Raw genomic sequence first — 128411 nt, 5'->3', positions numbered from 1 at the left:
CTTTAGACTTTGGTTTATTATTGGCTGTCATCCCTCCTCCCTTTTCTCTCCCTTCATCGATACCTCCACCACTTCTCCTCTCTCAGTTCTTCCCCATTTCCAACCAGAATTCCTAAAGAGAGTAATCCCAATGAAAACTAACTAGGAAGACTTGAACATGTTTTTCAGCTAAAAGCTTTCTCATGCTCTGACACTTTATAGGTAGACACACCACTTAGTCCTTCCTTGTCCCTTCCCTGCACCCTCCCACCTGCACAAACTGTCCCAGAGAATTCAACAGGGGGTAAAATATTCCTCATAGCATGCAATACCTCACGGCTCACCTTTGTTAGAGATTCAGCATCTTACAGGGGCCAGTAAAAATAGAATCAGCAAAGGGGAAGGAGGAGTCATAGGAGTGAGTTTCTTCTTTACAAATCAACAGGCCATGTGATACGATTCCTTTTCTACAGCCTTGGTGTTGACCAGTTTCCCCCTCAAACTCCATGGCTTCTAAAGCCTACCTCTCCAGACCAGCTGGAGGCTGGCTTTGCTCTCAGCAGAGCAGGACCTGATCTGAAAAACTGAGTGTATCACCGGCCTGAAGGCAGGGTGCAGGGGCTGGCCTATGGGTATTACCTAGGTAGACCAGGTTATTATTTTACCATCACCCGTTGTCCTTCCTCTCTCCCTTGCTGTAATTCACAATTATCCTTATTTATGGTGACATTATTTGCCTAGGGAGGCAACTATGCCATTGTGATGGTTTAGATGTCATGTTATCAGCAGTAGTTCTATCAGAAACTTGCACCATTCACCTTTCCATGTATTGTCACCCAGAAGATAATGATTGTGGCTTGGATTTCAGAATAAGAAGTTATCATTACAAGTAAAAAAAATATATCCTCTATTTGGAAAATATGATAGTGAGAACTGGGCCATTGCTAATCTTGATGACCCAAGGGAATCCCTGAAGTGGTGCACTATTGCCTCTGGCCTGTGGCCTCACTATTTTTGTTGTCATGCTTTACTCTTTTCTTCATTCTTAGCCTCTTCCCATTATAAAAATACCATCTTTGCTTCAGTGCATGTTAATCCCACAGGCATCTGTCCCATACATAAAGCTTCACATGGTGGTTGAGATGGTGTGTCAAAGGGGGACCCATGTAATCTGCAGCAAGAACAGGAAAAGGGGAGGGTTTCCCCCTTAAACCTTTAGGAAGGTCCTAAACTCTGCTCTGAAATGCCCGTGGGAAGAACAAAAGCAGAAAAATCTATCTATTCAAATTAAATTTGCAAAAGTATTCCCCTTCCTGGTAGACTTTTCCTTTGTAACAGTAAAGCTAAGGCCATGGAAAATGAGGTATTTGTTTGAGAGTCCGTTGCTCCAAGGAAGGATATGCTGGCCGATTGTCCCTCAGTCAGGAGAGAGAATTATAAAAAATGCTTAAACAGGCCAAAGCAAAGCTATGGTACAGTATTTATTTAAGACTGAATTAAGATTGAGTCATTCAGACTATGAAAAAATAGGAATGTTGGATTATTGTATATTTGATGGGACCTCCCCGTTGGAAACCATTGGGAGGTCTGGTTTCCCAAGCAAGAAATGGGCACTTTCACAATCAGTCTTTCTGGGAAGCTGGTAGCTTTCAGGGCAGGAATTATCCTAATTTATAAGGAGATTTTAGGCTGAAAGTGACTCTCCAGGCCTCTAGGCCATTGGCCATGGACTCTAAAAGTCAGAAACAAATGAGAAAAAAAGTTGGCCTATATCACCAGAATGCGCCCTGTAGAAGTAGCAAAGCAGTAATCAGTGTTCTTAGACAAGGACCTGAGAGCCTCATCAAGAGCTAGAGGAATCATCTGGAAGTCACCAAAGAATGACAGAGCTAGGCAATCATATCTGCGAGGTCCTGCCAACAGTAATAGTGCATGCTTTCTTGTCCTTTTCTCATTCCACCTCTCATCACAGCTGGAAGTGCTGCCTCAAGTACACAGGGGAGAGTTGGCAGTAACTTAGAGAAAACAGAATGTTTTCATTACTAACAGATGTTCACCAGCTGCTTGGACAAATCAGTCAGCAGTGGTGGCACTGAGCAGGTACAGATTGGTGCTGCTGCACTGGACGTGGATCCATTGAAGCAGGGGTCTCTAGTGCTGCCAACTCCTAACAGTGCCCCTCCTATAACAAGGACAGTCAGCAAAGCCAGGGATCTTGAAGAGGGACCTTCTTCTGATCTCCTCCCCTCCCGCCAAGAGAAAGTGTACAGAAGCAAACACCTGTCAGCTGCAGTGAATCCAATGATAAGCATATAAATCATTAACAATACTTGATATTTGTCCATCACATTTCTCATTTCAAAGTGCTTATAAAACTGTATCTAATGGGTAGCATTACCAGCAGAACAGAATTCCAAGGAAAGATTACGGACTGGGTAAGATAAAGCATGGAGGTCATTTTAAGCCTATGAGTCTGTTATTAATACTTTTCTTCTTTGTATGTAACTTTTTCTTATGGAAATGGTCAAACATACCAAAAGTAGGGAAAATAGTATAATGAGTCCCAATGTACCCATAACCTAGTTTCAAAAATTATGTATAATTTTGGCCAGGTATGGTGGCTCACACCTGTAATCCCAGTAGTTTGGGAGGCTGAGGCAAGAGGATCGCTTGAGGCTGGGAGTTCGATGCCAGCCTGGACAACATAGCGAGATCCCATCTCTAAAAAAAATTTTTTTTAATATAGCTGGGCGTGGCAGCATGCACTTGTAGTCCTAGCTACTCTAGAGGCTGAGGCATGAGAATCTCTTGAGCTCAGTAGTTTGAGGTTACAGTGAGCTATGATTGCACCACTGCCCTCCAGCCTAGGAGACAGAGCAAGATTCTGTCTCTTAAAAAAAAATATATATATATGTACAGTTTTATAATCTTGTTTCATTCATATTTTCTACTTAGCTGGAGGTGGGTGCTGGGTTATTTTAAAGCAAATCAGTAATAACATATTTCACCCATGAATACTTAGGTGCCATCAGTAAAAATCTGGAGGTTAATCTATTAATTTGAAATCTATTACAAATTTACCTGATAAATAAATAAGATTTTAAGAAGTTGCTTCTCTTGCCAAAGTTTCCCATTGGCTAAAACTAGTGGCTATTCATCAAAATAACTGTGTCAGTAGATACATACCACTTGTCTACTCACAAAACTAGTATTTTCTTAGAATGGGAACAGATTTCTGACCTAATGTCCCAATAATTTAGAGATTGATGATGCTCATAGTTTACAGAGATGTTTTTTTAAACTATCGTATAGACTCACTAATCTGACCTTTTCTCTGTTAGCCACAGTTGGGTTGTGGTCATTCCTAGCATCCCTAAAATTAGAGCAGGCAATGGGTTGCCTATGCAACCTGCACCAAGGCTAGGCCTGCAGCCACAGAGATGGGCTCTCTCTCTTTCTCATCCCTCTATCTTTGTGTGTGTGTGTGTGTGTGTGTGTGTGTATTTATCTCTCTCTCTCTCTCTCTCTCTGTTCTCCCAGGGATGGGGATGAGCTCTGGAAGTCACCAGTAACTTGGTCAAACGTTCCCAGCCACTTCTTTATATTAATACTTCTGATCCAATTAAAAGGTCCCCACACTGAAGTTTCACCTTTATAAAACAAAATAAAGGAAACTTTTTGTGATTTTTTTGGAGTGTGATAAGGAAGAATTAAAGCTTTTCCACAGGAGGTAACCACCAAGAACTGAAGACAGAAACTGTCAAAGTGGTTGCCTCTAAAGAGCTAGAGCGAGGATGGGGGTTAGAGGAGAAGGCAGTTGCTGCTCAGTATATGTCCTGTGTGCAATTTGTTTATTTAATGTTTTACCATGAATATCTACTTATTAAAATGTTTAAATAATGTTTTTAAATGTAATCGAGTAAAGGAAGAAATACATATATTTTAAAACCTGGTCCACAAAGTGCTTGAATCACTGTGCTCACTCCTCTTCATTTCTTGACACCTAAACTCTGCAGGCTACTGGGCTCACTCTCCCAAACTATTCTCTATGTACACTCACTTCCTCAGAATATCATTCAGTCCATAGCTTGAAATGCCATCTATGAGCTGGTGGCCTCTGCATTTATATCACAGAACTTTCTCTTGCACTTCATATTTGCAACTGCCTTGTCAAATTGGCCTCTGGATGTCTAATGGGGACCTCGGTCTTAACATGTCCAAAACTGCCTGACCACATCTACTCCTCCTGCACTCTTTTCATATCTCAGTAAATGGAAACATGTGAATACTGCTCTCTTTCTCTATAACCTGCATCCAATCTGTGAGGAATCCTTTTGGTTCTATCCTTACCTCTTCCCTGGGGCAACAGCCTCCTTCTAATGGGCATCCCGTGCTTTCACCCTTGCCTCATTGCTTTCTATTCCACACCTACTAGCCAACAAAGTAAGCCAGATCCCATACTCAAATCCTGCAGTGCCTCCAAATTCACCTAAAATACAGAGCCAGCTCCCACACCAAGGCCCACAGGGCCACATGATCCACCCCTAACCTGTCTGGCTCCTGCCCTCTTCCCCATCAGGCATTCTGCTCTAGTCTCCTCATTGTTCCTCCAGGTGCCAAAATCTTTTCTGTCCCAGGACCTTTGCTTCTGCTGATGTGCTCTTTCCCCCACACATTCAGTCCATCCCTTCCTCCATTTACGAGTGGTCTTCCCTGACAACCCTGAATAGTATCCATCACTCATTTGCTGACCCTTACCCTGTGTCACATCCATCCCTTCACAGCACTTATCCTTACAACATATATATATATATACACACATACATATAGGTTCATTTTTAAAATTGCTGTCTCCCTTACCCCCAGTAGAATGTAAATCCATGAGGACAGGGGGTTAACTCTTGTTTCATGCTCTATTTCCATTACCTGGATCAAGGATTGACAAGCAGTAGACACTCAATAAATATTTGCAGAGTGAATCAAGCATGCTATGTATTCTATCTGTCCCCATGATGGACACCACTGCAGAATGGATAACTTTATAACATTGCAAACTTTTAATTTTCAACCCCAGTGCAAATTTAAGAGGGTTAAAAGGGAGGGATGTGATTTTAAATAATTTAGTAATTTTGAAAGTGTGCCATTTTATTAATTCTTATACCATTTCTGGTCCAACCTGAGTGTAACCTCCATGTTATGTGACTTATTGTGCTTTAAACTTGGGCCACACCAACAAGCACCTGCAACACAGATGATTTGGGAGCGGTGAGGGAAATATTAGTGCAGACAGGGCTGACGTGATAGCTAGTGTAGTATAATGTATAAAATAGATGTTAGGAGGGAGTGTGATACCTAAGAAACCACAGTCAGCTACCTCAGGATATCTCTGGATGCCCTGGGCTTTGGGTCCTCTCAGTATCTGACTGTGGAACTTCAGTTCACAGGACAGATAAGGATGGAAATATTCCTTAGGCCACTAGGAAGATTTTCTTCATCTTATCCATCACTTCTTCATTTCCAGTAAATATATATTTCTCATACAATTTGAATTTTAAAATCTCACATTTTTTGAAACTGGATAAAATGCTTTAAAGTTCAGATGGAAAAATAATAAAGAATAGCTGAAGATTTTTTTTTTAAAAGAGAGTAAAGAGAGAAGACTACCTTTCCTAGAAATAAAAATTTACAATATATGTATAGGCTGGTGGCTCACGCCTGTAATCCCAGTACTTTGGGAGGCTGAGATAGAAGGATCACTTGAGGTCAGAGGTTCAAGACTAGCCTGGGAAACATAGGAAGACCTGTTTCTACGGAAAAATAAAATAAAATAAAATAAAACAAAACAAAACAAATTAGCCAATGGTGGTGGTACATGCCTGTAGTCCTAGCTACTTGGGAGGCTGAGCCAGGAGGATCACTTGAGCCTAGGAGTTGGAGAATGCAGTGAGCTATGATTGTGCCACTGTACTCCAGCCTGGGTGACAGAGTAAGACCCCGTCTCTCAAAAATAAATAAATAAATAAATAAAATGAAATAAAATAAAATATATGTAAAAAAATTAGTGTGGTATAAGAATAAACAGGTCATTGGCAAAGGATACATAGATTGGTAAATACCACCAATTTAAGATTTTACTTTAAAGGAGAATTACAATCATAGGAAGTGAAAGAACAATTCAATAAGTGGTGCAGCAATTGATTATTCAATGAACAATTTTGAGAGTCTAACTTCATACCACATATCGATATAATCATTCAATAGATTAGAAATCAAATGTGGGAAAGCAATTTATAAATAACCAGAAGAAAATAAAAGTGAATGTTGACCAAATTTCGGGGTGAGGACCAACTTTCTAAATGTCAAAGCAACATAAAATGTGACAAAAAGAATGGATAGGTTTGACTACATAAAATTTATGTAGCAAAGAATGGCATAGAAACATACAACAAATTGGGAATAATATTAACAAGTATTTTGCCAGACAAAAGAGTAATATGCTTATGGATAAAGTACATATGCAAATTCATAATAAGATCATTAAGCCCCCAGAGGACAGGTGAGCAAAGGGCATCATGGACAGTGCACTGAAGAGGAACCACAAATTGCCAGCATATATTTTGAAAACATGATTAGATTCAATTACAAAACATAAACATAAAACAAAATGCTATTTTCATCTGACAAATTGGCAAAAATAATTTTAAGTGGCAATACCTAATTTAGACAAGGGTGAAATGAAATTGATACTCATATGTACTTTTGGCAGCACAATCAAGAGAACCTTAAAAATGTGTGGCACTTTAACCCAGTATTGCCACCTCTAGCAATCTATCATAAGTCAGCAGCCTGCATGGCTGACAGCATTTGCTCTGCCTGTCACCCCTCATTCTCTATGTCATTTCTTGCCTAACAGCTGCCTTCCCTGCCAGGCTGTGAGCTTGATGAGAAGGGACGTCTCTGTCTTCTTCCTGACTGTCCCAGTGCCAAGTGCAGGGTGTAGTATCATAGGGCTTAGTAAGAATGAAATTTAGTCAAAACTTTAGGCGCAACAAAAAAGGGAAAGGCTTGACGATCCAATAATGAGAGATGGTTAAGTAAATTATCAAACATACATACAACGGAAACCATAAGAATGTCATACAAAAAGTTTCTAATAAGATAGCAAAATGTTCATGTTCTGATGTTAATGGAAAAAAATAACACAAAATTGATATGGAGTATAATTTCAACATGTAAACATTGAAAAGAAAAACATCTAATCTATCATCTATTTTAAGATATACAATCATCCTTGGTATCTGCAGGGGATTGGTTCCAGGACCCCCGTAGACACCAAAATTTGTGGATGCTTAAGTACCTGGTATAAAATGGTGTGGTATTTGCATATAACCTATCCACATCCTCCAGTGTACTTTAAACCATCTGCAGATTACTTATAATACCTAATATAATGTAAATGCTATGTAAATAGGTGTTATACTGTATTGGTTATGGAATAATGACAAGAAGAAAGTCTGTACACGTTCAGTACAGACTTAACCATTGTAGGCCTAACTACATAGTACATGTCAGCAACAAGGTAACATTTTCTGGAAAATTTTTGTCAAATATTTTTAACCTGTGATTGGTCGAATCTGTGGATGCAGAACCTGTGAATACAGAATGCCAACTATACCATTATATTTACATTCCACTCAGAATTAAACATGTCCAAGATGAGGAGTCTAATAGGAATCCCCATATAAAACTATAGCAAATAAACCTCCTACACAGAGAGGATTAGGCAAAGAAACTTTCTCACCTCAACTTTGTCACTAGGGTGGAAGGAGAAAAAGAAACCTTGTCTGAGAACTTGAACTACATGCCAATGCTGAAGCTAGTTTGCATTTTGAATTCACACTACCAGTGTGGTCAAAAGAACCTCAATAGAGAATTTAACTCAAAGCAGTCTCAGGTTGGTGGTGCTTCCAGAAGGCTGAGAAAAGCAAATAAAAATCTCTCTGAGAGCTAGACCTCAGTGGGACCAGAAGCAATTGTGAGTCACCACAGCAATGTTAAAAAGTCAAAAATTTTGCATCCTAGAATGGGTGAAATAGGGTAAGCAAAGTCTTAATAGTGGCCAACTTAGTGGTGAGATTATAGATCATAAATTCTTTTTGTATTTGATATAATGTAGATATATTCAGTATTTGGGAAAGTAAAATAGACATATGGCGTTCTAGGTAAACCCATTTTGAAATATTATATCAACCTAGGGTCTCTGAATATGACTTTCTCTTCCCACCTTCTTGTCCTCCACACTTGTTCCGCAGCAGAGCTGTTCTAATAGCTAAATTCAATGGGTACCCTTAGATCATTTTGTGAAAATCTGGGTTCACAGGGAAGATTACTCTGGTTGGATATAGCACCTCCATCAGACTGAACGCCTCGAGTGGTGTCATCACCCTCATTAACATTTTTAGCACCTACTATGTGCAAGATACTAGATAAAGCCTGATAAAGAAGGCCTGTTGGACAGAGGTTAAAGTCTCTACTTTCATTCATTTATTTAGTTGATAAATATTTGTTGAGCACCTATTACTCAAGGCACTAGGAATATAAAGATAGACATTGTAGCTGACAATCTAGCATGCACACATAAATGAAAACTAGCATTTGGAAATTTAGCTCTTCTATTTATATGACAAACTGGGAGGAAAATTATGGGTTTACTTCCTGGTATATATACAGCGTGTGGGTATTAAACTAGGAGGTGCTGGGTGTGGGGAGTGGGTATTCCCACAAGAAATCAGAAAAAGGAAATCCCTCTGAAGAGAAAGACAAGTCCATCAGCCCTAAAGCTGATGGCTTTGGAAATTCATTAAGGATTTTCTGTGAACCTCCATTTTATATTTATAAATAAAATTTTGAATGCCTGAATCTCAGAAGTTTTGGCTGTGCTCTGGTCTTCGGAAGCAGTGAGCTTTGGTATCCAGCCTGGAGTTGTTTGAATATAATGCAGTCTGGTATGCCTTGAATGAGTTGGATAGTGCCCTGGCCCTGGCCTTGGCTAGATGGTGCCTGGGGCTCCCCACCCATCTCATGACTGTCTACACATTCCAGGGAGAAGTATTGGATGGTAACTTACTTGCCTTTGGAAGGTGTGGGAGAGGTTAAACTAAACATATAAATAATGAAAACAGTCCCTATTCTTTAGGGTAAAATGCTGCATAAATACATTCTTTGTTGTTATATCACAGATTTCAGACTAGAAGCGGCAGCCTTGGGCAGCCATTGATTATCTCTTTGGATGGGGTTAAATCATACTATCTGGAATGTAGCACATGGATCTTCATAAACACCCCCTGAAGTAACACCTAACACATAAATTCATTGGGTCCTTCTGAGAACAGACAAACTGTGGGGCCTTCCTGAACCTTGGATGAATTGTGTATCTGAACAACTCTCTCTTGACACCTCATTCTTTCTTATTTTAATAGCTATTCCTATTTCTTATAATAAACCTTCTCTGAAGTTAGTTAGCTATGAGATTTACCCCAAGGATTGAGGCATTCAGAATTTTATTTTTAAATATTTTAAAATATAAAATCGGGGAGCCATAGAAAACCCCTAATCGATTTCCAGAGCCATCAGCTTTAGTGCTCACTTTCCTTTCTCCCCAGAGGGACTTCCTTTTCCTCATCTTTTGTGGGAATATCCCCTCTCCCCAATCACCCCAGCACTTCCTAATTTAATATCTTCAAGCTGTATATATACCAGGAAATAAACTCATAATTTTCCTCTCAGTCTGCCATATAAACAGAAAAGTAACATTTCCACCCTAACTCTGTGGCCCTTTTCACTCTTCATTTATGCACATATTCCAAACACCTGGGAACCAGGGCTCCTCTGCTTCACTTGCTGTTTAGAAGCAGCTTTTGCCACACATTCAGGATTATGTAATGCATATGTCATCGTCCATAGGACGAGAGGACATTAAAAAATAATGGTGACATAAACACAGTAGGACAAGTTACACCACGGAACCCTAGGTGAAAAGGCACCTCAACCCACGCACAGGTGGATGGACTCAGGGATGCGCGCCCTGGCACCACACATTCCCACACACGTAGGTGCACACGTGAGGTCTGCAAACAGGCGCGCGGTCCCCGAAGCCTGTTCCGCGGCCGCCTTCTCGGGCTGGGTGGGAAAGGCGCCCGCCGGAGCACCGTGGGAGTGGGGCCGGGCGCAGCGGCAGGTGGGCCCCCGGGCGGTGCGGGCCCTGACTGGGAGCGCGGCCGGTGGGCGCGGCCGAGCGAGGGGAGTTCCCGCAGCCTGCCCCGCCCCGCCCCGCCGCTCGCGCCCGCCCGCGGCTCCTCCTCGCTTCGCCATGGTGGAGCAGGGAGACGCGGCGCCGCTGCTGCGCTGGGCCGAGGGCCCCGCGGTCTCCCTGCCGCAGGCCCCGCAGCTGCAGGCAGGACGGGGCCGGGGCGGCGGCGGGGGTGCCCGGGCGGCCGCGGAGCCGCGCTGGAGGCGGGAACCTGAGGAGCCGACTCCCCCCGAGGTGCTGCTTCAGCCCGGGCGCCTGGAGCTGGGCGACGTGGAGGAGGACCAGGTGGTGGCCGTATTCGTGGTCACCTTCGACCCCCGCTCGGGTGAGAGTCGCTCCGGGGTCGGGGAATAGGGGTGAGGAGGGGAATAGGGGTGAGGGGGGGCGGGACAGGCCGCCCCCCGGACTTCGGGGCGCGGGGGAGGGGCTCGCTGCGCGCGCATCCGCACCCCTCTCTGGCACCCCACTGCTGCGCCCGCTCCCCGCCGGGCCCTGGCCCCCCGGCTCCGGGAAGGGCGGGGGGCGGCGCGTCCTCAGCCCCCTCCCTCGGAGCGGCCCCGCGGGCTTTGTTCCGGCACCGTCGACCCTCCTCTCCGCTGCGTCCCGCCGCTTCCCTCAGCGCCCGGGTCCGCGCCCCCTCCCCACGGTCGGGTTGGTGGCCAAGTCTGCTTTTGTTTTCCCTTCTTGCTCCGCTAGAAGGTTTTTCACGCTGAGAGGAGGAAGGCCCCCCAGGTGAACGCCCCCTCAAACAGAATGCCCAGAGCGTCCTCGTCCCCTGTTTGCCCGCCCTCGCTCCCCGTCGCTCCCACCTGGGTAACTTTCCTGGCCGCCGAGTTCACTTTCTCTGACGGCATTATTTTGAGGAATTGATGCCGGGAGCCGTAAGCGATGGGGCTGAGGGGTTCAGTTGAAGGCCAGTTAGAGGAGAAGCTGCCTCGAGTCGGTTCTCTTTCTGGGATGTTTGGAGAATGAAGGGCGCATCTCACATAACCTTTACCCTAACTCCCCGTTAAAGAGGTGCGCATTTTAATAGTTGGAGATTCTGCGAAGGATAAAAAGTGAAAGAATGGACATCCTCGGCGACTCGCTGAGTGGCGTGTAAACCCCTGCTGCTGGGTGTTGGAGGAAGGCGGTGTTCCCAGCGGGAGTCGGGGTGCCAGGGCTTAGAGAACCCAGGTGTGTCTGTCGCCGCATCTCCAGTGGAGTTGCTGGCGTGTGCAGTGCCTATTCTGAAGGAGAGTGTTTGCTTCTTTCTAGGGGTTCCCTCCGGGTCCTCCAAGCCTGAGGGTGGAACCCATTTTGAAAAGGTAGACTAGGGGGACGGGTGTAGAGCGGGAGGAAAAGGGTTAGATCTGGAGAGGGGATTCCCGAGTGGCAGAAGATGGTTTCCAGGCAGGGTAATGGAACTTTGGTCAAGGGTTCTCAGCTGGCAAGACCCAGGAAACGTGGTTTCGCTGAGCTTCAGCTGAGCTGAGCTGAAACGCCTTCCACAGCCACAGAGTTTACGGGGAGGAGAACTCGGGCCTTTCTGACTCCGGGCTGTTCCTTTGCCCCATGCCAATGGCTTTCAGACTTTTTTGATTGTGACTTAATTTTTCATCAAACCAATGTGCTCACGTATATACATTACCTATGTAACTGAAACAGAAGTTTCATGAAATAGTGCTGGCTCCTTCTACATGTAATGCATATGGTATTTTTTGTGTGTGTGTGTGCTCATCACGCGTGCTGGTTGACTCACATTTGGTCAGATACTAATAGTTTGAAAAATATTGGCCTTTTTGGACCAAAGTAACCCATGATGCTAGATAAAAACAGATTCTTTGTAACTGATTATATTCCCTACACCCCGCCCCATCGTCTAGTAAATGGATGTGAGCATAGGATTCCTCCGGGGAAGTGTTGAAGAATAACTAGAAAAAATGGAAAAGGGCACATTAACAGAGTCTGATTTAGCAGTGGTAGCTCCAGTGGTAGAGTCTAGGGGAGGGCAAAGGAAAGTCCATTACTAGCCATAGATAGAGTTGATAGAATTGATGATTGATCAGTTATTGATATGGATCAATCAGTAATTGATATTTATCAATTGATAAAAGCACCAAAGGGCTACAGCTCTAACCCATGCCTGGTCAGTCCTAGCTGGTGAGCATGGTTTTATGAGTTTGTGTGTATGGAGTGTGTATGTGTGTGTAATGGTTTTCAGACTAAGGCTAGTGTGTAAAGAAGGGATTGTATCTGATAATTGGATGCTTTGTACAGGCATTTTACTAAAATGTATGATTTAGTCTCATCACCACTCTGTAATTTGATCCTTTATACCCAATTTATAAATAAGGAAACACACCAAGGATAGTTAAGTAATTTGGAAATATTAACTAGCTAATGAATACTTCAGGAAATAGTAACTAGCTAATGAATACTTGACTCTAAAGCCTGTTGTCTTTCTGGTATTATACACTACCTGGACCTCTGATCCCTGACATCTTATCAATACTTATCCAGGGATCTGGGACAAGGGGAAGGGCAGGGAGAGGAGAGAGAGCACTCAAGAGTGCCAGTGGGAGCACTTTTAACTTTGTTTTTTTTTTTTTTTTGGGTGAAAGCAGTTGTTTCCTGCCTATAAACTTGTTTGCCTCTCTTTTGTCATCTAATCTAGTCCTAAATGACACATTGCATCCTGTAAAAATATTCTGTTGATACTTATATAAAATAAAATTATATGGTACCTTTCTTAAAAGTAGAAGATGGAATGAATGAATGCTATTTGGCTTCCCAGGGCCTTCAGAGAGTGCCCCTGGTGTGATAGTTGAGGAAGTCATGTTCCAGTGAAATGAGGTGAGGCCTACAGTGGCCCAGTGAGCTGGAGACATCCCTGGGACCAGAATTATGTCTCCTGTATTTCGTCCAGTGTCTTCCCCACTCTAATGCTGAGGCTAATCTGCTATGTCTCTATTTAATATTGGTCCACCCAGAATTTTATCCTTCCTTAGCCTGCGTTACAAAAAACTGTAAAGTGAATATTGGCTTGTTTACAAAATCAGAGCATTTCCCAGAAATTATTACGTGGGAGTTTCTCTGGCTGCTCTACCTGCTTAGCCCCTCCCCCATGTCTCTTCCACCTGTGTCCTCAGTTTCCATTCCTAGGAACTCCTCCCTCTCCAGCCTCTCCCCAGTCACTTACTGCCCAGGCCACAGGCAGTGCATCTTCTCACCTAGTGTGAGTGACTGTTAGCATGTGTCCAAATCAGTGTGTGCATGCATGAGAGAGAATGGGGAAGGAGAGAACCCATAGCTGAGGTGCATCCCTAGGGAGCGGATTTAAAGGGGAATATTGGGGAGGAGGGGATCCTTGTTAGAATGTGTGTGTATATTTGGGCAGGAGTATGCACAGTGAGACTCTGACTGATGTATAGGAATAAGAGTAATCTTTTTGCACTTTTAGATGCGAGTTTTAGAAAGCTATATTGGGCATCTTAAGGAAGAATCATAGAAGGTAAAGTCCAATTCACTGGACTCACGAATTGAAAATTATGGTCATTGGGTCTACAAATGACATGAGGACTGGGGCTCCAAGTTCAAGGTGAAGCTTACACATACACTCAGGCTTCTTCTAGAGCAGGGAGCCCTAGAATGGTGGTGCTGACCATCTGGGCTACAAAGCTGCTATTGAAACCAGGCCCAAATGCTCACTCTGCAAGCCGGGTAGAAGAAGCTGGCAGCCAGAGTATTGTTTTTGCATTATATTCAACCCATGATTTGGAGCCTTGATTTTAATTTTTATTTTGTTCCTTGGGTTTCTAGTAAAATTTTCTTTGCTTAAAGGGTACTGTGACACTGGGGAACCTCCACCCCCCTCATGGAAGAAGCTGTTCCCTTATGACTGAGGACTTGTGTGTGGGCCAGAGGCTGATAAAGCTTTGAACCTACTATGTCTGGACACCTGTGAATCTGCCTCATTAGACTGTTTCTTTATAAAAGATTCACTTTAAACTCCTGCATTTTACTTGGAGTTTTACTGTGGGTGTCTGGGGGAAAGTCCTGTGTGGTGTATGTATATTGGGGTGGGTTGGAATGGGTGGGTTTGAGTGAGGGGCAGATCACCTGCTGAGGTCTTCAAGATGTTTCTTCTCCTTTTCTCCCTCTGCATTAGGAACGAATTTCCCTCAGTCTCTATCCAGTGCCCAGATTACATCTAAACACCTCTTTCATTTAGTGCATCTAAATGCTTCGGTGTTTATGTTAACTGGGTATATTTAAGATTACGCACATCCAGTAATTTTAATCTCCGCAGATTCCCTGTATAGTCTATGAAACATGAGCATTTCTTTTAAACAATGGGGAGAAGATAATGGGGGCCCAGTGCGATTATGGCTAGGTCTGTTGTGTGAGGCATAACTTGGAGTGCTGCCCAGGTCATCTGACTCTTGGCAAATAGTAAATGGCTCTAGCAGTGGGTGGGAAAGTGACAAAATGGAATGCAAATGGAAAGTTTGGAGGATGATTTTGAGATGGTAAGAGCAATCCCAAGAATGGCCAGCTCAAACAGAGGCAAAGTTCTGATATCCGAGAAGAAAGTCTGGTAGAAGGATTAACTGTGTCATGTGACTATCCTTTCTCATTTTCTGTCAGATGCCAGTGGAATATAACTGTGGTTAATTTGGTTAGTCCCTCCCTGGCAGAACCTTTCCCAGGCTGTTGGTGATTCACCTGCTTGTGGTTTTCAGGGAGAAGTCAATTTGTAGCCATCTGCTATGAATTCAGTTTCTTCTCTTGAAAACCTATGGAGGAGAAAGTAGGAGTGATAATTGCAATACCCACCACCTCCTGACTGCCCACTGTGTGCCAAGGACCTTGCCACATGTTTCCAGGACCTGCCTCTGATTGTCCCAATGGTCTTGATGAGGATGATGAGAAAAACATGTATAGACCCTTAGGTGGTCTAAAGACAGAGAACAGAGAGGGTCCATGCTTCTCCCTCACACCACACCACTGCCCAGTGGAGAATTCTGTGGGATCTGTGGTATGGAAGGTCGTTGCTATGTAAAGTTAATGCATTGGAATTCAGCCATCGATTGGCCTGTGAAATCACCAGGATTAGTTTCTTCCTGAGTCAGCATTATTTATACTCATTCTTTCTTTGCTTTGAATATGCTCCCATCCTAGGCAGTTTTAAGACTGTTTCAGATGGGACCCAAAGTCAATTCATATGGGCTGTTTTCTGGTGTCTGGGGTCTGAACCAAGTACTCTTTTGAGGTTTGTTCCATCTCTGAAATTTGGTGGCCTCTTTAGGTGGTTATGTAAAGGGACTGTGTCGTTGGGACCAAGCATACTCCTGGATTCTTGCCTTTATTCTTGAGACAGGATTCCTTTTTACTTCCTGACTGGAATTAGGGCATATGTGTGTTCTAAGTGGAAGAAGCAGATGGAGTGAGTCAAAATCAAGGCACGTGTTAGGGGAAGCTGGTGCAGAGCCCCCCTCTTGAGGTCAGAGGAGCTGTGAGAGGATCTCAGGCTGAGGCAGACCCTGTTTAGTAAATGAAGACCTCAAGAGGAAGTGCTTGATTGGGAGCTAGCTAACAGAAGGAGAAAAAGGAAGAAATGTCACGTATTTCCTATTAAAAAGAGACTGTTTTGGTTCAAGATCATTGCTTTCTCTACTTCAGATGTTCTGAGATGAACTAACAGGAAGCAGTAACAGCAGCTAATGTCTGTTCTCCCTAGGAAATGGTGGTTGATAAACTCCAAGATGCCTGGGAGTGTGGTCATTTCACATTTAAACAGAAATGGTTGGAAGACAGGCAGCAGTGGATGTGGAAAGAACAGCCTTTATCTCGTTTAGCTTAGGAGCTTATGTAACCCCACCTCTGGGAGGCCCTTACACACAGAGCTGCCAAGCTGACCTTCAGAGCCATGTAGTAGTAGGGTTCAGGCCATCTGTACATCCTCAGACAGGCTCAGTGCTGTCCTTCTGGCTTTTTCTGGGTAACTAAGCTGCCAGTCCAATAATCTACTAGTTCAAGTTCCTTTAAACATGGAAATATTTGCTTTTGCATGAGCTCAGCACCTGGCACCGTGTTGCCAAGTTATGCTCCACCCATATTTGTTGAGTAACCAGCTGAAGGTACACATTGCAGTTCACCACATTTGTTCCTCCTGTGGTAATGTGACTCCCTCTTCATAAGTTAAATTTCCAGCAGAGGCTAGGCAGGGCCTATAGTACCTGTGATATAGGCCTAAGGCATGGCCCAAGAAGAAAGAGGATGTGGAGATGGAAGGAGAGCAAGTTAGGGGATAAAAAGACACTTGTCAGTGGCAATTCCTATCTCTGATCACTAATGAGATGACCCCTTTGGTTGAATCTTCCAGGCCTCAGCTTCCTGGCTGAGTTCTTAATACAGTGAGGATACTTGGAAAGCCAAAGAATGGAATGTGAAGACTGAGTCTGGGTCAGGTAGCATTAGGTATGAGGTTTTTCTGGCATTAAATGGCTTCCCATAAGGATTGCTATTTCTGCAAAATCACTTTCCTGTAAGCCTCTACAAATTCCTTATATTAACTGATTTCCAGTTTTTGTAATATTTCTGTGGAAGGATAACCTCAAGCCTTGGTAGTTCTTGATTCCCTATTACTTATGGCACATTGCCTCAATTCTTTGATTTTACAAAGTCCTTTATGCTTTCCTTAATTTTTTCACATCTCTATTATTTCAACTATTTCCTCCAGTTTATATGCTGAAATTTTTTAAACCTCAGAAAAGTTGAAAGAATAGTACAGTGAAAACTTACATGTCTTTCACCTAGAGACCCCATTTGTTGACATTTTGCCACATTTGCTTTGTCCTTATATAGTCAGTTCCTCTATAACTTGAAATATGTCTTCTAAAAATGACTGAAAAATCATGTAGTAAAAATCACAGGGCTTATGAGGAAAATGGGGGTGATGGGTACAACACTCAAAAACTTGGTCAGGAACACATTAAAGATAGGAACCTAATCAAGACTATAGGACAGTTTTGCATATGTTAAATGGTTAAGAAATACATAAATAATAAATATGGAAGTTACCTTCAGAAGACCTGGAGTCTGTATATGGAGGTGAGTGCTGGAAGGGCTGAGGTGAGCTTGTGAGTTGCTATGCAGTGGTAAAAGAAAGATAGTCTGAAATCAGAAGGAAGGTTGCCACATAAGAGGTGAGTGGGCATGTCCCCGAACACACAGTGACCTGGGGGAGCAGGTAGAAGTTTAAGGTGGGTATGTTTTGTGTATTCCTACGTGGCTTGAATCAGCGGGTATAGTTTTCCATGTCCACCTTGTTTCTTCACAATTGAAATCACTCATAAGTAAACATGAAATTCCCTGTGATCAAGTTGTTCTCTAATACATCCATTGCTTTAGAACAAACTCAGCAAGCATTATAGCAGAACTATGTGTATGGATATAGCTGTACTTTTCTTTTTTTGCTGAATATTTGAAAGTAAGTTGCAGATGACATGACATTGTATTTCTAAATACTTCAGTATAAATCTCCTAAGAATGAGGATTTTTTTTCTACGTAACACCAGTATCGTTACCACCCTTAGGGCAGTTAACCTAACTTAATTCATCAGTTAGCTTTTTTTTTAATAAATTTTATTTTTTTAGAGCAGTTTTAGGTTTATAGAAAAATTGAGAAGGAAGTGCAGAGAGTTCCCTTGTACCACCTCCCCCTAGCCCACACACATAAGAGTTTCCTCTATCATCAATATCTTGCATTAGTGTGGTTCATCAATTACATCATTATACATCTCTATCGTTAATATCTTGCATTAGTGTAGTTCATCAATTACAATTGATGAACCAATATTGATACATTATTTATTTAAGTTCCTGGTTTACATTAGGGTTCACTCTCTGTTGTACAGTTCTGTGGGTTTTGAAAAATGTGCAGTGTTATATATCCACCATAACAGTATCATACAGAATAGTTCCACTGCCCTAAAAATCCTTTGTGCTCCACCTGTTCCTCCCCAGTGATCTTTTTATTGTCTCTGATTTTGCATTTTCAAGAATGTCACATGGTTGGAATCATATAGTATGTAGTCTTTTCAGACTGGCTTCTCTTACTTAACAATGTGCGTTTAAAGATTCCTCCATGGATCAATAGCTCATTTCTCTTTATTGCTGAATATTTCATTGTGTGGATGGCCCATGTTTTGTTTATCCATTCACCTACTGAAGGACATCTTAGTTGCTTCCAGTTTTTGGCAATTATGAATAAAGCTGCTATAAACATCTGTGTGCAGGTTTTTGCATAGACATATGTTTTCAACTCATTTGGATAAATATTAATACAAAGTGTGATTGATGGATCATATAATAAGAGTATGTTTAGTTTTTAAGAAACTGCCAAACTGTCTTTCAGAATGGCTCTACCATTTTACATTCCTACCAGCAATGAATTCCTGTTGTCCCACATCCTTATCAGCATTTGGTGTTTTCAGTGTTTTGGATTTTGGCTGTTCTTATTATTTTAATTTGCAATTTCTAATGACATATGATGTTGAACATCTTTTCATATGCTCATTTGCCATGTGTATGTCTTCTTTGATGAGGTATATCTATTAAGCTCTTTGGCCCATATTTTAATTAGATAGTTTTCTTATTGTTGAGTTTCAAGAATTCTTTGTATATTTTAGATAATATTCCTTTATCAGATACGTGTTTTGCAAATATCTTCTCTTAGTCTGTGGGTTGTCTTTTCATTCTCTTAATAATGTCTTTCATAGACCAGAAGTTTTTAATAAAGTCCAACTTATCAGTTTTTCCTTCATGAATAGTGTTTTTAGTCTTGTATATAAAAATTCATGGCTAAACCCAAAGTCAACCACTTCTAGAAGTTTTATAATTTTTTATTTTACATTTTGGTCTACTATTTGTATTCAATAAATTTTTGTAAAAGGGGTAAAGTATGTAGATTGATTTTTTTTGCATGTAGCTGTCTACTTGTTTCAGCAACATTTATTATAAAGACTTGGTGCTCCATTGTATTGCCTTTGCTCCTTTGGCAAAGATCAATTTACTGTATTTGTGTGGGTCTGTTTCAAGGCTCTCTGTTCTCTTTTATTGATCTATTAGTCTGCTGTTTCACGAATATAATACTATCTTGACCAATTGAGTTTTATAGTGAATCTTGAAGTCAGGTAGTGTTAAGTCTTCCAATTTTATTGTTCTTTAGTATTGTGTTGGCTATTTTGAGTCTTTTGCCTTTCCATGTATACTTGAACTAATTTGTCAATATCCACAAAATAACTTGCTGGGATTTTGATTGGGATTGCATTGAATCGATAGCACAAGTAAATGTGAAATTTCCTATTCTCAAATTGTTCCCTAATATATCAGTTGCATTGACACAAATTCAGCAAGTGATAAAAGTAGAACTGGCTATATACAGATATATACTTATTTTCCCTGAACCATTCGAAAGTAAGTCGCAGATATGATAATACTTCACTCCTAAACAGTTAAATATAAAACTTTTAAGAATAAGGACATTTTCCTACATGACCACAATACCATTACTGCTCCTGGGATAATTAATTCGTAAGTTAGCTTTTTAAAGACATTTCTGTTCTTAATAAAGCTTGTTGTATTTTTTTGTTTTGTTTTGTTTTTGTTTTTTTTTAATGCCCATCCTGTCCTGTGCCGGGCACTACACTCTGCTGGGATGTGAAGACAAGCACAATTCCCACCTTTTAGAAGTTCACAGACTCCTGGGAAGATAGACATTTAAGACAAGATTATGATAGGTTGGGATAAGGGCCATAGTAGCTGTGTCTACTTTCCTTTCATTTGAGTGTGCCAGCAGAAGTGCGCTTCCCAAGGGATAAAGATCACTCTTCCCAGAGTGGTATTCTAGAGCCTGTGCCCCATTCCATGATTTGCCCGCCTGGCCCTGATGGTTCTTTCTTCCCAATCCAGAGGGGCTTGCGTCCATGTGAAAGTGAAGGAAGTAACAGGATGTCATTCACTCCCTCTGATTCTTTCAGTTTCTGTGCAATTAGGATTGGCCAGGCACAGAGTTGCAAGAAGGAGGGCTTTGAGAACTGGCTAAGGAATGGGGGACTTTATCCTCTAGGTTAGCGGTATTAAGTAGGACACGGGTTTGGACATGAATACCAGAGACCCAAATTAACAGTGACTTAATCAAGATAGGAGTTTCTTTCTTTTTCACGTAACAGGAGATAGCTGGCCTAGAGCTGGAGTGCTGACTCAGATCCCCTGGGGTCATGCAGGGCCCTAGGCTCATGTTGGCTGTGGCTCCATCATCCCTTCTGTGATAGGTCGCCACATCCATGTTCCAGGCAGCAGGAAGAAGAGGCAGCATGCTCCTTCCCTTTAGGGCATATTCTGGAAACTATGCACTGCACATCTGTCCATGTCACATTGCCATAATTTATTCACAAAGGTATAAGAAGCATAGTCTTCATTTTAGAGGACATGCACCAAGCTAAAAATAGCAGATTCTATTCCATAAGAAGGGAAGAGTGAATATTGAGGGACAACTTGCAGCCCCAGTATATCTATGTATTTTTTAAAATGCCTTCTATAAAATTAGTCTCTTAACATATTATTTAAAAATAGATTTATTGGCCAAATAATTTGGGGAAACATTAAGCACTGTATTGATCTCATGGAGATTCACAAAGTAGAGTGGCATATTAAAGGCTCTGAGAAGTTCTGCAATAAAGGAATTGTCTATCTTTGTTTAAGATAATGTGACCAAAAACCATATTTTACAAAATTATTATTTTTTTTTGCACAAGCCCTATTAACATAAACTTGGGAAACATTGGGAATCATTGAAAGTTCCTTAGTTTGCAGTGATGCAAACATTTTTAAAGCAGTTCTCTCCTAGGGATGTAGTCAACAGAAATGTGTGTATGTATATTGTGTCAGTCAAGGTTCAATCAGAGAAACAGAACAAATAGGTATATAAAGGAATTTGTTGCAGAGATGTAATCTTACGCAGTTGTGGGAGCTGGTTAGACAGCCTGTGAAAGGCTGTGTCTTTGTGTCTGATGATGGAGCTTGAAGTATATAGGCAGATACTTATGGAGGAAGACAGTAAAGTTGGGAAAGAGAACAAAGTGGCACTCATGAGGATGGACAGGAACCTGGATAAGTGTGTCACAGACTGTCCCCAGCTTTGGTGATGTGGGTGTCCTGTGGGAGAAGCTGATGCTCTTCATTATGGAAGTGAACACACAGCTGGCTTAGGAGTCAGAAGCTGAAGGAAGACCCAGGGAAGGTAGCTCTAGCATTGTCAGGCCTGGCTGCTGCCCCTCCTCTGTGGTGAGCTTGCACAGAAGCCACACTGCAGGTGAGCTGCTTGGTGCTCCTGCACCAACCTTCCAGAGACAAACACAGCGTGGCTGCAGTTTCACTTCTGCCTTCCAGATCTCAACTGGAAACATTGAAGGAAGGGAATGCTGAGAAGCATAGTTCAGCCTAGGCAGGTCAGCGCATTACAAAGCCACCACAAGTGTATTCACCAGATGACTGGTACAGGATAGTTTACAGCTGCACTAGTTGTAGTAGCTTCAACTTGGAAATAACTTAAATGTGCATCACCAGTTAAGTAGATAAATAAATTGCTACATGTGTATAAGTAATAGATGAACAAATCATTGCTACATTCATCGATATGGATCTTACAAAACAACATGGATCTTACAAAAAATAGTGAGCACAAGACACACAAAAGAATATAAACTATAATTACATTTGCAGAAATTTCAAAAAAGGCAAAGTTAATTCATGATGTTGAAGTCAGGATAATAGTTACTCTTGAGAGAGGGTTAATGAGTTGGAGGGGCTATGAGGGAAGCTTCTGATGTGCAGATAATGTTCTTTTGGCTCCTTGATCTGGGTGCTGGTTACACTCAATAAGTTTATTTTGGGAAAATTCATTGAGTTGTATTGTTACAGTTTGTGTACTTTTCTATACTTATACTTCAATACAATGCTTAGGTAAAAGTTTTATAAGTTATTGAGTCAAGAACAGGCTGGGTTGGGGGAAAGAAACTAAGTTTGAGCTAGTTGAACCCAGTAAGGAGTAAGGTGTGGGGAAACAAGGCAGTGGGTACTGCAAGAGGCAGTTTGGTTGAGTGGGAAGAGGCCAGAGCCTGTTGAGGGTCATTGTGGCTCCATCCCAGGTTGCCCCTGTGCCCTGCTGGCACATGTTATTATGAAGGGTCAGGACTATGTATATAGAGCCCTAATCAAGGGCTCTCCTCTGGTACACATCAGGAACATTTGTGTGGCAGGGCAAGGGGAGATTGTGAGTCTGTAGGTCTGGGTAGGCCCCTGGCATTTTTAAGTTCCCTTGCTGTCCTGTGTGTTCCACAGGAAAAAAAAACAACAACAACAGTGGACTGTGGAGGTAATGGACGTGGATGGAAGGGGGAAAGTACAGGAATGTGGGGGGAACATGGTGCTTAAAAAGCTTACCTTTATCCCCAAGGTCACCCCTCTTTCTGAGTGCTTTTCCTTGCCTTTTGACCCTTACAAACACAGTATTGTTCTAGACTTTGTTTTATAAAATCTTAATTCCTGTTTTCATGCTTTTTGCTTCTGTGAATTGATTAATTGATCAGAATTATGATTCATTTCTTTAAAATAAACTATTTGAAAGTGCCTTGGACTTCATTGACAGGGTTAAATTCCCAGGACCCTCAGTTCTTTAGAGTTGGACTAAATGGCTGGTATTGTCGCTTGTACAAGTGTCTTGACCTTGATGGAGCTTGTGTTGAGAAATAATGTTTACATTTTTAATTTAAAAAAGAAAAAAAAAGTGCCTTGGGTTGAATATGGGATTAGGGAATCTTCTACGATGTCTGCCTTGTCCTGAGACTGGATTGTGTATTCTCTGATGCCCTGAACAATTATCTGGAAACACTGTTGGCTGGGATTATTGATGGCTTTTCTAATGCCTGAGAAATTAGGATTTGAAATGTTAATAAGAAGTTTACCCTAAAATGAAGTCTCACGAGTAGCTTAGTGTTTTATTTTGAAAAATGTTGAATATGCATAAAAACAATAGGGAGTATTCTGTAATGTTCTCTCAAGCCTCCAGGTAACACTGTTACTGTGCAGTTCTCGATGACTGCCTCAGTCTGGTGGATGCTCGTTGTTGCTGCGTTTAAAAATCCCACCTTATCATATGTCATAACATTTACCCCCGTGAACTGTAACTTCTGGCCTCCTCCTTTATCTCTTGCCCCTAATCTCAATGAGATCAGGGACTGCGTCTTATTTGACTTTATATCTCCAGCATACAGCTCAGTAGAAACTCAGTAATTAATCATGAGTGAATGAGTCCCAAATTTTAGAAAGCAAAGAACTGATAGTTGACCCTTAAAGAAGGGTTCACTTGGGGAGAGAGGAGAAAGAGGGCGGGGAGGAAGAGTTACAGTCATCAGAGAAGTAAGAACCCAAATAGTATTCTATCATGGCAGTCATGGAAAAAGAGGAGAAATTTTTAAGGAATGAGCAAATGCTACGAAGAGGAGTGAGAATCGGGTTTTTGGTTGTTTTTTTTTTTTTTAAGAGTTTTGGAATTTTTCAAAGTTTTTAGTGGCTGTAGAACTGTGAGATAGATCAAGAGCTCAAGGGATTAGGGGAAAATACAAGATGAGGAAATAGGGGTAGCAGGTAAAAAAAATACATGCAGAGAAGTGAGGCCACAAAAGGAAGATTTGAACATGGTGGAGCAGAGTGGCAGAACCAAAACGACATTCTCACTAGAGAAGAGAGCTGTGTTCATTTTAAGGCAGAGACTGGAGGAGGTTCCTTCCATGCCCGTCTCCTGGTCCTCTGGAATGACGCCTGTGGGTGATGGAGCAGCTCGTCTCCTGGTCCTCTGGAATGACCCCTGTGGGTGACGGAGCAGCTCTGTGGCTCTGTATCAGGCTGAGTCAGCAGTGTGTTTACTGAGAAGCCACGCATGCTGAGCCCTATACTAAGCCCTTTCCTTTGATTTTGTTTCTTTTAACTTGATCTTCCTTTTCCCACAGGAAACATGGTGGAATGGTGCTTACCTCAAGATATTGACCTTGAAGGCGTTGAGTTCAAGTCTATGGCCAGCGGGTCCCATAAAATTCAGTCTGACTTCATGTAAGTACTTGTGAACCTCAGTCATCTTTGTACTGTTTCCCCCTCTGTGCCCTACTCCCACCCCTCACACTTTACCCAGAGCATAAGGGCTGTTATCCGAAGGTCTTCAAGTGGTGTTTGTATAAATGCCCTGAAAATATATGTATAGTTTTGTGTTTATATCAATTTTCTAGCAAGGAGGTCTCTAGCTTTTATCAGGGTCTCAGTGGATTTCATGATCTAAAAAAACTTAATCCCTACTATAGAGATTCTCTCACTTTCTAAGAAATGATATGGACCTCACTTGAGGTTTGGTTTTAAAGAATGTAGGTTCAGCTCACTGTGGGTTAACTTCATCTATGTGCTAAAACTTGAAATTCCAGCTTTAAGTAAAAACAGTTTTCAATCCTATATAGTTGGGCATTGAGAGTTTTGTGAGGAGGAACAAATGGAGAATTTAGGGTAATGAAGTAAATTTAATCTCCCCATTGGGCTGAAAATGTGACTGATGTGAGTGTGAGAAAGGGGAAGGGAATAAAATGACAGCTCGTTTAAAATTATTAGAAACTCAGGAAGTGAGGGAACAATCGACATGGTTTATGCTATGAAAACAGAGTAGTAGTACTAGAGGAGCCTGAAGATACATCTTGGTTCTGGTTCTCCCATCTAAGCCACTAGATGTGGTGCAGGAGAGAAGGGACGTGTCCATGGTTGTGGGCAGCGGTGTGGCCAACTTGCTAGAGACCAAGTCCCCACTCCAACTGGGTGACCCTTGGCAAGTTCTGTGGTCTCTTTGTGCGTTGGTTGTCTCATCTGCGAGGTGGAGTGGCTTGGACTAATTGTTCCCTTGAGGTTCTAAGAACATTTGTTTTAAGGGTAAGCTTTGTCATTTAGAGCTCTGGACGCAGTTAATTTGTTTGGGGTTGCGTCTCAAAGAAAAATAAAAAAATTCTGTCTGTCATCTTGAGTCCCACTACATATTTGGTCTCTTTTAGCTATTTCCGAAAAGGGCCCTTCTTCGGCCTGGCCTGCTTTGCCAACATGCCCGTGGAAAGCGAGCTGGAACGTGGCGCACGAATGAAGTCTGTGGGCATCCTCTCTCCTTCCTACACCCTGCTTTACCGGTACATGCACTTCCTGGAGAACCAGGTTCGGTACGTGGCTTCCGTACTTGTGCAGGGAGGCTGTGGGACCTACCAGCTGGCGCATATGTCATGAGTCCTCAGACATAGAGGTTGTGTGCCAGAAGAGCAGATGTCTTTCCAAGAACATCAATGGCGGTGTTTCAAGCCTCAGGTGGTGGTCCTTGTGTTTCCACCAATGCCCCAAGTAATGATTCTTCATACTGTAATGAAAGCCGGGGTAGATTTTGTTCTCAGTTCACATTTAATACTGTCATCAGTTTTGTTTAATTAAATAATTTGTTGACAGGTATATGATCTTTGTTTGCCCTAAGCCACAGTAATTACCTCCTTGCCCCACGTAGGCAAATGGGCTCTGAACTTTTTTTAAGCCTAATCTTTTATAAATGGGGGTTACTGTTATTATTTGGGGTGATAGGAAGAGAATTTTTAACAGAAGCAGTGAAACTATTAGTTAGTTTATATTTTTTTTTGTTTGTTTTGCAAGTAATCTAATTACATTTCAGATTTTGAGGGGAAGATCTATCCCTAATCCCTGAAGCACTGTTAAAATTATAGCACATTTGCTCCTTTTTGGGCATTTATGTGTATATATGTTAAAAAAAAATATGTGGTATCATGCCATACATTTTTATAGACTATATTTTAAAATTTACTTTAAAATTCTTATGTAGCTAATCTTTTTTGATCTTCATTTTTGAAAGAACATGAAATTTATTGTTTGTGGAGAAACCATGTTTGTTATTTTAAAATTTATATAAAAGTACAAAAGAATAAGAAAACTCCCACATATTAACACTCAGAGATATCCATTGACAATATTCAGTGCATGTGATTCTAGAATAGACGTAACTTTATAAAAATAGTTTTAATATTTTTGAAGATTTAACTTTATCAAATAGCAGGCAATCTTAATGCTATATACTAAATATAATTTTACTTGAAACTTCAAATTTTTTTTCAGAATAAGATATATTATTACTTGAAATATTCTACCATAGTTAAGAAAAAATTATGAAAAACATGAAGATATGGTGTTATTACTTTATTAAGAAATAAGACATAAAGAATAAAGTGCATAAATCTTAGTATAGGTGTCATTGGTGTTTTTAAATTGTGTTTCAGTGTAGACAGTGTCTATTATACTTCTTCCCAGTTCCTTTCCCCTACTTCACATCTTAATCTTTATATATTGTATGATTTACAACATTTAGTTCTGTAATAGTAATACCCACAGTTCTTAAGTCTTAGCTGTATATTTAAATGGATTTAACAATCCATTTGACTTGCTCCATTTCTGAGTTTCTGATTTGATTCATTTCTTGGTTGGTTTAGATTTTGCCATCAGGCACTTTTCTTTCTTTCTTTCTTTGAAAGGATCATGGGTGCTGCCTTCTCTGAGGTCTCTCATGGTTAATAATGTATTGACCTGTTCCCTTTATCCTTGACTGGGTGTAAGATTCATGAATGCTTCCTTCTTCCCCTCAGGATGCTGTAGATATTGCTCTGCTGTTTTCTTTTTTTGTTTCTTTTAAGTTTTTTTTTTTGGGGGGGGGTCTCACTCTGTTGCCCAGGCTGGAGTGCAGTGGTTCTATCGTAGCTCACTGTGGCCTCGAACTTCTTGGCTCTGTTAGGGTGTAAATCTTAGTAGGTGCTCACGGTGTGGGTGTAGAAAGATTTCTCACACAGAGATTAGAATAGGAAGGAGAGGTTTATTTACTTTTCCCTGGAGAAGGGGAAAAGGACCAGCACGGAGGGAGAAAACAGAAGAATATGCTGGCCCCTGAAAACCAGCTATTGAGGCTTTGTAAAGGGGGTTATAACAATGGCAGGGTACAGAAACTGCTGCACCCACTCCTTCCTTTCTTCTTGGTGGCAGGTAGATAACAAAAGCTGCAAGGATGTCAAAGTCCAAGAGTTGGCTTCCCCACCTTTCCTTGGAGATGGGATTTCACAGGAATTGTGACTCTATCCTTGAGATATAGTTGAGGCTATAGGTCATTCTCCTGCTGTTTACTTGAAAACTCTGTAAAAGCAGATTCTCAAAAAAAAAAAAAAAAATTGAAAGGGATTACATCTCTTTTCCATCCATTCAGCTCTTTTCAGAAGTTGTGCAAAACAGAACTCCTACAGGGTACCTGTTAGAGAACTCACAGGATTGATCTTTAACTGTTACTGGGAAAATTGTGGGATTAGGTATTTTCCTGCTACTTTTTGCAAGGTCGCCCCTTTCACTCAACCGATGCTCCTGCCTCAGCGTCTTGAGTAGCTGGCTCTGCTGTTTTCTGAAATTAGTTGTTTTGGAGAAGTCTCTTCTAACCAGATACCTACAGATTCTTTATCTCTGCTACTTCTGAACTCACCAACTGTTCATTAGTCCATATCATTTTTTTCTAGGATGGTTTGTCCTCTTTGCTTGATAGATAGGTCTTTTATTTTTATTTTTTATTTCAGGAAACTTAGCTTCTATAATAAAATATTCAACTTTTCCATTGTGTTTTTTTCTTCTTCAGGAATACCCTTTATGCATATGGTTTCTCTTTATTGTCCTCCATATTTATCGTTTTGATAATGATTTTAATAGTTCTATAATGCTAGAGCTGTCCCATAAGTTTTCTTGGTTATTCTCTGTGCTTAAGCATTTAGCATGCTTCTGGGTTGGTTTGTTTTTTAAGCTGACCCTCTACATTTGGAGCTGTGATAAACACCTTCATGCATAGATCTTTTTCTGTATTCAAAATATGTCCTCAGTTTTTTGTCTGGGTCATGACTTTAAATCAGTGGACTCTAGATTAGATACTGGTCTCTGTCCTTGGCCCATCCTTCCCTCCCTCATGTTCCTAGTGACCTCCTTGAGGCTGTACCCTAAATATGATCTTTACAAATAAGCTGACTCCCATATCTGCCCAAGAATTCTTAACTGCAGACTTGCATAGGTGCCTTGAGAAAGAATCTTATCCCCTGCTCTGGGATACAGAAACATTGGCTTTTCTAGCCTTGTGGGGTCCCAAATTATTGGCATCTCAGTTGATTTATTAATATATTGCAGAACTTAGAACACGCTACCGTTATTAGGCTGTATTCCTTTCCATTTCTGCTTGCAAACTGGCTAATTCTTGCCTATTTTCATCTTTTATAGTAGCTCAGTAAGAGCAGTACAAGAGGTAATCGGGACATATCAATGTTTAATTTCTAACTGCGTCTCCTAAAGCTACAGATTCAGATGACGCAGGGTCTTGTCTCCCAAGTTATTGAACTTTTAAGAAATGTTTTGCTACAGTGTAACAAGGGTTACCAGCTTTCTAGTCTGCAGTATCTACTTTCTCACCACCCTCCCCTTCCACCTGCTAAGCCAATGCCACAATATGGGTTTTGATATTGTAGTAACTTATTTCTAGGTATCATTTTCTGCTTTAGCTAAGAGTATAGGCTAAAATCTTTGTGATTTGTAAATTGAAAATATTTCCCCCCTTTGTCAGTTGCTTTTTAATGTTAGCTTTTCGTTGTTTTTGTAACGTTGGTTTTTTTCTCTTTTGAATTCATTCATCTTTTTATGGCTTCTAGATTTTGAGTCTAAAAAAAGTTTAGCTAAAAAAAGTTTTCCACCTCGGTAATTAAAGAGGGCTAGAGGTAACATGAGAGAAGAGACTTGTATGACAGAGTCTGAGGAAAAGAAAGAAGCCTAGTTAGGTAAGCCTAGGTCTAGGCAGGGATACTGGACTGCAGCTGTGACTTTTGTATAAATTAGCTAGACTTGATCTCTGCAACACGTAATTTGTGTTTTATATTCATTCTGATTTCTGATGGCCCGAACTTATTTATTAGTAGTTCCTCTACAGCTCTTTTCCTCAATATCTTGCTAGTTAGAGAATCGTTTTTATGATTATTTCTTACTAATCAGAAGATATTGAAGAACTATTTTATAATTTTTAAAAATTATATTAGAAAGGGAAGAGAGACTGTTACTGAATAAAAGAGACCAAAGACACGTAACCACATTTTACCTTGTTTAGATCTCAATTCAAACAAACGAACTGTAAAGTAACATTTTGGGGACAGTTGATATAATTTTAATGTGCACTGGGTATTAGTTTATATTAAGGCATTATTATTCATTTTGTTAGGTGAGATAATGGCATGGTGGTTTTGTGTTATATTATTTTTTAAGCAGACTTTATCAGTTAGAGATGCATACAGAAGTATTTATGGGTAAAATGTTACAACGTGAGATTTTCTTTAAGATGTTTCAGGAAAAAAGTGGTGATTATAGCCATAGGATATAGACATAACCATATTGATCAAATACTGATCATTATTGAAGCTAGGTGATGGATATATGGGATGTATTATTCTTTTTCTACTTTTTGTATATGTTTGAAAATATCCATAATGAAAACTTTAAAAAGACTAAATATAAAACTAACATTTATTATTATAGGAACCTTTGAAAAATAGAGAAAAGCCCAAAGGGGGGGGAAAAAAAGAACATTATCCCACCAGCCAGACACCTACTGCGTTAGCATTTTGATCCTACTACTCTTTTTTCCATGTATAAATATGTGCATACACATTAATTTTTTTACAAAAGGGTTATGGAGGTCATTCAGTATCTAAATTTTGTAACTTGGTATGTTAACCTTCCAGCATGATGATAGTCCTTAACATTATTTTGGTGGTTTCACAGCCTTTCAACTTATAGATGTGTCACAATTTATTTATTTATTTCACTATATTGGACTTTTAGGTGATTTCTTATTTTCCACCACTGTAAACATAAGCATCCTTGTGAGTAAATGATTGTTCACATCTATAAATAGTTCTTTAGGCCACAAACCTAGAAGTGAATCATTGGGTCAGAGGGTATATACAATGTACAATTTGATACAAATTGTAAATTACCCTTCAGTAAGGTGGTACCAGCTTGTCCCTTCACCAGCAGTAAATGGGAGTGCCTGGTTTTCTGCATTTGCAAAGCCAGAAGATGACTTGTTCAAACCAGTAATGAATACACCAGAGTGATGGAGTATAATTATTGCACAGAGGCATCTCTGATTCTTAATTGGATGAATTAATGCCAGGATGTGGTAGGGACAGGCAGGGTCAGTTGCATTGGGCTCTGCATGGTCCCATATGCCTGGGTTTTATCAGTGAAGGGGCTGTGGGTGTTGCTCCGTAGAACACCAGTGTCTCTGGTCCTGCAGGGAAATCCTTGATCTGGCCCATAAGCCTATGGCTTCAGATCAGTAGCATATACTGAGCCAGTTCTTCTCCAGTTTTATGATGTCACGTCTATTGGACAGTTTCTGTAGGTGGTTTGGCATGCATTTCAGTGTGGTCGTTTCTTAATCTATGCATTCTTATAGGTAAGCTCACTAGGCAGGTCTCCTTTTACATCACCTTTGAAGACTAACATATCATCCAGCACTCAGCCTTGTTTCAATGCTTTTTAGTTTATCTTGGTGTTGTGGGTTGACTATGTTGCAAAATCTACAGTGTGTTTACATTTTGAGGCTTTCATGCAATAATGGTTTAACATTCATCTATGAACTGCCAGTTTGTATTTGTGCATATTCTATATTCCACATTATTGGCTTGCTCTGTTCCGTCAGTCAGTGATATCTCAGGCTATCAAAGGACAGAATCCTTATGCTAGCTTTTTGTCTAAGGGACTCTAACTTAGTACTGAACTTTCCTTTAGAATCCTGGTTCAAGTTTAGAGTTTAATGTAGTCAAACAGAAAAGACAATTAATTATACAGCAAATCAGCAAATGATAAACCTAGAAAATGAAAAAGTATTACATAAATTACCCTTTACAGAGCTCCCTTTAACACAGAAAATATAGTATTAGGAATATAATAAAATGATTCTCTGTGTTCTTTTTAGGGAAGTTAGATCCTGATGAAAACACCTTTGAACTTAATTGTCTTTGTGTGATTTTCTATTAATAAAACTTTTATCAATTTGACACACATCCCTGAAGAGTATCTGAAATCTGCCATCTTCTCAGAATAGTCAGACATGACTTAGCTACCATGGATTTCCCATGTAGCCTGTGAATGTCTGTAAGAGTGAGAGAAGTGATTAGAAGCACCTCTCCCAGATAGTCATTTATTATTATATCATACAGCTGCCTCTTTGTGCAAAGTTTAAAACTAGATGTATAGGACCCTGAAATTAGAGTGATTATTCAGAGAGGAACTTAGTTTATTAATCATTGGTTGAATAGAGTGATTTTTTGTTTCTTTTTAAAATATAAATTTGCCTGAAGGTCTCTTACCATCACCTTGACATTGGGAGCTGTAAGTCACTCTGGAGTGGCAATGGTTGGAGCACAGCTGGCTACCAGTTGGTTGATGAAAATCTTGACTCTGAGCAGTTTGTCATAGTTTGGAGTAAGCCACAATGGCAGTCTATGGGGAGAAGGTTTTGTGAGGGGGGCGGTCCTTATTTTAATCACAGTTGTTCTAGGGCCATCCGTAATTAGGGATACTTCCCCTTGCTCAGTGGACCTATATTTTGATTGCCTTTCATTGTTTGATGGAAATTATAGGGCACTGAGAAAGTGAAAGTGGGTCAAAGGGTTTTAGTGCCTTTTATTCCTCCCTAAATCAATTTGCTAGGGCTGCATAACAGTACCAAAAGCTGAGTGGCTTAGAACAACAGAAACTATTTCACAGTTGTACAGGCTAGGAGTCCAAAGTCAAGGTGTTAGCAAGGTTGGTTCCCTTTAGGGAGTGTGGGGGAAAATCTGTTCCCTGCCTCCCTCCTGGCTTCTGGTAGTTTACCTGCAATCTTTGGGGTTCCTTGACTTGCACCCTGTTCTCTGTCATCATGTTCATGTGGCATTCTCTGTATGTGTCTCTGTGTCCAAATTTCCCTCTTTCATAAAGATATTAGTCATACTGGATGAGGGCCCACTCTAATGACCTCATTTTGACTTGAACACCTTTGTAAAACTCTATCCAAATAAGGTGACGTTCTGAGGTACTGGGGCTCTAGCGTGTCCTTTTTGGGGGGACACAATTCAGCCTGTATCACTCCCATAGTGACTGCATAGTGACAAGCAGTCCCCACCATGCTCCTGCACTTGGCTTGGGGCAGGACTCTCCCCTGTCCACATGGTCCAGGGCCTCAGTGCTGCTTTCTTGGTTTGGGGTCGGTCAGCAGAACTGTGCACAGCCAAGCCTCTGCTGACCTGAGCGGGGTGAGGGTAGGAAGAGAAGAGATTCTGGTGCTTTTTATTTCTTTATTACTTGATGCAGAAATTATGAGCCCTAGTGACATCCGTTAATAACTGTTTTCCCTGATTTTAGACATGGAGGGGTAAGCTTCTCCTCATTCTTTTGTAACAACAAAACAAGCAAGCAAGCGTGAGTTCCAAACAAAGAGCAGCTTTAGGAAGGGAACTCGTAGGCTTCCAAGTTCCCCCTTCTCACAGTGAGCAGCTGTTCTCTGGGAAGCGGCACCCAGTCTCCAGCGTACCTTGCTCAAGAACAATAGACATTAGTCATAGTCTGTTAATTCTTTCTGTTTCCCATGAGAAAAAGAATGTGTTAACATGGTGCTGCCAGAGAGTTTCAGGCCCATGTTTGAGCTTTTCCTAAGGACCTTCTGGAACATCAAAAGAGGCGTCCTAAGCAACCTCCAAATGGGGATCTTTTAAGGATATCGGGGCCTTTGCCCCTGAGTGTTATAACCCTTGAGTTGGGGAAGTTCGTAGCAGAGCCACGGCCAGAGCATTTCTCACTGTGCATGTGTGTGTATGTGTTGTGCAGACACCAGCTGGAGATGCCGGGACATTACTCTCATCTGGCTGCCTTCTACGAGGACAAGAAAGGGGTGCTCCATGCCGGCCCCGGCAGAGGCAGCAGCCTGCCCCCTGTCTACTGGCTGCCTTCCATCCACCAATACATGTACCCTGAGATGAAGGTGAGGTCCGCTGTGTTCTCACACAGTGCTGGACTTGTGTCTGGGTTCAGTGGCTATGGATTAATTTTTAAATGAACAAGGAATGTATGTCTTGGGCTCGTGCAAAAAGTCTGCTTTTTCAGTAGGTTGTAACATAAAAGCATTTGGATTAGTTTAACACGTAAGGTAACATAACTTATCTTAAACATTGTGCTTTCTAGTCATCTGTATAATCATAGTGCAAAACCGTGTATGTGATAGGTTGGCTAGGTGTGCTGGACTCCTGGTGGGGAAAAGATAGATTTGATCCCATCGATTGCTTCAGGTATTTTAAAGCCAGACATTTGAACTAAAGATGAAGCATTTGATGAACAGGTATGATATTTCTTAGTTAATGTATTTTTGATATTACTTTATTTTGTATCTTACCTGAAGTACTTTGACTTTGGTACTAGAATTATGTTTGTTTACAGTTAACAAAATACCTGGCCAAGCATTAGCTGTTGGAAGAATATAAAAATGACTAAGAACATGAATCTACCTTTTCTTTTCCTTCCTGCCTTGCCTGTGGTAGGTCACAAGATATTTCAGTGGAAACTAAGGGCTCCCCTTGTAGAGAAATTGTGCCATGAGTTTAAGGGAGAGCCCTTGGAAGGTGTCTAGGAAGAGGACTTTGTCCCTGAGTATTTGGCTGGGTGGAAAGTGAAGAATGCTAATTCCAGACTGAGAGTAGGTGTGAGCAATAGTGAGAGCCGTGGCCTACCACTTTTCCAGCACCTTCTGTGAGTTAGGCATTATGCTAACTATACCTGTTGCAGCACTCTTTAAAGTAAGTGGTTCCATCAGCTGGTCATGAGAGAAAAGCTTGGAGAAATAGGTTAGAATCAAATTATAGAAAACCTTAACTACTAGACCATGGAATTTCAACCTAATAAATATCAGCTGGGGTCTTTCAGGAAAACAGAGGCCATGTTAGGTATTTCAAACTAATTCAATACAGGGAATCAGTAATATAGGGGTTGGAAGACTGAAGGAGTAAAAAGGGAACCAGTATATTACCAATTACAGACAGCGGCCACCACCTGTATTAGTCATCTATTGTGATGTAACACATTACCCTGAAATTAATGGTTTTAAACAGTATGTATTTATCTCACAGTTTCTGTGAGACAAGAATATTGCATGGTTTAACTGCGTCCCCTGCTTCATGGTCTGTAGTCAAGGTATCTGCCAGGGTTGGGGTCTCATCTGAAGGCTTGACTGGGGAAGTATCTGCTTCTGAGCTCCTGTGGGTGTTGGCAGGATTAAATTTCTTGAGGGCTGTTGAGCTGAAGGCCTCAGTACCATGCTGGCTGTTGGCCGGAGGCCACCCTCAGTTCTCAGCCATGTGGGTCTCTCCACCGTGGCAGCTTGCTTCATCAAAGCCAGCCAGAGAGCCAGCTAGCAAGGGGAAGTAACCTTTGTAACCTAATCATGGAAGTGACTGTCCAGCAATATAACCATATTCTCTTGGTTAGAAGCAAGTTACTCAAGAGGAAGAGAGGATTGCATAAGGCTGTAAATGCTGAGGGGTGGGGTCACTGGGGGCTGTCTTAGAGGCTGTCAGCCACATACCCCTAGGGCTGGGGTCACAAAGGGGAAGGAGTGACATTCTCAAAACCGTGGGAGCCTGGAGGAGCCCTGCAGGCCAGTGCTCAGACCTCCGAGGGTGGCACGGAGCAGCTGGTGCAGGGACCTCTCAGGAAACATGGCTTCAACCTGTGCTGAGAGTGCTCTAAAGAGCCAGAGGCTAGAATCACAGGTGTCTTCTGCTGCTGGAGAAATACTAGCAGGGCCAAGACACCAAGGAGAGTCCTTCCCCTTCCTCCTGCCTTCTGATCTTCAGTCTTTGCTCCCATTGAAAGAACCTAGCAGGACGCCAGTTGGCAAAGGAATCCAGGAAATGTGGTTTGCAGATTTCCCAGCCCAGGGCATGGGCTGAGAGACAGTGATGAGAAATGGCCCAAGGGCCACTAGGGGGATTCTATTCTTGTGCTGACCCGAACCCTGTTCTCTTTCTATCTGCTCCTCACTCTGGCCCACGTTTTCCTTCTGAGTCAAATTACTGCAGGAATGTCTCCAATCCCACTGGGATGTGACCAGTATCTGACTGGGATATTGCTGGATTCCTCTTCCCGAGAGGCCAAGGAGGGACAAAGGGAGAAAAAGGAGAATTGCTGTATGCTTTTGCCCCATTGAGGGCCACTCATGGAAACACCTGTTAGACTGAGGAGATGCAGGGAAAAGGGTACTTTCATAGGCTGCAGATACAAATCATTTTAAGAAACAATGTCAACACATGAAAATTAAGAATGTATGTACCTTTTGTTTCAGCAGCCTTACTCCTTAGGATCTGTCCAGAGGACAGAATGATCTGTAAGAATGTTTAATTCAACGTTGTTTAATAGAAAACTAGAAAGGACGGTATTGGCGGAGGTGCCAGCGCATTACATCATCTTTTATGTCAAAGCTTAGACATCACTTCCTCCAGGAAGTCTTCTCTGTCTCTGCGAGGATGAGGCCGGGCACCCTCCTGTTTGCTCCAGCAACCCGTCCTCCCACATGGCTCTCATCAGGCTGTATTTTAATTGCTTGTTTACCTCACTTTCTCCCACTACCTTATAAACAATGAGGGCAGGGACTGGGTCTTTTTTGTTCATTGTGGAAATAGAATAGAATCCTTGGTGCTTGGCATAAACTAAGCACGTAAGGAATATTCCTTAATGAATGCAGATGTGCATCCATGAACAAACTATAAATAAGATCAGAATTAAAGACTGATCATTTCTTCTAGGATTCTAAGGCCCAAGATATATTGGGCAAGGCCTGCCAGGCCCCCGAGCAGTGGAGGCACACATTAAGAGCTTGAAGCTAAGCAGTGGGAAGGGCTTGGAAGACCCAGGGTGTGCTTTGGCGCCCTTTCCTGTCTGGTTACTGTTTGAATTTGATGAAAGACAGTGATTGGAGGGATCCGACTAGACTTTGTCACTTGCTGCCTCTCCTGGTGATTTGGGATGTGGTGGCAGAGGAGGAGGCCCAGAGGCACGCTCAGTGGAGGGCAGCCTTTCTCCTGGATGGGACAGGTGAATGGTGTCAGTGCAGGGCTCATCCCTCGGAAAGGGAAATCCCCTCCATGTATTGCAGGTGTGGCTTCAGAGGGCCGAGGACAGGCCTGGTCTGGGCTGGCCGAGCGCAGAGGCTGCCTCGAGGCTCCACTGTGGGTACCCCGAGGGTTCCCAGTTGTTAAACCCTGGCATGTGGCCTTAGTGTGGTGCCTCTCTTCAGAGGTGCTCTTGCCTGTGTCCCTAATGGGTGACAAGCACTCCCACTTCTGACACTTTGGCATGGAAGTGACCTTCCGAAAAGCTCACGGGATACCCAGTTTGAAGCCTCTCTGTTTTGTCTAGTAGTAGTCACTGCATATGTTTGTGCCTATGTGCTGAGTCCTTCATGTTTTGTCTCGGGGGGTCCTTATGGCCATGGGAGGTAGGCAGTGGCCTCCGCGTTTCACAGATAAGGACAGTGAACCAGAAACAGTAGCTGCACTTCCCCAGGCCTCTCTGTTATAATAAGTGGCAGAGCCAGGACTGCAGTTATGCTCTTAACCCCTGGGATGTTCCCTGGCTCAGGGCTCCCAGGAGGCAGCCTGCAGAGGGTGCCAGGCCTTCACAGTTGGCGTCAAAAGTAAGAGTGGTGGGAGGTGAAGTGCAGCAGGGTTCATGCCAGTAGGCCCTGTGGGTCCTTCCTGCCTGTGACCTCTGCAGGCGCCTTGCGTTAGGTGGTAGCCAGTCCCTGTGTATTTGGGAATCTGATCTGGGACTGTTGGCTCATCATTTTATTACAGAGCTCAACAGTGTTTTTCAGTTGAATTTTCTTACTGAGGTGTACTATGTTTCCAGAGATACTTTCATTTCTGACTTCTAAAAAGTTAAATTAAGCTTTGTTTCTTTTTACCTCTTTCTCCTGAGTAGTCAGTGATCCCTAATCTCCAACTTGAGTGTATCAGGGGAGCTGCTGTATTTTAGAAATCCAGTTTAAAGGTAACACTTTTAAGGTGAAAAACATCATTTTGTGTGGATATAGCATCCCTTAATGTATCTGTTTGGTTGTACTTTAGATTTGGGGGGTAGTGTTTAGCATACACCTGCATTGGATAGTTTTTGCAGTATTTTTAAAAAGCTGTTCTTCCTCCCCTCCTCCTCTCCCACCCTCTTTTAATTTTTTCAGATCACACACCCAGCTGGCTGCATGTCTCAGTTTATTAAGTTCTTTGGAGAACAGATCCTCATCCTCTGGAAATTTGCCTTACTTCGAAAGCGCATTTTGATCTTTTCTCCCCCACCTGTGGGCGTTGTGTGCTATAGAGGTAACTAGAAGCCAGAGTCGTGCTCTGCTCACGTTCCCCGGGGCAGAAACTTGAATCTTTCCATCACTGACCAAGCTCAGAAGAGGTCAGGCCACAGCAAGGGGATCACGGGCGTTAGGCCTAGAGTGACGTGACTGGACGTGGACTCTGGGGCTGGGTAGCAGATGGGTTGGGTGACCCGTCAGCAGCCTGGCAAGAGATAAGGTTCTGGATTAAAGCAGAGAAGATGGATTCTAGATGTATTTAAGAGGTACACTGCACAAAGTTCGTTGTCTGGTTGGGTTGTAAAGGTGCTGATGTGTGAGGTTGTGAGGAAGCGTCCAGGATGACAAGGGTGATGGGACCACCAAATGTGGCACCGCAGAGGGCTGGTTTGATAGGGTTAGCGTGGGATGTGACGATTGCACGCTGCCTGGGAGGCCTTCCCGGGTGACGCCCGCCCGCCTTTGTGTAGCAGGGTCAGGACTTTCGGGAAAATCAGGCTGAGACAAAGATTTGAGAGTGGCGTATAGATTGCACTGATGACGGGATGTGCAGTGTCACCTGGGCAGGGCGGAAAGTGCAGAGGTGTGCCAGGTGCAGGAGGGGGACTGATAAGGTGGAAGGACAGAGGGGACTGAGGGGCAACAGGCAAAAGGGAGGGGGGAACTGGAAGAGGCAAGGGTTAAGCCAGAGTTCCTTGAAAATGAAAAGTCAACAGTGTCAAATTCTAAGCAAGACCAGTGAGAGAAAGACTGAAATGTCTGCTGGGTTTGGTTAGAATGCTATTGAGGTGATCTCAAGGGGTTGGGTTCACTGTGGGACCCTGAAAGGCTTGCCCCCAATCTCCTCAGAATGCCAGGACCACCTGGTTGGGAGCAGGCGGGTAGCAGAGCGAGGCCCTCCACTGCTTCCTGGAGGCTGGCTGTGCAGAGGGGGTGCCGAGCAGCAGCCTTCGATGCAGGGCGGGGGGGCGCAGACTCTTCCCCTCCCCTCTGTCCCTGCAGTGTACTGCTGCTGCTGCCTGGCTAACGTCTCGCTGCCTGGCATCGGGGGCACCATTCCTGAGTCCAAGCCTTTCTTCTACGTGAACGTGGCTGACATCGAGAGCCTGGAGGTAGAGGTGTCCTATGTGGCCTGTGAGTACAGGGCCCTGCCCTCATCCTGCCCTCACGTCCCAGCCCTTCTCCTCCTGCCAGACATGGGGCTCCTGGACTCCTTGTTTCCCTGGTGGGGTCGGGCGTGTTCCCGCCGCCCTGACCTAGGGTTCCGCAGGCACCACAGAGAAGATATTCGAGGAGAAGCGGGAGCTGTACGACGTCTACGTGGATAACCAGAATGTGAAGACGCACCACGACCACCTGCAGCCGCTGCTGAAGATCAACAGTGCGGACAGGGAGAAGTACCGGCGGCTCAACGAGCAGAGGTAGCAGCAGCAGCTGGGGGCTGGGAGAGGTCTCTGCTGGCCCAGGTGCTCTGTCCTTCCCAGGACAGCCCCAGGGTGGTGGTGGGGTGGTGGTGGTCCCTCTGTAAAGCCTGTCCTGCCGCCTCATCCCTCACGATGCATTTCTGCCAGTCTGATGCTGCCCGGGAGGTGGAAGTGAAGGGAAACCGTGCAGTGGAAGAGGCCAGGCCCCCAGCATGTTGCCATGATGGGAGGGCAGCAGATGCACGTGGCTGGTGTCTTTCTGAGGGACTTTGGCCTCTGTGAAGCCCAGGGAAGGGCAGCTAGGCTAGCTTCCAGAAACTCCCCAAGGACCATGTTTAGATTTGCCCATGTGTGCGTGTTGACAACAGTCACTGAATGAGTGTCTCCACCATGTGGATCACTGTATTGGAAACTTGTTTATGCATTATCGCATGTAATTCTTGATAATTCTGTGATCCTGTGAAATAAATGGTACCATCATTGTCCCCATTTGATGGACAATTAGGAAAGATTATCACTTGCCTGAGATTACCAAGGGCAGAACTGGCCCTGGATCCTAGGGGTTTTGAGTCCAAGCCCTGTTTATCCCTTTCCTGTCCCTTTGGAACGGTGCTGCTCCCTGGGTGATGGTGGCACATTGTAGGTGCCTGGCTGATGCCTCACCTGTGACTGGGGTCCTGGGAGCTGTGCCAGAGTCTGATGGTGGTCTCCTTCCCAACAGGCAGATGTTGTTGTATTCCCAGGAAGTAGAAGAAGACTACAACCCTTGTGAAGAGGACCTGTTTGTGCTGTGAGTCTTGGGCCTTGGCTGTGGGGCCTCCCCAAGGGTCCTGTCCACACTAACTGCTTTGGATGACCTGGGTTCCCTTCCTTGTCACCCACTGAGGTCCAGGGATGCCCTTTATTGCTGCAAAGGGTACTTAGAGCAACCTTCAGCCCTGAAATGCCATTAGAGGGACCCAGAGGCCTTAGAGAATGAAGCAGGGGTCCCAGTGTTGGTTTTCTTGTTGGGCTTTTATGTCCAGGATGTCCACCGCATAGAAGCTCCTTCTGGCCGGGCGCGGTGGCTCACGCCTGTAATCCTAGCACTCTGGGAGGCCGAGGCGGGTGGATTGCTCAAGGTCAGGAGTTCGAGACCAGCCTGAGCGAGACCCTGTCTCTACTAAAAATAGAAAAACATTATATGGACAACTAAAAATCTATATAGAAAAAATTAGCCGGGCATAGTGGCGCATGCCTGTAGTCCCAGCTACTCGGGAGGCTGAGGCAGTAGGATCGCTTAAGCCAAGGAGTCTGAGGTTGCTGTGAGCTAAGCTGACGCCACGGCACTCACTCTAGCCTGGGCAACAAAGTGAGACTCTGTCTCAACAAAAAAAAAAAAAAAAAAAAAAAAAAAAAAAGAAGCTCCTTCTGTCCCTTAGGACTCAGGGACTTCTCATCCATTGCTTTCTCCCAATAGAGCAATTCCTTGTGCTGAGTATTATGGGATAATCTGAAATTTTAACTCTTGAATGAAATCTCTTTCCCCCAGTTCTGTTAGTGGTGGGCAGGAGCCAGGGCCTTTACGCCTCACACCACTGATGTCATTCGAGCAGCTGAGTGGAAATAGCCCTCTGTGATAGGAACAGAATTGTAACTGAAGCAGAAACAACTCCCCCAGCTTCCTGTTTCCTCTTTCTAGCCCATATCCGGGGATAGGATTGGGAAACACCACTTGTGGTTTGATGTCAGAAACTTAATGTGGACATTTCTACGAAGGTGCAACACCTTGATTCTGATAGTGGACTTTCTGATACCTGCATGCTGTTTAGGTGGAAAGTATCTGGGACTTGAGCAGAGCCACAGTCTCGTGAAGGTTTGGCATGTGCCATCGCCTCTGAAACCCCATGTACCCAGAGCTGCTTTAGGCGCTGGGCCCCTTTGCTGAACCCGAGAGCTCTGGGGGCACAGCTTAGCTGGACAGCACATGCCTTCCTGCACGTGGCTCATTTGTTCACACAGTGCTCTAAAGCAGAGCCTTGTAAGTCTTGTTCTGTGCATAGTCCTGCTCCTTCCAAAGTGAGTAGTGCAAGGAGAACACACACCCAGGGACGTTGGCTTTGCAGCTTGCCTCCCCTTCCTTCTCCACATTCACCTTCAGAACATCCTTGTGCCTGCCTTAGCTCCTCTGATCTCTACCTTTTCTGTGTGGACGTTGTCAGTCTGGGGCTGTCTACAGTGGCTCAGGGGCTGGAGGACCTCTTCCGAGCCCTTCTTTTCTTGAGAAGGCTCGTCTCCTGTTGTTAGCTCTGATGACCTATCCAGGGCTTTGAAGGTGAATTTCAGTTTCTCACTTCAAGTCTTGGTTGGCCTCAGAACTACATTACCAAGTTTGTTCGTTTTTTTTTTTTTTTTTTTTTTTTTTTATTTTCCCCCTAACTCTCTCTTCCCTTTATGACTAAGCAGAAAGAAGAAAGCAGAGTGCGGGGCCTCTCCCTGAGGCTGTGTTTAAACCCTGGTAACTTCCCTCTTACCAGGAAAATGAATTTTTGGCAACCAGGCCATTGCATGCTCAGAGATTTCTCCAATCATACAGTGATTAATGTCAAATGGTCTCTTCGCTAACCTTAATAGCACTTTAATAATTGTTTAACTTTTACTCTGTTTTCTTCCTTTAAGGATACATTTGATTTATTTTTGAAGCTGTTAAAAAGTATATCAAAACAGTATAGCTTTGGTTCTGTGTGTGTGGATTATCTGCTGAGCTTTTTTGTTTTCCTCCCTCCCTTTCCTGTGTCTTGTCTTGCAAATTCAGGTTTTTCTTAGAACAAAACAACCGGATATTTCAGACTTTGTTGGAGGTGTCTGCCAGTCAAGACAAAACTCTGACAGCAGAGCATGCCCGGGGCATGGGTCTGGACCCCCAGGGAGACCGGAGCTTTCTCATGGACCTGCTGGAGGCCTATGGCATCGATGTCATGTTGGTCATTGACAACCCCTGTTGCCCATAGGAAGAGTGACACAGGGCTGCAGAGCCGCTTACGTGAGGTGACAGCAGCCTGGATTTCACCCAAGACCCCCCAAAGGGCCTCATTTTTTATTACGTTTACACAAAGGAATATTGTTTATACTTTCCAACAAATGTAATTTTTGCAATTTCCTTTCTGCCCTTTCTCCCTAGAGGTAAGGTCAGACTGCCCTTGTTTTGTGTCCTGCTTTGGTGTAGGGCACTGGAATCTGCCACTTTCTCCTAGAGCTGCTTGTCCTTTGGCTTTGGTCTTAGGAGTTGTATCACTCTGAGCAGGCCGAGCCCTGGAAACCTGGGGATGGACTGCTCAGAATGTCTGTGTGGTCTTTGTCCCTTGGTATACTCAAGAATAAGACAACCATCTGTCCAGTGTGACCTTAGATATTCATCTGCCTAAAGGTGGAAACTAGACCAGATGACCTGTCAAAGTTTTTACCAGTCGTAGAAGTCGGTAGTCTAGGGATCAAATCTCTTTTCTCTGTTCACTTGAGTCAGGATCACTAAGGGACAAAAGGATATTTCTGACTCCAAATATCAGCGTCTCTTAAGGACAGAATGACAGGGAGAGTTTGCTCTTCAGTGAGCTGAAAACTAAAGTTGTAGAATGAAGCCTTGAAACCTTTCTCAAAGTAACCCTCCTCTTGGGATGGGTTGGTGAATTCCTTAAGGGCCAATGCTGGCCTTGGAGCTTGCAAGCAAATTCATTTTATAAGTTAATCTCTTTTAAGGGCTAAACATCCTCTTGGAGTAATTTGGGTATTTTTAAAGGATAGAGTTTGGGCTCCCAAAAGGTAGAGCGGTTGAGGTTCAGGCAGGATGGAGAAGCAGCTCTAAGTTTGTTCATCAGGACGAGAGTGCTCTAGAGGCACTAGCAGCAGTGCCTGTGGATCCACACGGATTTACTGGATCCCGGAGTGTAGAAAAGATCTGAGCTGCTTAACTCAGAGGTTGGAGTGTGATGGTAACAAGACTGGTTATTACTTTGGAGCCCTGACAAACAGGCTTTTCCTTAGCAGAAGCAGCATTCCTTAGGCTAAGGTAATTGGGTCCAGAGACCTAACAGAATTGTTAGAAAATGTGACAGTGCCTTCATCTAGGAAAGTGGTCTAGAACCCGAGTGTCAGTGGTGCGTTTATCCACCTTCTTCTGAGGTGTTTTGGTCTGGGCCGGGCCCTCTTGCTACCTGCCTGGAAGGATGGCAGTGTAAGTGAGACCGTTAGTATCTGTCAGTCAGAAAGCCAGCTCCTGTGAGTCGAGTTTAGGCCTTTTTCACCATAGCTGAGAATTTCGACTTGGGATACTGGGTTTTTGTCACAATTTCTTCCTCTTCACCTTTCTGCCTGGTTCTGTTATTGGAACAGACATAGATGCGTCCATGTGTCTGACCAAGCCCAGCAGAGACAGATAACCTTCAAATGGATGGGTTGCATGTCTCACCTCAAGACAAGGTTCTTAGGGCTTATTGCTTTATTCAAGAGTATTTTCCCTGTAGTTCCTTGATATGGAATTCAAGACTGAAGGAATTCATGTGTGGAAATGCAAATAGACATCAATTAATCAAGGTAGGATCTTTTATGTAAATATATAAATAAGTTTGGGCATTGAAATGTAAAGTGTACGACTAATACATTTTTCTCTTTTGTAGTGTGGGTTTATTAATAGCTATCATTTCAGTAACATATGCTTACAAAAGAAAAAAATTCTGTATTTAGAAGCTGTAGCTTCACCTGTTCTTCCCTTTTATGAGCAACCCTCTCTTGCCTCTCAAGGGTTGGGGGGAATTTCCTAACTTGCGGCAGGTGATGTTTTAGTGGTCCTGAGGCTCAGGGTGTCCTCAGTTGGGGGTGAGTGGTTAGAGGCAGGAGTAGGATAAAAGGAAAGGCCTGCTTCTCCCAGGGGACACAGGCAGACACTTTTTGTCTGGTATCGGGGAATTTGCTGGAAGTACACCATTTTAAACATTTCTGCACGCAACACTTTTTTCTCCTTGCTAGTTTAACTCCAAGCTCAGAAGTGCTGATGTAAGAATAACAGGGTGAAGATGAGGGTCCTGTATTTTCCTCTGAATGGTGAGTCAGGACTTCTGAGTTCCTCCTCGCGTCAAGCTTTTCTACCCAGCTGTCTGTCTGGCATCTCCATGTGTCTACCCTCACAGTCACGCAGAGGGCCAGGGTACAGGTGACCCTCGGGGGGAGAGTTCCAGGGAGGCAGTGCCATGTCTTAGGTCACAGGGGCCTGGGCTCAGCTGACCCCAAAGCAGAACTTCTCCGTTTAAGACGGAACCCAAGGAATCAGTCCTTCCCTGCCTTGCCACCTTCTTCATAGGGCCAGAAATCTTGCGCAGAGACTCTGCATGACTGAACAGCACGTGCGTTATCGCTTAGGTTACCTTTGTCACTGGTTGTCATCCTCCGAGTATGTCTTGCCTGGGTTGTGAAGTTACTTTCGAGGTCACCTTTTGAAGGTTTGCTCTGTACCGAACTCTACTGCCCGTGTCGGAAGTCAGCAGGCACAACCCAGCGTCGCTTGCTGCCAGCTCTCCACAGGGGCAGTAGCTTTGTGAGGTACCAGGCAGGGATACTCCACAGTGACAGCAGTAGCTAGGAGGCATGTGGACCCCTTTTCTGTCACTCTTGATATATTTTCTGAGAAACTATCTGCTTTTTTGGGAAGAAGGTGGTGAACGTCCTGCACCTGTAGGCCCTTTAGGGACAGGCATCATTACCACCGTTGACTTCCTGGAGCAGGGCTGGAAACTGAGGTGTGAGTGGCTCCTGCCCCTCTCTGCTGTTGGGCTTCACCCCTCCCTGCCTATACTGCTTAGTCCTCCTGGGGAGCTTTAAGCCTTGCCTCATGCCATGAACCGTGTGCTAACTTGTAAATACTTGCTGACCTGTGATGTCAGAGCTGCCCTATCATTCCTGAATAAGTCAGATTCCTTATGGGAACTAGAATCTGGGTTTGGGGTTGATGTCCACGTAAAATATGACAAAGGCCTGTTAAAGATGTTTTCAGTTTTGTAGGCTCAGCAGATAGTAATACTCAGCCTTTGGGGAAATGTCCACTTGTCTCCTGGCTTAGAACTCTTTTTCCATAAGGAGTCAGAAATGGTAGGGCTTATCTCCTACTAGACTTAAAAAATATGGGCTAAATAATTTGTTTAGAATTAGCCTTGGCTTTAGTTAAACACGAAGCATTCCCCAAGCTGGGTGTAGATCCATTCCAGTGTTACTGTCCCACCTGGGGCCTGTCCAGTCCTCAGGAAATTATGATGACAATGGGTTAGAAGGCACTTACCTCCCCTATCATCCTCCATTATGGCATCTCTTCCATCTGGCTAGGGGAGGGAAGCTGAATTCATTGAGATGTAGCTATAGAAATAATTTAACATAGGAATTTGTATCTATAACTTGTTTCGTGTGAAAATCAGGACGGGAAAGTTAAGAGTAGCACACAGGTGTAGATAATCCCAGATGTCACATCTGAAGATTCATTTATTATGAAACTACCTATGATATTTTAGCTAGAAGATAAATCATTGTTTTTCGTTCTGGTGGCTGTGAGGATGAATTTGCTGTCTATTTTGATATACTGAAAGCCCTTCAGACACAATACAAAGATGAAATTACCTTTAAACTGAGGACTTCAGGGAACCTTTTGTAAAGGGCAGTAATGAATTAACCTAGTGGTAGGACATCGACCCTCCCAGAAGAGGTAGGGGCCCCAGGGCCATTTTTCCCCTTTGAAACTGCACAGCCCAGGGAATGGACTGCGATGTTTCCGCAGTCCCCGTGTAGGTCATCCTTGGAGAGCTAAAGGATGGGGTGGAGGGGATGGATGAATGAAATTACGATAATCAGCTTGACGGTGAACTTGTCTTAGTATGATGACAGTACTAAAGTAGGCAAGAAAATGAATATGGGGATGAACATGCCAGGTGTGGGTTCATCTCCCTGTTAAGTCCCAGGCTAGTGGGCTTGGAATCTGTGAAGTGTCCAGTTCCTCAGTTGTACCCTGTTCCTCATTTGTACCCTGAGGCGAGAATCCTGCAGAGGCAAAGGCTTACCTCAGCAGGCCCAGCCCCAGCCCTAGCCCTTCTCATGTCAGGAAAACCCTTTTCCGATTCAGGTAGGGGGAGAAAAGGAGTTAAGGGCTCCTTTTACTCCCAAGGCATGGATTTTTAATATTCCATTTTTATTACTAATATACCTCTGTTCCCAGGAGCTACTGGAGTGTTGTGGGAAAAGGCTAACTGTGAATTAAGTTAATGTTTTCTTATAAGAAATGGGAGTTTATTTTTATATCAATATTACTATGTGATGAACTGAGTATGCAGATACTGAAATGGAGGGAAATTTCAAAACTATAATCCTGGAAGAAATGGGCAGCTTTGTAATTTGGTAGCAGCTGAGACCCCAGAGAAGTTTTACTGTGTCAGTATTTCACAGAGTGAACAAGGAGATTGAGCTGTGAAATCTTGACAGTGCTCTTTAGGAGATGAACATACAAACACCAACCTTAAGTAAAACTCTAGTATAAAAGGGGGTAAATGTGATCGTTCTGATTATTATGTCTCTTAGTCAACTGGAGAGAGGTGGGAGTAGGAGGTAGTTTTATAACCAGCACTTTAATTCATTTTTGGAGCTGAAATTTAGGGGCACTTGGATGAAAAATTATGATGTAGAAATAAAGCCCTGCTTTCATCTTTTTAGAATTTATTCTAGAATTTCAGCATAGCACAGGCTTTTAGAACTAATATGACCTAAACTGAGAAAGTTTATTTAATTATAGTAAAGTAGGTGTGAATTGCTTATGTTTGCTGTAGGATGCTTATTTAGACTAATAAATTGACTTTGCTTGGTAAGGACACTTGGGGAATGTGGGGGTAAGGCAGGGTGTTATAAATTAGCCAGAGATGATCCACAAAATGAAATGTCCACACAGGGGTGACTAAGTGAGACGGTTGCAAATATATTTAATTAGCATTAGAGTGAAAACTCCTTCCTTTGAGTAAATTAAGCAAAGATAAAATATATAAAAAATTTTTACGGTAGTGGTAGGGAAAAAAAAGCTTGGGTCTGGCATGCCCCCAAAGTCTCTGAGTGAAGAAGGGTGGAGATCTGTGCTTTTGAACAGCCAGCCTGGATGGGAGACTTCAGGGGCAGTAGAGCAGAGGAAAAACAAAATGAATTTCCTTTATTTACCCTAAGCTTGTTGACTACATTTTTTTTTTAAAGGTCTGAGAAATAAACCTTTCCTAAAAACGAAATAGTTGTAGCCTTGGAAAAACTGTTTTCCTATTTTTTCTGAGTTGGGATCAGCATAGCCTCCCTGTCGCCTTAAATGTAAAAACCTTATTTTGATTAATACCCCAGCATAAGAGTTATAGCAATAAGAGAAACTGAATCTATTTTTGTTTCAAGTCTTTACCTCATATTATGAAACATAGTTCATAAATTTTGCCCTGACTACTACTGCATACAGGTATGTTGTGCTCTCTTTGTTTTCATGGTGATAATTTTAAAGGCCTAAACAAAGTTGGGGTTAACCGTGAAGCTAAGAGTATATGTTTCTTGAATTTGATTTTGTTCTGTGGTACAAAAAAACATGTATGTATATCATATCTGTATATATCTGAACCAAGTTGTGTGCAGAAAGGTTGATATAACTATATTTACAGAAAATGATTTTTACAATTAAAGTTCACACTTTAACATGAACGTGTGTGCTGCACTCCTTTGCCTAGTTCAAGAAGTGTGGTTTGTGGTAGGAAGGAACGGCGGCCCACCCCGTGAGCCCTTAGTGAGGACGGAGGACACCGAGGTGCTCCTGCCTGCCCTTCTGAGGCCGTGGTCTGGACAGACTTCATCCAGGTAACGGGAACCAAAGTTGGGAATAACTACACCACGCAGAAGAGCCAGGACTCTGTACCCTCAGTCACATCAGGAAACTTGTAGAACCACCTCACAGAGACTGAACCCCTTTCGTTTCACAAATCTGTCATCAAAATTTAGTTTCAGTCATTATGTATTGGTGTACGTGTGTGTTTGTGTATTCTAAACTATAGTTTCATTTTTAATCTTTTCAGGAGTTACAGTACTTATTTAAAATTAGTATAAATTGCTGACACTGGTGGCTCTGGAATCAAACGGCCTTGTTCAAAGCCAGGTTCCTACTTTCCGAGCTACGTGACCATAAAATATTACAGTTTGAGTATCCCTTATTCAACATGCTTGGGACTAGAAGCATTATGGATTTCAAATATTTTTGGATCTGGGAACATTTGCGTTATAAATCTGAAATACTCTGATGGACATTTCCTTTGAGTGTCATGTCAGTGCTTAAAACATTTCAGATTTTGGATTTTTTGATTAGTGATGCTCAACCTGCACCTACTTCCTAGGGCTGTTGTGAGAACTGACAGTAATTATAACTGTACATGCAAATCAGCTATGGGGCAAAGGGAAACTTTATGTTAAACTGTAGCTTGTAGAAACCATCTACTATATATTTAATAATTTTCACTTTTGAGTGAAATGAAACAGGAGGAGGGGGGACCCAGGTTCTCCTCTAGACAGCTCAGCCATTCCAGCGTTGGCTGTCTTTTATGCGAGCATTCAGTGGAAGGACAGGACAAAGAGCAAAGCAATTGACAGTGAAGAAACCAAGTCTTCACAGGAAATAGCCTGACTCCAGAAAACAAAATTTGAAACAAGGCATATTTATATTGAAAAATGAATAAGATTCTTAATGAGAATTAAATATCCTTCCATAAGCATACGTACCATTATGATTACAATCATTGGCTAACACACACTGGTAGCCTTTTAAGGAAGAAGTTAATGTAGAAACTTGTTTTTTTACACCATAGCATCCCCTCTGTGGGTGGTATGGGGTGGGTGAGCTTTAGGCTGATGTTTGGACCCACCTGTTACTGTTTTGCTAAAAGCAGAGCCTTTAACACCACACAGAAGGATATAGAACTAAATAAGAAAGGCTTATCTTTTGTGATCTTCATTCAAGGACTTTTCATAGTTGCTCTATAATCCATTAAAGCTCTGGTCCCCAACCTCTGGGCTATAGCCCAGTCCATGGTCTGTTAGGATGGGCCGCACAGCTGGAAGAAGCTTTATCCGTCTTTATAGCAGCTCCCCATCACTTGTGTTACCACCTGAGCTCCACCACTGGTCCCAAAAAGGTTGGGGACCACTGCATTAAAGCATTGGTCTTTACTCTGTGTGGGTGTGGTGCATATACTTTGCCTTAAAATGGATCTGCCTGAGTAAGCCTATAGCCAAGGCCTGCCAGCTCTACTAGCCCACTTCCCCCTTCCTTCTTGGTCTCATCCATCCTCCTAAGGTGCACTGCCCACTGGAATATAAGAACCTCAGGGGCACTAAACAAAGGAAAATGTCAAGGGTAGTTTTAAAAGTAAATGATGCTAATGACTGGGTAACAAAGCTTAGCAAATCAGGTGGTTTTTAATTCTCTGCTTTCAGCAAACTAAAGGAGGATCTAATCAAGTTGATCATTAATAATATTTTGATGATAGAGCACTGTGATTTTTGCCATGGAACTCCAAAGGAGTTCAAAGAACTCCATGACAGTGTTAGAATTATTCTTTCTATTCCCGTCTACTTATTTATGTGCTTACATCAATAAATGAAACAAGGAATATAATTGATGTTGACCCCCATGTCAGCTATAAATAACATTCATGTATTTATCTTAATTAGTTCATTTATCCAAGAATATTCTAATAAATGTTAATTTTTAATGATCAAAAAATCATGTTAATATTGTTTTCACCAATAATTACGATAACATTTGTTCTATATTTAGATAACACTTAAAGCAAGAACTAAAAAAATGTCAAGCATAAAAATACGATTCTTTGCTGAATGTGGCATGGAAATACACAAGGAGAAAAGCCAATTTAAAATTTTCTACTAAAGGACTAGTTCATTTATTTTTATATACGAATGAAGGCTGTCAAATTGGTATGGTATTTAAATTACACTGGGTAGAGTGATGTAACAGTTATTTTAAAATAATATTTACATGACACCAGAAAGTACATACTTTGGCAGCTATTTTAGGTATCAACTTAGATGTGTGAGGAAATACATGATTTTTCAAAATACTTTGGGGGTACATGAGCAGAATAGTTTATGGATGACTGCCTGTAAAACACTTTCTCCAAGTAAGGTTGAGGGACCACTTACAGAATCTCCTAGGAAGAGTGGCCAGTTTTTAAGGCCCCATCCCCAAAGAGATTACCAGGTTTGGGGTAGGCCCCAGGTAAATCAGTTTTCAACATGCACCCCATGTGGTTCTCATGCAAACCAACATTTAAGAAGCAATACTGTAAAAAAATAAAAACTAGCATTTTATGGTATCTTAGCCATGGCTGAAGAGGGAAACCACTTCACATGTTTCTAGACTGAGGACAGAACTCAAACAAAAACTAAAAAGAACCAGAGCTCCACCCCTGGAGGAGCCTAGAAATAGGAAGGGGAAGGGCGGCACTGTCCCCGGAATTCCTGGACGGTTTAACAGAGCAGGAAGGGGGGAGCATAGACAAGCGGAGGAACCTGCTCTCCACTGTGGTTGCACTTGGGGAGAAAACAAAAGAAAGCCCTTCTCCATCCCATGAATGTGAGAACTACTTGAACCATCCTGAGGAAAATCAGTATGTAGGAGGGTTGAGGGTTGACTGTTAACACCAAAATAAAAGCATGCGCTAGCGGAAGCTGACTGTCAAGCAGTGGCAGAGTACACCTTGGGAAGCGCTGCTGGAGGAAGGCAGAGGGGTACTTGCCACGAAAATGCCCTTGGGATCCTCTGACAGCACTGCTGGGGACAGCTGAGGCACCTGTTCCCTTTTGGTCCCGCTGGTAGCCTGAAGTATGGCCTCGGAGCACCCATCTCCCACCGGCTCACTGGGCTGTGCTCTGCAGCCCCTGTTCCCTCTTCCTGGGGTCACAGAAGAACTGCAGCTTCCTGGGGAGCAGCTTCACCTCCACAGGCATCGCTTCATACTCCTCGCTGTCAATGCTGAAAGAGCCCCCTGTTCCCTGTGGAGAAGGGAGAAGATTCCAAACAGCGTGCACCCACATCAATGGCCGACTTGAGTTGGAAGTCGCACCACAACAGCACCTGAGCAGTTCGCTATGGAAAACGTCTTCTCTGAGGCTTTATCCTAATGTTCTTTCACAGTGCTGGTTCTGGAAACATCCTGATTCTACCATCCATGAAAATGGATTTACTTTTTTTTTTTTTTGGCCCCATTTCCTCACAGAGTATTTAGAGATTTGAACAAGGTTATAATTTTCAAATATTTATTAAAAGGCAGGGCCCTGCCATATCTTTAAGGAATTGATAACATAATATGGTCCTTCTTGGCCCTAATGAAATGAAAATTGAGAAAGCAAGCCATTATATCCACTGGATCATTTTCATTATTCTCTAAGACTTGCTTGGCTTATACCTAAGATATACCAACATTATTACAGAGTCTATGAAATCCTTCCATAACTCATGCATTTAATTCAACAGCTGCTATGTTGAAACTGGTACCAGTCACCGTGGGGACACTTTCTATTTACCTATAGTCTTGCTTGAATAGAGTAGTATAATGGCCACAAGTCTTTAGAGACTATTTATAGAGCCCCCCTTTTCCCCCCAAGGTATTACCTAATCAAAAAAACCTGACAATTCAGATTATATTTCCAACTTCATTTCACTCAGACATTATTCTCCTAAAATTCAGTGCTGAACTGAAAACTTCTTCCAGATCCTTTATAAAAAAATGTTCAGGTACAGCCCACTATGAACATTCACTAGTTAAAGAATTCTCTGTGCATTTAGATAATATAGTAACCTTTTGTGTTATTTAAATGTGGAAAAATAAAAGCTCAGGAGACCTAAAAATCACTTTACAGAAGAACCTTGGCTTGAAGACAGTGGAAATCTTCAGAAGTCCAACTCTAAATCCATGACTTGGCAGGATCCTTTCTAGGTGTCCCTTAATAAGTGTGACCCAGAGCCTGGCAAAGTGCTTGGCACATAATGGGTGCCTAAATGTTGGTCAGTTAATAGGAAGGAGGGAGGGACAGAAAGGCAGACAGACTTAAGGAAGAACCAAACACTGGGGCCACTGGCCTCTGCTCCCCCACTCACCTCAGGCAGAAGCAAGGCACACTGGCTGGCCTGGAGACACGTGGTGCCCTCGGCATGCAGCTTGGGGTCTCTCACCTTTCTACTTCTGTGGGTACGGGAGAAAGCAAGCGTGAAACCAGTGATGGCAACTGCGTTAGGTTATAACAGCATAGCGAGTTCTTTCCCTCTCCTACGCGGTTAGTGGGCAGATGGCCTATGAAGCCACAGAGTTTTGTGAATAATTTTCCCACAATGATTGCTGCTTAGCATTGTGATATATCCTAGACTGAGGAGGCTTGCTTGCTGTAGAGTACTCTGCATGAAGTTAAAACTCAGTGACTTTCTTTGAATTATTTATTTTTCAGTCATTCTACATGTACGTAATTCTTAGGCTGTTAATCTCAGATTTAAAAATCAGAATGAAATTAAATTCTTTAGGAAAGGTACTAAACTTCTGTCATTTGGAACTACTTGTGATTATTGCTTGAAGGAGAAAATATTTTTATTCGAATTTAAAGTAGATATTTCTTTTATATATATGAACAACCAGTCTTACAAATGCTTTGATGATTCCCTATACATTCAGCCATCTGTATCCATGCATGGGTCCCACTTCTGTGGATTCAACTCAGTACCAAAAATATTTTTTTAAACATTGCATCTGTACTGAACATATCTAGACTTTTCTTCTTGTCAGTATTCCCTACATGATACAACAACTATTTACATAGTATTTACATGGTAATAGGTATTAAAAGTATATGGGAGGATGTGTATAGGTTATATGCAAATACTATGCCATATTATATCAGGAACTTGAGTATTTGTAGATTTTGGTATCTGAGGGAAGTCCTGGCACCAATCGCCCTGCGGATACTGGGGACGACTGTACTAATGTTAACAGTCTACTTGGCGTACTGTATCTTTACCTTGACTGAATGGCTGTGGAGTAAAACTACCAGACACACTTGCACACACACACACACTCCACCTAGTCCTGGGAAGCAGACCAAAAGTAAAAGCTAATCCAAGTAAGTTAGGCTATTATTTATCATTCATTGACAACAGTAATCCTTTATCATATGAAACTGTCATCAAAGTTTTCAAAAGCAACTTCACAGTGTCCTCTTCAGATGTCCAAAGGAAACAGACATTATTGGATTTCACTTCCTGTAGGGACCAAAAGGACTCTTTTGGTCCCTGTGCTGCTGCTGACCATGCGGAACATGATGACGCTGCCTAACTTAAGCAACATAATTGGGTTCTTTTTCTATTTTTGGATGCATTATGGAGATTTGAATATAGCTGCTCCTGCTGGCCAGCTCTCAAATAAGACTGTGTGGTTTCTGGAAACTGCATAGGAGAAGAGGGACAGGCTTTTTCCTTCTTACCTTCACTCCAGCTACAGCAAGTAAATCAAAGGCTGGAGAATCAGCTTTAAGCATCTGAAGAATTTGTACCAAAAGTGAGAACAGCACAAACTACTGAAAGCCATTCTGCTGCTGGTGTCCATAGTGAAGTAGCCATGGAGACCCGGCCACTGCAGCAGAAATGTCTAATCCCTGAATGGGCACGAGAGGGAGCTCTGAGACAAAGCACAGAGAAGCGGTGCTGGGCAGATTCCCAGTTGGCATGGGAACACACCAGCTCCTCAGATGCTCTGAAGGCTGGTGGAGGATTTATAGTATTCTTAACCAATAAGATTCTGGCAGAGGTAGGGCTTAATAAATCAGACAGGACTTGGAAGGGTATTTTGTACTGGAAATGGGAACAAGGCCTGAGAAACATCCAAGGTACTCAGTACCTTTTCAAGTTTTCCATTAACGCCCTGGGAATAGGACGCAGTGAACTGACATGAATGGTAACGGATACTGTGAAGTGCTTCGCAATATAAAAAGACTTTTCACCCACATTGTCTGATCTGAGACTGAAAAACAGTCCTACGATTGGCAGAGATGATTAGATTATTCCATTTTACAGACAGTGAAAAGGATTCAGAAAAGTTAAATGATCTGAATCATGACGTCAGTGAGTGGCAGAATCAAAATTTGTATTCGGCCCTTTGACCCTGAAACCAAAGTTCTTGACGCTTTGCCATGCCACACTGGATTCTTTAATTTCCGCGTAAAGGCAAAGACTGCTCTTAACGGTCTGATCTTCCCACAATGAACAGGGATGGCCACAGTGGGAGAGGGGCCCTGCATACATCAGCCCATAGGAAAAAAGAATGTTGAAATTCCAAAACAAGGCCTTCACTGGATCCCTTGGACTTCATGGGGCCATCTGAATAATATTATAAAGTCTGAAAATCAAACTACTTAGGCCTCATTTCCTACAAATCCCAACCCACTTACCCTATAGTTATAAAGTCTCCTTTGCTCACAGCGTCAGGTTCAATGCAAATGTTCATAAAGTCTTCTTTGCTCTAAAAAGATTAAGAACACTAACATCATTAATCTTAAAATTTTGGCTAATGCAGCCTATTGTCATCCTCAGCTTTAGAGGTTCATATCTTGAAGTTGTGCATTATATAGGGGACATTACTTCTAATGGTTTAATTCTGCATATACTTTCAGCCCTTTTTTCCCCCACTAAGAGCTTTACTGAAATATAATTTACATAAGATTCATCTATAGTGCTTTGTTTTTACTACATAAGCAAAATAAAAACTTGGGAGGAAGGTTTGGACATTCTGTCACTCACTAGTAATTGCAGCTGTTCTAGCCTCTAGGATTCCTTCCCCTGCAGGCCAAGATTCTATCCCAGTGACTCTCAACACTCACCCTGCATCAGCTTCACACCAGACCACAGTATGAGCTGCTTGGTATGGGGAGCTCAGGTGTCTGCTTTTTTAAATGCTCTACATACAAATCTGGTATGCAACTGGAGTTGAAAACAGCAATCCATTTATTCCATGTTAACATTTTTGAAACCTTCTATTTCCAACCACAGAAAGCTCTGGAAGATTTGAGCTACGAGGAAGTGGCTCTGAAAACTCTTGGTTCTTGTACCAGTTAGTGGCTAGTGATGCAAACCTAGTACTCCGTAGATAAATCCCACAACTTCTGTGTCTGCTTCAGCTAGAGGACTTGTTTCTTTTTGAGTTAGTACAAAATCTAGCCTTGGAAGGCTGGTGCGGTGGCTGTCACCTATAATCCTAGCACTCTGGGAGGCCGAGGCAGGATTGCTTGAGCATACAAGTTGGAGAACAGCCTGAGCAAGAGTGAGACCCCATCTCTACTAAAAACAGAAAAATTAGTTGGGCATCATGCCATGTGCCTGTAGTCCCAGCTACTCGGGAGGCTGAGGCAAGAGGATTGCTTGAGCCCAGGAGTTTGAAGTTGCAATGAGCTATGATGGCACCACTGCACTCTACCCAGGGCAATAGAGCAAAACTCTGTCTCAAAAACAAAAATCCCAAAACGACACCTGGCCCTGGGAAAACCCACAGGCCTTTGCCTAAGGTTAAAGGGCACTACCAGAGCACTGCTATATCGCTCAACTAGGAATCACAAAACATAAAGTGGATGACTTTGCTCAAAGTGTCAACCATGTACCATGAACTCTTCAATGTGCTTGGGTTACATCAATAAACAAAACAAATATGAATTTCTGCCTACAAAGAATTTAACATTCCACTGTGGAGAGTGAAGAGGATAAACAAATCATAATAAAACAGTAAGTTTTAGTCTATATTAGATAAATATACTAAAAGTATATTTGGGAATATTAGAAAATGAGATCAAAGAAACAGCAAGGAACATGAGATAGCACTGATGCAGTGGGCACATTTGTAAGGGGGGTGCAATTGAGAAGGTAGCCTCTGAGCAGAGACGGCAGTGAGATTATCCAGGGCAGCAGTTCTCACACTCCGGTAAGTATCGCCAGAGAGCTTGTTTAACACTCAGACTCTGGTTTTTATTTGTTAATTAAAAAATAATTAAAAAAAACAAACAAACCCAGACTGTGTACCCATCCTAGAGCTTCTGGTTCAGGAACTCTGGAGTGCGGCCCAAGACTTTTCATTTCAAACAATTCCACATGAGGCTGATGCTGCTGATCTAAGGACCAGACTGAGAACCACTGATCTCTAAGGACAAGCAATTCACGCCTGAAGACAGAAGTATGCCTGACCCGTGCAAGGAACAGCAAGGAAGCCAGTGTGGCTGGAGCAGAGTGAGGGACAGGAACAGTTGAAGACAGGCAAGAGAGGAGCTAGGTCAGTAGGGCCTCACGGACCATGAGGAAGAATCTCGCCCTTAGGCTGAGTGACATGGAGAGCCACTGGAGGAAACTGATCTGGATCCAGTTTAATAGGATCGCTCTGGCTGCTGTGCTGAGAATTAAGACAGGAGTAGTGTTGCAGAGGGAGACAGTGAGCCAGGAAATAACATCGTAGAGAAAGGAGCAGGAATGGCCCGGCATTCAGGAGAGGCCAGGAACAATGATCTGACCTGATGAGACATTGGAAGGTGGGGGAGAGCCTCAGAGGAAAGGAGGAGGAACGGCTTAAAGCTGCGACAAGGAGTCACCTGGCCCAGTGTGCCAGGGATGAAGGGAGAGAACCAGCTACCACTTAGAAGTATTGCAGGGAAAGCAGAACCTCAGTAGAGCCAGGCTTCAGCTACACAGGGATCGGCAACCATTTTCGATAAAGGGCCCGAGAGTGAACATTCTAGGCTTGCAGACTCTGAGGTTTTTATCACAGCTACTCAGCTCAGCCGTGGTGGCTGAAAGCAGCCAAAGCCAACACTTAAATGAATTAGTATGCCTACGTTCCAGTAAAATTTTACTTGAGGACATTGAAATTTGAAGTGCCTATCATTTTCACACGTAAAAATAATACTCTTCTTTTGATTTTTCCCAACTATTTAAAAATGTTAAGGAACATTCTTAGCTTGAAAGTTGTACAAATATAGGCAGCAGGACATTTGGGCCTGTGAGCTGTCCTTTGTTCTTAAGCTTTGTTCTGGAGGCACAACTAAGTTCTTGGAAACTTGATTCTTTGGAGGTTAGCCTTTCAGCTTTGTGAGGAGGGAAACAGGGCAGTCTTTAGTCTAGGACTAATTTTGACCCACTAGAGGCAATACCTTTCTGAAGCAGGATTTTCCGCTGCAGCCGGTTGGGGCATGAACTATTCCTGGCCCTGTGACATGATGACTGAAGCTCCTTGGATTTCTCCATTTCTCACTAGCAGTCCTTTCTCCATCTCGGGCAGTTTCTCACATGCCTGCCCAAGTAAGTACTCAGTGGAAGACTCCAGAGGAATCTCTGCAGACCTCTACCTTGCTTCTCAGTGCAGCTCTTAGCTCTCCATACAGCTCTCTTGTATTCTGCCTGCAATTCTAGCTGCCTTGATTTCCCTAAATTCTCAAAGGCCCACTCAAGCGAGGGAGACCACTGGGCTCCGTGTGGGCTCCCTGTCCTCATGCTGTGGCCGCTCTCCAGCAGTAAGCTGGGGCAAGCGTAGGCTCACCTTGATTCCCTTCTCTCTGGAATCGCTGTCTACACTGCTTGTTTCATACCAGTGTCTATTAACAGCTGCTTCATAGATTTTGTCCAATTTTTAAAGTGTTTAGGTATAAAGGTAAAGCTGTCGCTTGTTGCTCCATCTTAAGTCTCATACCAACATTAAAAAAAAAAATAAATTCACTTTATTGCACTGACAGATGAGAAAACTTTATCATCTCAATAGGTGCTGGAAAGGTACTTGATAACATTAAATATCTGAGACATTTAAGATGAAAGATAAAACCTCTTATCAAACTGGAAATAGAAGGGATTTCCTTAATCTGACAAAGGTTATCTACAAAAAACCCATCAAATTCTAAATCAGAAATAAGACAATGACTCCACTCCTGTTATCACTATTCTATTCAACACTGTACTGAAGTCCTAGCCAGTGCAGTAAGACAAAGGATTGTAATGAGTATTTGAAGGGAGAAAATAAAACTTGCACTATTTACAGTTTATATGACTAAATCTGTAGAAAATCTGAAGGAATCCAAACTTAATATATAACAACTTAATTAGGTTGCCGATTCAGCATCAATATAAAAAATCAATTATATGCCCATCTACTAAATCAGATAGTTAGAAAATGAAATTTTAAGAGATACTGTTTACAATAGCATCAAAAAATTAAGATAACCAGGAATGTATCTAGCAAAAGAATGTTATAGAGGAAACTATAAAACTTCATTGAAAAACTCTGTAGACCTAAATAAATGAAGAGGTATGACACATTCGTATGCTGGGAATGTCAATATTGTAGAAATGTCATTTCTCCTCAAATTGATCTATGGATACAATGTAATCCAGATCAATATTATAACATTTTTATGTGGAATTTAATAAAATAAACATTCTAAAATATTTATAGAAGTCAAAAGAGCTAAGAATAGTTGAGACTCTTTAAAAAGGAGAAAAACAAAGAGGAACTTATTATAAAACTGTAATTAAGAGAAGATGAGTACCAGTTCAAATATAAAAAAGTAGAGCAACAGGAGAGAGGGACTAGCAACAGTCACGTGTATATAGACACTTGATGTATGGCAGAGACTTCCTGAAGATGGATGGGGAAAAATGGACATTTCAATAAATGGTGCTTGGACAACTGGCTTTCTATTTGGAAAGAACATAAAACTGGAACCTTACCTCAGTCATTCACAAAATTCAATTATAGGTGGGAGTATTTCCTTTTTAAGCAAAAACAGAACCATTTAATGCAAATCATTTTAACCTGGTTTTTCTTTCCAGGTCATACATACAAAATAAAATACATACATAAATATATGTATGTAACATATATGTTATTTTAAATAGATGTAAAAAAAATTATTTAATCAGTCTGATTAGCTTGTTTCATATAATTTACTATTATAAGTACAGTGAATATATTTGTACAAGAGATCCTAATTTTCACACATTCCACATTCCTAACACTTCTTTCATATTCTGGATGTACTTCTTTTAATGATAAGTGAACACTGTGAACTATTGCATGGCAGCTTCATTGTCTTTGAATATTTTATTGCATTTGCTTTTATTTTTACAAAGAAGTGTGGAAGAAACAAAAAAATGAATGTGCTGCCACTAGTGATAAGCAGCCCAGTATCATATACGTTTATAATTGGCACAAAGATAAAAAGCACTTGGCATGCAGAACGTGGCTAATCTTGAGCTGCAATCATATCCTCACTGAACTCGGTGCATTCAGTGGTATTCAATCATTAGAGAAAAGAACAATGGTAAAGAACATGAACACAATATAAGGAATACATGTTATCAAAGACTGGGTATAAAGGAAATGTATAATTAGAAATTTTATCTTTCTTTTTTAAATTTCTCTGGAATAGAATCTATTTTTTTAACCTTCACATACTCACTTTCACCAATGTCTTAAGAATTCTATTATGTAAAAAAGAACTGCCTATATTATATATTCATCAGATTATTTCTGTAGGATAATTCCTAGAAATACACTTAATAGGGCAAAGGGTATGCATATGTTTTAGACACTTCATATATACTGCCAAGCTGCCATCAAGATGGGGAGTTTCAATTTATATTCCCATCAGAAAGACGTGAGACTGTCATTTTCCCACCCACACCAACATTAAGCACTATCACGCTTTTTAATCTATGACAATTCAATAGTATTTTAATTGGCATTTCTTTGACATTGAGTACTTTTTCTGTTTCCTTACCTAAAAAATGCAGATAAGAGTTGTATCTACCTGATAGTATAGCTAATAAGTTAATATTATATAAAATTCTTAGGATAGTACCTAGCATGTAGTAAATACTCAGTAAATATAAGCTATTTTTTCATTTTTATTTCTTTTATGAATTTTCTATTCTTACCCTTTGCCCATTTTATTACATTAGTCCTTTGCCCAATTCTTTTATCTTAAAAGTTTGTTATAAAGAAAGCTATTAATTCTTGGGTCTATCACATCCTAATATTTTTCCCAATTTGTCATTCAAAAGTTTGTTTATAGTGTCTATTTAAATAAGTAAACAAAAGCATCAGTATGATTTTTGCCTTAGATGTTATGCTTAGAAAGGCCTTGTCCATAGTACTTTAATGGTTTTATTTTTAACTCTTTAATCCAAGTGAAATTTTTTTTAAAGGTGAAGAAGAGAACTTTGTTTTCCAAATGTTTTGCAATGCACATGTATTACTTTTATAATTAGAAAACAGCTCAATACTCTGAATATTAATATTGGAATCAAACTTCTCATTATATTCCAACTGCATCTGCCAATTTTCAGATTGGTTGGGACAAATGTGAACAGACTTCTTTGATTTGCATAAAAGCTGAATATAGTAATTACTCCACAGTTAAAAATGACTTTTCTATTGGCATTCTGATTAATATGAATTACTAAGGTTTTCTCAATACTGGGGTCAGTAAATTTTTTCTGTTAATGGCCAGAGGGTAAATGTTTTAGGTTTGGGGGCCAGACAGTCTCTGTGGCAACTACTCAGCTCTGCCAGAGAGCACAAAAGCAGCCATAGAAAATATGTATATGAATGTGTTCCAATAAAACTTTATTTATGGATACTGAAACTTTAATTTCATATACTTTTCATTTGTCACAAAAAATTATATTTTCCTTTTGGTTTTCTTTCCATCATTTAAAATTAGAAAGTCAATTCTTAGTTTATGGGCTACACAAAAACAGGTGGCAGATCAGTTTGCCAACTCCTGCTTTAGTTCACCATTTTTAAGTGTATTGTCTATAGCAGCGCTATCAACAGAACTTTCTGTATTGGTGGAATGATTTTATATCTGATTTCCAATATGGTAGCTACCAGCCACATACGGCTTTTGAGTGATTGAAATGTGGCGAGTCTGACTGAGGAACTGGAGTTTTTAATTGTATTTAATTCAAATTAGTTTAAATAGTCACATGTGGCTAATAGCTACTGTACGGGACAGTGCGTATCTATAGATTGGACCCAAATAACATTATATGTAAGTATAAAGATGTGTGTATGTTTCTCTCCTGGAAATCTAAAGCTATATACTTAATATAGTCACAAAAATAATGGATATTTACTCAAGTAAAAGCTCCACAAATTTTTATTCCAGTGACAAATGGGAGTAGCTAATTTTCATTCCTAAAGGCCTCCTGCCCTAAGTCCTCTGAGGGCCACCTAAACAATGAGCAGCACACGTGATCAGAGACCCTGAAGCATTTGCGCCAAGACTGTCCCAGCATTTTCTCATTGCTATTATTCCTTAAAGGCACACCACATAGTCTTTTTCATGACCCTTTCCACTCTATCCCCACAGGGTAAAAATAAAAATAACTGAATTAATGGAAGAGCATGTAGCCTTTGTCACTTTCCCCAGATACCAAATGCTTTTCTAATAAAAAAGCACACTTACTGTCAGGTCAAGCTGACCGTTCCGTGTTGTGATGGACAGTTCAATGGTTGACAGCTGCACTTCTTTCCAGACCTCTGGGGTCACCTCTCGAGGGAGGGCTGTGGGAATCCATTAGATACAGGTCAGCTTCTTCCATTAACATTTCACCGCCCACCACCACCAACTTAGCTGCAGCTGTTCAGCTCAGCTTCCCAAGCCCTTATGCTCACTGTCCACTTTAGTTTTATTTATTTCATACTTCTTATAAACAGAAGTAAACAGCCGGGCTCAAAATGAATCTCTGTGCCTAAAACATCCCTACCAAAAGCAGTCACAATAACAAAGAGGGTACACAGAGACCATCGTGTCCATTCATCGGACATTGCTTGAGTCCTGCTCTGGCAGTACACAGAAGGCTGAATTCAATGATCCTTGAAAAGCTTTTCCTGCTCTAAGTCTCTAAAACTGATTTTGGGGGTCTGCCCTAGGGCACTTCTAAACTGACCGGGGCTCTCCAATCTTCAGTCACCACGATGCTCACCATCCTGTGGGTGTACCCAATATGATGCCAGCCTTCGTAATATTCTCCTATACAGGGAAGGCCGGGGAGGGGTCTCTTCTGGTTCACTGGGAGATCTCTCTGTAGGTCCCGTGTACGAGATAGAGGCTTGATGAATCTGAGGCCACTCCTTTTAATGTGGAGAGAGAAGAACTTCTGTCATGCACACACAGTTCCAAATTCTGGGGGTTTCTCCCTGCAAAAGTTAGTATTCTACCTATATCTGCTAGAAAGATAATTAAAAATCTCCTCTCACTGAATGGAATGCTCTCTAATTTAGAGCATGGACTCCTCAAGCTTTCCTTTCCTGTTAAAGCTCTACCTTGAAAACCATGAACCCCACAACTGCTGCCTCCAGTGCTCTCCCTAACACAGAGATTAAAGTGGGCTAGCAACCACCATTACTTGTCCCCCCCCCCGCCCCCCACCAAAAAAATCAATGTGAATGAGCATGGAATCTTCCTGTAACAAATTTATCCTTGGTTTATAGATGGTGATTCAAAAATGAAATTGATGAAATCCAGTTGCATCAAACACCTGCTTCACTTCTGGAATCGTATTTCACACAGAGGCCAGAATGGTTCAGCCCAGGCTCACAATCCAGCCCAAGGCTTCTCACCTCTGCTTCAAAGCCCATCATCCTTAAACTCTAGATTTTTTGTCTTCTATTTCCTGGCACCTCAAGTCCAGTGCCATCCTGGATCGCATCAGTGTCCACATGAATAATTAAAACTATACCCGGCGGCAGCCTCTCAGCCTTTGACACCACCTCTAATTCACCACAGCCACCCATTTCCACAGTCACATCGTGGCCCATAATGTCACTCGGAACTACTCCATCTCGGAAATCTAAAACCCTGTCATCCTACTCTCATCACAACCCATATTCTCCTGGTTGATTCTTTTGTGCCCAGTGTCTCTCAGGGTGAACTGCTCCCCTGTTCTCATGTTTCCACGGGAAGAATTACAAAGGAGTGACAATTATGGCTTCCCTTACTCTACAGCTCACTCATTCCTCCCCAAGTCCAGAAGGCCCAATGCACGGACCCAGCCCCTTCCTTCCTCTCGCTGAGAGAATGCTGTCCTCGAGGCTCACACATTCCCTGCTTCTTCACGCAGTAAGCTTACTGTGGTGGTCTCTGCACAGAAGGAGCCATTGTCACTGGATAAATTCAATTTGGAGTATGAGGAAATCAGAATGTGACCACGTATCTAGTGTGTGCTTCACTCCTGCCGACATTTATAAAGCTGATGTTTTGATCTCTGTCTGCCTGGCTCCTACATTTGTTTTCATAACTTGGTTCAAACTCAGAAGAGGAAGAGAGGGGTATTATTTTGGGGCCCTGAAGATCCCCACACCACCAAGTTTTCAATCACATCAAGGATTCCACTCCTTCACCACTCATTTTCCCTCAGGGCCAAATCTATAGTCGATTATTCTAAATTGCTTTCTCTTTCCATTTAGTCTTGGCCCACCTATGTCTTTATTCTTGCATAACATGTGTCCTAGAAAGCCCCAATTCTGACTCCACAGCATGGCTCAGTATTACTAGAGGGGAAAAATGCACCTGCTGAGTACAGATACAGGGAAAAGCAACCACCCAACGGAGCGTACTAGTGTCACTACAAATTTCTGGTCTCAGGTCTTCAATGTCACTTATCCTTTGAGCCTCCTTCCACATTCATCTTTCTTCACAATTCCCCATACCGCCCCCACAACCTACCTCATTTTTGACACTGCATCCTGCACTTCGGTGAGAATATCAAGGACATCGGTGAGAACTTCCTTCACTCTATCCTCTTGTTTCCATCTGAATCTATTCTTACTTCTCTCCTTTACCAGTGAAAAAGGTGTCCCTTCCCCTGTCCAGGTACTCTGGATCCTAGACCCTTCCAACTGCTCACAGATTTGCCAATTTAATCATGCTGTCTCTTTTCTCTTCACCTCTTCTCATTCTTCTTTTCTTTTGCTTCAAAGATAACAACATGGATATTTCTCCAATTTAAACAAAAAACAATACTTCATTGACCCTGTATTTCTCTCTAGCTTTTGCCTCTTCTATCTCCTTTTCTTCAAAGTCAAGTTTCTTGAAGAAGTGGCCTATCCATGCTATCTCCACTTCTTTACCTCAGATTTCTTTCATAACTTTCTTCAATACAGCTTCAGCCCCCGCCCTCTGGAGGCTGCCAGATTCAATGGATACTTTCCTGTCTTTGGATTTAGTCTTTGCTGCTGCTTCTCGAAACTCTCTCTTCTGCTGTCCTCTATATCAGTACTGTCTCCTACATTTTCTCTTAGCACTTCTCAGTCATACTTTGTGGTTCTTTAAATGTTTATATTTCTCAGGGCTATTCCTGGCCATCTCTTCTCAATGGTAACTTCACCAAACCCAGAGTTTCAAAGCCATTCACACACTTAAAACATATAAATCTATTTCTTCAGCCCAGACCTCTCTGCTTAATTCCAGATCCACGTCACAATCATATCTCCACTTGTCTATGTTCCAGGGATGTTATGTTAAACTCAACATGTACCAAATTGAAAACTTCATCTTCATAAACTTGATCCTACTCTAATATTGTCAACAATAATGGAAATCTCTAGTTACCAAACTCTAGTCCCTCATATCAGAAATCTGGCAATCCTATACTCTTCCAACTTTTGAGGGTTCTAACACAATAGCTCTTTAATCTGTCCTCTGCTGTCAATACTCACTGTTACCACCTAACTATACCTCATCACTTCCCACCTGGATTACTTTATCTTCTATCTGATGGGCTTGCCTTTAGCGACCCATGTCCAATCTCTTGTCCCCACTGCTGCCAAACAACTTTTTTAAATGCAAATCTGCTCATGTCACATTTCTGCTTAAGACTTAATAACTCCCCAGTGCTTTAAGGATAAAAGTCAAATTTCACATCAAAACCTGCCATTCTCTAACCTTATCTAACCTTTAGCTTCAATACCTGCCATTTTACCGCATTAACTGTAATTAATGACCATGTCACACCACTGTGACTTCCCATAACCTGTCCCTCCCACCTAGAATGCCCTTTATCTAGTCCTATATATATTTCAAAATGTAAGTGCCATCTTCCCTTGGAAGCCTTTCTGACCCTCCGTCAGACTCAGCCACCCCTCCTCTCTGCTCCCATCTTAGTCTTCCCATGTTTCTCCTGTAGCACTTGCCAAACTGCTGACTGACTTGTACCTCTCTCCCAGCACGTGGCTACTTCCTGAGGGCAGGAAACCTGTCTTATTTGACTTTGTCTCCCAAGCATATATCAATAATTGCTGAGGAAATGGTGGTAACAGTTTATATTCTCCCAGACTCTACCATTGAAGTATGTAGCTACTCTCCACCAATGAAATTATTCCCTTGAGTAATAATACATTTTACTAATCCAGTTTGCCTTCGGTGTAGAAAGGCCTTGTCCTCCCAAGTTCATTTTTAAAATCATGTAGATTTGCTTCTAGTACTTTAGTGATCTTAGTTTTTTACATTTAATTTTTTAATCCAACTGGAATTTTTTTAGAAGGTGAAGGGAGCTATGTTTTTCAAATGTTTTGCAATGAACATGCATTACTTTTATAATTAGAAAAACACTCGCTAATTCTGAATATTAACACTGGATCCAAACTTCTCACTACATTCAAACTCCATCTGCCAGTTTTCAGACTGGCCAGCCAAATTGTGAATATACTACTTTGATTTGCATAAAAGCTTAACATAATATGTAGTCCACAGTTAAGGATGACTGTTCTATTAGCATTTTCATTAATATAAACTGTTAAGCTTTTCTCTGTGCCAACATACAGAATAGCACTGCCCAACAGAACTTTCTCTGATAATGACAATGTTCTATATCTATATTCTCCGATATAGTAACCACTAACCATATTTGGCTAGTATAGTTTGAAACCTACTGATATTATACACAAACCTGTACAATTAGATATATTAGATACAAATCTTCAGTTCATTTCCAGGTACTAATATAGACAAACATACAAATAACCAATGAGATATATGTTATTCTGTTCAAGGTTTGTCTGGCAAGTTTGAGTGAATTAACAACAAAGGGAGGTGGAATGTTAAAGAGAAGTTAAATATTGGTTTGGTAATGGAGGGAATGAGTTGGTAGATGAGCGGTGACCTCTTACCAAACAGGAAAGCTTTCTGTATTTGTACATAATCAAATATGCCCCATGTTAGTGCTGGAGCATGTCACATGCATCTGTAGCAAGGAATTTAAAAACATCCCAAATACACACATCACAGAGAAACAACAAAATAACACAGGGCTAGTTTCTACAATGTAAATTGCATTTACCTTAAGAGTGCTGAAAAAGTGGGCTGCTTTGGTTTTTAGAGGCCCAAGATACCAGTAACTGAGAAAGACCAAGATAAAAATCTGATTAGAATATTAAAAGAACTATTAATGTGATAGACACCATTCATGACAGACAAAACATTAGAATTACACCTCTGCTATGAGTGGCTGCTCTGAAAGCTAGTGGATTGTGGCTTCGCATAAAAGAATATTAAAGTAAATTTTTAATCTGCATTTCAATGCCTTGTCAAACAGTATGCAATTAGTTATACAGTGGAAAGATTCTTGCAATTTACAAGAGATCTACAACCAGAGTCTCCTTGAGTGCCTAAATTCACAAGTATCAGTATAACATATCCTTTAAACCACAGAATATAGTTTAGTCTACAGCTGTCCCTCAGCATTTTTGGAGCATTGGTTCCAGGACCCCTGAGGAAACCAAAATCTGTGGATGCCCAAGTCCCTGATGTAAGACGGTGTAGTATTTTCGGATAACCTATGCAATGCTCACACACCACTTCATTCTTGTGGATTCAGTATAGTACTCAGCATGTGGCAACTTTTAAGTTTTGCATTTTGGAACTTTGTGGAATTTTTTTTTTTCCCAAATATTTTCTATCTGCAGTTGGTTGAATCCATGGGTACGGAGCCCGTGGATATGAAGGGGCCGGTGTACATTGAGAAGAGCAATGAATAGAGGATGATAAAGCCACACTGCCGTGCAGATACTGCGTGATCTGACGTGTCACTCTTAAGCTAACTGACTAGATCGTATGCACCATGTCCTCTCACACACACAAATGCACACACATACGCAATTAAAATTTGTAAACCAGCATAATCTCACATTACTCATGTTATACAGGTTTAAAATGGCAAATGTTAAATCTGGGAATAAAGAGGATCTATTGCATATTGATGAGTATATAAAAGCTACTGGAGAGAGAAGGATGCCTAATTGGAATTAGAAAGTGGCATAAAGTAGATTCCTCTCTTACAACTTATCTGTTACCAAATCACCCATCTTAACAGCTCTTTATTGATTCTGATCAATATGCATTTATTTAGCACCTACTATGTATATGGAAGAAACAGAAGATATATAGAGTATAAAATTTTGGCCTTTGGGAGTTTATGATTTGAGAAAAATAAGGCCCAAATAAGTAATATAAAACAATGGTTGACTATGGGCAAGGTATAAACTGATCACTATTTATTGGTAGGAGGAGTCAAGAAAGGACAAAAAATCATTAAGGGCCAAAAATCATTGGAGCAGCCATGCGTATGTTAATAAAATGAATGGCACCGAATAAAGTGAGGATATGGAACTTCGAAAGATGGGTTGGCCTTAGATACATGAAAGAGAAGGAAACCATTCTAGGCAAGAGGAGGAGCAAGGCTATGGGAAACAGCAAGAATAACAGCCAGAGAAAAGGGGAAAAGCTTAAAAGTAAAGAAGCATAATTACATTATATGGGAGGATGACAGAGTAAGCTGGGCCTGGAATACCAGAATAAGGAGTTTAGCCATAATCCAATGGGCAACGCGGAACCATTCTAAATTATTGTTCAGGGTAATATTGTGATACTACAAATGAGGGCCTTGATCATCTGATTTTTTTGGTGTTACTATTTTTTAAGTTTATAGTTTGCTGCTTTTCCCAGTTAGCCAAGAAGAAAAATATTCCGACTCAGGTAGTTTATTTCTAAACTGTCAGCAATTCTCTTCATCTCTACCAATAGTAAGTTTTGACACTATGCTTGTAGTCTTCCTGTAGCCAGCCTGGAAATACCTACTGTTTCTTCCTTAACACAAAGAGCAACTCAGTGGACAGTCCTAGCTAAGGTGTTACATAATAACAATCAGAATTTTTAAATTCATTATTCAGAAACCAATCAAAATACAGGGCAAGTATGAGAGATATTCCCAAAAGGGCTGACTTGTGTTTGTGCTTAATTATTGATTAATACATTTTAGAAAACAATTTGTTCTCACCAGACTTTCTGGGGGGCAACTGAGCAATTCCTCTTAGTGAGCTTCTGGGATTTGAGACTACAGATCAAACATAAGGCAATTTGTGGAATCAACATAATCATGGTATACTTGCAAATAAAAAGATGTGAAATATTTAAGAATGCAGTGTGTAATATAATACAGTAATCTCTCTCTTTTGACATTCCATTGTCAGGAACTTCATTAGCAAGAATAAAGTGAAACTGAGAGAAATTTCTGTAAAGAAAGTATGGCGGGTTGGCCCATGAAGTAAAAGAGGGGTTTCTTGATGAAAGCCATGTGTGAGATCAATCATAATTCACGTACACTGTACTAAAACTGTAAGTGCTCAGCAGTGTTAAGAAAAGGCAAAGAAAAACCACCACCCACCAGGCATGAAGTGAACCTCACACAGGGCCTCCTTCGGTCCTCCTCAGCAAGCAGTGCCTGCGCGCTGCCTTTCCACAGCAAATGTAACGCGACACACCCTCTCTCCAAACCTAGAGTTTCATTTCACACAATGCACTCTCCAAAAATAAGTCCATTCCCATGAAAAACCAGCGCTGGCCCTCTAATCAGCTCCTCAACAGGCCTGTTTCTCCCATCTCACAACACAGCCAGGTGTCACTTTTCTTCCTTTTCTAAGAGAGGCTGCCTGTGGTCTCTCAATTGGCAAGGTCTTTAAAAAACAAAAAAAAGGCCTCTGAGGGGACTTGTTCAGCCAGGGCTGTAACAGCTCCATAGACTGGGGCTTAGGCAGTCCCTTCTGCTTGGTACCCGGCTAAGCCCGCAGCAGGATGATAGGCAATCCAGTTCTCTCTCTCTTTTTTGTTTAAGAGACAGGGTCTTGCTCTGTCACCCAGGCTGGAGTGCAGTGGCACAATTCTAGCTCACTGCAGCCTTGAACTCCTGGGCTCAAGTGATCCTTCTGCCTCAGCTTCCCGAGTATTTGGGACTACAGGCACGCACCACTATGCCCTGCTGGCAATCCAGTTCTCCCTGTAGTCTAGCCTGAGCCTAAGCTATGCTAAATATTATGTCTAAAAATAGAGACATACCCTTCTAGCTAGCTACCCAGCTAGTGTTGAGGGAACTGGAACTTTTCCCGACCTTTCTGCAGGCAGGATACAAACCTCTACTTGATTGTTCCTATCTCCATTTTCACACATAATTCAACCTCCAGGCCCATCAAATTTATTCCCAGAAGATCAATATAAGTTAAAACCTCAAGACAGGGACAGAATAAGACTTAAAAAATCATCACACATCAGTGTAATAATCCTTTACTTGCTAACTTTGACGCCAGCATCTCTGAAGGATCCCCATCGAAGGCCGGTCATTGCAAACACAGGTTGTTCCTTTTCACCCTGGAAGTTAAATACACTTAATTAAATTCATGATTACAATAACTTGGAACTCTGTACATGTAAGTACACAGCAAATGTTCATGGCCTACTTTTCATCAAACCAAAAATTTTAAATGCCCAAGCTTAAAAGAAATTAACTCTGTAAGTGCTTGGTAAAAGTACTTGAATAAACCATACTGTAAAATTAAACTAATTTTTACATACTAGAGCTCATGAATCTGCTGGCAAGGGAACATATTATCATACTTCAGCCTGTAAAGTGAGGAGTACCTAACTCTGCCGGGTCCTGGACCAATCACTAGTCAGTCAGCCAGAATTTCTTCTGTCTCATATACTCGTCCAAGGCAAAGATAATTTAAGTCTGTGTTCCCTTTATAGGGTCAAGAGCTCTCAAGTAAGATCTGATACTCTAGAATGTTTCACCCGAACATCTGAAAATGCAGTCAAATATTTGCCACAACAAGTCGAAATAAAAAGTGATTCGTTTTCAGTCCCATGCTTTGTGGCCGAATACTGTATATTACAATCAGCGAGTGTCTAATAAATCAGTGAATGATGCAATATATAGAACAAATATACAATAGAGCCAATGCCCCTAAGAGTTTGTACTCTACAACGAAGCTTCCCTAAAAATTATAAATATGTACCAGGATTCTGAATGGGATTTTTCCTGTAGCTCAGAAGTGCAGCTAAAGCCCAAGAACTGAAAACTGATAGGCACGAAGTACCCCCCATTCTAAAGACAGCCGCCAAATGCTAGACACAACGCCACAATCACCCCATCACAGCCGGTATGAGCAGAAGATTAAGAAGTGGAGGAGAACCGTCAGCACCAGAAGTCGCTGGCCTAGAGAGCATGCGGTGTCTTTTCCTCAGGGGAGGGAGTGCTTCCCCCGAACCCCGCCTTCACTCCTGTTCAAAACCAAGTGGAGAATGTCTAGAGAATCACACACAAGCAGGAGAAGCCTGCAAGACAAAGACGCTGGCCTGTGCTCTTTTGCTGCTTATCTGCTTATGCAGTAGGTTTGCTTCTCTGCTCTCTGTACCTGCTTCAACAGGGAAAAGGGAATTAGAGAGAGAGATGGCAGAGAAAAGAGGTGAAGGTGAGGCCCCTTGCTGGCTGGCACAGCAAGGACATATGGGTCTCCTGGGTGCCAAGTAGATACTGTGGAAAATATTAATAGTAGGGCTTTGAGTCATCTTGACAGTAGCCATCTAACAGCCTGGCCCAGGGCCATGGTGCTCAAGCAGTAAGAGGCCGTGGAGGGTCCCAAGCCTGGGAGCTGAGGGAAGGAGCCGAAAGAGGTGGTGCTAGAACACAACTCCAACATCAGAAAACCAGGTCCTGGGGAGGCATCGTAACAACTCTAGCATGAACCAACCGGACAGCCAGTACCAGGGCATCAGCAACCAAGAGGGAACTAGAACGTCAGCTGTAAGTAAAAGGATTTTCTCTAGTCCTTCCTCTATGCACCAATAATAGAGGAGCTTGAAACAGTGGGAAGAAGAGAGAGTGGGAGGAAAACACAGATACCCCAACGATGTTGCAGGGAGGGGAGAATACTAATTAAAATATGAAGGTGAGGGAAAACGTCACTGATACAATGACATCTGAACAGAGACCTGAAGGACAGGAGCAATCCAAATAAGGCTAGAGAGGTGACAGGGACCAGACTGTGTTTGGCCTTGAAGGCCTTTAAATGCCTCTGGCTTCTATTCAGAGATGGGAAGCTGCTGCAGGGCTCTGGGCAGAGCAGGGACGTGCTCTAACTCCTGGCCACACACTGGGTGTTGTGTTAGAAGTGAAGCGTAGGGAGGCAAGGCAGAAGGAATGGTAAGAGTTAGAGGACTCCCGTAATAGTCCACCAAACGGTGAAGGTGGCTAGGGCAGGTGGTAATAGCAGAAGCAAGAAGAAATGCTTGATTCTGGGTACTATTTTGAAGACAGAACCAACATGGTTTCTTGCCTGACTGAAACTGGGGAGTCAAAGATGACTCTAGCATTTTTGGATATAATAACAGATGATTTTATCAAAGCATAAGTGATTATTTAAAGACTATTATTATTTCCTAGTAATGTTACATGCTGACCACTAACGATTTATAATGTGCACAGTAACTTAGAACAATGGTTTTGAGATGAGAATCCTCACACAATATCTAAGTGATCGCAGGCAAGTTGCTTAACTTCTGAACACTGGCTTCCACCTCTGAAAACAAGGTCATCTTTTGCTTACTATTAAAGCAAACTTCTCCACATGATCTCCTGTGAGTGTAAAAGGGGTTATCACCACTGTATCCTCACCTGCTAGCACAGTGAGTGGCAAAAGCAAATAAGTTTATAATAAATAAAATCAAATTAATGAAATTTAAAAATTACTATTTTTAATCATAAAATGAAGTGACAGTATAACCTGGTAAAGCATTTATGTGAATCAAAAGTATCTCTACTCTCACTATAATTCCACAACAGTAACCTCTCAAGTATGTGAAGATGGATATGTTTTTACTCATTCACCCGATAAATATGGAACCCCAACTCTGAGCCAAGCATCGTGCTGACGGACGAGGACACACTGGTGAGCAAACTCACACACTCCCTGACTCAAAATGCTCCTGATTGTTCTTTAGCCTTATGCTCTCCAAGCTAAATGTCTAGTTCTTTGTTCCTCCATGATTTTATAGCCTCCTTATCTTGTTTACCAGCCCCCACTACTGCTCCACACTGTCCCTCTTAATTCTGTCACCTAGAACTGAAATGTTGAATCTACATATGACTAAATTAAATCCCACTTTACATTTACCTTAACAAAACCACTAAGGAAAAGTAATAGTGTGGTAAGTTTTTATACACCAGGCTTCCGACTTATATTAAGCTAATCATTCTTTTGTTATGGAATTAGCATTAACATGTATTGAATAATAAGGACCAGAGATAAAACATGTCTGCCCTCAAGGAGCTCGAAGTATAGTGGGGGAGCACACACAAATAATAACACAACGTAGGAGATTCAAATTACAGGGCTCTGTACAGGGCGCGCTGAAAGCAGGTACAACTGCATCCCGGGCAGAGGAGCAAAGATGGATGGTCAGGGAAAATACAACATAAATTTTAAAACAAAACATAAATTTAATTAATTAATTTTTATTAATGTTAAATTTAATTGGCAAATCATACTTGTATACACTTACGGGGTACAATGTGATTGGATATGTGTATACAATGCAGAATGATTTACTCGAGCTGATTAACATATCCATCACCTCATTTACTTAGCCTTTTTTGGAGTGAGACATTTGAAACTTACTCTCCTGGTTATTTTGAAATATACATTATTATCAACTACAGTCACCCAGCCGTGCAGTAGATCTTAAAACTTATTCCTCCTGTCTAACTTCAACTTTGAACCATTTGACTAACATTTAAAGAAGTTACCTAGATCGGGGGAGGCTGGAAAGGACTAGCGAGAAACAAGAGACGGAGAAGCACGTGCATTCTAGTCTGGTCACAGAGAGAAGCAGCACTCTGTGGGTTTGCTCCGTCTGCAGCATTTCCCCAGATGTTTCATAACATGCTAACAAGTGTGAAATCTAATAGTGCTGCTGCTGCTGATGATGACAGAAGATTCCATGGTGAAGTAAGTTGAAAAATACCAAACTTACTTGGTTTAAGACAAGTTATGTTACTGCAGTTCTTAGAGTCTTTAATATGTTAATGTACATGATAAATTTCCAAAAGGGGAAATGCAACATACAGTTTTCCTGAGTTGTTAACTGTGCGACTCTTCTGTGGGAGGACGTTTTTGCATAACTAATATTTCTTGGAAAATGCTGTTCCAAAGCATGTAGAGTAGGCAAGAAATGCTGAGGTTAGTACTCAAGACTTGCTGACTGGTGCTCTAAAGCTAAACTCTTCACTGGGTGGGAAGAATTTTAGGAATATTCTGTTACAATTAACTGAAAAGCCCTGCAAACTCCAAGTTCCACTGGTGTGCAGTGCTAAGTCCTAGGCAAGGGGTGAGAATGGCTCCGGGCAATGGGAAATGAGTCACCGAGACATACATACTATGTGTGAGCAGTTCCGAAGAGCCCCATGAATAGCTACACGAGCATAGAGCTGGAATTAGAAGAGGCCTGAGGGTCAGTCGTGGAGAGACTAGTCCCTGTTGAGGTCCACATGAGCACAGTAAAAAGACGCAAGGTCAGAAGGACAGGGTAGAAACCAACAGACAAAGTACCACTGTATCTTAGCCCACTGACAGCCTGGGCAGGGAGTCAGATTATGGATGGATAGATCAGCAAACAAAAACAAAAACGGAAGGCAAACACACAGCCAGATCTTAACAGCAAGGGAGATGTGCTGCCCAAATTCACACACTCCCCTGGAAAGAGTAAATCCCTGAGAGAAAAACCGGCCTCGTAGTTTGCAGAAGAAAATAATTAGGAGAGCTGGTTGGAATAAAGGCTTAGGAACATTGAAAAGAAACTAATTCTTGTCAACTAGATAGGTGTCTAATCTAAGAATTTTAGGGATCCTAGATTAAAAGAAATAGCCAAGGTAGAAGGAACTCTCTGAAGAAGTGCTGAAGCCGTTCCAAGCGTCATCTTAAGAGAAAGATCAGAGCCAGGATCTAAAAAGAAAAGTCCATGTAATTAGCCAGGAATGACAGGGAAAAACGAAAGATTCTGACTCCTCATCACCTCCCCTATACATGCTATTTTGTGCTGGGTTGGCAGGGTCTAAAAGAGTCCACTTGAGAAAAACAAAAAGAAAAAACTAGAAAGAATTCCACAAATCTTTCCAGTAGTTACTTTAAAGTCAAGTACTAGGCATTACAGATGTTTATATGGGACAAATTGCCCTTTAAAAATCATAGAATCATGCCAAGTATGATACCACCTGGACAAAGCAGTGAAATGGAAAAAGCAATGGACCATGAGAAAGAAAATCTACATTCTAGTTCCAGCTCCAGCACAACCAGTCACGTAATCAGATAACTTGTTAATCTGTCAGATGAGGATACTCATATACATCTTGACTTCCTCACCAACTTAGAGGTGCAAATGAGATGTAAGCATACACTAAATCATGTAAAAAACTAAATATAAGGCATCATTATAGTTTCTAGGGATTTTCTTTTATCTTTGGAGAATCTTCAGTCATATGTTTAATGGGGTCTGGTTGTTCTTTAAAAGAAGAAAAATTTGGTATCAGGCTTTATCTACAATGCTCATGGTATTAGGCTTTGTCTCTAATGCTTTTCCCCATATTCTGAAAGCAATTTGCAAAACTAAGGAAAAAGAAGATGAATTCAGTTTGGCTGGGTTCCTCAGAAACCAGAGTTGTACCATGTTTTCTAGGAACTGATTTTAAGTTTTCTGTTCCTGGGCTGTCATTAATATACAGAGCCTGTAGTATATTTGATACTGGTTTCATCACTTCACAAAATCAGTATATTTGAAAGAAAATGATAAAAGAGACAAAAGGCATTTAAATACAAACACAGCATGAATTTCCAGTTAAATTCTAATTATTCTGGAATGTGTTACTTCTAACACATATATAAGAAACAGCAAATCAGTCATTAAAAAATATATCCTGGCCGGGCACAGTGGCTCACACCTGTAATCCTAGCACTCTGGGAGGCCAAGGCAGGAGGATCATTTGAGCTCAGGAGTTCAAGACCAGCCTGGGCAAGAGCAAGACCCCATCTCTACTAAAAACAGGAAGAAATGATCTGGACAGCTAAAAATATATATAGAAAAAAATTAGCCGGGCATGGTGGCACATGCCTGTCGTCCCAGCTACTCAAGAGGGTGAGGCAAACTCCTTGAGCCCAGGAGTTGGAGGTTGCTGTGAGCTAGGCTGACGCCACAGCACTCTAGCCTGGGCAACAGAGCGAGACTCTTGTCGCAAAAAAAAATATATGTATATATATCCTGACTCATCTCCTACTGTAATAACAATATTTTAAATAATATCTTCATAGATACCAATCTGTAGTACTTTTCTTAGGCTAGAATTTCTTTCAGCATAGCCCTTCCATTTGTGAAAACAATTTAGCTGTATTATATGCTAGAAAATCAATGGCAATTTAAATCTCTTTGATCATGACCAATGAGGTCATGGTGGAGAATCCAGATATCAATGCATGAAGAAGGTGGAAAATAAAAGGCTGCAAGCTCATGGGTTCACCAACTGTAAATATGCACAGAGCAAACTCTATATAACTAGTAGTAACTTTTTAGGATTAAAGTATGGAATCATGACACAGTTTGAACCTTTCTTTCACAAAGATCAGGAAACATAAATGAATATAAAATGTACATCCTAAATGTAGCTATTCTAAGGCCAAATGTGAGTGAAGTACACAGGAGTCACTATTTATAAGATATTTAACTTAATGGCTCTGCCTTTGTAGGAATTTGCCCTTTCCGGGGGGGGGGGGGGATAAAGAGTTTATATGACGAAATAGCTACTTAACTACTGTCCAAGTGAGAATATCTGTTTTTTAGGAATTAATTCTTTTTTTAAGAGAGAAGCCTGATCAACAATCGAGAATGGCCATTGAGAGCTGGGGAGCCGAGATGGCCGACTACAGACATCACTTGTCAGATCGTCCTGGCTGGAAGGTAGAAAATTGGACTAAGGAGAGCAGAGAGCAGTTGCAGCTCAGGTGTGGATCACTGGGAGAGACAACAGAGACATCTGGGGACCCCACCGAGAAAACTGTGAGGCGAGAAAGAAGAAAACAGAGAGAAGACAGCAGTGCAGACCAAACCCAGAGAGGCCCAGAGCCCAGTGAAAGGGTGAGGGGGGCTGCCCCTCCCCCACCTGGTGCCCTCCATGAACAGCGGGACACAAAATATATTGGAGGTGCTTCCACACACACGCACACCCTCCCCCGAGCCCACGCATGGCAGCTAAATAGGAATAGTAGGTGAACCAGGAAACCCAAGGAGTTTGGGTGTTCAAAAGGGACACCCCACAGGAAAGTGCCATGAGAGACCAGAGTGCCGGATTTCTTACACCTAGAAACTTCCTCTCCCACACCTCCTCCATTCATGGCATCAGAGAAAGTAATTTTACCTTGGGCTGGCTGGTAGCCACAGCCCCTCCCCCCATTGCAACCACAAGAGTACTCTGAATGGAGAAGCTCACAAAGGGCTGCACATTCCCAGCCGAGCCCACAGTGGAGAGCGGGGCTGCCAAAATTTGTGGGTGGGATGGATCAGGCGTCCCCTGGACAGGAGAGTGGTGCAGGGAGACGCAGAGAATAGGTGTTGGCACCCGGACTGGGGTGGCGAGGAAGCACTCATGGACATGTTGTGGCCGGTTTTGATTTTCTATCCAGACCACTAAAACTTTCTCCATATCAGCAATAAGGCTGTTTCTCTTTCTTATCATTCATGCATTCACTGGAGTAGCACTTTTAATTTCCTTCAAGTACTTTTCTTTGCATTCACAACTTGGCTGTTTGGCACAAAAGCCTAGCTTTGGCCTGTCTCAACTTTCAACATGCTTTCCTCATTAAGCATAACCATTTCTAGCTTTTGATTTAAAGTGAGAGATATGTGACTCTTCCTTTCACTTGAAACAGAGGCCACTGTAGGGTTATTAATTGGCCTAATTTCAGTATTGTTGTGTCTCAGGGAATAGGGAGGCCCAAGGAGGAGGAGAGAGGTGGAAGAACAGCCAGTCAGTGGAACAGTCAGAATACACAACATTTATCAATTAAGTTTGCCAACTTACATGGGTGCACAGTTCGTGGTGCCCCAAAACAATTACAATAGTAACATCAAAGACCACTAATCACAGATCACTACAGCAGATATAATAATAATGAAAAAGTTTGAAATACTGCAAGAGTTACCAAAATGTGACACAGAGACACAGAGTGAGCACATGCTGCTGGGAAAACGGCACCGACGGACTTGCTTGGTGCAGCATTGACACAAACCTTTAATTTATAAAAAACAATGTCTTTGAAGTGCAATAAAGTGAAGCACAATAAAATGAGGTATGCCTGTGTAACAAAGAAGAGGTAAGGTCTAAAACTGATAAATCAAAAACTAGCATCATATGCTTAACACTACTGAACTGTATACTTAATGATTACAATAGTACATATTACCTGTGTTTTACAATTTTTTAAAAGTAGGATCATAGACATGTTAATTAGTAATAACAGCTAGAGTTAAAAATATTTTTCTCTGGGGAGTAATTAATACTTGGGATAGGAAGGGAAGAGGGACTGTTCTCATTATAATCTCATTTGAATTGCTACATTTTATTTTTTAAACACAGATGTGTGTATTACTTTGATGATGTTTTCAAAATCCAAAGAAAATATTTTACCTTGATCTGCAAGACATCAAGTGGAACAGTCTCTCCTTTCACAATGGCAAGTGCAGCATCTGTAATATGTCTAAAAGAGAATGAGAAGGAAATGATCATGTTGTGAAAAATAAGCAACACTTCCTTCCTGCCTCTCCCCCCTCTCTCCCCTGCCCAGGGTACTAATTAATAGTTGGGTCAGGAAAAAGACATAGTGTTTTAAAACTGTCCAAGAAAGCAGAACAAAGGAGTGTAAAAGAATTACTGACACAAATATAGTGGAAGACTCTGATACAGACTCAAAAAGGTAAAGGGCAGTTTATACAAGGCACCAATCATTTATTTAACATTTATTGCGTCTCTACATTGTGTCTGACTCCTATTTACCATGGAAGTATACAACACTGAAATAATATAACTATTTTTTATTAATTGTGGGAAATTCAGCCACTTCAGAAAACAGTATTTCCTTTTAGTCTAACAGAAGAGTAACTAAAGGACAGGACTTATAGTAGTTGTCTTAGCAAAATATAATCCAGAACCCAAGACATATTTAGCTTATTTTCCAGGATTACTAGGACGTACTTCATTTTAATTGCTGATGTCTTGTTTGAAGACATGAGACTGTTCTTACCTACATTCTGATAGTCATTTGAAAAGTCTCTAGGTAAAAAAAAGTATTCATCCAAAGGCACAGACTATTGACATGCATCGGGGCATGTGAAACTATGCCAGGCTTCGAAGCAGTTCTGGAGTTTCAATTTTATTAGATCTAACATTCGACACACATGAATATACAACAGATAGTCAACAAAAGAAATATTAAATCAACTAGTGGCCAAACGAGATATTTGTTCTTGGAGCAGAAAGAATGAGTGGACCCACATCAGACAGCCTCCCTGCCCTTCCTGGAACTCGTCTGCGGCACAACTTGAGACACTTTAAAATCCCAAAAATATATACATGAACTCAAATTCTTGGACTAAATTCTGGTTTCACTAGTAAGCAAGTTGAAACTATTATTCTCTCTCATATTTCTCTATCAACACATTTTTATCCTTTTTTCCCTCCAATACAGATGCTACCTGGGAAGTAGGTAACATTTTAGAATTTGAGATTCAGTTTAGGAGAAAGCAAGAAGCACACTCAGTTTAGATTAATTTGTATGAATATCTTAGTTCTGAAGGAAGCTATTAGAAAGGCTCCTAAAAGCACCGTACTTATTCTGAACAGTACTTAGCACGTTGAGAGGTTTAGTAAGTGCCTTTGAGAGACTGACCTTAAATAAAAAAGAAAAAACTATTACAACTCGAAAAGCCTTTTCATATTAAATTTTTTTTTTCTAAATCGCTTGGCAGAAGACAGCTAAAATGCACCCTTAAATTTATCATTCTCCAGCCAGTAACTGAAAGTTCTAAATAAAGCTGCACAGTAGCATGGAATAGCGCTTTCAGAATTATTTACCTACAACATTCCAAATTCAAGATTATTGTTTCTTCCATAGTAATTATGGTACAACAAATCTTGACAGCAATGTCAAAAGCAAAGCCTTGTTCTTTTCAAATACCCTTAGGCCCCGGCTATGTTAAGAGGCCTACAAAATCCTGAACCTAGGACAGACTTACTTGATTACCTAAGAGCCCTGGGGCATGCTTATAAATTAAATTTTATAAATTTTTAGGTTATAAATAGAAACAGCAACAACAGTTAAACTACAGAGGAAAATCATGTCCCCTAAAACTGAAGGCTTTCTCTGACCCTCAGGGTTGCCACACTGTGTTAAATTAGCTTTTGGACAGGCAAGGGGTTCTCCAGGGAAAATGGTCTATGCCTGTATTACTGACGTGCCGTTTGGAATATTGGCTAAAGCAGCTCAAATAATCTAAACTGACGTAAGGGGAAAAGAAGCCCTCTAATGTAACCAAGACCCAAACCAGATAGGATTTGTCTTGGAGAAGCAAAAATGTGAGTAATTCACTATCATTATCTATTGCCCCTTAGAAACTCTAAACTGGGAATAAAAAAGCATGGCCAATTGAAATGACCGCCCCTATTTCTGAGGCCTCAGGATGGTTGGTGAATAGCTGAATGATCCCCATTATGTTAAGGTTTGAAGCATGACAGATGTTTGAATGAAGGTCTGATATATATCCATGTGCATGCCTAGTGTTTTGATACATGGAACAAGGCTCTTATAAAAAATAAAAAATTATTAAAAGATATAACAGTTGACCCCTAAAATTACAACAGCAAAAATAAATCCACAAAAACCAGCCTAATCAAAGAATTCCAAAGCAGGAAAAAAAATGCTTAGCCAAAACAGAAAATCATCTATTATTATCGATTCTAGAATGTTATAACTGGAAAAGTCGTAAGAAAATTTTAATTAATTCATTCAACAAATATTTATTTATTGACTTCCTCCAATGTGTCACAAAGCTTACAATCAGACAACTGATCTCTCAGGCACCCCTCCATTTATTTAGGGCTTCTTGACAATATTTGTTCAAGATAATATTATTAATCATTATCAAAGCCAGAACTCAAATTCAAGATTCCTGTCTTGGGTATGCCTACACAATGAGTGCATTGCGCACCGTTTGGGGAGTGGTAACACTTGAAGGTGCTGACTCGGGAAAGGGGGGGTGGGGAAAAAAATATGGGAAAAAAAAAAAAATGTCAAGGATACCAAAGAGCTTTTGTTTATAAGGGAATATTTACTACATTTGAAATTATAATAAATACTTAAAATATGTAAAAAAAAAAAAAAACAAGATTCCTGTCTTCTTGAGAGAGTAGAGCTTTGTTTACATAGTGCTTTCAAGAAAAAAAGAACAATAACAACAACAATTTGCCTGACTTCTGAAGACACTGTTAGACTCACAGCAATTTAATTTAGATGTCAGGGCTACACTGCTTTCCCTTTCTACTTTGTCCACACTGCCTACCACTTCAGGCAATCGCAAAAGGATGTGACTACATTTAGTTGTTTTAGCTATTTATATTATCAAGATAATGAAGCCAAGGCTACTGGTTCAGTCTTCAAAAGGGACTCGATATCTGTCATCATGTATACTTAAAGCAAACAAATGATCAGTGCAAATCTGTCTTTGCCAAAGAATCTTACAATGTAAAAGCACAAAAACAGTTTGGGTCAAGGATACTACCTTCATAACTGACAAAAGGACATCAAGTATTCCCTTCCATACCTGACCTGGAAAGTGATTATTAGATTGTCAGAGTCCCACAAACCAACTGGGAAACTTTCCAAGGAACTGAAAGGTTGAATTCTGATCTAGGTCCTCCTATTAATTATTTGACGTTTTAGGCTATCAAAACTCAAAAAAAAATTATGTCATACATGTAAATTTTTCATCCCCAGTCTCGCCCACCCACAAATGCTAATACCCCATGTTGACAACCTACTGGACTTGGTTTCCACTTTTGGCAAAGAGGGTTTGACTCAAACTACTGGTCTGTCCCAGGGGGATAAATCCAATGGGAATCTTACTGAAGGTAGCCTGGGGGGAAAAAAAAGAAGAAAGTTTTATTGTTATGGTCAGAAAATCAAGCTTAATGGAGAGGCACAGGTGTGTCCAGTATGACAAAGTAAATGACCTTGAATCTGCCTCCCAATCTCCTTTCCCACATCCCTAGACCAGCTATAAAAAAAAAAAAAACTAAGGGAGCAGTTTCTAAAATGATGCAGTCAATAAAAACAAAATGACTTAAAAATTGGAAGAAATATTTGAGTACTCATTAATTGCAACTGTTTGAAAGAAATTTGGTTAAGATACTGAGGGTCTTGAAGACATTAGAGCAGTGCACTAGTGCAACAGAGACTGTATTATGTTGTCACACTTTGAAAAAGTTGCAGATGAAATTCAACTAAAAATGTCTACCATTTGTACAGTGACAAATGACACATGAAGGTGCTTTATAAACTATCTCAAGGAAAAAGAGAATAAGCAAGTTCAGGCAATGGCATAGCAGTTGATTTAATTAAATGCCACAAATACAATAGATACTGTAAGGTTTCTAAAGACTATTTTGAGCACAATCTACTATTAACAAAGGGACTGAGAAGGATCTTCTTTTTGTTGTTGTTACTTATGAAATATTTTAAACTAGTACAGAAAAGTGCATAAAAGTCCATAAAAGTAATGTTACAGACACCCATGAACCCACAACCCAGATTTAACAAATATTAACCTTTGCCATTTTGCTTCAGATGTTTTAAGAAATAAAATGATAAAGATACAAAGTCCCTTCTAATTCTATTCTTCCCTCTCCCTTCCAAGAAGAAACCATTATCCGAAGTTGGTGTGATTCCTTTCCATCAACGTGATTATTCTTTTACTCCATATTCAGGCATCCATTCGCAATATGGAGTATTGTTTTCTGAATTGTAAAACTTTGTAGAAATGCATAACATACTTTGGCAACCTGCCTTTTATATTCAATACTTTTGAGATTTAACCATGTAGATATTTATAGATCTATTTCATTCATTTTAACTGCTGCATGGCTCCCACTATATGAATATATCACAATTTATTTAGGAAGGAATTCTTTGAAGAAAAGATTCCATGGGAAAATTTTATATTTTCCACAACTGTTGGTCAAAGCTATTGGATTCCCTGGATTACCAAACCATAGGGGTCCACCACAGGTAAATAAATGTGTTCTATGACACAGGCAGCACTATTTTCTTTTCTAAAATCCAAGGAAGCGTAACTTGTGCCCATTTTAAAATATAAAGTGGAAAAAAAGTAAAAGTAAAAGAAAGAAAGGAAGAGCAATAAAAAGAACAGAAAAGTAAAAGCTAAAATGCAATTACTCTTTCTTTAAAGCTTACCTCATCTGTTCTTCGAAGAACTCCAGTAACAACCTACAATTGTAAAAAAAAAAGAAATTATTATAAACATGTATTTATCATAAAGGAATTGGATTCAATTTTCATGGGCCATAAATTTATTCCTGTTTTCTTCTTAGAAGCTCTGTTAAAAGATATATTGTATCTTAAATCACAGTATTTTCCAATACAATCAGAGCTAAATTAGATTTTATTTTTGACCTAGCATCAATAACAAAGGCTATTATAAAAAATAATTATAAAAACTCCACATTATATTAGTAAATTATGTTCTAAGCTCTATAAAATGGGTATAAATATGATGTACACATCAACTATACAAAAGACCTTAGTTTACTACTAGGAAAACACACTCTGCTACGCTCAGAGAAGTATGCACAAAATAAATGGTTCTTATTGAGGAATATGAAGACAAGGGGGATAGTATTGTAAAAACTGTGAAAAATGCCTGAAGAAAAAATAATTTCTCATAAAATAACCAATATTAATCACTTGTTTATATTTTGGTACATTTCCCACCGATCCTTTCTTTTTTTATCTGTCATCCAGGCTGGAATGCAGTGGCATCATCACAGCTCATTGCAGCCTCTAACTCCTGGGCTCAAGTGATCCTCCTGCCTCAGCCTCCTGAGTAGCTGGGACTACAGGTGCTCACCACACCTGGCTAATTTTTTTCAAATTTTTTGTAGAGTGGGGTCTGTGTTGCCCAGGCTGGTCTCAAACTCCTGGGCTCAAGCAATCCTCCCACCTCGGCCTCCCAAAGTGCTACAATTACAGGAGTGAGCCACTACCTCCTGCCCCAGTCCTTCTTTGAATTGATGCATATTTTCATATGACTGTGATTACACCAAATACACAATTTGGTACCTTTTTTTAAAAACATTTTGTAAAGTAAAGCCTGACCTAAATCTCCTCCCTTCATCTTCTCCTGCCTCACTGAATTTCAGGATTAGATGGGAGTGTCAAGAGGTCTACTTCATTCTTTGTAGGCATGCTATCAATATTCTTCACACTTCATTAAAAAGCCATAAAAACAATTATAAGATCATTAGCACAGCCTTTTTAAAAGACGCTGACTAAGCCTCACGTAATTACTAAGTCAAACATAGGACAGTACCCTGTCTGCTGTTAGCTTCTGATCCCCAAACACTGATGAAACCACCAAGGGACAAAACACAATCAGAAATGAGATACTGGCTAGGCACAGTGGCTCACACCTATAATCTGACCACTCTGGGAGGCCAAGGCGGGAGAATCACTTGAGCTCAGGAGTTCAAGAACGGCCTCAGCAAGAGCAAGAAAAAATAGAAAAATTAGCCGGATGTCATGGTGTGCACCTTTAGTCCCAGCTGCTTGGGAGGCTGAGGCAGAATTGCTTGAGCCCAGGAGTTTGAGGTTCCAGTGAACTATAATGACACCACTGTACTCTAGCCTGGACAACAGAGCAAGACTCTGTGTCAATAAAGAAAAAAGAGTTATGGATATGAATTATATAATAGTACACAGGATGGAATAACTGAGCAGTGGGCAGGATCACCTGCACTGGGCTCTTTAGGAGTTCCCAACGTATGATGAATACCTAAGTCTTCTGCATGGAAAAGACAGAGCACTTAGAGGGCAACACACTTACTATGTCCTTATTGGACCAAAGTAAGCATTAAGGATATGTAAACTTTTTTAGTTAATAAACTTTATTTTTTTAAGCAGTTTTAGGGTCACAGTGAAATTGAGAGGGAGGTACAGAGATTTCCCATATACCTCCCGGCCCCATACTTGTATACCCTTCCCCATTATCAACATCCCCCACCAGAGTAGTACATCTGTTACAACTGATGAACCTACAATGTCATATCATTATCGCCCAATGTCCATAGTTTACATTAGGGTTCAATGTTTGTGTTGTACATTCTATGTGTTTGAACAAATGTATAATGAATGACATGTATCCACCATTATAGTATCATATAGAGTAATTTCACTGCCCTAAAAAATCCTCTGTGCTTTGACTATTCATTTCTCCCTTCGCCCAACCTATGGCAACCACTGTTCTTTTCACTGTCTCCATAATTTTGCCTTTTCCAGCTGTTAAACAGGATACAGGATGTAGTCTTTTCAGATTGGCCACCTTCCGTTAGTAATACGCATTTAAGTTTCCTCCATGTCTTTTCATGGCTTGATAGCTCATTTCTCTGAATAATATTCGATTGTCTGGATGTACCTCACTTTAACCATTCATCTACTGAGGGACATGTTGGTGGCCTCCATGTTTTGGCAATTATGAATAAAGCTGCTATAAACATCCACGTGCAGACTTTTGTGTGGACATAAGTTTTCAACTCATTTGGGTAAGTGCTAAGGAGTACAATTGCCAGATCCTATAAGCGTATATTCAGTTTTATAAGAAACCACTTAACTGTTGCAAAGTGGCTGTACCATTTTGCATCCCTAGTAGCAATGAGTGAGAGTTCCTGTTGCTCCACATTCTCACCAGCATTTGATAATGTCAATGTTCTGAAGTTCTGGCCATTCTAATAGATGCATAGTGGTATCTCAGTGAGGGTATGTAATATTAAAACAAAGGCAGGTGCACACATCTGAACATGTAGACCTCTTCCTATAAATGTAGTATTAAGAGATAACACTGTATGTGATGGAAATGATGTGAGAATAAATAGATGTATTTTCTTAAAAGAAATCTTTAAGTTTATAAGAAACATCCCTCATAATTAAAACCATAATGATTTAATTACAAACAGGGCTACTTCATACAAGTCTTCAGAACATAACAAGCCTATCCCACCCACCCCCATTTTGTCTCCTGTTTTATTCAGTGTTATCAAACTTAAATTTGATAATACAAAAACTCTTCTATGTGCCAGATAGAGGGTTTACAAAAAGCAATGAAAAAAAGTGCACGAGAAAAAGTTAAAGCTATACTAGTTTCAGAGAGTAACAATCTTAAAAGAATGAATTACAAAGAAATAATTCATTTAAGTTATAACTACTTTATACCACTGCTCCAAGGTCTAATTTCCATTTTTCTCTCCTTCAAAATGGCTTCAAAGAGAAAAAGAGTCATACCTCCTGCAGGGTTCCATCCCCTCCAGCAACAATGATCACATCTGTGCTTTCCATCAATTCCAGGAGCTTCTTGGCTTGTCCCTCATAATCTGTCTGAAATACAAAGAAAGCCTTTGGTAAATGTATCATCCTAGGGCCACAAGGTCAAAGGTTAAAAAATGTGGGATATTTTCTTTAAAGTTTACATTGATTCTTTTCTCAAGTTTTACATAATTGATAGACATGAAAAAGCAAACAGCTATCAAAGCAATTATGTATAGTTTTTACAGTTTTATACTTTTAGAGCCGGAAGGGACCTCAGAAACCATCTAGTCAGCTCCTTACTTTAAAAATAAAATTCAAACCCAACAATTTGTCTCAGTTATACAGCTAGCTAGTCAAAGGCCTCATTTCCAGTCCAGTACAGATTCCATTATATCATTTACTCAATGTTTTTCATCTGAAGGCAGGAAGTCAAGTGTATATGCAAATAGGGAGAAGCAGATGTTATGAAAAGAGCACAGATTTGGGAGCCCAAGAGACCTAGATTAAATCAACTCTGCTGCTTTCTAGCTGAGTGGCATTAAAGTCTGGATCTTAACTTCCTTATCAATGAAATTATGTGTGTTAAGAAAAGGGTAATATTAATAATAGCTTCTTTGTGACACTGCTGTAAAGCAACTAGCAAAGTAACTGTTCATAACTGGTTCTATACTAAATTAAAGGAGGTTATTGTTGTTTTGCTAAGACTATACATTAAAAAATATAGGTCTGAGTCAAAGTAGTCAAAAAACGGTACCTAAGCCTTACCATTTTTATTGAGAACATTCAATCTCAGATACATATATAGACTTAAATGAACCATTTAAGCCACCAATGATATGTACACCTCTAAAACCAAACACTAAATTTTCATAGACCTAATGCAGCTAATACTAAAATGGGAAACACTCTCTGACACTACACGAGACACACTAATAGACAAAAATGAAATATCTGGATTTCAGATGGGCTAAAGCACCTGTGGTATAATAAAAAATACATTTGGTCTTTGTCCTTGGTTCCTGGCACAGAGCTCCTAAAACCCCTGGAATTTCCTGAAGGAAGTATCTTGTGTTGTTCATGGCAAGCCCCTCTCAACCATACCTGAATTTGTGCTAATAAAGTGACTCCCAGTGGGACCCTGGATAGCTTCGGGATGGGGGCTGCTTGCCACAAAGGTGATTAGAGGGCTGGAACTTTTGGCCCACCCCCTGGCCTCCAGGGAGGAGTGAGAGGCCTGAGATCCAGCTCGCTCACCAATGGCCAATGATTTAATCAATCACACCTGCTTAATGGAATCTCCATAAAAACTCCTAAGTAATGGAGCTTGAGGAGCTCTCAGGTTGGTGAACACATTGAGGTGTTGAGGGTGGCACGTCTAGCAAGGGCCTGGAAGCTCTGTGCCAACCCCACTGCCCTTGTACCTTGCCCTACGCATCTTTCCATTTGGCTGTTCCTGAGTTGTATCCTTTATAATAAACCTGTAAATATAAGTAAAGTGGTTTCCTAACTTGGAGTCATTCTAGTAAATTATCAAACCTGAGGAGGGGGTCAGGGGGACCCTCGGTTTATAGCTGGTTGGCGGGAAGAACAGGTGGCCGTCCCCCCAGGACCTGCGCCTGGTGCCTGAGGTGAGGGCAGTCTTGTGAGAGTCTGCACTAACTTCAGGAGTTGGTGTCAGAACTGAACTGAGTTGTCGGACACCCAGCTGGTATGAGAAAAGACCCCAGCATCTGAGCCAGTGAGTTCTGATGTGACATCCATTCACAGCTAACACAGAGGAAAAACAACGTCTGCCTAAAATACCACATTTTATGATAAATAGTTCCATTTTATTCTAAAAATGAAATAACTAGCTTTATAATTATACATTTGTAACTATTTGATTTTTTAAAAAGAATATACATAAACCCTGATTAAAAGGATGGTTTTGGGTGATCATTAGGAATTGGCCTCTTCTCGATAAAACCAAGTCATTTCAGACTAACCTCATTTCATTCTTTGACAGATTACTACATCAGATCTTGGAAATTAGACAGACACATTGTATCCGATCTTCAGCAAGGATTCTGGCAAATTATCTAAAGATATCCCTGTGGACAGGTGAAGAAGTGTGGAAACAATATGCTAGAATACAATTAAGTGGATGAGCTATCAATCAAATGTCTACGCCCAGAGTGAGATGCTCAGTGGGATGATGCCTAAGTGCTGGAAGATTCCCAGCGACATTTCATTAGGGCGCCCCCTGCAGCCTTTTCCTATATATCACTTTAAAAAACAATGGAGATGAAACGAAATTTACTGGATATGTAAAAGATACACATGACCACCTTGCCTCCTCTTCTTCCTTCTCCAACCTCATCCTCTCTCATTCTGCCCCTTTCCTTATTCCACTCCAACCACACTGGCCTCCTTACTATCTCTCAAACATGCCAAGTACACTCCTGGCCTGGGGCCTTTGAACGTGTAGTATATCTTTGGCTTGGATTCTCTTTCCTCAAGCATCTACGTGCTCCCTCATTTCCTTTAGGTGTCTGTTCATCTCATCAGACCAGCCTTCCTAGACCATCTGCACTGAAATAACACCCCTCTTACCCTTTGTCTCCTTAACCAGATTAATCTTTCTTCTTAGCACTCATCATCATCTGACAAATCATTTATTTGTATATTTGTTTCTTGTCAGCTTACTTTTCTTTCAAACCTTGAAAAGAAGCCTTTAAGGACAGATAAGGAGTTTGTTTTGTTCAGAATGTATCCCCAATACCCAGTACAGGGCTTAGCTCACAGTAGGCACTCAATAAATATTTGCAAAAAATAAATATGAATAGGTACATGAAAGAAATTCAAAAAGATTTTGACCGACCATAATTTAAAAGATTACATTAATAGGGATAATATATTTGAGGCTCTGATCTTAGAAAGAAAATCTCAAATGTGCTAAAAAAGAAAAGGATAAGAAAGTGGCCTAATGATGCCAGAAAAAAAGAATCTAGACACTAACTTTGTATCTTTCACAAAAACCAACTCAAAATGATCATAGATCTAACGGTAAAATGCAAAACTATAAAACTTTTAGAAGATAACATAGGAGGGAATCTAAGTGATCCTGGAGTTGGCGGTGAGTTCTTAGATACATCACCAAAAGCAAGATGCATGAAAGAAAAAACTGATAGATTGGACTTTAATAAAATTCAAAACTTCTGCTCTGTAAAAGAAAGAAGTCTTTTCATTCTATTGTAAGACTGAAAGACGAGCATCAGACTGAGAGGATATACTTGCAAAATACATATCTTATCAAAGGACTTGTATCAAAATATACACAGAACTCTTTAAAATTCAATAAAAAGAAAACTCAATTAAAAGGGCAAAGATCTTAACAGACACCTCACCAAAAATCTGCAGATGGATAACAAGCAGATGGAAATATGCTCATTATATGTCATTAGTAAATCACAAATTAAAACAATAAGGACCACTGCACACCTATTAGAATGACTAAAATCCAAAACACTGAAAACAGCAAATGCTGACGAGGATATGGAACAACAGGAACTCTCATTCATGCTGGTGAGAATGCAAAATGGTACGGTCACTTTGGAAGGCAGTTTCTTACAAAATCAATTATACTTTTACCATATTATCCAGCAATAGCACCCCTAGGCATTTACCCAAATAAGTTCAAAATCTATGTCCACACAAAAACCTGCACACAAATGTTTACAGCAACTTTATTCATAATTGCTAAAATTGGAAGCAACTAAGATGTACTTGAGTGGGTAAATGGATGAACTTTAGTATATCCAGACAATGGAATATTATTCAGCACCAAAAGAAATAAGCTATCAAGCCATGACAAGACAATGGAGAGGCCAATCTAAAAAGGCTGTATACTGTATGATTCCAACTATACGACATTTTCAAAATGGCAAAGTATGACAACAGTAAAAAGATCAGTGGTGGAGGGAGGGACTAATAGGTAGAACACAAGCGATTTTTAGGGCAGTGAAATTAATATGTATGATACTGTAATGGTGGACGCAGTGCATTATACATTTGTCAAAACCCAAAGAACTGTACTACACAAAGAGTGAATCCAAATGAAAACTATGGACTTAAGTTAATAATAATGTATCAATATTGGTTCAGTTGTAACAAACGTGCCACTCTAATGCAAGATGTTAACAGGGTAAATGGTGAGGAGGGGAGGAATATAGGTACTCTGTACTTTCCGCTGAATTTTTCCTTAAACTTAAAACCACTCTAAAAATAAAGTCTACTGTTTTTTTAAAGTGGCCTAATGTACACAGCAAACAAGACATAGGGGATTTAGGGAACAAAAAGTCCAGTAAATTCAAAGGCATGATATATCAACAACAGAAGAGTGTGACCTTGGGCTGTATAAAAGAACAGGATATGGAACGAGAGATTTGGTCCTGCTTTACGCCTCATTTCTGGGTGCTACACTTTAAGAGAAAAGAAAACTGGAGAACATCTCAAAGAGCAATCAGGAAGGTGACAGATTTGAAACCATATCCCTTGTGAAGAAACTGGGAATGTTTAAACTGCAAAAGGCTTAGGGAAGGGTCATGATAACATTCTTTATTATCCCAAAGATGGTTATGCAGGAGAAGGATTAGGCTTCTTCCACATGAACCCATGGGATAGAACTAAGCCCTAGGTCAATGATTCTCAATCAAACTACACATTATAATCATCTGGGAACGAGTGAATGAACAAACAAATGAATGAATGATTTATTTTGTAAATATAGACTCCACTCCACATCAGGGAGTGAGACTGAGTGAGCATAGGTTATATTTTTAAACCTCTGCAGGTAATTTAATATTCAGCCAGAGTTAAGAACCACCAACCTATGTGTAAAAACTCCTGGGAAACAGATTTCTTCTCAAAATAAGGAAGACTATTCTAATAATACCATCCTAAGACGAAATAGATTGTCTTGGAGGTTTCGTATCAAGTGGGAGGCAGAGCTTGAGGTAGGAAGCATGCCTTAGAGTTGACAGACCTAGATTTTAAATCGGCTCTGTCACTACTAAATGAGTAACTGGGCAGGTTTCTAGATATTTACATCCTCAATTTCCTCATTCATAAAATAAAGATGATAACACCCAACTTCACTGGCCTCTACGATATTTAAATAAAATCACCTATATGAAGTGCTGTAATTCCATTTCTAGTAGAATGGTAGCCTAAGTACCCTGCCATTAAAAATTAAAGTTACAGAGTAAAATAAGAAAAACATCTCTGATGCATCAATAAACTAACAGGGCCGGGCACGGTGGCTCACGCCTGTAATCCTAGCACTCTGGGAGGCCAAGGCAGGTTGATCACTCGAGGTCAGAAGTTCAAGACCAGCCTGAGCAAGAGCGAGACCCCATCTCTACTAAAAATAGAAAGAAATTATCTGGACAGCTAAAAATATATATACAAAAAATTAGCCGGGCATGGTGGCGCATGCCTGTAGTCCCAGCTACTCGGGAGGCTGAGGCAGTAGGATTGCTTAAGCCCAGGAGTTTGAGGTTGCTGTGAGCTAGGCTGATGCCATGGCACTCTAGCCTGGGCAACAGAGTGAGACTCTGTCTAAAAAAAACAAACAAACAAACAAACTATAATAAAGTAAGGAATACCAATCCCAAAACTAGCACTTACATAGTAAATGCTTTGAGGGTATCTAGTAAACAAGGTGGACCTGGTTAGTTTTCAGAGTTTCACCAGTTCTAGGAAATGCAGACAGAAATTCTAGGACTTACTAAAGGTTAGTGAGCCTGATGAGAGAACCATACCCCACCATAAGTCAGGACTCAAAAGACTACATGCTCAGTTTAAGAGTGAATTTAAAACAAAGGTGCCCTACTCTTACTCCTATCCTTACTCCAGGGGACTGCAAGGAAAATTTGCTGCTCTGAAATTTGATACTAAATGAAGGAGGTAAAAATCTTCCCCAAGAATCCACAACTTTACGTTGGTCCTCACACAAGTAAGTAATCCAAATTCGTGCTACCTGGGTAATCTGAAAAACCTCAAGCTAAAAATGTAAAGGTTCCCAGGACTTCCTTATATGTATTTTGCACTGAGAAAGACACAACATTCTTTCTGTGATATCTCCGCTAAAGAACATAGCCTGAATCTCATCATGCCAAAACAGCAGGTAAACCCAAATTGAAGGACATTCTACCAAAAAAGACCTGTACTCCTCAAAAATGTGAAGACCGTGAAAGAAAAATGTTTACTTGTTTGTGAAACTACCAAAAAATTAAATTACTCAAACTTGAAGGTTTTGTATTTTCAGGAAAAGAATTCTTACAGCTATAACAAGAGCTGTAATTCCACATCTTACCTCTTAGATGAAAGGTAGCAAGTTGTCCAAGCCTCCATCTAATCCTATTCTAAAAATGAAAAACTGATATTATTTGGAAAAAACAAAGCTGCTTTTACTAATTATCAGAATAAGACACAACATTGATTTCTTTGCTCTTGTCTTCTTAACAAGTGATTTTTGCTAAGTCAAGAGAAGAGGATATGTTATAAAGAGTGGAAGCTTGGGTAAAATAAACATTCCAGAACCATTCTCACCTTAATGACAGTCACATCCATGCCAGATAAATGCAAAATTGGGGCAGCATTTTTTTCAAATAGAGTCCTGGCTTTGCTGTAGACAAAAAAAAAAAAAAGAGAGAGAGACTATTTTAATACAAGTTCTCGAGAGGAAGAATAAAAAGCTCAAACATCTTCTTTGGAGTAGAATAAGAAAGACCATGGAACATGGGTTTCTTTTATTTGTTCAATTACAGAAAGTTTAACAAAGAGTAATGAGTTAACACAAATAGCAAAATAGAACTTTTCACCCTGGGGCCTACAAGAGTTTGCCCCTTGTCTAATATAATAAGTTCTTATCCATTTGGGAGACCTACAGAGTTCACATTCTAGTTCCTCCAGAGGAAGAATGGACACTAGATGAGACTCCATTCAGGCACCAATGCTCGATTTACTCAACAAGAATTTATTGAGCACCTACTCTGTGACAGACACAGGTGGAAGAGCTGGGGACACAACATGACAAAGCAGACAAAACTACTTGTCCTCATGGAACTTACTTATATTCCACTGGAAGGAACGAATTTATTGCAACATTATTCATCTGACCCATACATTGAACAAAATAGAAAATCGCTTAATTCTCACTCAATGAACACAACCTTTGGGGGAGAGATATGTCGTTTTTAATAATTTCAAATACTAGAGGCATCTCCATTTCTTGAATTTTAAGCCTATAGTGAAATCCCTGGAGACAGAGCAAAAATCCTTTCCAGGAAGGCAGACTTTCTGCTAGGAAAGAGAAAAGTTTAAAATTACCTAATACCACCATAGGATAATTAATCAGAAACTTGTCCAAAACTCCCAGGCATGGTCATGCCCTTCTCTGTGTCCCTCAACACTTTTTATACACCTCTGTTAGCAACTTTCACATTGTATGATGATTAGAGATTGACAAGACTGTCTTCAGAACTAGACTAGAAGTTTTGTAAAAACAGACACCAAATCTTATTAATCCTAGAATCCCATGGCCTCTAGGATTATGTATAGCACACTTGGGTACTTACTAGGTATCTAATGAATTAATGCACAAATGAATGAATGAATAAACCTGCCCCAAATGCAGACACGTAAATTCTGAGGAAAATGAAATGGCATGATTGTGATGCTTTCTAAGAGAAATAAACAACCCTTAGAAGAGTTTGTGTATTTCAAAAGTATCATGCACATCATTAGACAGTAAACGCTTGTCCAGTTCAGATCAGAATTTAAAAACACAACCTAGGAATTAAAGGATGCAAAAATTACAGAAAATCCCTTCTCCCAGTGGAGAAGTCGGTCCAAAGTCAAATAAATGTTGAAACATACCTATTAGTGGACCTGTCTCTTGCCCAAATATTTTCAACTATTACATAAAGAAAAAAAAAATAATCCTAGTACTTTCAAGCAATCAATGTCAAACCTCTAACTTTTATATCCACATTTACTCAATCCTCTTTCTAAAAAAGATGTTTTAACCAATGATGCATCCTTTGACTTTAAGGATATTTTATACTAGAAAGAAAAACAAAGGTAGCTAATGAAAAGCATGTATACTTATGCACAGACTAAATTTAATATGCTTTAAACTAAAAAGAAATAACTACCAAATGGCATACAGAACACAAAACATTTCTTATTATGAATTAAATTAGAATTGAGAAGCCTAGACAAATTTTCAGAAGAAACATCCAAAAGAGTATCTCCAATCCAGGGCCTGAGCATATAATAAGCAAATTAAATATACCCTACCTTTCTACTGCTCTGAAATGATTATTAGAATGAACATGAAAGGGTAAGTGAAAATTTCTCCCGTCCAGCTCACCATTTCTGGGGGCTTAACCCAACAATAAAAGGCTGAGCTATACTGCAAACAATCCTCCTTTCAGGGTTGCTTTCATAACTAGATTGATAAGAAAGGATCAGTTGGAAGCGGATCAGGTCTATTTCCTAAAAGTAAAACTCTGGAGAAGTCTCACTCTTGTCAATCACAACAGATCTCCTCTGAGTTAGTTTAAGAAATAAGACTTGAACATTTGGGTTCTTTATTCACATCTTTATATGGATGCCATGGGTTCAGAAAATCACCAAAATGAAGGTGAAGATGTTTTTCCTTCTAATGTTCTACATAAAAGATTGAAAAACAAGTGTTACCAATAAGACATACATTATTTATCATATAATTAAGGGTGAGATAGCACCAGGGCTAAATAAAAACTTTATGTACTTATAGCAATTTCCAATCTCAGGCACACACACCAAATAATTACTCTTTAATATATTATTTATTAACACTAAACACACAGTTATCTTATTTCTTAAAGCACTTATGTAGTTTTAAACCAGTACTACATAATGAAATAGCTACATAATAAATTATAAATTATGTGTCAGGGCAGAGCCATGATGACAAAAATAGTGCAATTAAATACTGAAAGCTTTAAAAAAAGATGCTGTTCAGTTTCAGAGTTTCCTAGAAGCATGAGGGGATTCACCTTGTTAAGGAGACAATGCCTTAGAAAAGAATGGCTTTCCTTCAGTGACAGCATTTTAGCCCACCTTTGGATAAAGGTATTATAGATTTAAACAAGAACCCACATTTAAAAATGCAAATATATTTACATGTAAAAAGAATCTAAAACTTCTCTGAAAAAATAAAATTTATTAATTTAAAAAATGTAGACACTTCTTAGAAGACGGAACTCAAAATAACTGATTATAGCTTAAACAAATTACCATAAATTTCATCCAAAATTAGCAAGTTATTAATTTATTAGGTCTCTAAAGGAATAGAACATGGAACAGTTAAACTGAACAAGGCCGAAGGTGAGGCAGGTAAAAGAGCTTCTGGAAAGGGTAGGAAAGAGAAGAGAAGAATGTTCTGAACTTAGCCCATGGTCAGTTAACAACAATACGTTTCTCACATTCAGTGCTTACTGGGAAATGGAAATAATGCTTAATATTTCATAGGCATCATCTCCTTGTATTATATCAAAGGCCTCTATTCTATACGGTAATTTTTTAAAGTATGTGCTATTGCTTTTCTGATTTTACAGATGAGTAAACTGGGGATTTAGGAAGTTAAGAAACCCCCACAGTATCACAGAGCTAGCAAGCAGCAAAACAGTATGACCAGGCCCCTCAAACTCCCAGACCCATGCTGAGTTCTCCACTATCTCCACAGGCCACCATTGACTACTTATCTTGAGTATTTTGATTATGTGGTGTTAGGACTTACTCATTTGCTGGTATTATTTAGCAATGGTATTTAACAAGAGTGATCGACAGGCATTATGACTGGTGTCATAATGAGGGAAGGGAGGGGCTCTAACAAAGCCTAACGAATATGATTCAATTAGGCAGGGTTAGACAATCCGAATTAAACAGCTGAATTAAAAAGAAATAAGGCACGACTTACTCTCCTATCTGTGAAGCCACACTCACTGCCTCCCAAGAAATGATCAGAGAAACCGACTTCAGAGCTCCTGAGTTTTACCCCAAACTTAAAGTCTGGCCCCAACTATTCTTTTTGTTGTTGTTCTTATTATCTTAATGCCATTTGACTTAGATCTTATAGAGTCCAAGCTGATACATATTTATTATCTGATCCTCAGAAAAGCCAAAAAGAATGTTCTGACCATTAGGGAGAGTAAAAGGTATCACTTTTTTTTTTTTTTTTTTTTTTACCCTCAACCCATTAATTCTATTTTTAAAAAATAAACTTTAAACAGTTTCTTCTAAAGCCATCAAGGTCTTTGTATTCACCTTTCCAATTAAATGAGAGTTGCATCTAACAGTGTAAAAAAAATTTTTTGCCTATGGTATTTTTTTTCATTAAGAGACTGAGTTCCCACAAACCCCTCCCTACCCCCACACACATCCCCCTGCTTTCAATGTAGTACATTTGTTACCAATGAACCATCAAGAACACATCATTATATACCCAAGTCCCAGCCACTCTTCACACCTTAATTGCCTCCCATGACCTTTCCAGGCCAGCCAGACCAGTTCCAGGCCGTCCTGTGCCGTAACAAGGACATAACTAGGTCACTCTTGTTTCTAGCCCCCTTCCCCTTGGGCCATTTCCTTAGTCAAGAAGAAGGACTGTTCTCCTCCTGCCTGCTTCCTCCAAGAACAAGCTCAAGGTTCATCCATTTTGGAAAGAGCATTTCTGACCTCCCAAGCCCACAGTGCTCTTAGCCAACTCTGAACATCCTGCGAACAGAGAAGGCCTGATGATTTATGCCACACCAGCAGAGCGGTCCTTCCCAAGAGGACTACCTTTCAAGCAGATAAGACTTCTCTGCTTGTGTTAATTCTGGAATGATTATTAAACTTCAATTAGACAAGTTTTCTAAGTATGAGTTAGCTTTATAGCTATTTCTCATTAACTGTTATTTCTACGTTACAAATGAATCTTATTGGCTAGAAGAATACTGAACCTGGTTCTTCCAATTCCACACAATCTAAATAGCTGCCTGATATTCTATCATTTTTTTCCCCTTAGAAAAACTGAATATATAACAAATCACAAACTGAACTACCCTTTACAAGCTGCAGGATTGAGAAAGACAGTTGCCTTCTTCACTTGCGCGTTGGGAGGAATGAGTTGATTGCCAAACACCTAAAAAGGAAAAAAGCAAAGTTTTCAGTAAATGTCCCTTTATTCAGTAAATGTCACAGATATTCTTTCATTCCAAAAAAAATATAATTGCAGCAGATATGATGTCTACTCTGGGAAAGAAAACTGTTCTTTCATGATCTCTCATTAATGAAAACACCATAAGCAACAAAAGTGTACCATTATTTAATGACAATAAGCTCAATTTTGTATTAGAATAAAAACCCTGCTTCATCTACTAGAGGTAACCTTTCTCTATTAAATATGGCTAGGTTTATTACAAACATATTACCAGTAAGGCCATAGTCTCTCAAGAGAGAAGTTTAATCTATTTGTCTTTAGTTTTCAGAGCACAATCTTTTCTTCCTTCAACTTATTACTGAAACTTATTTACGAGGAATCTTTGTGTTAGTCTTCATATCTTTATACATATAAGAAATAAAACTAATACTCTATTTGCCTTCTCTTCTTTGCAACCCCATATGATAATTAAATAGCAGCAACTGGCAGGGGAAAAGAAATGTACCAGTATTTACTAAGCACCTAGTATTTGCCATTTTTACACACATTACTCTTAGTTCTCAGAAAACAAGGGGATATGAAATAATCTTCTTTTTTCAGTTAGAAAGCCAAGAATCAGGAAGATTAAGTTACTCAAAGTCACAGAGTTGATAAATTAAAAGCCTGGAATTTATACCTATCTAACTTCGAAGCCCAAACTTCTGATCTTTTAGTTCTAAAGAGCAGATAAAGGATGAAGTAGAATTAAGAGGCAGAGGACTGGATGTGAGAGTCAAAATGGGACCTGAATGGGAGCTATTGGATTGGAGAAAATGGTCAACAGAAAGTATGGGAGTAGGAAAGCACCAAAAAGAGCACAAACTGGAGTGCTGGATGGTTGCGGAGCAGGTCTAGGACAATAAGGTGGAATGCTAGCATACAAGTACAAAGTAAAGATAGGAGAAAAACAAAATTATGCGAAGATTTTTATTGAATAACTCACTCTACATCTACCACCTCCCTAACAGTCTATTAGGGAAACTTTCTCACCATTATCTATTTCTGGCTTTAAAATATACTTCCTTTTCTGAAGACTTCAGAGAGACAGTTTCTTTGTAAAAAAGTTTCGAATACATTATAATTTCGATTCTGTTCTCATTCTTACTAACTTAGACCTTAAGATTTTTCTGCCAAATATCTAAATATGTAACTTGTTCTTTTTCTATCTATATTATTTCTAGAATGTGGCCAGAAATGATTTCATTAACCAGGCTCTCTAGCCTACCAGATTCCAGACCTATAGTACTAGATTATTCCTCCTTATCCTGGTTTCTTAGTCTGTAGAATCCTTACCTACCTGCAACTCAAGTCTCAGATTCACGGTGGGATAAGGAATTTATGGGAGATTACACTGAGCTGAGTTTATGTGAGAATTAAAAAAAAAAAAAAAATCATATTCTTTCAAGACCACAAAGGGAAGAACACAGACAGGAGAAGTGACTAGTGGAGGCTATAGGGATGAATCCACTTTCATCTGTCAGATGGAAGGAGCTAAACATCTGCAGGGGAAATGGAGAATTAGAACAGTAGAAAGAAGTAAACACACAAGAGGGAGAACATAACCGATGGAACATGGTCCCTGAAGAAGTAAGAGGAGATGGAATTCAGAACAGAGGTGGAGGCATTTAATTTCATTAAGAAAGGGAGGACCCTACAATTACACAGGTCTACAGTTCCTTGAAGAGAGAAAGAAAGGGGTCCCCTCCCAAAAGGGTTTTCCAGTTGCAAATGGTTGGCTTGGGTGCGGATGACCTTGAATTCAATACTGAAGTTTATTTGAATTGGTTTCTAAAACAAATTAGAGCCATATGAGGTAATACATTTAAACAAAAAAGTGATCAAATTCGTAAAACACAGATTCAGAACAGCTAGACAACAATCACTAAAGACAGGAATTTATTAATAGTATCTATGTCACTGTCATCCACAAAAACATTTCAGAAACAAACATATGGTTTGCCACCTACTTCTCTTACTAAAATGCTTCATACCTTTGCCATTTTTGACTTTAATGTTTCTTTTTTGGTATTTCTGGCATCATATGCTCAAATGACATATAACAAAAAGGCAACTCAGTCACGAAATTTCATCTGCAAGGTATAATGTACAAATTGGGGGAGAGGGAGCAAAAATGTGGTCTTAAATTTGAAAGGATTTACAACTCAGCTATAATTAATACAACCAGATAAATGAATCTTTAAGTAATTTAAGTAATCTCATGGAATTGGGAAAACAGTACACATAATATGGTCAGTTGTCCTTTGAGATGAACCAACAATTTTAAGAAGACTCGACTTTTAGAGGTAACACCTGTTCTGAACTGATATGCTTGGGGGTTATTCAGATCAGGGATGTTCAGGATTTAGCCAGATTTTGCAGGACAACTGCAGATACAAACAAATTCCCAGAGCTTCAACCAGTCATGTGTTCTTGGGACTGATCCAGAAGCAAACAAGTCTAAAGTGGTGGGTGTTAGAATTGCTCTTCACCAGATGGTTAACTTCCTCGAGTTCTACTCAGAGTTGGCCCTAAGCCTGATTCATCCCTTGATAGTGGGAAAAAAAAATAGCCAAACTGCACTGATGCAAGACACCATGCAAGCCTCCTGGAATAGCCTGAGTTTCCTGCACAATGGAGATGAGGTAGGTTTTAATTTTATCACATTAAATGGTATTACCTGAGCTTCTTGACAGGCTGCTCTTCTTAGCAGGTTATCACTACCAAAGTAAACAAAAGAGAATAAACATTAGCTTTAATGGCAGATTAAGATCCATATAACATTTGAGGTTTTGTTTATTTTTTAATATATGCACCTCTCCCCTATGAACACCCAAGTGAAAGTTTCTTAAAGATCTGATAACAAATCATAGGCACATTTGAAAAATATGTTTTCTAAATGAAATTTTGTGTTAAGTATTTCCGTATTATGGTAGGCAGAGTAATACCCCTTCCCCGCAAAATGTCCACATCCTAATCCCCAGAACTTGAGGATATGTTACTTTACGTGGCAAAAGGGCTTTTACAGATGTGATTAAATTTAGGGAGAGCCTTGAGATGGAGAGATTATCCTGGATTATCTGGCGGGCCCATTCTAACCACAGGGGTCTTTAAAGCACGGAAACTTTTCTGGTTATGATAAGAGGCAGATATATATGACTATGGAAGAATGGTCAGAAAAATGCAACCTTGTTGGCTCTGAAGATGGAAGAAGACCCTGAGTCAAGGAACGTGGTAGCCTCTAGAAACTGCAAAGGCAAGACAGTGGATGCTCCCGTAGGGCCTGGGAGGAACGCAATCCTTATCAACACTTTGTCTTAGCCCAGTGAGACCTATGTTGGACTCCTAATCCACAGAGCATAACATCTAACATCACAAATTTGTGGTGTGTTGAACCACTGAGTTTGCGGTAATTTGTTAAGGCAACAATAGGAAACTAATATACATATCCTGCATTTTGCTTATTCATCGGAAATACTCAGATCATTTGCCAGAAGTAAATTTCACGTTTAGTTGCTTCTGCTATTTTATCCAAATCGCTTATTTTTTATATCATTGTCAGACACTCAATTATATCATAAATGAATAATTTTGTCATGAGGCAAAATTATAGCTTCCAAACACAAAAGCATTCTATCAGAATCTATTTAACATAAAGATCTCTAAAATGTGTTTATACCATAAATGCATTTTAAATGGCTCCAACTGCCTAAAGGACTCCAGAATCTTCATCTAAGAGTTTGTGTTAATGCACATTGCTGGCATTGCTAAGATAATAACTTCAAACTGGTTAATGACAGTTAAGAAAATTAATAGCCAGAATAGATGAACGATAATCAATTTATAGGAAAAAAATTAAAAAGAAAAAAGGGTTATTTTACTTATATTCTCTTTCTAGACATTTTTTATAACATTGAAGACCTTGAATTTTGCATTTCACAGTAATTCAAATATGATTTTGACATTTAAGGTTGAACAAAAAATAAAATCTATACAAAATTTGAGGGATTTTTTTGTTTATTTTTCCATCTGGGCAGTAGGGGAGCTGAGTCACTCAAGCAAATGGGGACTGGGCCTGGCTATAAAGGTCACCTTGTGGGCTAGACTTGACAAGGGATTTGTCTCCTGAGGATCTTTGTTATTGAACAAATGGAATGGTTTCCAGCCTCTCCTCACTGTGCTCTTCCAGGCACTGCCTTTAATGCTTTCCTCTAGTACTATGGTTCCCAACCCCCAGGCTGGTACCAGTCCATGGCCTGATAGGAACCAGCCACGCAGCAGGTGAGCAATCGAAGCTTCATCTGTATTTACAGCTGCTCCCCATCACTTGTATCCCTGCCTGAGCTCCGCCTCCCCCTCCTTAGGAAAAATTGTCCTCCACAAAACGGGTCCCTCATGGCAAAATGGTTGGGTTGGAGACTGCTGCTAGTAGACTGAATCCCTTGTGCTTCCAATGTCTTCTACAAAGTCACCCTGTGGATTTTTCTGCACAAGCCCTCTATAAAATCTGCAAACCTGTCTCTACATCCCTGTCCATTTCCTCCAATTTTCCTCCCAGGCTCCTCCCCCACAACAAAGGACAGACCTCTGAAGGCAACAGGCTCCTCTGGGTCATTAGGAGAGAACATCACTCTTACCACATTTTCAGCCACACTGACGTCCACGGACCTAGCTGAAAAGAGAACAGCCCCAAATATGTACAAGAATATGGGGAAGCACTTTGGATCATTTTTTTCCTAAATTCTTTGTTGCTAGAAGTAAAATTTTGATGGTTAACTTATGATTAAGTATATTATTAAAGATCTCAGCTTTCCTGAGCTTATTAATTCTGCTTGATTTATCAGAGTGCTATTCAAAATCAAAAGATCTTGTGATAGTTAATTCCCTGAATTTAATGTGCCAAATGAAATATGCTGTCAACGACACCTGAGAGAAAGCTGGAATACGAAAGAAAATCTCATTATCATTGTACTTTATTTAATATCAAAAATGGTATTAAACATCTTGATCTTAACTCTCTGAACCAGGCTGTTACTAAAAATCAAACATGTCCTCAAAAAAAAAAAAAAAAAAAAAAAAACCCAGATTTCTCCCATTGAAATAGTCTGGGCCGGGCGCGGTGGCTCACGCCTGTAATCCTAGCACTCTGGGAGGCCGAGGCGGGTGGATTGCTCAAGGTCAGGAGTTCGAGACCAGCCTGAGCGAGACCCCGTCTCTACTAAAAATAGAAAGACATTATATGGACAACTAAAAATCTATATAGAAAAAATTAGCCGGGCATAGTGGCGCATGCCTGTAGTCCCAGCTACTCGGGAGGCTGAGGCAGTAGGATCGCTTAAGCCGAGGAGTCTGAGGTTGCTGTGAGCTAAGCTGACGCCACGGCACTCACTCTAGCCTGGGCAACAAAGTGAGACTCTGTCTCAACAACAACAAAAAAAAAAAAAAAAAAAAAAGAAATAGTCTGATGATCTACAGCAAGATCTGAAAACTATTTCAACAAAGAAATTCCAAAAATGTTTCAGTAATGGCAGCATCATTGGAAGAGAATATAACTTAAAATTCATAGAGTGACTACCATGTGCCAGGTACCGTGGCAGTGATGTTCATAAACCTTTAATCTTTGTGATAACCTTGCAAGGCAAGCACTCTGCAATATAAAATATTCTCACATTACAAATGAGGAAGCCGGGGCTCAGAAAGGAAAGCGACTTACCCAAGAGCACAGGGTTACTAAGTGGTAGAGCTGGAATTCAGACCCATACCCACCTGACCCTAAACAAATGCTTTAATGCTTTTTCTTCTTAACTTCAGGCGATACTGAATGGGCAAATACTCATTTGGTTGTATACTTTATAGCACATTTATTAATCATATTGCTTCCTAGTCTCATCTAATGTAACTTTTATAATTTATATTCATATAATGTTTTTAAAAAGTTCAGATAGGATAAGGCTCCTAAAAGTAGTTGTCGAAACAAACTCATTTAACACAAAGGGCAGAATGAAAAGGATTTGGTCCTGTCCTGAAGAAGTTTAGGATCAAGTAGCAAAGAAAACAGCTGCTGGTAAATATTGGTGGTACAGGAAAAGATGTGTTTCTTGATAAATAATGTGCCAAGCACTGTAGTAGGTGTCTGGGATATGCTGGTGAGTACGCCCAACATTCCCTGTCCTCATGAAGTTTACAGTTTAGAAGGGAAGGAAGACAATTCAGCAACCATGATGCAATTTGACTTTTATGTACCCCATAAAAGGGGCACATAATAGGGGCATCTAACTTAGTTTTGATGGAATTAGAGAAGGCTCTTTACAGGATGTGACATTGAAGCTAAGATCTAGGGAAGACATTAAAAGTAGCCAGGCAAAGATAGGGAGTAGAATCTAGGCAAAGGAAACAGCATGTTAAAGCCTGCAGGTGCTAGAACATGATGAATTTTGGAAAGTGAGAAAGTAGTTCAGGACAGCTGAGGAAGCAGCAAGAGAGGAGGGAGGAAGTGCAAGGAGTCACCAAGGGCCTTTTAAGCTATTCAAGGGATTTGGTTTTTTTGTTTTGTTTTTTTCAAAATTTTTACAGGGGTACAAACATTTGGGTTACATCTATTGCATTTGCACCGCCCAAGTCAGAGCTACAAGTGTGCCCTCCCAGACCATGTGTACTGTACCCACTAGGTGTGGATTTACCCATCCCCTCCTCGCCTCTCCCACCTGCCTGATCCCCAGTGAATGTTACTTCCATATGTGCACATAAGTGTTGATCAATTAGTACCAATTTGACGGTGAGTACATATGGTGCTTGTTTTTCCATTCTTGTGATACTTCACTTAGTAAAATGGGCTCCAGCTCCATTCAGGGTAATATAAGAGGTGCTAGATCACCATTGTTTTTTGTGGCTGGGTAGTACTCCATGGTATACATTTACATTTTGTTAATCCACTCATGTATTGATGGGCACTTGGGTTGTTTCCACATCTTTGCAATTGTGAATTGTACTGCTATGAACATTTGAGTGCAGATGTCTTTATTATAGAATGTCTTTTTTTCCTTTGGGTAGATGCCCAGTAGTGGGATTGCTGGATCAAAAGGTAGTTCCACTTTTAGCTCTTTGAGGCATCTATCTCCGTATTACTTTCTATAGAGGTTGTGCTAGTTTCCACCAGCAGTGTATGAGAGTTCCTATCTCTCCGCATCCACACCAACATTTATTGTTTTGGGACTTTTTGATAAAAGCCATTATCATTGGAGTTAAGTGATATCTCACTGTGGTTTTGATTTGCGTTTCCCTGATGATTAGAGATGTTGAGCATTTTTTCATATGTTTCTGGATCTTATCCTAAGGGCAATAAGGAGCCATTAGAGGGTTTTAAGAAGAGAACTGACGTGACCAGATTTGTACTTTAGAGGGATCGTTCTGCTTATATCATGAAGGCGCACTGGTCAGAGGTAAGGCTGATCCTAGTGAAACCAGGGAGGCTCCCTCAGTACCGCAGGCCAGTGATGACATCCGGAACTAGAGTTGTGGCAGAGGGATGGAGAGAAGAGGACAGATTCAGTAGATATTCAGGGGGCAAACCTGCGGGATGGTTCATGGGGATGAAAGGAAAGGGAGGGGTCAAAGACAGTGCCCACATTGTGCATTAAGCAATCTGGTGAACAGAGATGGAATGAGGTAAAAGGTACAGGTGGAAGCAGGAGAAAACTGAGGTTAGTACTGGATCTGTAGACCTGAGATAGTGGTGAGTCCAGGTAGAGGCATCTAGGGGACAGCTAGAAATAAAGATCTGGAGATCCAGACAGCGATCTTGGCCATGTGTAATAGAAGAAATGAGAGTGGATAAGATTACCTATATGAGTTGGGTGAGAAATAGCAGAAGCAGGAAGAGATACCCTGAGCATGGGGACAGTTGACAGAGAACACCAAATGAATCTCAAGTAAATTGACACGGCACTTCATTTAAAAGGCACTTCATAAAAAAATGTGGTGGATAACTGAAGAAAAAGTTGTCCTTAACTGCCACCTTTCCCCTTGATGCTGCATCTACTCTGGCAAACTGTTAAGTTTTTCTGTTCCTAAAAGACACAATAAACTTTATACCTCCAAGGATTTGATCATTTTATCCCTCCCTTCAAAAAAAGCCCAAATCAATACAACCCATGCCCTTACCCCACCACATGCAAAATTTCTTCTCTTATCTTCCGTCCTACTATAAACTTCTTGAAGTCATGGATAATTCACCATTTTCCCATCCACAGCCCACAGCACTGACTCTTGTAGATAGAGGGTACTTGATAAATACTTGTTTAATAAATAAGTGGCAAATGTTTGAACAGGAGAGATTGACTCACCGTGCTCAGACAGGGAGACTTTGCCCTGTAGGAAAAGCTGAAGGTTATTCCTTGTAATAGTATTTGGTATTCTTGAAACAACAGATCAGCTGGGATGGTTCTTCACTGTGATTGCCACCAAAGGGCAAGAGTAAGTGTCATTATGGTGTAGAGTAGGATGAAAACCTTACCAGATCAAGAAGCTCCCAGGGTGTGAGTCTGTAGAGTATAATGGAACTAGTACCCTCTAATAAAAAGGCTAAATGAGGAGTTCCTTTTGGTACACCAGGGAGCACCACAAGAACTGTCCCAGTAGATGAACTCTGAGTCTGGTTATCATAAAATTCTAGATTACTAATGGGTCAAGAATTTGCATGTGAACAGAAGATGCTGTTTCTAAACAAACAAACCAAAAGTATAGTACATAAATTCTAAGCCCATGTTCTTTCCACTGCACCATGCTGTCTCCTGAGAACTAACATTAATACGATTTAAAAGAGGTGCTACAAAACGTAGTCATATCAAAAAGGGTCCCTGCAGATCTGTTCAGTACTAAAGTGCAAGTTTTTTGACAGAAGGAAATTAAAAGCCTCTGGATTAGAAAATGAAAGAAATCTGCTGATGTCACTCTGCCTGAGGCTTTAAATGAATAAGAACACGCCTGCTACTATAGGTAACGAGATGCTCTCAATTTATTCTAAGCCATAAATGTTTTATTTATTACTTTAGGACTGCAAAATAAGATAAGTTGTTATTCCAATAACAACTTTACGTGGCAAGAAAAAGCACATTGATCCATCCTATTTCCCAAAGAGAGTATTTCCCACTACAATCTAGAGGCAAATTGTACAGTAATTTCCACCACTAGCTTTTCCCTTGGTGCATGCAAATACAGTTTTTGCTTTACACAAAATAGACTTCAAGTTTAGATGTTTATAACAACCACTTCAACTTACCCAAACTTCCTAGAACAATTAATCATTACATTGCCAGTGGCTATGCCCACTGCTTGCCCATGGAGCAGCCAGGATGCAGTTGAAATGGAAGCAAAGACAAAAACAAATCTTAGAGAAGTGTGTGCAGAGGGGGAGAGCTTTTCCAAACTGTACATCGCAACCCCCTCCCCATACTCCCAATTCCGCACATAAACAGACGATGGCTGCTGCAGCTGCAGTGAGCCTCTGTATTATACAGAAAAATAGTGACCATCTCTGCCAAGGAGAAAGACATCTGACCAAGCAGGAGGAAATGCATCCTGCTAAGGAAGAATGTCTGATCTTTCCACCTCTGATCACAGAGGACTAAAGAATATCATTTGGAGAGAAGATAGTGTGACAGGTTGGAACACCAAGGAAACAATGAAGGTGTTAATGATTTTTAAAAGGATTTCAGGGCCTTTTGGTCTGTCTTTCCATTTAACCAAAAGATGTTATCTCTTCTTGTTCTTAAGCCGTCCCCAATGTGTTACCTGCTCCTGAAGACACTTCTGTCTTCTTACCTCTTCCAAGTGCAACGTCATAAAGAAGTTCCCTAATGTCATGAAAGCACAAAGGGTCAGGAAGAAATTCTATCGATAACCCTATGTTAAGTGGGGACTGTCTTCATTTCAATGCTCTTAGAGGCCGGGCACGGTGGCTCACGCCTGTAATCCTAGCACTCTGGGAGGCCGAGGCGGGCGGATCGTTTGAGCTCAGGAGTTCGAGACCAGCCTGAGCAAGAGCGAGACCCCATCTCTACTAAAAATAGAAAGAAATGATCTGGACAGCTAAAATTATATATATAGAAAAAAATTAGCTGGGCATGGTGGTGCATGCCTGTAGTCCCAGCTACTCGGGAGGCTGAGGCAGGAGGATTGCTTAAGCCCAGGAGTTTGAGGTTGCTGTGAGCTAGGCTGACACCACGGCACTCTAGCCTGGGCAACAGAGTGAGACTCTGTCAAAAAACAATGCTCTTAGAGTGCATAGAGAAGGTGAGAGAAAATAAGGTCCACAGAGGCAATTGCTGGCATTAAAACTCCATCATTCATGTTATTGAGGGTGAAAAGTTTAGCAAGAGAAAAACAAAGTTAACAAATTCTACCATCAAATGGAAAGGACAAGTGTACGGCACTACCTCTTTCTAGATTAGTAAAAAATATACCAAACTTGCATTCAGGAATTTTGAGGTCAAATGGCTCCTCTGAATGAATTTCTTTAGTTGGTGGCGTACTTAACAATGCAAGGATTAACATTTTTAATAATATTAAGCAAGCCAAAAGCACTGTCCCAAGAATGTATTTGCTAAAACGGGAGGGAGTTAAGAAAGAAGGAAGTCAAGTTCTTAGTTAGCAGGAATGAATAGACCAGCATTGAAATTGATAAAATATTAATAGCTACTCTGAGGAATGAGAAATGGATCAACACAAATGTCTCAATAAAGTCAATCCTCCCAGCAGACTTTTGCCAAAGTATGTTTTATCCATTTAATACAAAAGATTGTGATTCACTCCCGGGATATGAATTTGCCCACTGTGTAACCATGTGTTCTTGAATATTTACAGCAACTCTCAAGTCTTCAATCCCTATTTTTACTATCTTTATTTATTTCTTTGTCAAAGTTTAAAAGCCCTACAACAGCCAGGTAAATAAAATGCCTTTGTCAAAGGCATGCAAGCTCAAGTTCCATTTCTTGGAAATCTAAATTTATAAGTTTGTAAGAGTCCTCAGAAATTATCTAGTCCAAAGCTTTTCAACCTCCCCTCCACAAACCCTGATCCCATCAACCAAATGATACAATATCCCATTAGTATCAAAGTCCACTACAGCAGTGATTCTCATTTGGGCACACACACACACACACACACACACACGCACGCACACACACAGCATCTGTAGTTCCAATCTTAGATCTCTAAGCTCCAAGTGATTCTGGTACGTTCCTTTAAGCAGGGTACTCTCATCTCCTTTGAGCATCTAGAAAATAACTAATTGATCTAGTCTATGAAAACTTCCAGCTTGGGGATTTGCCCACTGTAAGAAGTTACTAAAAGGCTTAGCACTAGAACTTAAGTCTCCTGATTCTCAACATGGCATTTTTTTCCCTAAATACTCTGCTTCTCTTCAGTTCTCTACAGACATTCCCAAATGGGGGAAAAAAAAAATGCAACCAATAAAGCACTGTCCACCATTTCATCATACATACAGGCAAATGCCACACTTACAGTCACCTCAATTCATGATTTATCACTACAGTGATTACTATATTTTTTTCTTTCCTGCAAGTGAGCTTAGGAAAAAGCCCAACTAAACCTAACCCCACTCTTTATTCATTAATTCAAGGACACTCATTAGCCAAAGACTCGACCTCTGCCCTCGAGTAGAAGGCCTCATCTATAACAGCTAAACGCTGCAGTGAAGCTCTAGTTAGTGCCTATTCCTTCTCACCCTCTGAAATACAGTATAGACATCCAAAAACTACATCTTCCAATCTCATTAGATCCCAGCCACTTTAGTCTACACTTAAGTATACTTAAGTGGAACAAGCTACTACTTATGAATATTTCAAGTACCTTCTAATTTCTCTAGTTTTCTCCACACAATTTGTTCTCCCTCTAATTCAGGATAGGAAATTACTTAATGAGAAATGGCATTCCCTGGGGGGCGGCCTTTCACATAACTAAGCTGATCATTTTGGCCTGCTCTGCAGAACTTTTCATTAACTACAGGGAAGGTTCTGCAGTTTATCCCCTCATTCTATTGACCAAGAGAAATGGAAGTGGAAGAAGCCTATGTCTTCACAGTTTGTTTTTTCTCCTCTTTGGACATTCTATTTTCACTCTCTTATTCTAGCCTCAGGTTTCCACAAGATACCAATTTCTGTCCCTATCCTGCCATTCACAAGAGCCCAAGACAGCTGAGTTCTGTCAACACTAGAAGAAAAGTTCTGTCTCTGACTGGCTGCTATGTTTATGCTGCAGTCCAGACTATACTACCATTAGGCAATGCTCTGGCTGCCACTAATGGGCATCTTTCTTTGAGCTTCTACCACCAGCCACTTTTTCCAATGATTTCTACCCCTAACTAATTCTCAAAGTACTGATATTCTTTCATGGTCCATTCATTTCTTTGATTTGTCTGCTCTTTTTTCCATCCATTCATTTCCATCAAACGCTCCAAATTAAACACTCTATGCCAGATACCATTCTTCTATATACTGTGTAACATAATTTTATTAGGCAGCCAAAACACTAATTCTTTCTGTTCCATCAGCCATTATACATTTGCATACACAATTATAAACAAATATTGAGTCTCAATTATATATAAGATATTCAAATCTATTTATATAGAAAAAAGAGAAGACAGAAAATAGACTGCATAGAGATTATGACAGCTATTCAGGAAGAAGGCATAGGATTGAAAGAGTCCTCTCCTATCTCCCTATGGCCCAACAATTGTTCTCTATAAATAATGTGCATGAAATAGTATTTACTTTGGGCCTGAGGATACATGACAGAGCTGGACAACTTCTGACCTATAAATGCATAAATTAGTAGCTACCATTGTCAGTATTTCTGCTGTTCTGCAACATGAAATATTTGGGATGTCAGTTACTACCTAGAGAGGAGCTAGTTTTAGCATCAGCTGTGGTTATTCTCTCTGCAGTGCCTGAAACAGCTAAAACCACTGAAAATAAAAATCCCTAAAAATTATGTGAAATCAACAAAACAAAATACAACTTAAATATATCTCCTGCCTTTCTATCTCAGCACCCCCACAGATATATGGGAGGAAGTTAAATAAATAATATAGATTTTTTTTTAAAAAGAAGAAATCGTTTTTCTAGATAATCTAACAAAAGAGTTGAAAGAAAAGGAAATATAATTAAACTTCATTGTACTCTTAAAAAAAAAAAAAGTTCCTCTATTCCTTATCAAATCTGGGCTGACAGGCATGTTATTTAATTGCCCATAAATGAGCTTCTTTAAATAGCACCCATTAATACCCCAATTTCAACATCAGCCTGTGCACACAGAGAAAAAGATGAACTCTGAAATAGCTAAAAAGCAAAACAAACTGCTTTCTTAAAATTTCAACAAAATCTGAAATGAAGAAATGTTTCCATGAGGGGGAAACAACCTCCCTACATTCCAAGGCTGATGAAGCAGCCGGGCCCAGACCAATGATGCAAAGTCAGAGGCTAATCTGAACTGATGTCAAAGTAAAACATCTGCTTTGTCAGGAACCCCAGAGATGCTGGAAAACGAAGCACAGACATTACTGAAACCATAATCTGTACCAAAAGGAAATCTATGAATCTAGTCAAGTGTGGCTCATGCATAATTCACCCTTGGCATCTAACCCACTCCCCCCGCATATCCTGTCAGGGTCTCAAACTCAACAAATGTAAAACAGAATGTAATACCTCCTCCTTAAACCAATTCTCCCTAGTGACTTTCCTATTTCTATATCACCAGTGATCCTAGTCTTGAAGCCAAAAAATAATTTCTTCTACCTTCCTCTCCTTCAACCAAACATCCAGTCAATCACTAGTAATAATAATGACCAATCTTTATCAAGGGCTATTAGCAGGGCACACTACCAGGCACTTAACACACATCAACCACCTCATATAAACCTTACAACTAACCTGCCAAACAGATATAATCATCCCTGTTATGCTGATAAGGAAACTGAGGCTTAGAGGTTAAGCTGGTTAAGTAACTTGATAAAAGCCACATAGCTAAGAAATAGCGAAACCCAAACCAAGCAGACATTCTCCTGCCTTTGACGTCCATGCTCATGTATTATTCACATTGTCACAATCTCATATCTACCCACTCATTTTTCCATTCCTAATGCCATCACTCTGGTTCAGGCCTTTATTACCTTTTATGTAAACTACTGAAATGCCCTCTTGGCCTTCAAATTTTTCTCCCTCAAATGTATCCTGCACAGGGATGCTGGATTAAAACTTCTTGAGTGCCACTTTGTTCGTGACATTCTCCTCCTGTTAAAATTTTTCACAATTCCCCAAATACTACAGATTTTCTATATTCAAAGCTTTCCATATCCCATCCTACTGAAAACACGCAATTCTACAGTCAAGTCAAATTCTTTGCCAATCTCCAAAACACACGGTGCATTTCCATTCTCTGCCTATGAATAAGTAATTAATATCAGAACACTGTCCCATTCACTCTCCTGGGCCCAACTCAATTGACAAATTTGTTATGATGCTTTCTCTGATGGGGAGGGAAAAGCCAAAAGAAGAGAAGAAGTACTATTTCTGATTGAGAACTTTCTTTGTGCCAGGCACTGTTCTAAAGAATCTGCATAAGAACCCAATGAGATGAGTACTACTGTTCTCCCCAGTTTACAACAAAGAACTGAAGCATGAGCAGTTAAGTAACTATCCAGGGTCACAAAGCAGTGTAAAGTCAAGATTCAAATCCATACAGTTGGGCTCCAGAGCCCCCGCCCCACCCCCTCAACCATTTGGCTCTAGTAAACTCTCAGAAGCGATCCTTCTTAACTTTCTCATGGATGGGTCAGGGTCAGGCTGATCACACATCTGAATCTACTGATCAACCTTGATATCACCAAAAAGAGGACACCTGGATACTATGTATTAATTAATAGCTCCTGAAAGAGTAAGAAATCCACCACACACCTATAAGCATCCTTGCCAAATAAATTACACCAGAATTTAATTATGCCCCCAGGTCAGTGCTTCTCAAACTTTAGTGTGCATACAAATCACCTGGGGAGCAGTTAAAATGCAGACTAACTCAGAGGGCTCAGGTTGGGGCCTGAGATTCGGCATTTCTAACGAGCTCCCAGGTAATAGCTATGCTGCTGGACCACAGCCCACACTGCCAACAGCAAAGCTCTGGATCTAATCACCAGTTGATGAGACACAAGAGACAGAGGAAGAAATTAAACAACTCATGGCTGGGGCTAGAATGAAGCAAGTGAGGCACTTGCCTCAAATGCAAAATTTAAGAGCATGCCAAAAAACATAGTAATAGAGACAAATATTTTAATACGATATTTTACAAAATCAAAATGAATGCAAAAACCTATGATGAATACAATATCACAGTTTTAAATAAAGTCAGAATCAGAGTTACTGATTTTTCTTTTTGGCTCTGGCTCCAGGATGGCTCTGCACAGCACTAAACACTATACGGAACCCATCTGCCAAATCTAGAGTATGAGAAACTCTACAGGGCAAATGTACACCCGGTTTCTAAAACAAATAAATACTGTCAAAAGGAAGAGAGTTAAAGTTTAAGAGACAGACCTTTGTTTTGATATTGATTTGAACAAAACTAACTGTAAAACAATTTGGAGATACTAAGAAAAATATAGGACTATTAGCTGGCATAAAAGAATTATTTTTAATTTTTTCAGGTTCATGATAATGGCACTGTGATTTATTTTTAGATCCTTACCTATTGGAGTAAAGTACTGACATATTTATAGGCAAAATGATATAAAATCTGGGATTTGCTTTAAAATACTCCAGGAAAAAAAAAAAAAAAGTTGAGGATATGAAACGAAATTAGTGAAATGTTGATAGCTGCTGTAGCTGGGAAATACTACATGGAGATTTATTACACTATTCTAATTTTTATGTGTTTAAAATTTCCATAATAAAAAGCTTTTAAAAATTAATCCTTTTTCCTTAGGCACCCCTAATATTTACTTTGTATCCCTCAAACAGGACATAGCACATACTGCCTTCTGCATCTATAATAAAAAGAGATGCTCCCTTCCCTACGTGCTGTCTCTCAAGTCACTCACTGCCCAATCACCAGTAGCACTTGGTTTTAACTCCCAAAGTGTGAGCATTTATTATGTCAAATTTACAATTACTAGCATTTATTGAACCCTTACATCTGACAGACATGATACTAAGAGATTTTCTCTTAATTTCCTCTTAATATCATCCTTCAGTGACCCAATGAGATGCTATTATCAGCCCCATTTTCCAGATGAAGAACAGGGCTTAGAGAGCCCTGGGTCACACTGCTAGGAAGTGTCAGGTCTGTCTGACTCCAGAGGCAACTTTTATACTAACTGCCTCCTTTCCTATGCTACTTTGTAGTAGCAGACTCTCTACTACTTTTAATAAAAGGGCCAGAAATGAGTGAGAAACTATTGCAGGTAAACTGCTGACATGAAAACTGAAAACCCTGGGACAATAATCTTCCCCAGGGAACTCAGAAAGCTTGGTAAGAGCATTTGGAGAGGAATGAGCAATACACTTAAATTGTCTTTACTTTCAGCAAACAGGGTCATTTCCTCCTCTTCAATTGCTCTTCCTGAGTTCAGGGCAATCCCTGCTGCTCCTGTCAACTATTGTGACCTGTTGTGGAGAAATTACGCAGAAGGGGAAAAAAAAATCACAGATTTTTCTTTGAAACTTTGGGGAAGGGAGTAAAAAAAAGCGGGGAGGAATTCCCACTGGAGAAGAAAACTTATAAACACAGTAACAATGAAATAAAGCCTGCAAATAAATATCTGGTGTCAAAAGACAAATTAAGGGCAGCAATCAAAAAGGGACAAATGAAAATAAAATATGCAATTTTTCACAAATCTATTACAAAAAAATTATCTTTTTTCTATTCACACAGAATGTCAAGAGAAGCAAGATCTGAGCTAGAAAAATATGATGACTCCAAAATCTATTCATCGTACTGGAAAACAACCATGTGGCTGCAATCACTCATGCAGTATGCAGAATGAGAATGGAATCTGGGGGACACCAACTTTTAAAGGACAAGCAGAGCAAGAAGATACCCTAAAAGAAATTGAAAACCATATGGCCAAAGAGAATCAAATGTGTCAGATGAGAATTCAAAGTATCCATTTAACAACTAAGTGGCCATTAATGACCTTGTCAAGAGCAGGTTCAATCAAATGATGGGATACAAGCCAGATTTTCTAAGCTTATTCTAAAATGGAGGTAGGACTGCAAGTGTGAGGAACACTTTCGAGAACGGTGTCAGTAGAAGAAGAGAGCTAGGGCAGCAAATACACGGGAATGCATGGTTAAGTGAAGACATGTATAAGCTGGAAGGTTCTGACAAGTAGGGGAGATAGAAGCTGAAAGTTGCAGGGGACGGTGGCTCACACCTGTAATCCTAGCACTCTGGGAGGCTGAGGCAGGAGGATTTCTTGAGCTCAGGAGTTTGAGACTGGCCTGAGCAAGAGCGACACCCCTAGGGAGACTCTACTAAAAATAGAAAAATTAGCTTCGCATCGTGGCACGTGCCCATAATCCCAGCTACTCAGAAGGCTGAGGCAGGAGGATCACTGGAGCCCAGGAGTTTGAGGATGCAGTGAGCTATGATGATGCCACAGCACTCTACCTGGGGCGACAGAGCGAGACTCTGTTTCAAGAAAAACACCAAAAAGAAGCCAAAAGTCTGAGACTAAGAATACAAATGAGGGAAACGATAGCTGATGAGAGGGGAAAGAAGGGGATGTGGATGAGAGTTGGAGGGTTTGGCGTTGGCCAGGTGCATGGCAGCCCCATCCACTGAGAAAGAAAGAACAAACATAAATGTGTAGGCAGGGAAGTTAAGGTTGTCTCAGAATGAGTAAGAAAAAGATGGAGGGCCGGGCGCAGTGGCTCACGCCTGTAATCCTAGCACTCTGGGAGGCCGAGGCGGGAAGATTGCTCGAGGTCAGGAGTTAGAGACCACCCTGAGCAAGAGCGAGACCCCGTCTCTACTAAAAATAGAAAGAAATGATTTGGACAGCTAAAAATATATATATAGAAAAAAACTAGCCGGGCATGGTGGCACATGCCTATAGTCGCAGCTACTCGGGAGGCTGAGGCAGTAGGATTGCTTAAGCCCAGGAGTTTGAGGTTGCTGTGAGCTAGGCTGACGCTACGGCACTCTAGCCCGGGAAAAAGAGCGAGACTCTGTCTCAAAAAAAAAAAAAAAGAAAGAAAAAGATGGAGCAGGCAAGTGAGGAAATTCATGAACATTTCAAAATAAATTTTGTGGAAACTGAAAGAGTAGCCCAAGTACAGATTCAATGTATAATTTCCTTCAGGAGGATTCAACAGCCTGGCTTTGTGAATTCAGAAGTGGCCAGTCAATAGGGTTGATATCTTGTCCTTGTGCACTCATCCTTTCATTCTCTGTTCATTCCTTCTTTTTTTTTTTTTTTTTTTTTTTGAGACAGAGTGTCGCTTTGTTGCCCTGGCTAGAGTGAGTGCCGTGGCATCAGCCTAGCTCACAGCAACCTCAAACTCCTGGGCTTAAGCGATCCTACTGCCTCAGCCTCCCGAGTAGCTGGGACTACAGGCATGCACCACCATGCCCGGCTAATTTTTTCTATATATATTTTAGTTGGCCCATTCCTTCGTCCATAAATAAAATGTATGGTGAATACTTTCTATGTGCTGGGCTTTCAGGACAATACTGAGCAAGACAAACAGTGCCCCTGCCTTTAGAGTCCTATGATATGAGCAAAGAAACAAACAAAAAATTAGAGTGTTATAGAGGAGTTCATAGTATTATGGAGAAAATGTAGGAAGACTGCCCAACCCAGACTGGCAGGGTCAGCGAAGACTTCCTTGAGGAAATAACATTCGCGGCCTGGAGGAATGGTAGTTGCCTAGGGAAGAAGAGAATGTGACAGTGTTCCAGGAGGGAACAGCAAGTACAAGGACACTCCAAGAAACCATGAAACAAAAAGAACATGTCACTTTGGAAGACCTGAAAGTTCTATGTGCTAACATGTAGCGTATGGCCAGGCTAGAGATGTATGCAGATGGAGCCAAGTACATGTAGATAGCTAGTAAGAACTATGGACTTGATTCTAAAAGCAATAGCAATCTGCACTTATAAAAGATCACTCTAGCAATGGTGCACAAAATATGAATAGATTAGAAGCAGGAAAAATTTGATGCAAGAACAGATAGGAGGCTATTATTAAGAACTCAGGCAAGAGATGATGGTAGTATCGACAAAGGTACTGACAGTGAAGACAAAGAAACTGAACAAATTCATTGATGCAGAGGAAGGAAGCAAAATCATTTAGAATATATGACCTGGATATGGGGAATGAGAATGAGTAATGAGGGAGGATGCCCAAATGCCTAGTTTGGGAAATGAGATGGATAGTGAGTAGAGTAATATCCATTACTGAAAAGGAACAGGTTTGACAGGGAAGCTTTCAATTTTATTTTTAGTCTGTTGAGTTTGAGGCATCTGTGAAGCATCCAAGTAGACAAGTGGCTGAATGGATATATAGGTCTGGAGCTCAGGATAGGTCTTTATGGAGACAAAAACCTGGGACTTGGCCTCATACAGCTGAGGTCATGCAGGGGGAGAACATATGTGAGCAGGCGGCCTGGGGCAGAGTAGTAGAGAACTACTTCCCATATGCCTGAGTAGAGGGAAGGAGAGGAGCAATAGAGAAGGAGGAGGAGGAACAGCCAGAGACAAAGAAGGAAAAAACAGGAATGTGGGAGCCAGAAGGCAAGGACATAAATGTTTCAAGGAGAGTCAACTGTGTCTAAAGCTGAGTGGTCAAGAGGAATGAAGAATAAAACTGGTGAAAATAATTTTAATGAAGATTGGATAGAATGTGGCATAAGTAGGAGATAGGAAGCACAGAAAACCTATTCAAAAAGTTTAGTTGTGAAAAGGGGAAGAAATGAGAGACTGAAAAGGCTGGGCAGGACATGTGAAAATGGAGTTGAGGAGTGTATGATGTGGTGGATCGAGGAATCTAGGATGTTTCCACAGCCTAAGGAATCTAGGATAGGAAAAAGGTGAAAAGCAAGGAAGAGTGATAAACTAGGAAGCAAATGAAGGGGCCAAGGGACAAGAAGTATTGATAACACTGAAGAACAGGAGTAAGGGAATGAGAACACTAGAATAATACACAGACTGGGATACCGAAGTTCCGTATTTCAGAAGTGGAACAGGGACGAGTGATAAGGTTTAGCATTCAACCAGTAAGGGGGGTAAAATTAACAGAGGGTGGAGCAGGAGTCAAAGTTCCAGGAGAAGATGAAGTCAGGGAAAGCGGGAACAGAGTGTTAGGTAGGTCATCCACATAGACACTTAGAGCATTCTGGAAGGTAACAGGACTCAGAAAGAAAAGGACATTGATAAGCTAGGCACCAAAGCCTAAGCCTAATGTAACTGAGATCCCAGAAGGCTGGAAGATTTATGGTGTTATGAGTTAGCCAGACATTGTAAGCCTCAAAGGAGAAGAGATTTTTATAATAAGATGGAAGAGTAATGGTTTAGAATAGATACTGAGGAGCCAGGAAAATGCCAATACTCCTTCACACTGACCCCATTTGAAAGGGCAAGGCAGCTTCTACTCAAGGGGGCTACAGGGTAAGATTTTCTCAGGGAAAAAACAAGGTTAGTATAAAAAAATGTGAGGACTGTTCTGTGAAAAGGTTGGGCATAGATAGGTTAAAAGAAAAGGACAACAAAGGGAAAGTACCTCAACATAATAAAAGCTATATATGACAGGCCCACATCTGACATCATACTCAATGGTGAAAAACAGAAAGCTCTTCCTCTAAGATCAGGAACAAGACAATGATGCCCACCCTAACCACTTCTATTCAACATAGTAGAGGAAGTCCTACCCAGAGCAATTAAGCAAGAAAAAGAAATAAAAGGCATGCAAAATTGGAAAGGAAGAAGTAAAATTATCTCTATTCACACGACATGAACTCATATGTAGGAAACCGTAAAGATTCTACACACAAGAAAACCGTTAGAACTAGTAAACAAATTCACCAAAGTTATAGGATACACAACACACAAATATCAGCTGTGTTTCTATACACTAACAATAAACAATCTCAAAAGGAAATTTTTTAAAATCCCATTAACAATAGCAACAAAAAAATAAAATACTTAGGAATAAATTTAACCAAGGAGGTGAAATATTTATACACCAAAAGCTATAAAACATGGTTGAAAATAAAAGATGACCAATTAATTGGGAAAACATTCCATGTTCATAGATTGGAAGACTTAATATTGTTAAAATATCCACACTATAAAGAATCTACAGATTCATGGCAATCCCCATCAAAATCCCAATGGCATTTTTTGCAAAAATTGAAAAAAAGAGTCCTAAAATTCATATGGAATCTCAAGGGACCCCAAATAGCCAAAGCAATCCTGAAAAGGAACAAAGTTGAAGGCCTCATACTTCCTGATTTTAAAACATAATACAAAGCTACAGTAATCAAAACAGTGCTATACTGGCATAAAGATAGACATATAGACTAATGGAACAGAAAAAAGAGCCCAGAAATAAATTCTCATATATATATGTGGTCAAATGGTCTTCAACAGGATGCCAAGACCACACACTGGGGAAAGGACAGCCTCTTCAACAAATGGTGTTGGGAAAACTAGATATACACATGCAAAAGAATAAAGCTGAACCCCTACCTTATAGCATATACAAAAATTAATTTAAAATCAGTTAAAGACCTAAATGTAAGACCTAAAACTATAAAACTCCTAGAAGAAAATGTAGGTAAAAGCTTCACAACATTGGATTTAGCAATGATTTCTTGGATATGACACCAAAGATAGAGGCAACAAAAGCAAAAATAGCCAAATGGGACTTCATAAAACTTAATAACTTCTGTGCATCAAAGAACACAATCAACAGTGTGAAAAGGCAACCTACAGAATGGGAAAAAATATTTGCAAATTATATATCTCACAAGGGGTTAATATCTAGAATCTATAAAGAACTCCTACAAGTCAACAACAAAAAAAACTTCATAAAAAATGGGCAGAGGACTTGAACAGACATTTCTCCAAAGATTTTCAAATGGCCAACAAGCCTATGAAATGATGCTCAACTTCACTAATCATTAGAGAAACCCAAATCCAAACCAAAATGAGATACTACCTTACACCCACTGTAACGACCACTATCAAAAAAACAGAAAATAACAAGTGTTGTTGAGGATGTGGAGAAATGGGAACCCTTGTACACAGCTGGTGGTGTTGTAAGATGATGCAGCTGGTATGAAAAACGTACAAAGGTGATATATAATAATGTTTTGTGATCCTAAATTTCTCAAAATAGAGTCACTTATGACAAGTCACTCAGCCCACAGTGAAATTGCTGACCCCTCAAAGTGACAAACATATGTATAATGGACTGAGGTGGTATGATAACACCCGCTGGCCAGGCACCCCCGAGACTCAACAAAGAAGTGAAGCCAGAAGGTAGCTGAGATAATTACCATGGACACTCCTGTGGAGGGCCACAAAAACAGCAAAGAAACTGACCATGGCCAAGATGCCTGCAGAAGCTCCACTCCTGAGAACTCTGAGGCCTCCTCTCAATATATAGGTAGCAGCTACTGGAAGCTCTGCCAGAGTAGAACAGCAACACTCTCCCAAACCCTCTACCCCACAACAGGTTGGCATTTGGAGGGAAATTTGAACCGACCTGGTTCTTCTGTCAGCATGCTAGTCTCCTGAGCTACACACTATGGTTTGTTTCCCACCCTACCCCCATCTCTTATTACTGCCTATGGGCAGTTGTTCAATGTGTACAAATTTTCAGTTTTGTGAGATGAAAAAGTTCTAGAGAACTGCTGCATAACAATGTGAATATACTTAACATTACTGAACTGTACCCTTACAAATGGTTAAGGTAGAAAATTTTATGTTGTATATTTTTTATGATAATTTTTTAAAAATGACAAATAATATACCAAACCATGCAGGAAAAAAGTGTGAGGGAAAAAAAAGAGCAGCAGGACAAAGGGAGTTTGCATTTGGGGCAGTAACAACCTTGAAGTCAAGGATGGAGACAGAGCAAAATGAGGCCTCCAGGCTCCTACCAACTCTGGTTCAAGCTGTTTCAGATACGATTTAGAATGACGCCTCCATTAGTGCTAGAGTCTTAATAGGCCTTTAAGTCTCAAGACTACATGGGCAAGAAATTATTATGATACCTCTAAAGACATCCTGCAGCTGGGCGCGGTGGCTCACGTTTGTAATCCTAGCACTCTAGGAAGCCGAGGCAGGAGGATCGCTCGAGGTCAGGAGTTCGAGACCAGCCTGAGCAAGAGCGAGACCCCCGTTTCTACTAAAAATAGAAAGAAATGATCTGGACAGCTAAAAATATAGCCGGGCATGGTGGCACATGCCTGTAGTCCCAGCTACTCGGGAGGCTGAGGCAGAAGGATTGCTTAAGCCCAGGAGTTTGAGGTTGCTGTGAGCTTGATGCCACGGCACTGTAGCTCGGGCAACAGAGTGAGACTCTGTCTCAAAAGGAAAAAAAAAAAAAAAAAAAAAGACATCCTGCACAGGGGTCACAGTCAGTTCCTGAGATTTTCACCTAGGCATAGAAACAGCAGTAATCCTCAGGAAGCGAGAGGTTTCCCCAGTTGAGCTAGCCATGGCCTAAACTGAACGCTCCCACAAAGGAGGGACAGGAACCTTTCCTTGAGAACTCAAATGTAGTTACAAAAAGGAGAAACCAAACATTACATGCTCATTTTTTAAAATATCTCCTCTACCCTTTTCTTTTATGACAAACTTTAAGCTTCTTAGGTCTGTTCTTTAGATGCTAGCTAATGGAATTTGAGTACTTGGCCTTGAGAATACTTAGAAAAGGAGAATAGGTTCCAACTTCTCTACAGCTGCAAAAAAAGCAGACACCAAGCTGCATCATAAAGTTATTTCTGACAGTGGTGAATTAACAAGACTCACGAAACAACAGTGTGAACTGTTCTGTTTTCTGTTCAACAAAGCAGTCATTTAAGACACCTGAATTTGAGTGTTCCTACTTATTTAAGATGTATGCCTGAATCCCCCAAAGACTGCAATTTGATTGGCTGTCTTTATAATCTGTATAATTTTATTAAAAACTTCTGTTTATTTAAATCTTATATTAAACCAGAATAGGAGTTCTGGTACTTTCTTCTTCTCCCTCCATGCCTGAAGGCTAATAAAACCCTTGACTCCCTAGAATTCCTTATTCAAACAAAAGGTGTGAAAGTCTTCTTCTCATTTAAATTAATGTAGGCTAATGGGATAGGTGAGGCTAGTCACAAGGAAGCAGATTCAGTAAGGTCCAGCTACAGGAGTGATGACAGGCTATAGGGAGAAACTGAGGGAATAAAATCCCAGGGAGACACATGAGTTCCAGTCCCTGTCTACTACTAACTTGGGAGGGGACTTTTCTCTCTTTAGAATGGGCCTTAATTTCTTCAACTGTAAATAAAATGAATAAAAATAGCTTCCTTTCTGATCTTACTACTATAATCTACATCCACTGGAGTATGAGGATACATGTAGTTCCAATTACACAGCTCTGGTTATAACAAGAAGCTCTTGTTTTTGTTTTTGGTTGGAATACTATTTATTCGTCTTTTATACCACGTTTTATAGAGATAAGCATAACTGAGGATTTTAACCGCAGGCCCCTTTTGGGCCGTTTTGTTGTTGGGGTGAAGGTGGGGTAGGGCTGTCAGATAGTTACCAGTGTTTTCCATAGAGCCAATGGCCTCCCCATGTCAGCAGGCACAGCCCAGCTGTAGTCTTCTTCCAGTGATTTCGAAGTGTTTTAAAAAACACAGTCATCTTCTCCTAGAGGTTTGCTAGGTTAGTAGAGACAGAAAAAGAAAAAAGAAAAATACAATTTATCCAAGGTAGTCACGTAGCATCCCAATTATTCTGTCTTCCATTCTTTTATCTTCTCTCTCACTCCTTTTTTCCTTCCCTCACTCGTTTTCCCCCTCACCACTTCTCCAGCCTCAGCTCATCTTCTTCCTTCTATTTTCATCATCTTCATCTTCTCACCCACCTATTCACCTTTATTTCTTCCTTCCTTCACATCTTTCCACCTAAACTATACTTCTTCCTTCTCTGATCACTTTTTCCTCATTGTATTAGAAGGGAATTCCAGCTTCCTGATTTTTCTGTCTTCTTACAGCCTCATTGCACCACTGTTTAAGAATAAACATTTGTCCATGATAATATAACAGACCCAACACCACATTAATAATGTGTTCAAAATAAAACACCAGGCCCTCAATACGAAAAAAAGCAGAAAACATGCACAGAAAACAGCCAGGTGTGGTGGCGCCTGGCTGGTCCCAGCAACTCAGAAGGCAAAAGCAGCAGGACCACCTGAGGCCAGGAGTTCAAGGTTGCAGTGAGTATGATTGTGCCACTACACACCAGCCTGGGTGACAGAGTGATACCTCATCTTTGCAAAAAAAAAAAAAAAAAAAAAATTTAAAGTAGTTCCCTCTAGATTATAGATTGTGGGTGACGTTAATTTTTTAAATTGCAGTGTAGTTTCTAAGTCTTCTAAAATGAATATAAATTGTTTTCAGATAAAAAATTAAAATTTTTATGACTATGTGTGAGGTAAATAGACCAAGGGAAAAAGCTGCTTCCACTGAAGAGTCCAAGAGTTCCTTCATTACTCCCTTTAACCTCCATTGGTCACAATTCCTCTCAAGGGAAGAAACATCCTTATAGAAAGCAGCAATGAAGCCAGTGCCAGGGAGCCCACTTTCCTGTGAACCCCACACTCTGTCCAGGCTAGTTCATAAAGGATCCCAAAGGCCCGCGTAATTCTTCAACCTCTCTCCACCTGGCCCCAGGCCTCTTCCCTTCAGTTCAAATGCCTTTAATAGACACCTATATGCTGGGCTCTGTGCTGAGTGTGAGGGCAGAGAAGGATAAGTCCCATTCTCAAGTGTTCACAACTGTTAAACCCGCAATCACAACACAATTGCGATTACAATATAGCAGGATGAATGTCAAGGGTGAGCACAAGGCTCTGTGAGAGTCTGCAAGAAGGGACCTAACCTAGACTTCGGGTGACACGGTGGTGCACAATCAGGGAAGTCTTCCCTGAGTCTTTAAGAGGGAGGAATTACCACAGTAAAGGAGCTATGTGTATGCTACAGTATAAATGCTTGTGTCCCCCCAAAATCCACATGTTGAATCCTTAATCCCCAATGAGATGGTATTGGGAGATAGGTCCTTTGGGAGGTAATTCATGAGAGTAGCACTTTCATGAAAGTGACCGACACCCATCTGGTGCTGATCCTCTAGGTGAGTGTCAGTCATTTGTGACCTAAGGGCATTTTTGATTTGGGTTAGGTAGGAGAATGTAGACTTGCAGCAATCCATGGGTGAAAAGCAAGAAAGCATTTTGGGGGCATGTTGTCGAAGGTGTGGGTATTCTACTGCGTATTTCAATTGGAACTTTCTGAATTAGTAGTGCATTCATGAGCACTACTCTCAGGAATGGGATTAAAACCCTTATTAGAGAGACACTAAAGAGATGGTCTCTCTCTCTCTCTCTCTCTCTCTCTGCCATGTTAGGATACAACAAGAAGACAGCCATCTACAAACCAAGCAGAGGGCCATCACCAAGCACCCAACCATGCTGGCACCCTGATTTTGGACTTCCAGTCTCCAGAACTGTGAGAATTAAATTTCTGTTGTTTAAGCCACCCAGTCTACAGTATTTTTGTAGACTACAGGATATGTCCAGAGAAACATAGGTAGGTAAGTGTAAGGGAAAAGAAATTTTATTTCTCACCCATTGCTAGGTCCATGGCTCAACCTCCTATAACAAGAGACAGATTGACAAGAGAAATGCATACAAATTTACTAAATGTAAGATTTAAGTGTAAATTTACATTACTAAATGTAAGATTTCCCTGTTTCTTTGGGTCTTTATTACTTTTATGCTAAGTTTGATGCAGAGTGGAATCACATAGTAGTACAATTGGATGAAGGGGGTATGATCTAATGGTAATAAACTGGGGGCAACTTAGCAAGGCCCATTGATTGAGATTGTTCTCTGTGTGCTCACGCCTTCAGAGACAAGGGCATTCCTCATGGGCACCTATCGCATGAGGGTCTCAAATAGAGGAAGGTCAGAGAATGATTTTATTTCTTTTATGGACTGCTTCAGAGGAGAAGAGTGGGAGAGGTCAGAGAGTAACTTTCTTGCTTCTGCTATTTCCTCTAATGCCAGGGTGTCACATTTTCAGGTAGTATGTTCTAAACCCCATCGATAATCTGGCATGGATAAAGAGCAGGGTAAATATGAGAGAGTGTCTAGAACGGGGTTCTCAACATTTAGTACAGAATTTATTAAAAACACAGATTCTTGGGTACTACCTGCCTCCCTCAAGAGTCTCATTTATTCTGGAATTGAGCTGTCATCTTCATTTTTAAAAAGGACTCTCAGAATTACAATGAAAATCAGCACCATGCCAGAGTTTGAAACAGTGGTTTAGAGATAAAGAATGGGGAGAGGGGATTAAAAAAGACCTTGAATCCACACTAAGGACTTTGCATATTATGTTGAAGAAAATGAAAAACTTTTGATGGGATTTAAGCATTTGATATAATCATATTTGAATTTTAGAAAGATCACTTTATAGCAGAATGGAAAAACGACTGGTAGAAGCTGAAATTAAAACTAAAGAGAGCCATTAGGAAATTATTACTAATAACTCTAATAATCTCTAGGTACCTAAAGGAATGAACCGAGATACAGAGGATGGATTTAGAGATCTTTAGAAAATAGAAATTGGCAACACTTGGTGATCAATTGATTGCAGGTTGTGAGAGGAGGAATCAAGTCAGGTTTTGTGCTTGGGTGACTGGTTGAATAATGATTTCAATCATTTAGATGTGGATTGTAGATTTGTGGGAAAAGGTATTGTGTGCAGTTCAGGAGAGACTGAGTTTGACATGCCTATGGGGCATACAAATGGAAATGTCCAGTGGATGTCTAGAGTTAGCAGTCTGAAGCCAGGAGAAATCGAGCAGAAGACATAGATCAGAGGACTCATTAGTGAGAAGGAGGCCAAGTTTGAGTACAGATACAATCACTCAAGGAAAGGGTAGACTGAAAAGAATGCCAATAATAAGAGAACAATCTAAGAGTCGATAAGTCTGTTTAAAGGCCATCCCTGTCTCAATGAAGTCCCTTTTTTGTCACAAATGAATGATTTGTGTATCACAAAAATAACATGAAAATATGCAGGTGACCTAGTATAGTGAAAAGAGCACACTGGTCCAAGGGTCTGGAACTAGATTCTAGTCCTAGCTTTGTCACTTAACTGGTAGTGAGAACCTGGGTAAGTCATTTAACTTCTGCTTCTATTTCTTTACTAGTAAAATGAGGATGCGCTACCTGCTCTGATTGCCTCATCTGGTTATGAAGATCACATGTGATAGGACTGTAAATGTACTTCATAAATTTTTCTCTAAGTATTTAAGTTGTCATCACAATATGCAATACAGTAGTTAACAATGTCTATTCCCTTCTAAGTAACTAGAAGAATTCTCATTTACCAATAGAAGTCTAAATTTTATATGTTCAAAGTAACATATCTTAAGAGCAGTTTTTTCCCCACAAAAAACTTCAAATTCTAGTTGTTTTCAATCTTCCTGACGTGTAAGGTGGGGGGTTCTCACTAGACAGTGAACATGGACAGGTGCTACCCATCTGCAGCACCAGAACCTAGTAAAGTGCCCAGAATGAATGAACCAACCAACCCATCAATGAATCAGATACTATCCCCCCATTTTGCAAACGAGTACGCTGAAGCCCACCGAGCAAAGTGAGGGTCCCCAAGTCAGCGACAGCTGCGAGACTCGAACCCAGGACGCCTTATTCCCGTGCTGCCAGTGTGACCAGGGACCCGTATGGAGCCCCCTGGGCCGCGCCACCCAGGCCTTCGCCCCTACCCTCCAGTCGCGCCGCCGCCCGCACCCCCGGTGCCCACGCTGCGGCCCCTGAAGGCCGGGATCCCCGCGGCCCCCGTCCGGCGTGGCTCCCGCAGCTCCACCCCGCGCCCCGGGCCGCCCGCCCGCGCTCTGTCCCAGCGCCCCACGCTCCGCTGCCCGCCCAAGCACCGCCGCACTCACCACGGCCAGCTCCGCTCACGGCCCTGCTTTTCCTGTGTGCTCCCCCTAGATTCCCCGGCTAGTTCAAGGGAAACCGCTGCCGCCGCCCTCAGGTTCCGCCGTGGAGCCGCGAGCGCGCGCGGGCCGGGCGGGGCGGGGCCTGGACGCCTCCAGGCCGGGGAGGGTGTGCCGCAGGGGCCGCTGCCCCGGGGCTGCCCTCCTCCGCATTCTCTCTTTTATTCGCTCATTCATCCTTTCATCCTTCCATGTAGGGCCCAATAATATTTTATGGAAAGCCTACCAAGGCAAACACTGTTTTAAGACCTGGAACTAAATCGGAAAATAAATTAAATGAACAAGGCAATTTTGGGTAGCGGTAGTGACACGAAGAAAATGAAACAGGGTGATAGAAAGGAAGTGGGGCAGGGGGAGAGTTATGTGAAATTGGGCAGGCTAAGCTGGGTCTCTCTAAGCGAGGGGTGATTGGTCTGAGTCCCGAATGCCAAAAAGGAGCCCCTCAAGCAAAGTTCCAGGAGAGAGTGAGCCTGGCCCAGGGAACAGCTGTGCGAAAGCTCAGAAGCCTGAGGCAGTTTGGCAGGTTGGAGGCCAGTGTGGATGAGGCAGAGAGCGCTAAGGAGAAAGTGGCCAGGAAGAAACTGGACAGAAGGGCAGGAGAGGCCATGGTGGCAAGGAGTTAGGACATTACATCAAATGGGGTTGGATGGCATTGGGGGGATTCCCTGGGTGGGGGGGCGGGGCGTTGGTTTACATTTTACACGACTCTCTGGCCACAGTGCATGCATGGATTCTAGAGAACAGTAGAGCTACAGAGAAGGCAGGGCCAATGCTCACCACCAGACCGTTTAAACTGTGTGCTTGGCCACCACATTGATGTGGGGCCAAGCCAGGCAATGTAGGTTTCTTGCTTCCTTTTTCCCTTCCAGCACTCAGTCAACCAACATTTGCCAAGTGGTGAGTGTGTCCTAGGCCCTGTGGCAGGCACTGGGGATGTGCTAGAGTACGTGGGTCTGTTACCGACAGTCTGGTACTTGTCCCTGCAGCCGAACTAAGAATGAAGACAAGCAGTTTAAAGAGAAGGAAAGAGAAGTTTATTAATTTGCTCGCAAATGAGGAGAATGGCAGATTCTTGTCTTAAAGTCCTACCTATAAGAAGAAATACAGAGCTCTTAAAAAGAGTTTTCAGCTGGGGGCTATTGCTGTTTAACTACAGTTGATGGTCCTGATGGGAAGACAGTCTCTTGACCTCTGCCTGGAATTGTCCATTGAGCCATCTCCTGTGATACAAAGAAACAACACTCCGCTGCCCTTCTGATTACTAGCCTTGGGCTGGGATGCACGTTTTAATTCCCCAAAAGGGGGGGGGGGAGGGCAGGTTAAGAGACAGCTTGTAAAACATTTTACCCTTTTTCAGGCCTTCCCTCTGTTACATGCCCTGCCCCACAGAGCTGGCAATCTAGTCTCCCTATGTGAAGATACACGTCCT

General features: G+C 40.8%; 2 protein-coding genes across 3 annotated transcripts; one reads left to right on the top strand and one right to left on the bottom strand.

The window, feature by feature from the left end:
* Nucleotides 1–10348: 10348 nt before the first annotated feature.
* On the top strand, nt 10349–43891 carry DENND11 (DENN domain containing 11). Its single transcript, XM_069462723.1, has 9 exons — nt 10349–10613; nt 24343–24442; nt 25417–25575; nt 33341–33494; nt 37740–37878; nt 38865–38996; nt 39133–39283; nt 40008–40076; nt 42081–43891. The coding sequence occupies exons 1-9, from the start codon at nt 10349–10351 to the stop codon at nt 42274–42276; spliced, it is 1365 nt and encodes a 454-aa protein (XP_069318824.1). The 3' UTR covers nt 42277–43891.
* A 6380-nt stretch (nt 43892–50271) lies between these two features.
* Nucleotides 50272–126970, bottom strand: AGK (acylglycerol kinase). 2 transcript variants are annotated; one of them, XM_069462724.1, is made up of 16 exons: nt 126929–126970; nt 122499–122616; nt 100356–100395; nt 97542–97621; nt 92998–93073; nt 86383–86475; nt 83284–83316; nt 81852–81946; nt 78447–78516; nt 70008–70087; nt 66729–66786; nt 62376–62523; nt 61856–61953; nt 54809–54879; nt 52476–52560; nt 50272–51370 (listed from the first exon to the last, which is right to left on the bottom strand). In XM_069462724.1, the coding sequence occupies exons 2-16, from the start codon at nt 122597–122599 to the stop codon at nt 51233–51235; spliced, it is 1266 nt and encodes a 421-aa protein (XP_069318825.1). In that variant the 5' UTR covers nt 122600–122616; nt 126929–126970; the 3' UTR covers nt 50272–51232. The 2 variants fall into 2 exon arrangements, with proteins under 2 accessions (XP_069318825.1, XP_069318826.1); XM_069462725.1 differs by lacking the exon at nt 126929–126970 and adding an exon at nt 124581–124608.
* Nucleotides 126971–128411: the final 1441 nt, after the last annotated feature.

The sequence above is a fragment of the Eulemur rufifrons genome, chromosome 29 (genome assembly GCF_041146395.1).
Source record: "Eulemur rufifrons isolate Redbay chromosome 29, OSU_ERuf_1, whole genome shotgun sequence".
Classification (NCBI taxonomy): Eukaryota; Metazoa; Chordata; class Mammalia; order Primates; family Lemuridae; genus Eulemur; species Eulemur rufifrons.
Note: the sequence above shows the minus strand (reverse complement) of the source record. Positions and strands in the feature narration are given on the sequence as shown.

What these genes read in the sequence shown, in the direction of transcription:
- DENND11 (XM_069462723.1), top strand. Translation starts at nt 10,349, where the DNA reads ATGGTGGAGCAGGGAGACGCGGCGCCGCTGCTGCGCTGGGCCGAGGGC. An exon ending in CACCTTCGACCCCCGCTCGG is followed by an intron (nt 10,614 to 24,342) that starts GTGAGAGTCGCT and finishes CTTTTCCCACAG; the next exon opens with GAAACATGGTGGAATGGTGC. An exon ending in TTCCTGGAGAACCAGGTTCG is followed by an intron (nt 25,576 to 33,340) that starts GTACGTGGCTTC and finishes TGTGTTGTGCAG; the next exon opens with ACACCAGCTGGAGATGCCGG.
- AGK (XM_069462724.1), bottom strand. Translation starts at nt 122,599, where the DNA reads ATGACTGTGTTTTTTAAAACACTTCGAAATCACTGGAAGAAGACTACA. An exon ending in TGGCTCTATGGAAAACACTG is followed by an intron (nt 100,396 to 122,498) that starts GTAACTATCTGA and finishes TTACTTTGGTAG; the next exon opens with TGATAACCTGCTAAGAAGAG. An exon ending in GCTGGCGTCAAAGTTAGCAA is followed by an intron (nt 66,787 to 70,007) that starts GTAAAGGATTAT and finishes GGTCTTTCTCAG; the next exon opens with TTACTGGTATCTTGGGCCTC.